At 41.4% G+C, this 125,938-nt stretch overlaps 5 protein-coding genes across 5 annotated transcripts; 2 read left to right on the top strand and 3 right to left on the bottom strand.

Moving 5' to 3' along the window:
• Window positions 1-792: 792 nt before the first annotated feature.
• On the bottom strand, window positions 793-28,154 carry ube3c (ubiquitin protein ligase E3C). The gene is made up of 24 exons (XM_041961701.1): window positions 28,043-28,154; window positions 27,301-27,409; window positions 27,089-27,142; window positions 26,753-26,827; window positions 26,457-26,603; window positions 26,217-26,332; window positions 25,779-25,936; window positions 25,011-25,164; window positions 23,896-24,116; window positions 23,599-23,750; window positions 22,582-22,769; window positions 19,612-19,698; window positions 19,339-19,496; window positions 18,277-18,503; window positions 14,800-14,904; window positions 13,526-13,613; window positions 11,702-11,799; window positions 10,919-11,051; window positions 9,171-9,418; window positions 6,231-6,443; window positions 4,275-4,463; window positions 4,111-4,177; window positions 3,686-3,816; window positions 793-2,033 (listed from the first exon to the last, which is right to left on the bottom strand). Exons 2-24 carry the CDS (start codon window positions 27,364-27,366, stop codon window positions 1,863-1,865), a joined length of 3,246 nt encoding a protein of 1,081 aa, XP_041817635.1. The 5' UTR covers window positions 27,367-27,409; window positions 28,043-28,154; the 3' UTR covers window positions 793-1,862.
• Window positions 28,155-33,890: 5,736 nt separating this feature from the next.
• Window positions 33,891-36,013, top strand: mnx1 (motor neuron and pancreas homeobox 1). Its single transcript, XM_041961855.1, has 3 exons — window positions 33,891-34,389; window positions 35,197-35,357; window positions 35,726-36,013. Exons 1-3 carry the CDS (start codon window positions 33,891-33,893, stop codon window positions 36,011-36,013), a joined length of 948 nt encoding a protein of 315 aa, XP_041817789.1.
• Window positions 36,014-38,457: 2,444 nt separating this feature from the next.
• Window positions 38,458-46,999, bottom strand: nom1 (nucleolar protein with MIF4G domain 1). The gene is made up of 11 exons (XM_041961497.1): window positions 45,840-46,999; window positions 45,637-45,749; window positions 44,360-44,555; window positions 43,387-43,710; window positions 43,150-43,260; window positions 42,649-42,819; window positions 41,913-42,034; window positions 41,633-41,765; window positions 39,981-40,112; window positions 39,753-39,862; window positions 38,458-39,070 (listed from the first exon to the last, which is right to left on the bottom strand). The coding sequence occupies exons 1-11, from the start codon at window positions 46,761-46,763 to the stop codon at window positions 38,893-38,895; spliced, it is 2,514 nt and encodes an 837-aa protein (XP_041817431.1). The 5' UTR covers window positions 46,764-46,999; the 3' UTR covers window positions 38,458-38,892.
• Window positions 47,000-47,119: 120 nt separating this feature from the next.
• lmbr1 (limb development membrane protein 1) lies at window positions 47,120-78,298 on the top strand. Its single transcript, XM_041961528.1, has 17 exons — window positions 47,120-47,308; window positions 50,695-50,767; window positions 52,184-52,223; window positions 53,416-53,555; window positions 54,562-54,665; window positions 61,557-61,683; window positions 62,104-62,172; window positions 62,327-62,391; window positions 62,684-62,756; window positions 66,258-66,347; window positions 67,428-67,504; window positions 68,012-68,089; window positions 72,789-72,862; window positions 73,131-73,221; window positions 73,846-73,912; window positions 76,973-77,134; window positions 77,683-78,298. Exons 1-17 carry the CDS (start codon window positions 47,246-47,248, stop codon window positions 77,766-77,768), a joined length of 1,479 nt encoding a protein of 492 aa, XP_041817462.1. The 5' UTR covers window positions 47,120-47,245; the 3' UTR covers window positions 77,769-78,298.
• A 4,067-nt stretch (window positions 78,299-82,365) lies between these two features.
• rnf32 (ring finger protein 32) lies at window positions 82,366-89,708 on the bottom strand. The gene is made up of 7 exons (XM_041961529.1): window positions 89,694-89,708; window positions 88,863-89,103; window positions 88,645-88,787; window positions 87,147-87,304; window positions 86,587-86,695; window positions 83,469-83,636; window positions 82,366-82,596 (listed from the first exon to the last, which is right to left on the bottom strand). The coding sequence occupies exons 1-7, from the start codon at window positions 89,706-89,708 to the stop codon at window positions 82,366-82,368; spliced, it is 1,065 nt and encodes a 354-aa protein (XP_041817463.1).
• Window positions 89,709-125,938: the final 36,230 nt, after the last annotated feature.

The following is a 125,938-nucleotide window of genomic DNA, read 5'->3' on the forward strand; positions in this document are numbered from 1 at the left end:
TCATTCCGTGTCATGATTTGTTGTTCATTGAAAGCTGAATCAGGTATGATTAACTTGTCAGATGTGCCTTCATGTTGGCCGCTTACATCTGGTTTAATGCCCACTTTCCAGGCGTGTAGTTGACGGACTAATCTTGTGCAAAGTAGGCTACAATCCGCCATCACCCTGAAGTGATTTTTGATGTTTCCTTGCTCTGCAGCAAGATAAACAAGCCTAAAAGCTTCAATTAGCCCTTAAAAGGCCTATGAGTAAGCTAAAGTATATTACGCACTGAGGATGATTCATAACATCCTGCATTAACTTTGTCAGTTATAATCCATCACGAGGTAATAGTCTTAAATAAATCTCATAGTAATTGAGATGAATCCCTCATTTCAATGACAAGTCTGGTTTTTAAGACCCAATTATCACTTTGAGTTCCCTGGCCCAGCGGATGTGCAGGGTTCGGGCTCTGGGTGGAGAAGAGGGGGCAGCAAGTTGGCTGTTTCAGCAGGGAGGAGAGGATGGAGAGATGGACTCGGTCCAAAGGGGGATGGATATCTTCCCGGGCTGTACTGCATCGGAGGGCAGGTGGATTTATGACAAACGCACACAATCTTAATTTGTGCTCAGCCCGATAATGCATCCCAAGGCCAGAATAGTTCTGCTCAGTGTTTCTTAACTGGATGTTTCTTTAATTATATGTCAGAGGCCATAAAACTCAGGAGGAGATTTTCCCACAAAGCACTGTTTTATGTCTTGGTCATTAACGTAAATTACAAGCAACAAGAAAAGAGACTTATGGAAGGAAAATGCAAAAAAGAAAAGTGGGTTTATTCATTTCCATACTATCTTTTTTTCACCCTGCTGGAACACATTTGAAGCCTTCTCAACGAGACATGGTTGTTGCTCCCGGAGAGCAAACGTCAGGGCGCTGACCGGGGGAAGAGATTGTTCACCTTAGCGAGCATGTGTGAATACATGAGGCCTCCGTTCATCACACAAAGGAAAGAAAAACAAACCTGTACAAGTACTGAATAAATGAATAATACAAGAGTAGTTGTAAACATATACATATTCACAAATCCGTTATCATAGAACAACTCCCCCACCCCCCTCCCCAAATCTAGTCCAGCAATATAAGCAATTTACACACTTCAGTTGGCGTGTGCACACTTACGGTATGTTATCGGACATGACAGTTATTACTAGTGATAATAATCAGCGGAGAAATCACAAAAACTGGAGTTTCAATGACCTCGACATGAAAATGCATGATGGCTGTACAGAAAAGCTCCCCCGTCTCCGCAGCCCTTGGCACACCACAGGGTGGCTTTGGAGTCCCACAGTCTGTCCCTGTCTCTCTGTCACTGTATATTGCTTTTTTTTTTTTTTTTTTTTTTTTTTACATGATGCCACTTCATCTTTGGTGAAAAATAACTGTCCGTTCATGTTAGATCACACAAGAGAGCAGCTGCTACCCTTGTTCTTTTACTCTTGAATGATGTTTCCTGCAAAATGTGACTTCTCCTCTAAAGATTTCTGTAAGATGATTCAACATTTAAATTACTTAAAAGCAACGAGGATTTAAAACAAAACAAACCAAAAAAAAAAAAAAAAAGGCTTCCTACCCTGCTTCATCCTTGAACCCCTTTATCCTCAGTCTGTGGGTGATCACTTCCTAACCCACGGCTTGGCGCGCGCGCACGCGCACACACACACACACACACACACACACACACAGTATATCAGACAGGTCAGTGCATCATTTGCTTTTTCTCCTCAAACTTTTTTTTCCCCTCTTCATCTCAAGTCTTTTCCTCCCAAGCCATTTCTGCGGCGTAGAGTCCACGGATGCAGGGACAGAGAAGCCTTCGCCCTCCTCAGCTCAGCTCGAACCCGGCGGAGGACTCGATGGCGTACAACAGCTTGTTCCTCATCAGGTTCTGGTCGCAGAACTCCGGGAGCTTGAGCAGATTCATGCAGGTGCTGGCGGTGGGCAGGCGCTCCAGGTCGGTGCCGCCGTTGTGGATGCAGAAGACTGGGTAAAGCTCCTGTGTGCATACGTGAGCTGTTAATAAGCGCCTGACAGATAGCAGACTGCAGCCGCAGAGATGTTGGAACATTCTGAGGCGTTTAAAGACGAGACAAAAACTGAGACGGGAATCAACTCCTGTTGATGATCGCCATGTCCAAAGCAATCCCGATTAAGCAATAAATGTCAAATTCCACAAGGGGATAAATGTTAAAAGACAGACATTAAGCGTTAAGCTAATACAGTGGAAGTATAAATTTAGGAAATCAGGTTAGTGCTTGAAAGGTACTGAGTGGGAAACTGGCCCACAGTTTGACCCTTGGATGAGACACTGGAGGAATGGTCATTTCATGTTGTCTATCTGGCATTTTTTAAATCAAGCCTTCTCGCGATGAGGCCACCTCATCTTCAGACTGTGACACTGACCGTTTCCATCACAAGCCAGGCCGGCGAATACGCTCCTCCGCCCTGATTTCATCCCGCTATTTAAAGTTAGCGTATACGGTTCAGCAGCCATACTCGCCCGATTAAATGGCTCTTCGGGGGCTTAGCCGTAATGACCCCATTTTTCTGACAATTACCGTATTAAACTATCGTTGCTTATTGAGAAAGTGCCATTACCACGGCTATCATTTTGGAAAAAAGGAGAGTTTCCATCATCTTTTTTAAATGGCTTCTCCTGACAGAGCTATTTCTCCTCTAATGAATCCTGGGCCGTTTCACGACAGCTAATTAAGGCTTAGCTGGCTCAGGCTGAGGGCCGGGTCAGGGGCCGCTCCCCCCACGAATTACCGCCCCTTTCCAGCCCGGAGAAGAGATGAGAAGCGGGGGGAGGCATCCGTGTACTGGCCAAAGTCAAATTGATTAAATGAAGAGTGAAGGCAACTCTCAAACCCAGAGAGAAGCTGCTGCGAAGGATTTTAAGAAGAGTTTTGTTCCCTCACTGTACTGCCGAACTGCAATTAGATTTTCTTAACTAATGACAGTCATAAAGAGTACTAAAACCAATCATATGATGATTACAGCTTCTGGTTAGACGAAATAAGACACATAAAAACTCTTTAATGGGCCCGAGCCCCCCTATCTCAAACTACCCAAGTATCCCACAAATCAAGTCAGTGAGAATGTGAAACGGCTTCCAATTAGGAAATCATTTCAGAGATAGGTTAGCAATAACGATTCAGCACTGCTGACACAATGTTTAGACATCAGAGCGATTCAGTTTCCTTGTATGTTCATTTAACAGGAAACTGCTGCTTTCTGTCATGTCACACAGAAGGCAAACGTTCAAAAGTTCAACCTGCTTGCGAGTTCTGAATGGCAATATTTGTCCATCCTGGATCTCCGACCAAGCCCACACATACAGGGCTGCAGATGGAGTTCTCCAACAGACGAAGGTCATGAACTACAAAACAACAGCGGACGTGGAGATAAGACCTCACCACACTGGCCCCGTCTTATCGCCGCCTAATTTGAAAATGATCATTTTGAGGGCTGTTATCAGTCTAGGTATTTTCATTACAAGCCCATTAAGAGGGAACACTCCCTTCTTTTGAGCATGGAAAACCTGCCAATAATGGAGGATACAGGTAGAGCACGATCTGCAGGCTGAGTCTGGAGAGAAGAAAAGATGGAGCGACGGGGGGATGTTCAAGCCTGGTAAACCCTCACCTTGAAGCCCAGCAGCGGAGGTCTCGAGCAGCTGGTGACGAACTTCAGCAGCTTGCGCTTTTCCTCGTCTGTGAAGCCTTCAACCACCTCCCAAAAGATCTGGATGACAGGGTGAGTGGCCGAGTACCCACCTAAAGTAGATGACGGTGGAGAAAATTCTATTATCTTACCTACACTGATACACAGGTTACCCTCACTATCTGTATCAAATCCAAATACAGACATTAAAGATTCTGTTTATAGAGATTATTGGGACTAAAAGTCAGGATATCTCGGCCTCTGCTGCTTTGTTTTTTACCATTCTTTTTTTTTTATCTGTCATTAGTGAGCACCACAGCTTTATGGAAGTGCAGTACTAAATCACTGGAGCACCCCTGTAAGGGCCTCTGAGCACCACAGGAAGCTGAAACATAACATCAGCCTACCTGAGTAGTTTGTGAACTTTTTCAGGTCATCAAGACAAATTGGCACATGAGCTCCAGATATCAGCACCTATCAAAAAAGTGGAAAAAACACACATTTTAAGTTTTTGTGAGTTATAAATATGTTGCAGGCTGAAGGACAGTTTTGCTTGCCATGTGCCGCGTACCTGGATCTCCTGCTGGTCAAACATCCGCAGCCACTCCAGGTTGACCACGTTGGCCAGGCCCTGTCTGAAGGCCAGGCAGTGGGGCCTGATCTGCTTATTCAGTCTGTAGTCTGCCACCAAATGAATGTAGGCTATCCGGTTTGCTGTGGTCACAGGGATGTCTTTGCCTCCAGGCTTCAGCTCGACCACCTGAGTCAAAAAGCGCAATGCATTTACAAGTTTCCTCCTCTTTCAGTTGCACTTTTTCACTTTCTTTGTGCACGTCTTAGTTCTGACAGTAGCTGAGTAATATTACTGTTAAGTAGCCATACTTCATACTTCATTATGCATATCACTGAGGCTACCTTGGGTGCCAGATGACCAACAAACAATGTAAGTGCCAGGTGGATTTAATTCAATCACAGAAAAGTAATTAAATGTTTTCCAACGGCACTCTGATTAAAGGTATGGCTCAAAGTGAGTGTGTGTGTGTGTGTGTGGTTAAAGTGCATTTCAGTGTTTCTAAATATAGCACATCCAATGAACATCTGGTCCAATACAATTTGGCCTCAAGTTCTCTTTTCATTAGCTATAGAGCAGTTAGCACTTGATAGGATGTGCTCATCTCTGTTCATAAAGCCGGGCGTATGACGACATCATAGCAGCTACAGGGGGGCAAAATGTAACGCTCATCTTTTTCCAGTGCAGCTTTCCTGCATTTGGCATGTGTTTGCAGAACATAATCTACAACTGTGATCAAGCAACTTCATTTTCATTTTTCATGATGTTTCTTTGATTTTGACCGCCTATAAATCTCAATACAAAAAGGTGGAAATCTTTATTTTTTAGAGCAACATTACATGCCTGAAACATTATACAAACACAGACTGGATTAAAACTCCGAGAACTTTATTTCCTGCCTGATGAAAGATTACCTTTTTTCAGTCCAATGAAGTTTTAGGAGTTTTAATTCACTATGTGGATGCTCATCATTCTGCAAGCTGGAAAGGTTTTTGACGTATTCCAAACAGGACTACTGCATCGGCAATGAGTAACACACAGGCTGTCACAAAGACTGACTGAGACAGTACAAACCGCGGTAAAAAATGACAACAGAAATGAATCAGCACCTCTCTGACGCAGTCTTTAACAAAAACTGATTGATAAGCTTCACAAAGGTATTCAGCGCAGTGATACGGAATTAGATTGCATTATAAAGTAAGGTGTTCCTCTTATTTTGTCTATCCCCTGAATGCTGCATGCAGCATGTGGTTCACTGACAGGTAATCATTTTCTGCCTTTCTTTCTCCTCCACAGTGGATTCTGATTATGTGCTAATGTAAGAGAATTACTGTGCTTATCTTGCTTGCTTTGGCTATCTCGCGAGGGCAAATGCAGGGCAGACTGCTCCCGGGTGTGTGCCTAATCTTTCGCAAATTGTTTTCCCTATCGTGTTTGCGATGCCCTATTTGTGACCAGGAAGGCTACATTGTAACTCAACCGTTTCAGGTGTTGTTTGAGAAGAGCTAATAAGACGCGTTAAGGCCCTGAGCAAACAGGGGCTCCGGGTAGAGTGCAGGTCTGGGCCCAGGTGAAAGAGAGTGGTGGTGGCAGCTCGTCTCCGCAGCCTTGAGCTTTGGAGAGGACGTGCTTAAGAGCCGCGAGGTGCTTCTGTCAGGCGTGTTCTGAGATAATTTCTGAAGGAAAGGCAGGTGGAACGGTCAACAGAGCCGCTGTGTTCCCTGCGCCACTGCAGAGCTTAGGGCGACAGTGGCGACGTGCTTTATCTCTCTCAGAGCTGAAAAGTGGTACATCATGAGGGAAATGAATTATTAACGCCACAAAGAGGAACCAAACAGGAGGAAGGAGAGACGGCTGAATGAGCGGTACTGACCAGGGTAGAAGCAGAGAGGGAAAGAAAAAAAAAAAGGAACATGTGAATCATTTATTTCTAACCCTGTCCCCAACCCCAGTCACCTGAGCCTCTCCAAGATCGTTGTTGACCACCGTGAAGTTGAGGCCCAGCTCCTCCACGTCGCCCTCGTAGCTCTTGAGGAAAAGAAGGTTGCGATACATCTCCGGGTCCAACGACGCCAGGTGGTGGATGTCCACGTCTGCACTGGTTCCCAAAAGTTTGGACAGGAAGAAGCTGGCAAAGGGCAACTCCACCAGCATGTTCTCATACAGCGCCTGGAGAGAAATGTGGCTGTTAGCTGGAGGACAACTGCAGGACAAGGATACAAGCTCTTTCTTGTAAATCCCCCCACAAACATCAGTCAATCAGAACAAATGAGAAAATGCTTGCAGCGTTAAACACAGTGATTGTTTATTGCTTGGGTGTCACTGAATAAAACATGATGATTAGATAACCAAGCTAACTTAATGGGCTGCAACTTGCATCAAGTAGCAAGCATGATATTACGAAGTACAAATCCAAAAATCTGATTACAACATACATTACACAACATTACATTTGCCTACTACTCTTATATCAAAGAAACAAGTGATAAGATCACATCAGAGTGACTGAGAGCAAAATACAGAACACAATCTATCTAAAACACACAGGCTCCTGTTTCCACCGCCTCAAACTTTATAAATGCCAATTCTCACCTTGACCTTAAATGCCATTAACAACCATAGCCGGGCAGGTGACTCATAAAACCCAAAGCTAATGTACTGGAATAGTCCGAAAAAGAGCCCGTTGGAGGCATTAAAATATACAGGTCTTTATAAATGATAGCGCTAAAAACCCTGACCGCATCAGCTAAATGGATTATAAATCTAGAGGATTTCCATAATGCATGCATCTTAAACACACACGCGCGCATAAATCACAGCTATTTTCTAAACACAGGTTAATTGCACAACTTCAAACATTGTCTATTTTTTATGCAAAATAATCCACTTAGTATTTCTCTCGTGGCTGGTGCTCGTTTCAGACCATATGCGCCGCGTGGCCCCTTGAAACCTATCAATAACACTTATGCCGGGAAGAGGCAGCAATAAGTATATGGAAAAAACCTGTAGCCTTATTTTTTCAATGCCACTTACTTTATTTATGAGTGTTTATTGCCAGAAATTGTGCCAAAATGACTTGGGCTGGAAAGAATTAATTATTATGGCCCAGGCCTTTTAATATAAGTGAGTGCAGTGGCAACGCAATTAAAGCAGATCGCGGCACCATCAGGTGGAATAAATGCCAGCAACATTGCAGGTGCATTCTGCTCGCTGCCAGATACATTCTTTAATTTACAACATTAAGAATCAATAAAATTATAATGCCTTTCAAACGCATCTCTATCAATCAGGGGCGCCAACCTCACACACCTCTAGCGGGAACTATCAGTTGCTGGAGATCAGTGAGGAGACTGTGCAGGAGTCTGGTGGGTAAGGCAGGAGGAGGAGGAGGATGAAACTTTCCTCACCCCCGTTATGGAGCGGAGAGGCCACCGCTGATGAGGTTGGAGGTTTTGTACTAATGAGAGACGAATGAGGCGCAAAGAGAACCTCCTGCAGGTCGTATTACATAATGAGAAATGTGATTTTTGACAAAACCATTGTCAGCACTCCCATCAAGATTAAATTAACTTTTTAGTCCAAAGTCTGGAAGGTTGGAACCACAAAAGCAAAGTAACCCATTTCACCATTTGTGTCTTAAATCTTTCAGCTTGTCAGCTGGGTGGACAGGTGAGGAAGAGGGATGATGACCGGCCCCTATTCTGATGTTCAATCCCATTTCAGTGAGTACCCTAGACAAGCCACTCCTGCCTGTAATACATCACCTCCACAACAATGGCACGCCTCGGACATTAATTAACAATATTAATCTCCTGTGTCCTTTGAGCCGCAATGTGCAGTGTGCACATTGCAGCAGCGGTGATGCAATCCCAATCTATATAAACGGTTGCCTTTTATCCAGGCAATAACGGCACTAAACAAATATCAATACACCTCTCAAATGGCCACTCAAACGTCCATTTTTATGGAGAAAGAGGAACTTAAGGTAGGGTTAATTGAAAGTCAAATTCAAATTAATTTCCCCCCGCCTAATTGCCTGAACCATTAGCTATTGAGAGCACAATATCAAGGGAGTGGGGGCGGAGAGCTTGTAGCTGCTGATTGATTGCTTGCAAAGAATACAGAAGTAGTAGAAGAAGAAGAAGAAGAGCAGGAGGGAGAGGAGGAGTTACGACGCTCTGATAAGTGGACCGGACCATCTCGGGCCGAGCAAGAGAGAAGAGACCCGGATGTTCTTGACTGTAAAACAGATCAAAATGCTATTACCACATGCTTTGAGCGCTTATTTATGTCCTGTCTGTGTGGGCTCGCTGATTTAGTGCCAGCCAAATGCAATCACTACACAAACAAGAGGTAGGAATCATCGGCTAATGGAAGCCCTAATTGAGAGGCGACCGCTTGTCATGAGGTAATTCTTCTCCGGGTTGAGATGATAGCACCCCCTCCCTCCCTCCACCACCCCCACGAGGAAGGCATCTTGATAAACAATCACTAGCACATGCATTAAGGAAGATTTAGAAACATTAGGCTCTAATAAATAGTGCCATCAGAGGAAGGAAGGGACAGAAAAACAACGCCGTCAACAGATTACGCTTAGAGCTAATTAACAAAACTGAAGCTTTGACGAGTGCCAGGTTCAAGTTCTGACCCCAACCCTAAAATCTGCTTCAGAAACAAATGACGGCAATTTCTCTGGACATTGTCAGCCTCTAGAACAAACACAAAAACAACCTCTAAATTCACATATACAGCGACCATTAAATCAAAGCAGTCTAAATCTTAAAATTAACCTGATACTTTAACAGCAGCTTTAATATCCGACTTGTTTCAGGGACTTTGAAAAGGACATGGGAATATCGAACACCATCATCTTCAGATTTTACTTAAGAGGCTCACCTTTCCAAGGATCCTGCCCAGAAAGTAGTAATGCCTAGTGAAGGAGTCCCCGACCAGCATCTCCGCAGCAGGGCTGGGATACAGAAGGCCCTCGTTGGTCGTCTTGAAGAAGCCCTGGTTGGGATTGAAGCCCGACTTGAGGAGCTCATTAAGGAACTCGCGAAAGATGCCGCCGCCGTCAATGCCCGCCTCGTCCAGACCGTGAGCGTTCAGCAGATGGACTCGAATCCGTTTCTTCAGGTCTGGCTCTAATGCCAGGACACAGAGCATGAGGAGGAATTTATGGAGGTACAAAAAGCAAAAACAAAGCATTTTCTAATAAATTCAGATGAATTTTTTAACAATAAATCAGTTCCACCCGACGCCTTACAGTTACTCATTTAACGGGTGTTGTCTCTGACATTAAAAGCAATCAAAAACACATGTTGTCACACATTATTTCTGTATGTTTTAACTTCAGCACTATATAGTTTAACTAGCGCTGCTGTGCTCCATAACCCTTGTCAGTCACATGTATATGCAATCATACAATTTATCGCACTTGACTAATTTATCATATTATAAAAAAATATTATTACATTTTCAATTAAATCTGGCCATTTACTGTGACTTATTTCATTTTAAACCTTTGCTTAACATTTTATATTAACACACTTCTTTTGCAATTTCACTGCAGAAGCAGTTTTACCAGCATTGTTTACACTTTGCCTTTGTTTAACCAGGACTTCCACTCGAGTTTGAGAATCTGTCTTGCGAGTGAGATTCGGCCCAGACGGCAGCTCATAAACAGCTGTACATAAACCAACAATTAAATCCAAAAACCACCATTAAAACATGCAATAAAACAATGAGTTAAAGCCCATGACGTATTCCTGACAGGATGACACAAGTAAGGCAAGAGAAGTGGTGAGACTGCAGCCTGTAAAACAACTTTGCTGCTCTATCTTTTTCAAAAGCTTTAAACTCAACATTTTGACATTTTCAAGTAAGATGTGGCGATTTGGATACAACTGGTCCTGACTTATAACCTTCATGTTGCCCTTTCCAAATCAGCCAAGGTCAACATTTTAACAGTCAACATGCATATACAATATCTACATCATTTTGTTCCTGTACATAGACAAAATGGATTAGAATAATGTAAACACATAATTCCAGCAGCATTTCAATCTAGTGCATCATGTGATTCTTCACAATGTGTTTTGCAAGAAAGCATTTTACTGACCTGCAGAATATTCAAATCAAATTCTATAAAAAGGTCATCTTTCAGAATAATTAATGTACAGTGATAAATCAAGGCAGCTATAAGTTATAGACACATAAATGATATAGATCATGTCTTCAGCCCAGGTCGCCTACTACTCTTTTTAATCAGATTGCCCCCACCAAAGTGCCCTTTCAAATTCAAACACAAAAGAGGTGACTTAAAATAATTGATTCTGCTTTTATGTGATCCATTATTATAATCGGAACCACAATTATGCTTTACTGAAATTCAATATTCTGCACAGGGAGAGAGCTAACCTTCATCTTTAGTGCTAACAGGAGCCTCAGTATTCTTGAATACAAGAGTTTCACCAACAGCGTCAACATTTTCTACGCTGTGCCTCCAGCTTGGATATAAACGCAGGAAATAACACCACAGCACATTCTGATGCATGTGTGTGCTGATCTCACATGTTTAACAGAACCAACAACGCAGTTGTAAAATCGTTCTTTTACTTAAACTGGTGTGACGCAAGCCGTACCGTTTTCTGGAGAGAGTTTATCGTAGGCGTCTTCATAGATGTAGTTGCGTCTGATGGTGACATTGATGCCATCAGGGAACGGCCCATCCCCCTGCACGTCCCGTTTGTCAGCATAGATTAACCTCTGGAAGATCTACAGGACAGGTGTGAGCCCAGTGGCAGGGTCAGTGACAAATCCTCAGAGTTGTAAAATGTTTCATTCTGAGTATAGATTCCACTATATATTATTCAGCCTTTATCTTTGATAAGCTTTTTTTTTTTTTTTTTTTTTTTTTAGATCAAAGCAACACGAGACAGAAAGAAGATGGGAAAAGGGTATAAAAACCAACACAAGCAGCAGCTGGTATTAAAATACTACGGAAACATGAGAGATGTATGCACACACAAAATGTTAGATGTTTGCTCAGCATTCTGTGCTTAATCCTGACAGAACTTATTACCACAATGGCCTCCCTGATCTATAAATGGCACATACAATGATAGTATGACAGCATTTTGACAGTACCAAAAACAAAATGACCATAATAAAACTTCAGTTTCTATCGATTTACTACCCAAGTTTCAGTCACTTTCAGTGTGAGGCAACACATTATACTGAAAGGCTTTTAAAGAGTGGAACAATAGGGTGTTAAATGTATAATAACATATTTTGCATATACAGAAAGGAAATAATGCACATGTAATTGATAGAAGAGAGCCCTGCAATATTCAGTCCGAATCCAATTTACTGTGTGTGTTTCTGCGTGTGTGTGTGTGTGTGTGTGTGTGACAACGGTGCAGTACCTTCACTCGCTCCTCGAAAGGAACCACAAACGGGAGCTCTGTGAGGATGGCCAGATGTCTCTCTTCGGACACAGACAGCTGTGGAGGCTCTAAACCGACTGCAGAGAGACAAAATTCAGCATGTTGGAGCGTTTTCTGATTTTCGGACAGTCTGTCATTCTTCTCTCCTTATGTGAGTTGTGGCCAAAATGCTAAACCCATTTATTTTTTGCTAGATATAAGATAAATCTAAATTTAATTTTATGCTCAGAAAAACTGTAGGCGGAGGAATACTTACCAACGTCAGGTGTCATCTGCGTGCGACACTCAACTTACAGTATCATTACCTTCCTCACTGCTGCCCTCTGCAAGCAAGACCTAGTCCACTGTTTGCAGGCCAGCCATTAAAGACTTTTCCATCCTACACCCTTTTAATTACACCCTCTTAATTAACCAAACTGTGAGCTGCGCATCCACCTGCCGGGCTTTATCCATTAAGCTGATGTTTGTTTTGTATTAAACTCGGGGTTTAGACTGTTTAGCCCACACACACACAAAAAAAAAACTGCCACAATAGCTAAACCCCTCTTTACCCTCCACGCTTCAGTCCACTGCAGCTCAATTATTCTGCCCAATTAGTCAATCTGATCTGCATTTTCCCATCAGGTTTCCATCTTTGAGGAGAAATATGGCCTCGGAGTGGTCAATACGTTGCTCATTCATCAGCCATGGGCCTGTCCATTTAAGGAAATGAGAAAAGGCCAGACAAACACATGGACCAGATGTGGCTGAGTTCATCAGGTACTTTCACACTAATTGAATTTAGCCCATACAGCCTCTGAGTGGGATTAGGTACATCATACACACATAGTTATCAGCTTGTTTTCACACCATACTTCACAGAAACCTGGGATGGCTCAGAGTGAGCCAGATGAAGGCCTGCCTGCGTCAGTGTATTTTCCTCTGACTGCCTAATTAAGCCAACTAAGAGAAAATGTGGTAATTCATCGGGGAAGCTTCGTGACTTTTCTGGGGCTTTTTCATTGTCCCTGTAAAGTGTGGTGAAAGAAATCTTTACATTTTGAGGCGATTTTTTTCTAAGCTACAAAAGTTTAGGGCAGGCATGTCCAAACTATTCCATAAAGGGCCGTGTGGCTGCAGGTTTTCGTTCCAACCAAGGAGGAGCACACCAGGCCAACCAATCAACATCAAGGGATCCCTTAGTTATCAGCTGAAAAGGGAGATCAGCTGATTAAATGAGTCCAGCCTGGTGCGCTCCTCCTTGGTTGGAACGAAAACCTGCAGCCACACGGCCCTTTATGGAATAGTTTGGACATGGCTGGTTTAGGGTGAATCAGTTTCTAGTCCAACATAAAAGGAGTTCACAGTTTAATTTACACCCTAACTCCTTCCCTCCATCTACGTGAGATCGAAACTTGGGAGATGGCTCTTCTCATGGGAAATAATATCTATGCACAGCTGCACAGAACATAAAAAGCAAACACAGAGAAGGTGACTTTGGGCAGCAATTAGGATGATTTCCTGGGCTATGCATCAAGCTGACGCAAGCATTACTGTGTACCATTCTAAATTTCCATTCATTGCCAACAGAGTGGCTCTGTGCTGTGCACCGGTGAAGCGTTTTGGATAACACTCTGCCAGTCGAGCCGACCACGAATGCTTTAGGAGACTATTCTAAGGTACAGATAATTGTAGATTTGTGTTCATTTGTTTGCGCACTGAACACAAAACAATCAAATAGTATTGGGCTACTCAAAGATCTCCATTCTCAGGAATTAACATTCATTTTTAGATGAAAAGTGAGCAATGGGCAGAACACATTACCATCAAGTGTGGACTGAAGTGGTCCAATCCGGCCCATCCTTCGCGTTCTCCACACGTGTCTTGCAGACGGGACATACAACTGGGTCACCTGGAGAGAAGAGACGCAGGTAATGCGAAGGATAAAGCTCCTGCCAGTCTAGACAAAAGGTGCTGTCACTAATGGTACGTTTTAGAAAGGCAAAGAATGTCCTCCAGGAAAAAACTAGCAGCCTTAGAGACTTCTTAAAAAGTTATTCTCATAAACCTTCAGCTTCTCAGTTGTTAATTTAGGATCTGTGCTTACTTGAACTGTATTTATTGTTCTTGCTTGTTTATTAATGTTGCTTTTGTTTATTCTAAATGATCTCGATTGCTCTGTTCTGGTTTTCACTTCTGTGAACCACTTTGCAACTTTTTTTAAGGTGCATTATAGATTGCAAATTATTATTAGTATTTCATTAAACTGGAGAGCACTGCATACAAGATCTCCTCCCTCCTCTTTAGGGCTGAGATACACCGTAAATAGCTTTTTTCCAGACCAGGGTTTCATATCATTTTTAAAGAGCGAATAAACAGAAAAGGCCATAATTCTATGAATATTTACTGACTTTATCAACTGTGACAAACTCATAGTACAACCCTGATTCCAAAAAAGTTGGGACGCTAACAGAACAAAACAGAACATAATAATTTGTTAATTACGACATAAACTCAATTGAAAACGGTACAAAGACAACATAGTTCATGTTTTACCTCATCAGCTTCATTGATTTCTGAAAATATCTGCTTATTCTGAATTTAATTCCAGCAACATGTTTCAAACTAAGCTGGGACAGGAGCAACTAAAGCCTGGGAAAGTTGTGGAACGCTCCAAAAACACCTGTTTGGAACATTCCACAGGTAAACAGGTTGATTGGTAACAGGTGATAGTGTCATGATTGGGTATGAAAGGAGCATCCTGGAAAAGCTCAGTCATTCACAAGCGAGGATGGAGCGAGGTTCACCACTGTGAACACATGATTGTATAAAGGATGTTACTACATGAGCTCAGGAACACTTTGTAAAACTGTTGTTAGTCAACACAGATGGTTTGGATGGAAATGACTGCATTCTGTTTTCATTCACGTTTTACTCAGCATCACAACTTTTTTTGGAATCAGGGTTGTAAGAAACGTTGTGAATACAGCTTGAGATTATCAGGATTTCATTTTACAATAAAGCTAAAACCTGACATAATGTCATATCTAACAATGAACAAATAAAAAATCTAAACATCTGCGATGACAGTCAAGTACCTTATCTGCTCGGATGTTGACCTCCTCAGAGAGCCAGTGACCTGCTGGACAGAAGGGTCGTCTAATGTCGCGAGCTTTCACCATCTTCACCAAGTTAGTGATGACCTAGGTGGTACATCAAACACACAGACAGGAACACCCATACATTAACATCCCTAATCCACTGCATGATAAAATAAAGAAATGTACATTTTAGGTGCGGAGAAAACACGACACGGATAAAACTGGTTTTTCTGTGTAAAAGCTGCAACAGGAGGAGGTGCCTTCGCTTAGAGGGGGAAAAAAAAGCAATTTGAGAATTCAGCCATTAGTGAGCCATTTATGGGGAGTATAAAAGAAAAACGACCTGTGCCGTCCCTCAATGTCCAGCCTTGTTAATTACCGGCGAGGTCTGCTGACATCAGCCATCGGGTGGAGAATGCAAAAGAAAGACACGGCAGCATCGGTTCACAGCACTCCAAGTACCAGCGTGGCTCTGGACTGGACCGCAGAAGGCTCACAGTTACAAATGATAAATGATTTGAACACTCTGAGGTGGTCACGTTTCTCGTACCTCAACATCTTTTCACTCACAGGTTAAAAAGCGAACTAAAAAGTTAGACCTCTGGGAAAATAATTAGTTCTTTTGTGTTAATGAACAACGTCTACCTGCACAATTTCTGGATTTCTCGGATTTCTGTCAAAAGAGGATTGGGATTGAGGACCTTAAAGTAGCATATTTTCTGGGCAGATTTTAAGTTTCAGCCTCCTTTAACTAAACATTACAGGCTGCTGTTGCTATGGCTGGTCGCCGTCAGACATCCGCTATATAACCTCATGCATGTCATTGCATGAAGATTCGTTAAGGGAGCTGTTATGTCTGCCGATAACAGTTACAGCCAGTCCATTTCCATATAATACCCGAGCTAGATGATTTCAATCGAAATGTTCTTTACTAAAGCACGTCATTTTCATAGAGCGACAATCAATCTCGGCCAATCACTGCGAGGCAACCGGAGTCCGCAATAATGGCAAGTGCAAAATGCTGTAAAAGGTACGTGGCGATGGGTTTGGAGCAGGCCTACCCCCTGACTCTGGGAATGAATAAGCATTCCTTAATTAGCCCATCGGGTTAAGTGCAAGCCTTAATGGGCCTTTCCCAAACTCCAGCGTGACATCGTTCTCCAAACATGGCCAAGAAGAAAGTTCCATTAGCAATATTAATACAAGCTTAGTTGATCATTTTCATTCAATTAACTTCTTTCAATTAAATAGATAGCTCGACAATGGAGGTGATAAAAGATGGGGAGGGACGGCTGATGACACGAACCAAACATTAGCGTGTTAGGGGTCAGCAGCGTTAAACCGACTGTAAATCCCACCGTTCAATTTGGAAAATGCATTTCCCTTGCTCCCCACTTCTTTAATGGGTCGTTTTAGCTGACAAGAGGCCTTTGAGCAGATCTTTTATGAAAATTCCCGACGTGCTCTTCGCGTATTTGCCACCTTTCACGGAACTCCAGTGTTTCTTCTGTCAAAGACTAACAGCCAAGAACAAAGTCGCTTAATTACTGTTTCTTTGATGGCGAACAGACGGAAGGGAGCAGGCGAACTGAAAGGAGGGATGTGGAATGAGAAAAAGAGCCGAGAAGAATGAAGTTAATGCTGTTTTCTGCCTCATTTCCTCTGGGTAAATACCAGTGGATGACCTCCAGGGCAGCGCTCCGCCTTGTCTTTGCCTGCTCATGCATGTTTGCTTGATTTCCACGAACAGCATTAGGCCACTATGCTTCATTGCACAGAGACGCTAGACAAGAATTATCCCTACTGTTAATGTGTCACATATCATGGTTTATGAGCTTAGGTATCAACAGTAAAGAAACAAATCTTGAATTATCATCATGAAAAATATTTCCCATTGACACCAATTTATGGCTGACAGATGTGGTTAAGACATGTGATAACAATGTCAAAAGATAGTACATATAATGTATAAATAGATGTGGATATTAATGATCAAGTAAGCCAATAACTCTGGATTATATTCATGCTCAACATCTCTGGCCAGAAAAATACAGATTCTTATTTAATTCTTAGTCTTATTTACACACTTAAGTGCTTACTGTTCTCACATGTTTTAAGCAACACTCATGAGATATGGTTGCTGGAAGCTCAAGTGTTAAACACAGCTGGCATTAACAGGCATGTTGCTTTAGCAAAGCCATCCTTACAACTTCAGAATAGCAACAGAAGGTTAGTTTAGGGTTCGCACAACTGGAACTGAATCGTGCAACAGCAACTGAATATGGATCACAGTTTAAACCTATTTAGTCTACCCACTGGGTAGACTGCAGAAGGCCCAAAGAAAAACAGGTCCCCAAAATATTGAGAGCCGAGCTGCACCGCTGTGGTTCATTAATGATCTCAGGTCAGTTATGCTTTCCTGAACTGGAAAACAAATTCAAAATCAAAGGGTATTTTGTGGAAAAAACTGTCCCAACAGTACTCTCCACTTTCATCCAACACGGTGGAGACATCAGCTAAATGGAAGTTTAAGTCATGTAATTACTTTCCTTTTGGGACAAAAACTAATACCAAAGTAAATAATACATTTGGTGTCTGTTTTAATCGATGTTAAAATAGCCATTATTGAAGCAAACATCAGGTCACACTAAATATTAAAACATACATGACCATTAACTACTTGCTTAGTGGCACACTGGCTCTTTATTACTAATGGTAAAGCACTTATTAATGCCTTATTCTGGGGTTGGTGCTTTACACTTACTAAGATTTAGTGTTAGGTTATTCAGATCGTAATTCATGTACAACAACTTCCTTATTTATTATCAGTAAGCAGTAATTAGGAGGCTATTGTTGAAAGACTCATAATTAATGGCCTAGTAGTTATAGAATATTGTCCTGCAGAATAAGGCATTATTAAGTGCTTTATAACAACTAAACTAAACTAAAGAACTAAACTCAACTAAAGAGCCAATATGCTACCAATATGTTTGTAAGTAACTAGTGAATGGTGAATATGTGTACCTTAATATAAAGTGTTACCAAACATCAACATAACAGGTGATTCCACACATTTTAACTGTATTGCATGTGGTACAATCTTTAAGCTGTTTTTTGTAAATGCTACATGTGCATTTTCCCATTGTATGCAACGAAAAAAGTAACATTCTGCCATAAGGATGAGGTCAATCATCAACTATGCACGCCTGTGTGTGTGTGTGTGTGTGTGTGTGTGTGTGTGTGTGTGTGTGTGTGTGTGTGTGTGTGTGTGTGTGTGTGTGTGTGTGTGTGTGTGTGTGGTTGAGTTAACAAAGTGTTTGAGTTTGTACACACAGTGGCAGTGCAGCCTTAAAGACAGCGGCAAAGCAAAGAGGAAAATAGACAACAAAGTTCGGACAGTGTGTCAGTCTTCTTCGGCGAAATTTTGGGCACAATATTTGCAAAAGTTTTTACATTCATCTTGATTCGTCTTACCTTAAAGAGCTGTACCCAGCGTTTTTGCTCGGCCTGGATGCGCTGCTGAACCTCAGTGTTTGTCTTGACACCCACACTGCGGAAGGCAGCCATGTACTCCTCGCGGTGCTCTGTTTTGGTCTCGGGGTAGGCCAGCTTGATGATTCCCAGGCACGCGTCCCTCAGACAGCGAGACAGAGTCACCAGCTCTGACAGCGTGAAGGGCATCATGGAGGACTGCGTCTGCCCTGTTGAGAGGGAGAATGGATTCATTGTCTTTTACAGATATTGATTTCACATTTACATGGCGGCCAGACGGTGTGTGACTGCTGAAAAACAGAACAATATATTGTTTTGCCAAGACTACCAAATGAGGCAAATGGGAGAAGATAGATGAGTATGTCCACAGGACAACCAGCTCCAGTGGGATGTGTGTCCCAGTCAGACACACGATGTCCAGCAATCCCCCCATATAGACATAACCGAGGGCACAGATGAGGAACATTACAGAACATAACATGAAAATTTTGAAAAACAAAGCCAGTTAAATCACTTTTTCTTACAAGCACTATTCAAAAAAGTTGTGACGTTGAGTAAAACGTAAATAAAAACAGAATGCAGTCATTTGCGCCTGACAACAGTTTTATAAAGTGTTCCTGAGCCTATGTAGTACAATCATGTTCACAAATAGGTGAACCTCGCTCCATCCTCGCTGTGAACGGCTGAGCCTTTCCAGGATGCTCCTTTCATACCCAATCATGATACGATCACCTGTTACCAATCAACCTGTTTACCTGTGGAATGTTCCAAACAGGTGTTTCTGGAGCGTTTCACAACTTTCCCAGTCTTTTGTTGCTCCTGTCTCAACTTGTTGCTGCATCAAATTCAGAATAAGCAGATATTTGCAAAAATAAATGAAATAGATGAAAACTTAAAATATATTGTCGTTGTACTGTTTTCAGTTGAGTTTATGTCATAAAGGATGAGCAAGTTATCCCATTCTGTTATAATTCTACAAGTCACAACTCCTTTGGAATCGGGGGTGTAAGAGCCAATAAAAAAAATCAGGAATAAACCTTCTACCTTCCAGTTCATGACCAAAAAACTCGCTGTCATGCACGGAGATAAGCGAGTGGCTGAAGAGAGAGCTGAAGAGATAGAATAGGGGAATGATGCGGTTGGAGTCCTCAAACGACATGGGAGACCCTCGTGAGATCAGCTGCAGCAGCGGCACCATTGAGCTGAGGGGGCAGGCAGACAGGGGGAGAGTTAGTACTATATACAAGCGGAATTATAAAAATATGATTGCACACACACAAAGACACATTGCCGACAATCAGGTTTGAATTAGCTCACCCAGTGATCATTTTCGTTGTCATGGAAGTTATCAGATGCCAGAGATGCCTCAGGAAACGCGCATTGAAAGCTAAACTGTATAGAAGTCTGCAGTGATCAAAGAAGCAGAGAGACATATTAAATTGCGAAGAACAGTAAAATTACTTTCCGTCAATCTGTCTGCTGTGTAAGATTGTTAACTTTGCCCTGTTAACCAGAGGACACAAGTAAAAGGGGAGAAAAAAAATAAATGACACTGTTAACCAACATTTCCCTCATAGAATTTTCTTGGCCTTTCTCTCCCCTTTTATACCCTGTGAGGGCCGAAAAGAGATTAAATGAGCCATTAAGCTTTATTTAGGCGAGGCACCTTCCATTAGTAAACTAGTTGCTGCCGAGGGTACCCAGCTCGGGTCATAAACAGCCCCCTGGCTTCCTGCTGGAGTCCCATTTAACTTAATGGCCAGGGAAGCAAGACAATGGAGGACGGAGGAGGAGGGGAAGCCTGGTCCTTGCTGTGACCCCCCCAGCGCCAGCATGCTTCCACACTCGCGATGAATTACATGATAACGCTGCGGAGGGGCCACATACCTCGCTATAGTCGCTCTGCACTCACCGGGCTGTGGCACCAAGGTGTGAAGCCGCTCTTTGTTCAAGTGTAGGTGTCTGTGTGTTTGTGTATACTCCTAAATTGCATGGCTTTTCACACAGAGGGTTAAGTACAGGTGACAATAATGTGTTAAGTAAGCTAAAAGGCAAAATAAAGTGCCCCTGCATATAATAGGCCCTTGTTTAAGAGTGACAGTGCTGACACCTATAAGGATGCTTGCCTTTAATAGGGCAGCATCATGTATTCTCAATGGAGAAGAGGAGTAAAGGTCAGTGGAGAAAAGGAGACAAAAAGAGAAAAGAAAGTAGAGCGAGACAAAGAGAATCTTTCTTTTGGTGAATACTCTCATCTCAATGTCAATGCTCAAATTCCCATTCCACCATTCAATCTACCAAAACCCATTCAAATCTCCCAAAATGGAAATGAGCATTAGGAGCAGAGTGTCACACGACCCTCAGTACGGCTTGAAAAATGGTCTGTGCAGAGCGTGCCGAGCACACACCATCTGTCAGTAGTACAAGGCTCAGGAGAGGAGAGAGGAGTAGTGCTGTGGGCTCATAACAAGTGATGCAAGTGTTTGATTGAAATGGGAAACAAAGCACTAAATGCCAGCTGACATGCTGATTTACGGCCTGAGAGAACCCAAACCCCCATTTCAATCATGGAATGAACCACTAATAAACAAAGTCAGGACATCAAAAGGGGTTGCGTGTGCATGTGTGTGTGAAAAAGCAGCCTGATGAATAACGCCAGGATCATTTCATTTTGAGGTAATGAAAGAATCTGTGTTCAGCAGAAAAAAATAACAGCAGTGCTCGGGTCGGTTTTGATACCATAAAGACCAAACGAGCTAGTTTCCACCTAAACATAAACTTGCTTTGCAGACTGTTGTTGCTTTGTTGACTGTTAATGTGATCAACATCATTATCTCAGGACAACACAAAAATCACAGCAACCATTCAAAAGTAAATGGAGGACACTCCACTTTCATCAGAGCAAGCCCCGTTAGCAACAGAGTGCTACGTTGGGTGAAACCAAACTATCAAAGTGAAATTACACCAAATATCCAACACTAAACAATTAAAGTGAAATTACAGCACAACCACTACAAAACACCTGTGCTTAGTACAAGTAGCAAACCAATCAAAAATCAATTTTGGTCCCGAATCCTTGTACAGCTTTTAAGCCGTCCTCAGAAAAAAATCATTTCATGAGACATTTTACATATTTATTAAAAAGGCAGTGTGCTGGGTCGGTCGGACAACTGGTCAGCCTCTCTCTACTTTTTTTCTTTGCTCTAAGAGCAGTAAATCAAGGCCGGGATGCAATTTGCTCCCCTTAGCCTCTTGTAAAGCTATCCCGTCCACTCCTGCAGTGATTAATCTTTCTCAGTGAGCTAATTATTTTGTACAGATATCCAATAATGATGGAAGACGAAGGGCAGGATTTATGGTAAAAGCGAAGAGAAGGAGGAAGCCATAAAAAATTAAGGGGAATGGGGGGATATGCACTGAAATTCTTCTAAATTCTGGTCAATCACTTGTAAGCAATACTGCAAAATTACTAATTGACCATCAGACTCAAGCTGCATGTGTCCAGTGTTTTTATTACTGAGGGAGCTAATTTATGTTTATCCTTTTTGGCATGATTTTTGGATGAGCTGGGAGGAAATAAAATTAAAAAAAAACATGCACAGTTAGATACAGTTGCATACGTGATATGAATCTTTATGCATCAACATCCCCACCCACATGTTTAAATCAGCTGGCAGCAAGTGGCTCCACTAATAATTAACTACAGCGGGTTGACCATGCATGAAGCTCAGTCTGGATCACCTCCCGTCAGTCAATGCACCACAACCCCCCCCCCCCACACCACCTCTGGCATCCTGGCCCTAATGTAATCAACCTGAGAAGGGGTAATTGCCCTCATCCAGAACTGACAGCATCCCTGACATCCCGGCTTCCTTTGCCGGTTGTAAATGCCAGTGGGTGCGGACCACTGATAACTGCCTGCCTCACTTCACCGTTATTTACATTACTGCTTACAGCGCGGAAACACATAAAGACACGGTTTTCCTCTCAATCAGCTCGGTGTGTAAACAGACTCTCTGAATGCAGGACTGATCACGACAAGACGTGTAAAATATTATGATATCAAATAAAAATGAAAATGTTATATATGCCTGCTTCACAGTTAATATATTCAAAGTACCAAAGGCATTTTACTGAAATAAGAGAAGGATACCTAAAATCTCTGCTATTCTTTGATCAAAATATATTATCAGGTTTTCTTGCTGTTTACACGATAAAGCAATAAAGACATACATGAAGAACAATCCTGTGTGGTTTCAGGTTTCAGATTGGGTTGTGCGTTTGTACCTGACTTTTGGCACCATGAGGCGATGCTGTACCATGAGCGTGTGACAGATGGATGCCATCATGGTGAAAACCTCCTCGCTGGCTGAATCCCGCCACACCAGGTTCAGCAGGGCGTTAGTCTGATGCTTAGTATCCAGCTTGTGGACGCACTCCTCTGTGATCAGCTGCACAGAGATTCTGCTGTCATCCTGATAGAGACGGAAACACGTGTGGGTCGGAAGACTGGAAAAATGGGAGTAATCTGCCATGCTGCGCCAACACATTAGTATTTGTGACAGAGTAAAGAAATTAAGAAAAGTCACATTTTAGTTCATCATAGGGATGTGGTTGATCAGTGTTTATTTGCCATTTACATCAAATGATTCTAATGGTCAATGTTATGGTTGTTTTATTCATAGTTTTTTAGTTCATTAGCTACTTAAAGTAGTTTTTAATACAGATTTTTTGAGCATTTAGATGAAACAGAACAGACAGTTGTTCTTTCAGCATTGCGCAAAGTGCAAGGTTGAATAATATATTTTTATTTACTATATTTACAACATATTATTTACTACTAACACATACAGACCATAGTTTGTTATATTTACCCACATTGATAGTAGTGCTCCCATGGTTGTGTGCTTAAGAGTAGCACAATTAACTAGCATGAACATGACATGCTGTACACCTTTGTTATAACAGAAGTTGAGTTTTTGAAAGCTGATCCTGATGCTGCATACAGGGAGGAACCTCATCGGCAGTGGGCATCAATAGCATTACATGCCACAATGGGATGCATGGCTCTGAGTTTTCCTCTCCCGGTACTGATTCTGGTATCCAAACTCTTATGCATATTCTGGCCGACACTTGATCCACTTAATGAGTATCGGGGCCAGAGCAGATTGGATCAGTGCATCCCCTCATGCCACACATTCATGAGCCTGATATTTGAACAAAATAAATAATAATCTCGGTATAATCTCATTACTATTTTGTGTGTACGTAAATTCCGTATATGCCAGTGTGAATGCATTGTACCTGCATGGGTGCTGGATGGATGCCAGCATCATCGTCGTCCTCCGAGTCGCTGCTTACTTCAGGCCTGCTGCTGCTCTCTGACACTGGCAGCAGCGGCAGCAGCGTCTGTAGAGCCCGAAGGTACAGCAGGAGACCCTCCTCTGACAGTGAGACTGCCAACACACAACCATCACCATTACTGTGCACACCATCATATCTTCATTGCTATAAATCAGAGTTTAGGCTTCAAATTAGCCATATACTGTATATATAGAAGTACAGTACACACACTGCACACCTTCGAACTGCACCACCCACCTAAGCAGTTCTCCCCTGCAGAGAGAACAAAGTAAAACACCCACGGTGCCTGGCACTGCGGTGCAGAGGAGGAGCTGATGGTGGCCTGGAGGGAGCTCAGGAAGGCCTCGAATGGGAATGAGAGACGGACGTCGGACAGTGCCGGAATAAAGAAGTGAAAGATCTGCTCGGTGAACGGTGCAGAGATAAACTCCTCAGTAAAGGCTGCAAACACAAACTGCCTGTAAGATGACAAACAGACATGAGACACGTTAACACACTGCATGGAAAAGGTAACATGTCATGTGAAATATACAGAATCAAAATGCTGTATGTTCATAAAGACATTAGCTAAGAAGGTGGCTTGTTCTAACACCACCCTGTTCTTCTTTGTGGCGAGAGTGCCTCAATATTGTGTCTCCAAACAGAGCGACTTTGTGTGGCCCAGTCACACACATCTGGTGGGTCAAGTCAGATAATTAGCTGTCAGAGTCTGTGTGTACACAAGTTTCTCTCATTCCCGCCTTGCTTTTCTTCAAAGAAGAAAAGAAGTGCCCTGTCGTTTGTTATTGAGAATGTCTGAAAATGAGGGCAAACAGCCTGATATTCTGCACTGTGGCGAGCGAGCGAGTCTGGGGGTCTTTTATGGCTTGTTGTAAATTGGTCTCTGAAGCAATTACTGCTTCAACGCTGACGAGAGGGGACAAAAAACTGCTGCAGTTTGTCTGATCAGCTTAATGGATGATTTTGAAAGAATTCATTGGGGACAAAGACTTTCCTTTCCTGCTATTGTACACTCATCTTCTCTCTGTACTCAGAAAGCAGAAATTTTGGAGGTCTGCAGACATCACTCACTTTAAGTTTATGAGTGCATCCTTGTCATCCTATTATGTGCAGACTTTGTGTGATACTCTAGTAAGTCTATATGACTTTTCAGCCTTCTCCTGCGAAAGGTCACACAACAAGGTGAGCAGTGCAACTCCACAAGGAACAAACTTATAGCCTGTTGCTCACGGACACTTCAGCAGAAGGTGTGCCATCTGTTTAAGCCTGTGCCGATCTTCTGAAAACAGAACTGTTTCTATTAAAATATCACGATCATTGTTTTGGCTTTTCATTTTACGCTTGTGCTGTACCTTGCGCCTGTTGTGCAGGAGGAGTAGGTAAAGTGTAGAGGTTTGAGGATGTGCTCCAACAGTGTGCTTGCTAGAGGGACAGAGGGAGCGTCACTGTACTCCAGACTGGAAGGGAGCCTATGATTCACAAGAATATAAAGCGACCTGTAGTATCCTGAAGAAGAGACACAAAGAGAAAGGTAGAGTCAAAACAGATGCTGAGGTACCAGCTCATTTCAGAAAACATTTCCTGATATAATTACATACTTTAACATCAAGATAGGAACCCAACTGAGTTTTTCTCAAAGCTACAGCAAATGTAACTTGCCATTAAAAACAGCATCAGCTAAAGTCTCATTTATACTGAGACTGTAAAAGTTTGAGAAGCAAGGATAACCTGCAGCATCAACTTAAGACGAGTACTCTGCTATGCTTGCCAGTTTGCCTGGTTCATCAGGCTTCAAGACATCGGACTGTGGCTGATGTGCAGAAAATCAAACAACACACTCTGTGCTGATGAGTGAGACTCATTTCAACAGCTGTATAAATGAGTCACACCTCTTAGAAAATGTCAAGAACTTGACCTGTGCACAGCACTGCATGTACTTAGGTGCCAGTCAGAGCAGGAACTGTCCGTGTACAGACAAAATTAGTCAAACACACTTCAGATCAATTAATATTGACACACATTCACCATCTCTATACAACCTTTAATGTTTGACAGATGGGCCTTAAAAGCTTTGTGTCTGTACTACAATACATGCTGGTGTAAGATCACTGTGAGCTTACCTTTCTGTACCACATAGTGCAAAATCTGCTCGAGTAATGAAGCTACATAGTTAGCATCTGGAATAATAGGAAGATAGGTTTTCTCTGAGGAAAAGATTTCTAGCATCCGCATGGGAACAGCCACATTTAAACTGTCATCCTTGCAGTTCTGTAGGAGTCTGTGGAGACAAAAAGAGGGACAAGTGAAATGGTTACAGCAGCTGCAACTTTCTTTGAGAGCTGCACCGATTCGTTCGAAGCTTCATTTAAAACGTTTTCATGACATTTTTTCAGGGTGATTACATCCTAATATATGACAACAGACATTGAAAACCTCAATATAAACTTGGAACGTAGAAAAATGACATTCAGCACAGCCCTACTACCTTTGTTATTACTCTACCATGTGTTTATGCATGCAGCAACTAAAAAGATTATTTGTTATTTTAAGTACTGTACCTGCAGCAGAAGCCTAAGAGCCTCTTGATCTGAAACATACATGTTTGTCTCTGTGGGCCGACCAACAGCTTCACAAACTGACTGTTGAGTTTCACCAGGTTCTGGCACAACCATATCTTTACGAACACACAAATAACACACGATTTGTTAGATGTATATTAGGCTCTGGCTGTAATAGCGTCTGTGAAACAATCAGTATACTTGTAATTGAAGAGCATCAAAGATATATCAAATTCTTACCAATCTATGTGCATCCACACTCTGTCTGTAGAAAAATATGAGTTGTCTTGATAAGAGGCAGAGAACGGGCCCGTCCAATGCATGCTGGGCTCCCCCTGCCAGCGTCTGGCCAACACACTCGTCAAAACTGGCCCTCTGGGTGGTATACTGGAAGAAAAAGTTCCAAGGTCACATATTGCAAATGCTTTGTTTGTAAAGACTTGTTTGAAGGCTCCATCTGTGATCATGAAATACAACAAAGTCAGTTTCCATATATGAATTCTTAAAAACACGGCTGTTCAGTGCTGCAGACTTACCTGTCGTTTCAAGTCCTGGTAGCCACGTATGTAGGACTGAATGATAATGGCATTTTTCAGCCGTTTTCTTTCATCCTGAGTAATAAAAAGAACACAGTTTGGAATTGATGAAACCACTGAAACAAAGGAGGCCAATACCTTTTTATCATGAACACCTAATATTCTATATTTACTGTTTGGGCTGCCAGCATTTCCATTGAATTCATAGTGTGACTTTTTTACTGTCAAAATTTGTCTTTACAGGAAAATAATTAAGGGTTTCTTCAGACATGCAGAGGCATTTAAGAATTGCTTTTCATGAGTAGCTTGTCAACCGCACATTGCACTAATAGTTACCTCTCTTTTTCTTCTTTCTTCTTGAGTGCGATGCAGCAGAGATGCTTTCTCTTCCTGCAAAGCACCACAAGATAACCTTTAGGGTCAGTTTAGACAATTACATGCTTTAGTGTGTATGCCGATCATATGTGAGATATATACATGATAAATAAATTATGGACAATCTGTCCCTTGCTCAACAAATGTTCGCTGTCCAGTGAAATGACACTTACCTTTTTACTTGCTCCCCCAAGTGATACCTTGGGTCTTGTCTTGAAATCTCCCTCAAAGCTAAACATTGTTAGATTTTTCCCATTGACTGATTAAATTTGCCGCTAGTATCTGAAATAGAAAGCCAAAGAAAAACGAACTCAAAGACATCATCTAATAACCCTTCCTAATTGTATGACAAACACTAAAAGACGTGATGAAATGAAAGCAAAATGACGTGACGGCTCGTGACTTGGCTACAACTTATAAACAATTAACTTAGACTAATTGATTCTTCAACCATACGGGCAAGCACTTGCGTTTGCTGTTTTTAATTCATATGACTAAATCAGGCAGTCCGGAAAGTCAACGTGGACAACTTGTGTACTACAAGACAGAAGGTAAGTTATTCTCTGCTAATTATCCGGCTGACAGCTTCAGTTTGGTTGCAACAATAGTTAGCTAGCCGGTTAACTTAGCTAGCTAATGACTCAGCAGCTGTCAGGTGCTATACGCTGCTGAAGTTATCGGACTATAAGCAGCAACGTAGACACAAAATCACAAGGCATTTATTGATGACATGTCACAGGATGGATGCGGACGTTTGTGAGTAACATGATTTTGTTGACGTTAGCACTGCAGCTAGCTAGCAGAGCAGCTAAGCACTCAGACAGGCTAACTTTACGTGGGGTGTCTTCTATCCGCATGTCCTTTTTGACACCACTCATATTACAGGACACGCATCTGAGAATTAGAATCGTTTACCTTTGACTTTTGAATTAAGGAGTGAAACAGACACAATAACACTGGGGAGGCAGTTTAGGTTAATCCAAACGACAAGTCTTCTTTTCCTTCTCTCTCTGTATCTCTCTCTCCCTAGAAATCATCACAACACAAGGAACTGCAACTTAACTGCATCCGGTTCCTGCGATATCAGGCAGCTGATTGGACAAAATTCGTGCCAATAATATCCTCGTGGCTTAAACCCGCCTTTCAGCTAGAGCCATTGAGAAGGTTCTGTGACGTCTGTGTGCTGCTCACGTGTATTTATAGTCTATTGTACATTTAGGAAATCCACATTAAACTATTCCTTTATATATTTTTATTATTTTATTTGCACTGATCACATAATCACACAGATGCTTTTTGGTGTATTAGGGAAATACAGGCGAATTTTCTCCAACAATACATAATGCACTTTTGCTGCTCAAAACTAGCTTGTATGCATTTCATTTAAACTGAAAGGTTATAGGTTATAGGCAAATGTAATCACATGTATAGTTGATAAAACAATCTCTGCACTAGGTCCGTTTTGTAGTTGTTTTCAAGCTGTCAGACATACTGTCATTCAGCTGTCACAGATTTGTGTAAATTCAAGGACTTCTCATCCATGTTGGATGATTGAGGCAAAACCGTCCTTCTTGACCTTGGAAACAGCCATAAATTAAATACTTAAATGTATTATTAAATGACTTACCATTAAACTATAGTCAACACAGCCAAGGCAATATTAAAGCGCTCTGAAAAATCTCAATATACTTACATTCCCTTGATGTGTGGAGAAAATTGAATTCAAATAACAGGACGAGAGTTTTGAGTAACCACATTTCAATGTTCATCCAAACTGTTTATCTGGGATAGCAGTAATAATTATTTGCTTTAGGTGACCATGGGGACATCTTCTTCATATTAGTACTTATTTACTTTTCTAAATGCAGATAACTAAAAACAAGTCAATTGCAGCCCAAACAACAATGACTTGCCAATCAAAGGCAAAAACTAAACGTCTTGCTTAATGTAGCACTGGTTTCCATATTCTTGTTTTTTTTTTTTTTTTTTTTTGCACTGATGTGTGATTTATCATACACGTATTACCTTTTCTCCCACTCTCATTGAGTATCCTTCCTATCAGTACATAATGGCATTCTACTGTGGCATATACATATTTACTACTGTGCAATAGCATTAATCCTTATCTTCTTATCTTATCTTATCTTATCTTAAATTAGTTATGTGTTATGTGGTTCATATTTTGGTGTTCTTGCCATGCACTGGACAGGCTATATTTTATTTGACTAATAGAAAATTCCTCATGTGTGGATGTGTTCATCTCTTCAAAGTCTGTAATTGCCTGTGGTGTACCTCAAGGCTCAGTCCTTGGACCAGCTACAGTCCACCTCCGGGGAATGACAATTCTCGGCATTATTAAGCTGATCACACACAGTTTTGCCGTGTCAACTGGAACAAAGGCTAAACTGTAGAGCACTCGGACTGTATCTCCCCGGTGAAACCTTCTCTTCACTAGCTGTATTTTCATTTTAGAGGTAATTTTAGCTTGTTATCTTTCTGAACTTTTGATCTCTTATGAGCACACAGCTGGAGGTCTCGGATTAAAGATTGTGAAAAGATCTGCCTGAGCGACACTGGATGGCTGAGTCACTATTATTACTATCAGGCCTTTTTAATTCGCAAATCTTATTTTTATATTCCTATTTCCTCACCAGCTTAATATATTTCTTCCTATTTTTTGCTATGTTACATTTTGTGCATATGGAAATTAACAGTTTTCTGTCATAATATGGAGGCATCCTGGTATGATGGTACTTTATTACTGTATTTTGTTTATCTTTTACATGCCTGTCTTTGACTCATTTGTTTTTTTTATTTTATCTATCTTGATTTTAAAGCATGTATGTTAGTTCTGAAAAGTTTTACACAAACATTTAACATGTTAAGCTATAAAGATGATGAGACATTATATGTAATAAGCATTATCAACAGAAGTATTTCTGTTTCAATTGGTATTGTTGTTTGCACCTGCCTGACCTCACGAGCAGTCAGTCTTCAAATATCTAATTCCAGCTGTCTACAGAGAAGACTTGCTTAATGCATTCATTAGATTTTACACATATACAAACTATTTGGTTAACATGTATAATAAAATGGAATCTAATACAATTATCCCACAAGAAGGCATATTATTTTCTCACGTATTGAGATGGGAAAGATTGAATATTAAAAATATTTTTCAAAACAATACTGACCAACACCACCAAACAAATAGATGTGTCAAAGTCAAAGTCAACAAAAACGAAAATCATAAGCTTCACTTCTTTTGTGCCCCTCCATCAAACGCAACATAATGAAATTGTGTTTTCTGTTGAGAACAGTAGCACTGAGTAGCTGTGCGCTCATTTTTAAAGTTTAAATGCACTGAGTGTACAAGTTTAACACAGTGCTGACTTTTCCCACTTTGGTGAATTCTATAGATTCAAGAATAAGCCCTAATGATAATGTCTGTCAAGTTCATAGTAACTTAAAAAGTGAGATTATTGCTAAAATAGTATATAAACAGCAGGAGAGTCCAAAATTATTACAGATGTTTATTTATTTACTTACTAACTTGTGGTTTGTTTGTTTTTTTTGGAGTAGCTTTTGGCTCATTTCCATGTGAATTAAAGGCCATATACTCAAAGTAATTTGCTTCACATATTTAATACTGATTCTGATTTTGCAGCCACATATAAGTATTTATGGGATACATATATTATTGTTATTATTATTATTATTAGTGCACACTTTTTGTCAACAAACTGATGACGGATATCATCGGGCTTTTTATTGGCTGAACGAATAAAAGCTTTAAAAGCATGAGTAAGAGACACAGGCAAATGGTTTGATCAATAAGATGTGATTGGGCCCATATATAACACTGAGGACTTAACATGTTGAAGCGACGCAGGTATTCTCCCCATCCAAAGTGTATTGATATCACGTCTGAGACAAAATCACCAGCAATATCGAATTTCACAAAGACTTTGAGATGCACAGAAATAAATCCCGCTGTAATTATCTCACACTGATATTAATACTGATGTGATTTTTGTTTCTGACACAAAGAAGGCAGCTCATTGGATCTGCAGCTGAAAAATCAGACAGAAAAAAAAAATGATTATGAGCCACAAATGTTTTAAAAAGCAGTTCCACATATTTCAGTGAAGCGGCCATTTGTGCCAATTTAACCGAACGTATTTATTGCATTAAAAGAGACAGTGCAGGTCCCTTTAAATTGCCTTTTTATAATGAACACATTTACCAAAGGTAATTAATATATAAACTATCCCGATTTGTCACTTTGATTTGTATTTTAGTTAATTGTGAAAGTAATTACAGAGCAAATTAACAGCTTTCAGGAAAGCCCAAGGTTTTAGGCTTTGGTTCCATCCGCGGTGCCTTATTAATTTTCTCTCCCCTAGATGTGATGAAAAGGAGCGATAAATCTGAGTGATCGGTGAAGGCCAATACTAAATGGCTCCATATTTCACCGCTGCTTTAATAGAAATATTCATGTGGGCCCCTTAATGAAATTAAACCCTCGGTGGGGACTAGGCGCAGCTCGGCCGTGCGGCGATCAGAACTGCGGCTGTTAGAATAATCACGCAGACGGCTGATAAAATGTTTAATTGATGAGAGAAGTCCAAAACAAGACTTCCGGTCCGGAGCCTCGTTTCTGCTACGCGTCCAGAGGTTAAGATGTTTACCCAGCCCTCCACAATAAGATAATAATTTTTAAATAGCTGCCTCTTCCTCTTTCATGACTCTCGGTGTGTCTAAATTTGACATTATAATGTTTTATCATCGTAATTGAGAGCAAATGTCAAATAAAAAAGAAGAGAAACACATTTGTGTAAAAAAGAGCAAATTTTAGGAACATTTAGGACAATTTTATCTTATATTTAAGTGAAGGAATTGGAGACCTCTGCATCTAGTAGTCAATATGGATTATAATGTGCCATTGTGCGCATTTTCACCATTTTCCCACAAAAATAAGTTGGCAAAAGCATTTTAGTGAGTTGACTCTCTCCTCTCTCTTCTTTTTTTTCTGTCCACGTTTCCACGCAGGCCCGCACCCCACCACCATCAATCTCCCCGTTATCATTCTGTAATTGGTCATGATCATCAAGGTCCACAATTAAATGGCGATCCTTTACTTGAAAACTACCCGGTGACTTGTTGATTTCCCCCGAGCAAATAAACGTCCCAGGAGCGCGGTTAGCTGATGAATTGACAAAAACTAATCAGCTTTATTGGTAGACAGGTTAAGGGCAACTGGGTGTCAATAATTCTCATTCTGACCTCCTCTTCCATTAACTTTAAGTGGCTTATTAGACCGAAGTCACCCGGAGCCACGGGCCTATTAGCCACATATGTCCTCATCACACTTTCGGGCTTTCAATTACAAATTGTTTGCTGCTCCTTGCGCACAGATTGGGCCTGAATTGCACTTAGTTTGTGAGCCACTCAGCTCTTCTAGGAAGTACAAAAACCCAGTTGCATTCCCCTTGTGATATTTTTGATTTAATAAGAAAAACACCACAATATTTTCAGTATTACAAAGGCAGAGGCTGAAGGATTTTTAGAGAAAAGTCGGGTTTTAATGTACGAAACGCCATAAGAAAAAGTCTCAAAGCAAAACTCGGTTTGCTGATAACACCACGTTAGTAGCATTGAGCGTCTAACCTAATCAATTTGGTCGTACAGCTCCATTACAGCAGGCCAGAGCGCGTCTGTCACCTTCAGGTTTGGAGAGCGACAGAAGGAGGGCTCTTACATGAATTTCCCAGTTGGCCTCACAGGGTGATTCGGCTCAAGATGTTCACTTTTGCGCATGATTGCTTCTCTTTTTTAAAAAACGGAATATATATTTATTTACTCTCAAAATTCAGTAAAATGAGCCGGATAACCTTTCACATCACCTGACATGTTAGGAGTGAAAGTTTTACACTGATGGATAAACACTCATCCAGCAGGGTTTGGTCTGTGCTGTCATTTAATATTTCCTATCTGTTTTTCATACTATGTTTTGTTTATTGAACCATCTCCTCACCTCAGGTGATCCATGAGGCATTCAGGTCCACCACAGATTATCCCAGCTGTTTTAATTCAAGGAAATTCTAAATTTACAGTATCGATCATTAAGGGAAATTATCTCAAGTCATGTTTTTCATGTAAAGAAAAATAAAGATTGTTACATTGAATTTATTCATTAAATGTGCACGTGCGCGTAGAGAGTTGGTGGCTGCAGATTAATAAAACGTTACTACACGTGCTCCGGTGACCTTGGTCAAACTGCTGATGTACACAGAAAGCCAGTCCCCAAAAAATATACAGCAGGAGCAGCACATTTACTCCCATAATCATAAAACGAATAAATCCCTGCTTTAGTCAAACGTTTGCTCCATAAACCCACTCTTAATGAATTATACAAGCACAAAAATAACACCCAGTTATAACTGGTCCAAAAACTTCGGTTTTATTTCAAACGTGTGCGTCATTTACTTATAATAGTAATATTTTATGAAAGCAATAACGCAGCCAACGCGGTGCCTCACAGTGATTAGAGGGGAGAGGCGGTGTTGGGTCTGTGACGCTGGGACAGCCCCCTACTAGGCGGCTGCACCAATCGCCTCCATCTGACGGGGATTAAGTGTGACACGGAGCTCCTCTCTCACACTCCGGACCACATCATAACTTTTGAGAGGTGGGAAAAACGGCACCGACTTCTCCTTCGTTTACGGCAGCAGAGGCGACAAGGACGCGCACCGGGGGCCCAATGGAGAAATCCAAAAACTTTCGCATTGACGCGCTTTTAGCAGTCGATACACCCAAGGTGCAGACCTCTCCGCTCGCGCTTGTGACTTCCCTGTCCTCCTCCTCCTCCTCCATCCCGTCGTCTGGAAGCGTTGCAGCCCCGGAGCTGACCACTAGCGCCGAGTCTTTGCGCACCGAGACGCCGTCTCCGCCGAGGATTTCCACCTGCGGCTTGATCCCCAAACCGGGTTTCCTCAACAGTCCGCACAGCATGGTTGGATTACATCCGCAGAGCACCGCAGGGATCCCCGCACAGGCTCTCTACGGCCATCCCATGTACACCTACTCCGCAGCCGCCCTCACAGGACAACACCCTGCCCTGTCCTACTCCTACCCACACGGCTCCCATCACCACCACACCAGCGATCCCATCAAACTGTCAGCCAGCACCTTCCAGCTGGACCACTGGCTCCGGGTCTCCACAGCCGGGATGATGCTGCCCAAAATGTCTGACTTTAACTGTAAGTAGCTGCTAAATTTCTGGCATTTGTTTCTGCCCTTTTGACGCCAGAATAAAAAACAGATACTTTGTAGCCTTTTGGTTATGAATGGCGACCCCAGGCTGATTTTAAAATGTTTGATTGTGCCCAAGAAGTCATGAGCTTTACGCCTGCCAATGTTGCTACTAAATATTAATAAATATCTCTAAAATAAGCAGGCCTGCGTGATGCTGCTTCAAAACAGCTTGTGTTACTGTGGAAAAGGCATGAAATCCTTATTTTACTCAATAAAGTGAGAATAAAGTGACATTATGATGGTCTGAATGAAGAGGCTGTCACAGAGTGATGTTTTTTCTAAGAGGAACTAAAATGGACAGATAATGGACAGTGGGAAAGTCGCAGAGGAGTGTGAAACCCACAGTCGACATGCTATTTGCTCACCAGATACTGCCTTTTTGTCTCTGCTCGTTTTAACAGATTTGCTCAAAACGGAGTGGCGAAATAGCTTCTCTATGGAAATATTCATATGTGGACGACCTTGAGCAAGGCAGCACCATGATGTAGAAAATTATAGTTTATTGCTCCAGAACAACAGAGAGCAGTCCAGTTTGGACTGATTTTGAGGCTGGCTTCTTAAGTTTCCCTCATATTAAAGTTTATTTTATTGTCAGTCATAGGCTCTTGGTTTTGGAGAGTAATCTCTTAATTTAGGGGTAATTAATACCCGCAATTATTGAAAACAGAAAATCAATAATTGCTGTTAATAATTGCTATTTTAAAGTTTGTATTTCTAATATGCATGGAATTTGTGTGTATTCATTCTTGCAGCTCAGGCGCAGTCCAACTTGCTTGGCAAGTGCAGAAGACCAAGAACTGCATTCACAAGTCAGCAGCTGCTGGAGCTGGAGCATCAGTTCAAACTGAATAAGTACCTGTCACGACCGAAGCGCTTTGAAGTGGCTACGTCCCTCATGCTGACAGAAACTCAGGTAATTTGCCTCAAAGCATTTACGTCTCTTGTTTAAAGGCTTCAACGGTGTTTTCAAAAATGATTAGCAAGTTTGGGTTTTTTTAGCTTTCTGAAAATGACTGGTTTAGATGTTGTCCAGAAGTAGTTTTCCTTTAACTCCAATTAAAAATCCATCCATTCACCCCGTTGATATTCTGTTTAAAGAAATATTTAGTCAATTAAATCACATTTTAGACATGTTTTCAGTGTAGATTAATTGTAACGCCGCAGAGGTCAATGTCAGGTGAAGTGGTAACCTTTACGCAATCTTTACGCACAGTTACGCACAGGTAGTCTCCTGCTTTACACGTTTAAACAAATGAAGCTAACTCATTTTCCTCTATTCAGGTTAAAATCTGGTTCCAGAACAGACGCATGAAGTGGAAGAGAAGTAAGAAGGCCAAAGAGCAGGCCGCCCAGGAGGCCGAGAAGCAGAAAGGAAGCAAGAGCGGCCAGGAGAAATCTGACGGACTCGAACAGTCGGACTATAACAGCAAGACAGACTCCAAAAACGGCAGAATAAGAGACTTTAGGGACAGTGACGACGACGAGGGCGATAATTTCCTGTACAACTCGTCGGACTGCTCCTCAGACGACGAGAGGAATCACATCAGTGACACAAGCCCGCAGCCTTGAAGCTGAAGAAGGGCGAAGGTGGCGATGTGCATTTCTAATGACTGTGGGGGGGATTTTCGCTATAGAAAAATGCGGTTGCATGTAATCCAACCTCTAAATCACCTCCATGGAATTAATGAGCATTTTTTGTCATGAAAAGAATTTAAAATGGGTCAAGAGTAGATGATCTCGGTGTCACCATCGAGCAATAAAGCAGGGGATTTATGTTTTATAACACAGATACAATAGGAGCATCATTCAGCGCTCAGCTAAAGGTAAACTGTGACATATTGCATGGTTTATATGCAAACGCTGTAAACTGGCTCAGGTCTTTGCGATCTCTCCCTGCTGTGATGGTTAGTTTGGCAGCAATAATCAACATCCTACAGCTCACAGTCACAGTGAATAGTCCGCAGTCATTTCTCTTGTTTTAGGCCTTGTTTTGTTCTTTGTGGTGTTATACTTCCGTAGTGACTCATATCACACTGGAAAAAAAATGTTATGTTTATTTTTCTACACTGTATTTATAAAATGTCCATACCAGTGCATGCTAAATTATTGTTTAGCGTCTCTCTTGGTGCAAACAATGTGAAATAAAATGTTTTTATATAAAAGTCAGTTGGCATTTTTGGGCGCAAGTCTTGTGATTTTGTTTAAAAAAACAACAACAAACTAGCCCCTTGATTTACGATCCATCCGCGGTGTCTGAGCTCGGATGCGGACGGAGGCTTGTGTTTTTCCCCTTGCTCTGACAGGTCGGGTCATGGGAATTACTGTTAATAGCGCTGTCGGATGTGTGCAAACGTGCAGTGAGAGCAAACAGCGAGTAGGCAGTCAGACGGAGGAAACATTTCACACCACACTAGCAATGGGCTCGCATTAATAAACCCTTTAAACGGCTTGTTGAGCGACAACTTGGGCCGCTCGGGCTCCTTTCTCAAGGCTGAATCATTTTAAACTCATCTAGCCGACAGAAAAACTCATGAAATGCTTTTAGTTTTTTTTTTTTAAATGGACTTAAACAATATTCCTAAAAATTATTACTTTCTGTGGTCAAACACAAGCGCATGCATAGACTCTCAGCTCTTCATGTGAGGATTGGAACGTAAAAATGAACAACTCTAGTTGATTTTAAGGAAAAAACAACGTGGAATTATAAACATTACGCATGTGCAAATTGTGCAAAATAAGAGTGGACTTCCTCAAATGCAAACAAAACATCCCATGAACCTAATTTTCCTACCTGCACAAAACATTTAGTTAGGGTGTGACATCCAGCATGACCACCTTTCAGCCTCATCTTTAACTTAGTCATTTTTTTTAAATTAAAATGTGCAACATCTACCACTGTGACGGAGCTGTGGGACAGTTTAATAACTCCTGTGTACATGGCTTTCCACTCTGCATCAGCTACTTCACAGAAAACACACTCCACACTCAGCTGTCATTGTTCCTGCAGTCATCAGCGTTAAACTATAGCAGGGGTTGACTGATTATGTGCCATTTGTAACAGGATTACCGAGGGATCTGGTGGTTATCTTCAGCTGTTTGCTTTAGCTTTAGCAGACTAAATCAAAGTTCAGCTGAGGGTCAAGCCCAACCAGAGTACACCAGGTAAAGCCGATGGCAACTCTCCGGCTCACGGCTGCAGACAATGGCCTGTGTATGGACTGCACAGTGAGCCTATTGATTCCACTATCTCCACCTTTCAACTGACAAATTCTGCAGTTTTTTCCCAGTTGTCTCCATCATTTCCCCATAAAAACACAGCCGCTCAAGCCCTAAGTGTATTCACCCATGTGGCAACGGAGGGATGTCCATCAAAACAAGCATCTTAAATGGTAAATGTAGTAAAAACAACTCTGGCGGTGAGGTGGATTGTGGACGAGTGATGGACATTTCCTCTGGTTGACCTTGGTGGCCCGTTCCTGACCTCGGCCCGCCTCCGGCCTCAGATTGATACAGGCCGCGCCGATGGAGCTAATTAATAAGAGCAAGTATCAAATGTAACAGAATGACTCTGCTATGCTAACCACGCGGGCAGATACTGGTGTCAGCGAGCAAACAGAATAGGCTAGACCGGAGGCCCCGGGGTCATTTCATCAGGGCGTGCAAACACTGGATGAACGACACCAGCGTCCCTCTCTGCTCTCACTGCTCTCGTTTACTGGAAATATCAACAGAAAAGGAACAACATACAAATATTCACTAATCAGCTGTGTTTAAGGCTGAGAAAGACTTTATTATAATGTGCTTTATTTGGTGTAAGAGTGTAAATAGACTCAGTAAAGCCCAGAAGAATGGCCCCAGGTGTCTGAACTCAACAATATTAACTCTTGCTGTAGACTGCCGCCATGAGGGCGGTCTCAGAAAAAAAACATGATGGCGAAGAAAAGGAAACGAGAGCTGCTGCAAGAAAATGGTTTCTTCCTCTCTGCGAAAGGAGTGAAAGCTTTAGGCAAAAATATCAGATTTATTGAGGTTTTTATGAATAGACTGTATGAACATATTTTGATGAACAAATGAACAAGCATGGACAATGTATTTGAAATATATAAAATATCCAACTATCAAATTGTCATAAGCAAAACCTGTTGTCATTTATTGCAGAAAAATAAGGCTCAACCAACACACACTGCATTAAAATAATATTCACAGCACTAAGACTGGTGTGTTACTAAAGGATTCAGTACCTCCCAGTTTTAAAAGTCCTTATGGTAAAAATTATGTACAATGACTCCCCAAAGCAAAATCATTAATTTATTATCAAAAACATATTTATTCTTTGCAGAAAGCTGCAGGTTTGGGTTCTTTGTATTCGGAGACAATTCTCACGAACAAGCCTTCTTCTCTCCCACAGTTTTCTTACATGCGTCTGTTGGGTTTCTGGTGTGTGTGTTTTACAGTTTCAGCTTGGCCTCTTTGGCCTCCATGGCTTTGGTGGCGACCTGGGCGCGCTCTGACAGCAGCGCTGCTTGCTCAGCTGGTCCCTGTGACTGGGCATTCTTCAGCAGGAAGTGGCTGATGAAAAGCTTCAAGCCCTCCCGCAGCATTCCTAGCTTGGGAATTCCTGAAATCCTGGCAGATGGGAAACAATGAGGGACATTGATTTCAGACGTTCAGGCGGTGCGAGGCAGTAAAGAAGAGCGGTTTTAAAGGATGTTGGCTAGTAGAGGCGAACATTGCTGAAATGTTACAATAGGCTTTTTTAGCCATGCTAGCAGTGTGGCTCCATGGTTGGCAATTCTTGTCTCTCCTCTATATTGGTCCAAACTGAAATATCTCTACAACCAATAAATGGATTGCCATGAAACTTTGTTCATGCATTCATGGTTCCCAGGGGATGACTCCTACTGATTCTGATCATCCTGTGACTTTTCATCTAGCGTCATCATCAGGTCAAAATTTCCATTTTTACAATACCTTGCTTTATGACAAATACCGACAAATCTGACATTCCCATCAGCCTCAGCTTTACTTGGTTAGCTGTGTTTATCGCTAATTAGTAAATGTTGGCATGCTAACACACTAAAATAAGACGACCAACACAGTAAACATTATACCTGCTGGACATCATGTTAGAATAGTCTTTGCGAGCATGTTAGCATGCTGATGTTAGCATTAAGCTCAGATCGTTACTGTGCCTATGTACAGCCTCACAGAGCTGCAGAGCATGACTGCACACTTTTTTTTTTCCAGTGTGTCTTAGGTTGCATTTACATTTACATGCTTGAATCTCTGAACCTCTAGGAGCGCTCACCTTCCAAATATGCTGGCGAGGTCCTCGGGCTCAGCTTCTTTTAGCAGTTTAGTCAGCACCTGACGCAAGAAGCGCACCGTGGGCTTATCTAGCTCCCCAAACTCTATTACCTACACAGAAAAACACACAGGTGACGGTAATGAATATGTTTTAAGATTCGATTCGATTTCTAACATCAGATATATAAACGTAACAAAGTGAAAGCTTCAACACACTACTGTCACTTACTTTGAGTATGGAGAGCGAGAGGCACTTCCTCTGAAGGAGGCGGGTAACCAGCTGGACCAGGTTGTTGAAGGTGCTGTTGGGAAGGTTGGACAGCTCCTTGAATTTGTCCCATAGGCTGAACTGGAAAGTCATCTTGGAGAATACAGGACATCAAATTGAAAGACTGTACAGACGCACTCCCAAAAACAGTAAAACTACAAACCGGCTTCTCTGCACAGGTAATCCCCTCATCCAGATCCAGTTTACATGTGAAAAGCAAACATTCTCACCAGCTCTGGTTGGAGCTCTTTGATGAGGACAATGGTTCATCAGTTTCTGATATGGACCTGTGGCCTACATGGCAGCCGAGTAGGAAGTGTGGTCCCACCCCCATTGTTTGGAGTCACAGTTTGAGTCAAATAATTTCAGAGGTGAGAGGTGCGAGTGGCTCCCACACTGCAGAGGTGAACCACCGGCCAGGTCACACACAGTTTAAGAGACTGGGTGGTCACACACATCCAGCAGGACACTCCTCTGATTTTCTCAAGATGAAATGTACAAATGTAAACTGGCCCCTTTCATTTCTTCACTGGCGTTAAGTATAATTTCCACCCAACCTTTAGAGTCCATATGACCCATTTTCAATTTAAACCATGAGCAGCACGTACTGTCTTTAAATGGTACCACTATAATTTATTGAATGTGCAACATCCATACAAGAAATTTGAGATTTACTTTCCTTAATGTGATTATGATAATTACTTGATCTGAGCACTAGTTACGTTTTGAGCACTGTAAAACGTAAAAAACAGAATGCAATGATTGCAAATCTTTTTCAACCTTTATTCAGTTGAATACAGTACAAAGACTAGATATTTAATGTTCAAACTGCTAAACTTTGTTTGTTGTAAAAACATACTGAATCTGAATTTGATGCCTGCAAGGCGTTCCAAAAAAAGTTGGGACGGGCATGTCCACCACTGTGTTACGTCACCTTTTCTTTGAACAACACTCAATAAGAATTTGTCGTATTTTGTGCTTTATAGAGACAGGTCAGGACTGCAGGGAGGCCAGTCTGGTACCTGCAATCTTTTACTATGAAGCCATGCTATTGTAACACATGCAGAATGTGGCTTGGCATCGTCTTGCTGGAATGAGCAGGGATGTCCCTGAAAAAGACGACGTCTGGATGACAGCATACGTTGCTCCAAAACCTGCATGTACCTTTCAGCATTTCAGCTTTATCCAATCATGTGTTCACAAAGTAGTGAACCTAGCTCCATCCTCGCTTGTGAGCGACTGAGCCTTTCCAGGATGCTCCTTTCATACCCAATCATGATACTATCACCTGTTACCAACCAACCTGTTTACCTGTGGAATGATCCAAACTCAATAATTAATTAATCAAGAAAATATTGACGCATAATTAAAGTACAAAATATTTCCATAGTTACAACATTTATATGCATCCTGCAAATTAGTTAGGAAGAAGTGATAAGATGGATTTTAAATCAGACTGGTTTATAGAGCCAATATTTTAAAATTCTCTGCTTTTTCAGCACACACTTTTTTTTTGACTATTTACTGCTACAAACAACTGTCCAGGAAAAAGACTGTTGCACAGACTAATCAGATTGTAGCTGTGTGTCTCTGTATCAAGCTATAGGTTTTACCTGGAAGCGGCGATCTTGGCAGCAGAATTTCTCTCCCAGTACGGCGTAATATGCGTTGAAGGTTTTCTCCTGCAGACAGCAGTCCATCAGAACGTGAACAATCTCCCTCTCCTGCTTGTCCTTCAGGCCCATCCTTCACACACAGCAAATAAAACACATGAAGACATCAACCTTGTGGCTGCATTGCTTTGCAAAACACAGCTGAAATGACGCACTTCACATTTCCTTCTTTCTCCCTCTGGTCAACAGAGACACACTGCAGAGGTGCCCGAGGACAAACCTGAGCAGTTTCTCGAACGCATCCAGGTAATCCTCGCTGGTCATAATCACACAGAAGATGTTTCTTCTGACCTCAGTGTTCATCCTCTGTTTCCTGGCCAGCTCCAGGACTTTGGCACTAAACTGAAACAAATAAAACAATGACAACAGTTAAGTGGGAAATGCTGCTAGGGCCGAGGACACTCATAAAAATGGCAACATTAGTGAATTATAATGAAACAATAATAAAACAACATTTTTTCAATACCTAGAAATATGAAAACGTTTTTCTGTAAAGCTTTTTCCATTAAAAAAAAAAAACAAGACAAACTTCCCAGATGTTAAATGTTGTCTAAACATAAGAAACAGTATAAGAACTTAACAAATGTGTGAATAAAACCGATTAAATTTGGCAAAATCTGGCTGTAAATGGGAATTTGTATTGACCAATAATGGCAACCTCCCTTTAAAGGACTAAAATATAATGTAGCCTGCCAATACTGCACAAACAAATGCTAAGTCAGATGATGGATGATTGATACTAAGTGGTAAAATATTTACTATTAAGTAGTTTTTTAATCTAATTAATAAATCGGAAATCGAATAGATTAAACACAGTCCTGCACGTACTATAAATACTACGACAGCTGCACAATGAGACATGACCAGGTCAGTTTCTGTCTTCCCTCCTGCAGCAAAGCTTCATCCTTTTACATCAAAACAACAGCGTTGGGATGCCTCCTGTGCACATGCACTACCTGTCCTTCAGCAGCACTCGGTTTGGAGGTCGTCCTCCCTTGTTCGCGGATCATGGGCGCTCCACTCCACGAGGAGCCAACGATCCACCAACGGCCCACTTGCTCTGCTGCCAGGAGGTTGTCCAGAGAGACCCTCAGTTTCACGTCACTGCCAGCAGCGCTCCGGTGGATCTGAGAACCACATTGACCCAGAATTAACACCAATAGTAAGATCTTAAACAAGGACTCCAAATTAGCAATCCTGAAGTGGACAACTGTTAGAACAGTCACACTGATGCTCATGAAAGCATCAGGAACACTCTGGGTGTGTGAAGGTGGTGCTCTGGCGCCACCTGGTGGTACAAGTGGGCGCTACAATGGAAATAAAATCTTGACAAAAAAAACAATGTTCATGTTCTGGGTGATGAAAAAAATGAGAGCCTTTATTTTCTTCATTTTCACAAATTTAGGGAAATAAGGACATTTCAACAAAAATATGGTCATGTTGTGAAAATCACCCACCAGTGTCCTCTGCAACTTCCTCAGTCTCTCCACGGGCTCAGGATCGTAGCCTGGGATCTTCCGCATGTCATTGTTCTTCAAAGCCAGCATGGTTTCTAGCATGAAACGCACCTGAAAACAACAATATAAACTTATGCTTGTGTCCAAAACTGATACATACCGGTAATTAAAAAAAACAATTTCACTGCTATAGCCAACACCAGAGCATTTTATGCCATTACGGATGTCTTGCTGTACCCTGGTCTGATCCTTGAACTTTGACCCCATGTCGCTGGCCTTGCGCTGGCCCTCAGAGATGAGCTCCTTAAGAGCCATAGCGTCGTCCTTCCTCAGGCCAAAGCCGACATTCCTCAGCACAAACAAAACCAGCTCGACATCCTTCTCTGTAAAGGCTCCAATGAAAAGTTTCAGGATGTCGAAGATGAGGACGGAATGCACCACCTGGAAGTTGTAGAGGTGACCAACAATGGCGACCAGGTTGTCGCACTCCTTGCCCTCCGTGGGGTTCTTGTACACCTCGTCGAACTTTCGCACAACTGTCTCCAGAAAATGGGCTCCCACCTGGGAAATGATCAAAAGAGAATATTCCAGGCTTGTGATTGGTGTTATCAGAATATAAATAATGACTGTCTGCTGCGTTGTAAAACTCCATAACAGACAAAAATATAAAAGTCAATGTTTAATCTAATGGAAGCTCCAGGATTGCTGCTGCATCCCCAGATTTCAGCAGCGAAATTAGGCACAAATTTTCCAACTGTTGACTGCGGCTAATTCTACTAATGAGCCTGTCTTAGGTCATTCACAGGATGAAGAGTCAATACAACTGAGAGATAACAATCCTATTACACCTTAAGCAAAGGAAACCGAGGTGTTAGATATCACTTTCCAATTCATTAAAAGAGCATTAGCTTACAGTGGTGATGTGCTAATGCAGCTAATCCTTTTGAAAAAAAAGCCTCCAATGAATAATCCAAGATCTGATGTCAGTTCTCGGGTGAATGGTTACTATGTCTCACACGCAGGCTGGAAAAACCACAAGCTACTCGACTCTGATCAGTGGAGGAGGCAGTGAACTGAAGGAAAATGGAAATGCTTCCAGAAAGTAAAAGCTGTTCAGCTGAGAGCCATTTTGCTTCACTTACACTTTGGCTTGTTTGCATCTATCACAGGTTTGTAATTCCAAAGCTGAGAATAAAGGGGGTGTATTTACCTCCAACCCGACGGCGTGATGGAGGATGCTGACGAGCAGGACGTGCTCCATCAGCAGTCTGTCCGGCATCAGGGCTGGGGTGACGCAGGCTGCCAGCAGCACCTCCGTCAGGGTGTCATTCATGTCCTTCCTGCTGCAGCTCATGTACAGCTCCTCCAGCTGACCGCTGATGGACGCCATGTTGGGCTCACTCAGCCTGAAGAAGAAAACAGATGACTGATCACTTTTAAAACAACAGTGGAGAAAATATCTACCATTTTCTACAAACCCATCATATTTGAAGGGCAGTTCTCCTGAAAATCCTCACATCTCCTCAGCATCGAATAACTGGCCAATTACTTGATTAGCCGAGCGACAGAAAATTAATTGCAAACTATTTTGATTATCGATTAACTGTTTAAGCAAGCAAGCAAAATTACAAACATTCACTGGTTCCAGCTCCTCAAAAGTGAGGACCTACTTCATTTATCTGTCTTACATCATTGGAAAATAAAAATTGTTTGGACTGTTTGGACAAAACCAGCAGTTTTAAAATGTCATCTTGGCTTTTTCTCTTGATTTCTGACATATTACAGACTAAACGATTAATACAACGCTATGATTAAAATAATATATCTGTATAATCTGTATATGAAGGTCCTGATTAGAGATCTACCAACATGCCGCATTTCAAGACAACTGTAGGACCCAGCTGAGCTTCTCGCTCTCAGCTAGTATTAGTTATCTTTAAGATGAAGGTAGACTGACAGGACACCCTGAAACTTGGAAACAATCTCTTATTGGGTGGGATTTTTCGATGGTATATTATGTCCCAAAGTGCATGATGCATCAGCAGAAAACTTCTTACACTTAGCAGACAAAAACAGTGGTCAGATCTTGATATTGACTCAGGCAAAATGCATTTTCTCTGGCACACACTGCAAAACGTACAGATCTACTATAATAAACACAGACATGAAATCAAGGTAATGGTACAAAAAATGCTTTCATATGATTGTTAAAGCAAAGCTCAAGCGGCAAACATGGTCTAACTGTGAATGAAATTCATAAGATGGCAATTTTAGACTAGTTTTTAAAGCAATATCAATCAAATGTTTGCTAATATTAGTTAACATCAGCCATCATAAGCTACTAGGCATACGTGACCAGGTGAGGCTGAAGCAGCAAAAAGCCTGAGTGTATTCAATTTGGCAAGGCTGTGTTTTATTGCTTATGAGTACAACTTCTGGTTTGTAAGAGGGAGAATGTGTTTTTCCTGTGTGTGGTCAGAACCTTACCTGTTTACCAGGCCTTTCACATTCCTCTTCAGCTTTTCGAGCTCCGCTTTACGTTTATCGTCTCCAGCGCCACGCAGGTGAGGCGGCACGTACTTCCCCGCTGCAGAGCTGACCTGGACATTGGAAGATTGCAATTAGATCCATTATACAGGATGTGAGACGTCAATAGTGTGACAACAACACACAAATATTTGCGAACTCACAGTTTCTGACGTCTTTGTGTCAGGCGTGTCTGCTCCTTCCTCTGCTTCCTCTTCATTTTCATCGTCTGAGCCAGCTGCATCACTCTCATCCTGCTCATCACCAATTTCCTCCTCTGCTTCCTCCTCATCATCAACCATTTCATCATCATCATCCTCATTTTCAGAATCTAACGAATCCATATCTTCATCACTGCCTTCACTCGCCATCTCATCTCCAGGGTTTTCGTCCTCATCTGACAGCTCAGAGTCGTTCTCATCAAGCTTTTCAAAGTTCTCCTTGGCCATGTCCACATCATCATCATCATCATACATCGCCGCAGCCGACGAGCCGGAGTCAAGCATGCCAAGGATGTAATCAAGTCCATCAGCCACAAAGGACTGAGGGAGACTTTTCTTGTTTTTTCTCTTGTTTAATCCCAGGCGCCTCTCTAATTTCTTTATCTCTCTGTCTTCGTCTTGATTTGCCTCCAGAAGTGCCATTTTTCTGGATTCCTGAAGCTTACTGATTTTCTTGCCTTTCTTGGACGATGAGGATGTTTTAGGGTTATCTGACTCCTCTGAAGGAGCACTACCAGACTTGCTTAAAAGTGCTTTTGCATCTTTCTTTGCTTTCTCCATTTTCTTCTTCCTTTTCTGCTGCTGTTGTTTATCAGCTGCTGTTCCTGAATTTTCACCATTGTCGAGGGGTAAACTGAGGGTCTTTTTACCCTCATAATGACTCTTCATTTTGGCTTTTTTCATTTTTCGCTTTTCTTTGCGCAGCTCCTTTCTGCTTTTCTTTTTTACAACCCTCAAGCCATGGTCGTTTTCCACTTCTTCAGTGCCACTTTTGCTTTTAATAAACTCATCCACTGCCACCATGTACTTCTGCAACACTGCATTTCCCTTGTTCTTTTTGCTCTTCTGCTTCCATTTCCCCTTCATCTCTACACATTAAACTTCAGATATTTCACTATGAGCTGGAGAACGCTATCTTCATCTGGCTACCCTTCTTTCAAAATCCTGAGTTTAGCTAAAAAGCTAACGCGAACGTTATTTAAAACAACCGACAGACGTGAAGGATATGATGAAAACTCTCGTCCATTTTAAACAGATAAATACCTGAAACTTGCACGTTTCTCCATGAGGACAATATTGTTGATATGACCCATGAGCACGTGACCATTCCCTTCCAGGGCACACTGAGGAGCTGTCGCATGGTGATGACGTACTTTATTTTGGGGCGTTTTTTTTTTTTTTTTTTTTTTTTCAGCATAGAGCGCTTTTCCTTCGATGTAAACTGTCTTTTAACCAGAGTGAGCTATATTTGCAGAGGAGGAAAGTCGCTAGAGTTGATCCCGTTGTTGCCAGTTGTACGAGCTAGCATGTAGTGAGTCTGTAGTTTTTTTGTATTTGCAATATGAAGAATGGAAGAAGACGATGTTACTATCAGAGAGCAGAATTTCCACAGCCAAGTTCGAGAGTACATCGTAAGTAACGTACGGAGCGGCTAGTCAGGGCTAGCAGGCTAACAACGTCCTCTACTGCACAGCGACGCTAACGGTAGCTAACGTTAGCTTCATCTGTCAGTTTGACAAGGCAGAATTTACTAAGGTGCATAACGACAGTACAGTTTAATGAGCACTCAAAAATGTCTTATTTCATGCCCTGTTAGGTTATTGGTCAGACCTTGATTAATTTTAAAACAATGAGTGAACGCGCTAATTAAAGTTAACGTATGTTGACGTTAGCTAACAACAACTAACGTTTGTTGATTACAGCAGTATGACTTAGCTAGGGTATTGATTCATGATATTGGAACAGATTTGCATTAAATATGACTGCGGTTCACTTGAAAGATCTTTAACTGGGCCATGGACAAAATGTCCTAACCCTTACTAATACAGTTCTCCTCTTAAATTAGGAGTGGTACACCTCATTATTTCAGTGTCTCTGAATTAGCGAGATGAAATCTTTATTTTTGTGTTTTCTTTTTCTTATATCTTCCAAAACATGTTGCATTGTATTATTCGCGATTATTCGTCATTTAAGGTTTATGCTTTTTCGTAAAGTGTCCTTAATTTCTTCTGGGTTTTTCTGCTTGGATGATTATAAAACTTGAGTTTTAGGTTTATGTCTATGTGTTTATGTTTTTGACATTATTTGTAGATCTTGTGACAGGAGTCAAAGTTCTTTGTTAGCAGTGTGATATTATATGTAAGAACTTAATTTCTTGTCTTGTTTCCCAACTGCAACGGTACTTTTGGTGTCTTATACAGTAAGTCATTGTGGATTGGCCCCTTGGAAGAGCATGGCACATTAAAAAACATAACTGACGATTGTTGATGCTGTGAAAATTGATGTTGCTGATGATCATCCTTTGCCTGAATCTCATTGTTTTTAAAGTGCCTTGATATCTAGCCTGGTTTCTTGAGAAAGTTCAAGAGGGGACACTTTGTCTGGAGTTGGTCTTCTTGATTATCCCTGATAGACACTTCTAAAATATAGAAACTATCAAATGTCTCACCAGCAGGCAAACTGAATGTCTCAGCTTTTGCTTTTGCATTTTGTCCTCAGTGTCTTCTCAGTATCCAATATCAAACATTCTGCATCTAAGATCCCTTTGCATGATGATGTAATATATCATTTAACTTTAAAGTCTATGGAGAGTCTGTTTATGGGTGGATATCTGCAGGCGTCAAGTGATATTTATTGTTGAGCATGCTTATTTTGCAGCCAAGGTTACTCTGGGCTAAGTTTCAACTTCATAAACATGACTCGGTGACAAGATAGTACGCTCTTAGTAGACCGTAAGTGTGGGAAACTGTTTCCTCTGTAATTGCCCAGTACTGTAAATAATTATTGAAGAATGCACAGAAAATCATGTTACCCTGAGCAATCACACACAGGATAATGTGTCACTTGTGTACATGCGGTTTGGTCAGTAATAACATTTTCCACTATCACCACCAAGTAAGGCTCTAACTTCATTATCAGGCTTTAATGTGCTTTTGTAAACAGAGATGCACTGTGTTGAATAAATGGTTATGTTTTTATTGTCCAACATCCCAACTTGAACAATTACTTTTTTGTTGGAAATATGTATTACCATTAGGACAATATAATGTGTACTTTCAACAGGCTTTCACCAATAATGACATCAATGCAGTGCATTCAAACATATTGATCAGCTGATCTACTTGCAGGAATGGCAGGATCCTCTGGCAGAAAAATTGTAATTACTGTCTCTTACCTGCAGCTTGAGTTCATATGTCATAAAGGTGTTAAATACTTTTCTTAATGTGGCTGGGGATGCTTGCACACTGCTTGTGAGAAGCTTAATTTGTTATTACCTGCTCCTTTTCCATTGCTTACAGCGTTACACCATATATTTTGAGGAAAAACTGTGACAACTTTGCTAGTGGCAGTGAGGTTAACCGGTCTGCTTGTAACTTGTCGTTATCTTTTCCCACACTGTTGTATCTTAGGGTCTGTGCCAGATTATCAGGTCTGTGCACTTGGTTCTGTGTTATTCTGGGTTTTCCACTTTGTGAACATGGTTTTGCTTTAGTTGCTGTCACCACAGAATTTTTGCAGTAAATATATCAGCTGTCTTTCATTTGGAAGGGGACTACAGTTGATAAGAAAAACAGTTTTTGCTACAGCTGTCATATAACACCATGTACCCCCCAGTCTGACTGCGGGGGCTTGGAATTTTTTTAATATATCAGTTTGTCTGTCTGAAATGTGCACAGTCTGCCTGGTGTCTGGCTGAGTCATCTCATAATCCCGTCTAGGCCATGATGAGTTGTGCAATGGTGACAGGGTGCAAAGTGCTGAAGTGGGAGCTTCTAACATTAGTTACGTCCCGGCCACTGTCACAGTAGAAGGGGGAATTTGGAATGTGATCTTTCTGTAAGACCATCCAGCTTGTTTTGAGGTCGCGGTTACCTTGTAAATTCCATGCATTGGTAATTTCTGGACCACTTTGCATTTAGCATTGGCCTAATTAGTATTGTCAGACATTGGAAAATAGTGATGCATTGCTTACTTACAAGCAAATAACTGGGTCATGCTGAACTATGCTGTTTAGTACCTAATGATTTGTGTAATAGTGGGGTGGAAATTATTTTATTTCCTCATTCTACACACTTTAATAGGCCAAAACCAAATGCACAGTTATTTTTGCAAAGTAAACAAATACATTTGCATACTGCACAAATACTAAGTGATTGATATTATATTCCACCATGCTAGTACGTGGGAGGAAATTGACAGATTCCACTGTGCAAGACTGTGTGGACTCTATATTCTGAACACTGCCTGGACTAGACATTCAAACACTCAGATAATCCACTATACAGTTCATTGTAAAGACTGAAACAATTAGTGGATTATTTGTTTATGATTATTTCAATGATTTTGCTAATCAGGTGATTGTTCAGGTAACTTTTATGAGCAAGAATGGGGGGAAAAAGTTCAGTGGTTAGACCCTCTCCAATGTGCATGCCATCCCCTCTCTGTCCCCTGCCTTTCCTGTCTCTCTCTCCAGAAAATTCATTAAATGTACAACTTAAAAAAATATATATTAGACTGTTTGTAATGAGTAATTACTGAGGCTACTCTGAAGTCTTTCAGCCTTTAAAATATAATATAACTACATTTGGGATTGGGATTATAAAATCCCAATCCCAAATGTAAAGTAAAGTTTAATCCCATAGTCTGTAGTACAGGAAATAGAGTAACAGGAAGTGGTTAATGTAAATTTGAAATCTGATGGGTGTACTGTCGATAACTGCTCGCTGTAACTGTAATGTTCTGATTCATCTACTGTCATAGTAAATCCTTGACTAAGAATCTTGTGTTGTCATTTCAGATTTGCTTCCTCCTGTTTGCAGTCCTCTACATTGTGTCCTACTGCATCATAACAAGATACAAGAGGAAAAGTGGTAAGTGTTTCTGTAAAATATGAACTCTCACTCCGTGAGAACAGAAATCAGCATGGGAGTTGTTTTAAAGCGTCTGTAACACTTCCGCAGCACTGTGTCCATGATGGACCCATTTTCACAGCAAACATTGCAGAAGTTAGTCTGTCTGACGTGCTTTGTTGTGTTTGCTCAAAGACAGAGCTCTCCATTGTGTTCAGATTGTGTTTAGACTGAAAGGAAGTCATGACCAGGAAGGTTTTAGGTGTATGCTTGAGAGACCACACCCTGTAGAGCAATCTGTGGCAGAGCATCAGTCAGTGGAAACTGTATCCACCTTAAATTGCTTTTAGGGCTGTGGCAAAACGAATACAATTGGTCACATAATATTGTGCCAGTAACAGGGACAGGTTAGTGGCATAGCCTGCCCTGCCGAATGATATTCAAACAGTGAAGTCTGAATTTCATGCTGCTTTAAACAGAAGGATGTGTTTAGTTCTTCTATAACATCTCTGACACAGCATTTGAGCCACAGCAGGCAGACATGACTGAAGATGTAAAAATCTGACCGAGTTTTAAAGGAGAACACAGAGATGAAAGGCACAGGCAGACATTATGAACTGTATCCCATTTTTCCAGGACAAATTTAGTATGTCCAGGTCACCTAGGCTTCCCTTGTCTCATTTTGAAAGTAGACCACTTTGCACCAGAAATCCCTTCTGTACAGTAGAAATCTAGGCTGCTCTTTTCCTCACACCTAGTAGTTTGCTAGCCTATTATTTTTCTGTACAATGAAAAGGAATTGAGAAATATAAAGTGGCATTACTTGCATACTATTTACTATCTTACATATTTTGATTATTAGACCATGTTCTAATTTCTATTTTATGTTTTACTCTCAAATACATGTTTTGTTTGTTTTAAGAATTAGAATCTGAGATGGACTTATCTATCTGCTGTACAAAAACATGATTGGTACAGGTATCATATTATTTTTATTTCTGACATGAAATAATGCCAGTTTCACAATGTTGTGAAATTTTTTTATGATGTTCTTTACGGAATAATTCACATCATATAACTGGCAAATTAGCAGTGGAATCAAAGTAGCAGGGTTTACACTGTTTTTAGAACAGTTATGGATGCATGAAAATAAATAGTAAGTTCCCCCAAGATAGGAATGTCTCACATACTGAAGCTGTTTTGCTTCTGTTATGCACTAACACTCCTACAGTAATTCATGTTGGTATCAGTTGATATGGGTGGGAAAATATTTGACTTGGCTTCAACATCAGTATGTCCTGAATTAAAAAAGCCCAGGGTGTGTTCTTTTAAGCACTGTTTGGAGAAACATGTGGTGTATGAAATGTTGACCGTATGCGGCTCAAAAGGTCACACTCTGACCAACTTGTGACTGGAGTGATATGGTTTCCTTTATAGATGACCATGAGGATGAAGATGCTGTTGTCAATAGAATATCGTGAGTAACGCTGACTTCAGTTAATTCTTCTTCTTTTGAACAATTTCTTTTAGAAATTGTGACAAGCAATGTTGAGTAAAGTAACTTTTAAGGGTGACTAGTTCTTGATTAGTTAATCAGGAACTAGTAATCTACACTTTTTAAAATTAGAATGGACGTATTTCTGGAAATAAAAGATTAAATACAATACGGCTAAAATGGGTAACCGATTAGTTGATCCACAGAAAATTATTCTGCAGCTATTTTAATGTTTCTTGGGTTTGAGTGCTTTCATGATTTTCTCCCATTCCTTAGACCACAACAATATTGTATTAAACTAGAAAATAATCTTCAAAGTAATCGATAATGACGGTAGCCATTAGTAGCAGCCCTATTACTAATAACTAATTACCTAAATTTAAAAAAAGCATTGCACTAATTTACTGACCACCACTCTGAATGTATCAGTGATCGTGTCATTAGCTAGAACTGTGGTGGCAAGTCTCATGTATCCCTGAGTTTAGAATTACAGTACACATCACACTCCGGGGTGCCTGCTGTAGCCACATGCATCCTGCATGTTTAAGTCCAGCTAAGCAAAACGGTACCTAAGGGTCCAGTATAAATAATGGAAAGCATTTCAGTTAATGAGATCCTTTTGTGATATGGTGAAGTGGGGACTTTGTGCTGGCCTATTGAGGACCACTGAGCATATGGTCACTCCCCTGGGCCCAATCTGGAGACCCACAGCCTCTGAATCTCTACAAATTGCAGGCTGCAGAAACACAGCCGGGCCCTGTCTTTTGTTCTAGGACTGGGACAGGGTTGGATTAAAGGAGCAGAAGGATGATAGAGAGCATAGACTGAGAAGTGGTCACTTTCTCTAAATAAGTGAATTGCTCACTTGCTTTTACTCATTAATTCTTGTCACAATATAAACCAAATGGCGCTTATAATATAGCATGTAATCCAAAATTAATCTTCCAGTAACCAAATAGCTGCATGTAACATATAATCTGACTTTAAAAAGAAATGTGTTATTACCTTTTTGTGTTCTGCATGCGTTCGTTTTTATCTAGACTAGTCCTAACACTTGTGTGTGTCTGTGTTTTTGTCTGTGTGTCTGTGTGTGTGTGTGTGTGTGTGTGTGTGTGTGTGTGTGTGTGTGTGTGTGTGTGTGTGTGTGTGTGTGTGTGTTTGATTCCATTTGCAGATTATACTTGTGCACCTTCACCCTGGCCGTGTCAGGTGGTGCCGTCTTCCTACTGCCTTTCTCAATCATTAGTAACGAGATCCTCCTCTCCTTCCCCAAAAACTATTACATTCAGTGGCTCAATGGCTCCCTCATTCACGGTCAGTAGATCCCACAGATCATGTGTGTTATTGTTTAATTATCTGTTCTTCTCTCTCTGTCTGCTCGTTCAAAGAAAGTAAATATCTTCTAACATGTTTGGAATGAGATGTGTTGGTTAACATGCTGTGCAAATTGGAGCTTTCGGTTTTACTTAAAAACTGCTACTTAAAGCGCAAACTGGATGAAAAGAATGTATTAATAGACTGGGGTGTGCAAACTGCAGACACTTTAAACTTTAAAGTTTGTCATCTTGTTTAACTCTTGGTTAAATGCAGCATTTTTTTGTCTTATTTTTAAGAACTGACACCATCTATTGAGTTTTCCAGTATGATCCTCTCTTTGTTGTTGTCTCTACTGTTAATGCTCAAACTTGAAAAAAAAAGAAACGTTGCTCACAACAATGTTTAGTGCTTCATTGAGACGCTTTTGGGCCAAATTTGTGTCTCTGCGGACAAACTATTCTACCTCAAAACTGTAGTGTACTGTTGAAAATGTTGTCATTATGTTTGAGGAGTATTATTTGACTGTAGGTTTGTGTTGATCTTTATTGTGTAGAAATGTGTAACCACGAGTGGCGGCTGCAGATAGATGGAATACGCCAGTTCCTTTTCCTTGATTAACAATCAAGCCATTTGACGTATATAAAAAAAAAGTATTTTCTGTTTCATCTGCAGTATCACCACATATCAGGTCAATTTCCACCTTTATGCCAGGCATGAAGTCACTCCGCAGTCAATGTTAAGCGGCAAGTCTGTTTGTCAGGTTGTTGGGTCCTGCAACAGCCACCAGGGGGCATTAGAGTCCATGACAAAGACACGACAGTAAGGCACTGGCCAGATAAAACCCTGTGTTGGCAACTCGCCTCACAACTAATACTTGGGTGAAAGCACTCAAAATTCTGGAGAAACCTGTTTGTGGAACCTGACTAAGCCTGAAAAAATGTCCAATTCTCTTATTGATTTATAACACATAGTTTGTGCACACTCATATGTTTGGTTTCTGCAGGTCTGTGGAACCTGGTGTCACTGTTCTCCAACCTCTGCCTCTTTGTCCTGATGCCCTTTGCTTATTTTTTCTTGGAGTCTGAGGGATTTGCGGGATCGAAAAAGGTACATGGCCTGAAATGTTTGTTGTGTCGAATTTATATGCATCATTTTCATTTTTGTTTGTTTTCTTTGTTTGTTACACAAGGATCCCAACTATCATCAAAAAAGATGATTGTATTAGAATTGGAAAAATTAGTTTGACACTTTGCTGGGCGTTCAAAATCTGGAACAAACTTCAAAAATCCTGAGAATAATTATCAAAAGTCAGGAAATTCACATTTGTTTTTATTATACTGATACTTAAGTGATTTATTAGTCATGAGTCCCAGGTGAAAGCTATACTAACTACAGCATTTAAAAACTGAAATGTGGAACCCTGTATATTTGTCTCTTTTGTGTTGATGTATTGTATACATTGCTATCCATGCAAGGGGTTCCCTCTTAATAGCCAAAGCAGCAGCAGGTGCCTAGTCCTTGCCCTCTCCGTGACTCACGCCACTGACTGTAACTGCCACCGCGGAAAGCTCATTAACCATGAAAGTCTGACTCTGGACTTTGCCCAGCGCCACATCCTGACAAACCCTTCCAATAAGGCCATAGGCTGCAAACGCTTCAACACTGCTGCATCGGCCCCACTGATTTAAAGCCTGATTCCTTGTCACCCCCTACCCAGCCCCCTAAAATAAAACTTCAAAAGGACAGGCTAATAATCGAGTTGTAAGGCTCAGCGAACTTCCTCGTTTAATTGATTACCCCCCAAAAAAAAGAGGCTGGGGGCTCGTGTTCCAAAAGTCCATAAAGTCGCAGCAACATGACAGCACAATAGAGCCTCGCAAAATAGAGGGGGAAAGATTTACTTTTAATACACCTCTATCCTGTGTCACAGTTTGAAACCTCTCTGGTTTATGTCCCTCCTGGCAAAAGCACATAAAAATTAGTCTGTACTGTAGTGTATAGCCAGTTCTTTTCTTCCTCAGCCCACTAATTTGTTTCGGTTGGATTTCTACGGTAAAGGGCAGGCCCTGATGTGTAGGAAGCAGGATGAGGGCCTCTTTCACGTTCCTCCTTTTTGTTCTTTTTCATTTCAGCGAGACTGTTTCTTGCTACTGATCTTCTATAAATTTGCTTAGAGGAAGCACTGTTCAGTGTTGAGCTGCACGTCCAGGTCTATATTGTGTGTATGCTATGGAAGGGGTGGAGGCGACGCTCCTGTTTCACCTATTAAAAAAAAAAAAAAACAACCTCAAAAAAACCAAGTGAGCTGCCTGCAGAGTTAATCATGCGACCAACAGCAAAAGGAATGTAAAACACGGATCTGAGTTTTTATAATGTGATATTATCCCTTTCCCCAATAACAGCATTAGACCACAATGTCATAAGGTTTTATGTGGTATTTTAACCTCCTGGGCTAATGTTATGGCACTGCGAGGTCCTTTTGACTGCGGAAATGAAGTGAATGATGAATTTCACTACTAACGTTGTAAGTCAGCCTTTTCATGTGGCTGTGTTTACGTTTGACGATGTACTAAAAGACGCCACCAGAATAAAGATGGAAATGTGGATGTTTTTTTTTAATGTTAACTGTTCAGCTCTTCAGAGGCTCTGTCACCTGAGTGATTAATAGTTTAACAAATTGTCCAAATTGTGGATGAATCAGAGCGACTTAGGGTCTTGATGTCAGATGTTATGATCTAGCTTTTACTTGCTGCTGTAAAATGTCTCCCACTTTTACTGCTGTGTTCTCAAATCTTTGCATAAGAGCTACATCACCGAGGCTACTAAAGGTTGTTGTGTAGTTTAGGTTGTTTGGTTCTGATCATGTTTTAGAAGTCTGTATACTATAGTGTATTTGTGCATATAAAGTAGTACTCTGAAATGAAGTACTATGTATTGTTTGGATGTTTTTAGTGTATTGGGAAAGATAAAAATGTCAGTTTTTGAGGCTTTACAAGCTAAATATAGCTTTTCTTTGACTTATCTCTGATGGTTGTCTCCACACCACCAGTAGATGGCATTATAATGATGGGAGCCATCCTCATCATCCTTATTGAGATGATCAGCGCGTTCTGACAAAGACTGTGAAGACATCAGCACCAGCCTTTGTTCAGACGTCTATTTATATCAAGTTGGCTTAACAATTACACATGAAGAGTATGATATCTTGAAGCTATATTTACTCAAAAACAATTAGAGAAACAAAAAGCAAAAAAAGTTTTGACAATTACAACTTCCTGGTCTATTTCTAGTGTAGTCTAATCTTATTTTCATAGCACTAACGCTCAGATGCTAAAAATATGCATTCAGGGCCACAGTCTGAGTTACTAACAATTAATGTAAATTTAGTATATTTAAAAGTATGCAGAATTTCCACTAAGTTTTAATATTTTAGGGTTTTTTTAGATGTTCGTTTTTGCATCAAGAAATTATGTATAATTGTGTTAAGTATGCGTTGCAGTGAACAGTCTTTTGGTCTTACCCACAGTATTGAAATGTGTTTGATCCTGAAACGAGTTGGAACGAGTCTGACCCCCTGACTGACCCAGCAAAGGGCCAACAGGTTTCATCTGGTAGTTAAAGAAACTCCTCATCAATCTCATCCTAAGCCCTAACCCGCCAATGATGAGAAGTGTGTTTATTGTGGAGGGAGAGGAGCGGAGGGGGGGGGGGGGGAGAAAACGTCTCGCCGAGCAAACCCGCGTGGTGTTACTAAGATACTCCTCTTTGTTGGAGCTCCACAATGGGGGCTTGGATATTTATTTCAAATCTCCTGCACATGCAGACATTTTTCCCAGGCCTTCTTTCAGGCAGGGCCAGCCGGAGAATATAAAGTGGTGTTTACATACCTTCCTTTAAGGTCACAATGTCTCCCTAAAGCTGCCTGTTACAATGTTCGTTACCATGGCAACATATTAGTTCGAGCTGGGAATTTAAAAAAGAACAAGCGAGTTGGTCAGGATTTTTTTCCCTTCCTCTCGTGACTCAGTTTGTCTAAACTAAGTGATAAGTTCTGAAGCTCAACTGATTTCTGTACCAGATTTTTAGCAGTTTTCTCATTTTAAAGCAGGATATCATCTATCATACATGTAAGCTGAACTACTGCAACTTATTTGCGTAGCTTTAAGAAGGGCAGAGTATTATGTTGATAGGCTACTAGGTGCACTTGGTCCTAACCTCTTGCTTGACGTTAAACCCAGGATACAGTCATTTCTTCTTTGAAGACTCATCAGTCTGACACCTTTCTGTAATCAGAACAAGCTGTCGTCACTGTAGGATGTCAAATAAAACTTGGCAAACATCAGAAAGTACTGAAGCTGCTTCCTTCATTTAAATTCTTCTGTTTTCTGACTCTTTTGGTGAATAAGTCATGAAACCAGCAGGGAAACATGAGTTTTAATACACTTCCTAAAAACCCAGATATTGAACTTTCGCAGTGTTTTCTTTTCCTTGCCAACCACCCCGCCTCTCTCCGCGGTTTGAACAATACGATGTGATGCTGATTATTTTCCATGCTCTTGTGTCATTTATTAAGAAGTCTTATTGAGAGTCTTTAGAAGTTCATTGTGCAGCTTTACAGGGGAGTGTCCCTCTCCTCTGCTTTCTGTCTTTGACACGGTCATTGCGCTGCAGCCGACTGGTTGAAGGATACACTAATAAGGTCCCTGGGCATCTGGCATGTCTTTAGCAAAGAGGGCAGTCCTTTTGCTAGGGAGCAAAAAAAAAGGACCCTGCCCCCTCCCCACTTATTACACTCTTGGCCCTTGTTCCACACGCCCCTGACAGTGAGCAGAAGGATGGTCTGCGGGATGATCTCTGCCACCGCCTGCTGACCTGCTAAGGATTGATGGCGGCAACTAGGAAGCTCCTGCACCACCTAACTCTCTTCCTTTGTCTGATTTCTTTCACCCTCACACCCCCCCCCCCCGACATCCAGCACAGCCCTGCACCTTCCCAAGTATCATCTCTCACTCTCTCTCAGACTTGTCCACCATTGCACAGTGGCATTCAGCTTCCAGAGGTGAACTCTCTGTTGGATTTGTCAGCTGAACCACTACATCAAAGACAGTGGCAGATTGTGGTTTAGTTTTTCTGCAGCACGAGCTAGGCAAAAAAAGCTTGTGAACTGTTTCCAGGCCCTCTGCGGTTGTGTGTAATTGGGTGGATTTGGAGGTTGATTTACTTGGCTGGTCATGTGCATGTGTCTGTATGTGTGTGTACGGGAATTCATGCATGTTTGTTTGGGACTGCATATGAAGCGGTTACTTTCCTCTCTGGCCACTACACGCATTTCTTGGAAGTCTCTCCAGTCTTGTTCGAGCATAGCTGCAGTTAACCAGCCCTCACTCGATGTCGGTGTGAGGATCAGGGGATGCTGAATATTTCAGAGCTGCTATATTTAGAGGTAGTTACACATTTAGAATGGCAAGAATAGAAACTTTCAGCGGGCGCTCTGGATGCCAAGGCACAGGTCTTTTTCTTTTTTTTTCCTCCCTTCCTTCACCAGTTGACAGTTTTGTCTCTGATCAATGATGATAGCATAGTTGGATTTTCCTATTTTTGTACCATGTTTTTTGTACACATTTGCCCTTCCTTACCTTTGCGACAGAGAACAAAGGACTTAGTTTTGCCCTTGCAAGAACTGTTAACGCTAGACGTAACTTTCAGTGTGCAATGTCATGCATGTCGATGGTTCAGTGAAACTAATTTGCACCCACAGTTCAGTGTCCTCTTTCTCTTGCACACTCAAATCATGTCTGACACAGTTGATTGTTCTTCCAGCGAGGCAGGAATGATAGTAAGGGAGGTGACAAGCATTGCCTTTGCCCTAAATGATCTGAATGGGTAATGATTTGAGTCTTATAAATGATTGAGAGACCTATCTAAAGGGAATACACCTTCAGCATGGCATGGGCAGCTTGTTAAGGTGGACTGGTGCGCTTGAGCAGACGCATGTCCTGCTTGGCTTCTGCTTGTCCTGATGCATCCTTAAGAGAGCGCGTGTGGGACGCGGCTGAAGTCCCTGAAAGCATTCCTCTCTCACCTCTCTTACCTCTGGGGAATGAGATGCGCTCAGACGTTGACTCCTCTCCTCCACCACTCTCTCTCTCTCTCGCTCTCTGTGTGTCTCTCTCTCTCTCTCGCTTTGTTGTTCTCTTTATTTCTCTCTTCCTTTCTCCCTCTTTTTTTAATTTTGGCGGTGTTGAGAGTTTTCCCCACTGCCCATTTGAGCTTGGCTGTGAGTTGCTTGATTGCAGCATCCATCTAGTGTGCTCAGAGTGTGTGCAAGCATGTGCAAAAGAGCATAAGGCAGTTAGCAGAACTGAATGTTCATGTCAGATTTGTGGCTATATTTTTAGTGTAATGATCCATAGTGAGTGGTGAATTTATTGTTGGTTAAGGTCATAACAGCAAATATGTGTACATGATTCCCTTACGATTTGTTATGACTGTGACGTATCTATTAATGTCATATATTTATTCATAGCATACCACTAAGATCTTTTAAGGTTAGTTTCATGCAAACTAAAGACTCAATGAGGTCCAGTTGCCCCTTCTATCATTACCTGTCGAGTGGCTGCAGTGTCTACCTTGGCCACACTGGGGCACTCCAGACCCTGCCCACTTTCCTCCCTGTTGTGCTAGAAAATTCTGCACTCATTCACTGAGGCTTCTCCAGAATATGAGCATAAGAGGAGACGAGAGACAAGTGACTGCTCAGTGATAGCGAAAGGATGCTACAGGGGACTTTCACCACTGAAAATGAGTGGAACATAAGAATATGCTTAAATTTCTGTAACGCTTTATAAAGTATGGGCTGAATGAGTCAATAACGTGATAACGTGTCGACATTTTTGCCAAATATGTCTGTGACCATGAATGCATACATGCAAGAAAAGTGCTTGTAAACGCGATAAGAGCTCAGGAATGAGTTAGCTGTAGGTTGCATAGGAGAGAAGACAGCTTTAGCAGTGACTTAGATTGGAATGCAAATGCTAATGGACAGGTGGTTTGGATGACAATCATGAACTGTGTTGGGAAAAAAACTAAGTCTTGTCTGATTTAATCTGCAGAATTGAAACCATTTCCATTCTATGGAAGCGACTTGATTAACAGGGGGAACTTTCAAAGAGAGACCCCCTTCATGTACCTGTTGGCAAATACTGAACAGCAACCGCAAAGCCATTATGTTAGCTGGTAACAAATTGCTCATATGTACCCAATTTAAGCAGCGCTCTAAATGCAGAGAGCCCTTGTTATCCCATGCCTGGTAGCCTACCTGACTTGTGTATGAGAACGCCTATCTATCTTACAGTGCTAGACAGCTCGGCTCTCCATCAGGGTGGGGGGATGGAAACTGTGTGAACAGGTAGAGGAGGACTTTATTAACCACTCAGCAGTTTGTGACCCGGAAAACCCAAATTACCCCAAAACCCTCTCGTCTGCGCGGCCTGGGACACGACCGTGGTGCTAAGGGAGCTCCTAATCGGCCCCAGATGGGAGGCCTGCTCTTGATCGCAGACAGTAGCTGACCCAGCCAGGCTTCATGCTCCTTACAGCAGCACCCCCCACCCCCCTACTCTTTTTAATTTCACCTCTGCAACCACCAGCCCCCCGTTAGTCCCACTTTAAAGACCACAATATGTGTGTATAAAAGAGCTGTTTTACACAGGAATCTGTGGGAGCGTTTATGTCATGTTTGTGTGCTGTGAATGGAAACGAGGGTGTTTAATATGAGCAGGGCAGGATGGAGATGTCTTGTAAAATTAATTTTGTTTTCTGTTTTACATGAAGTGTAGGAAATACCACCTCCCAGCTCAGTGCAATGAGAACAGTTTGATTCATGTGTTTTTTGATATATGTAGGTATAAAATTCCTATGCATATTATAATACTGATTCCAACCATGTTAACAATCCCTAATTAGACTTCTTTCTTTCCTGTGAACTTTTCCTGTCAGGGCATTAAGGCGCGTATTCTAGAGACCTTTGTGATGCTCTTCCTGTTGGCTTTGCTCATCCTGGGCATCGTGTGGGTGGCATCAGCGCTCATTGACAATGATGCAGCCAGTATGGAGTCACTTTACGGTACGTGTTGAAAGGATTCTGGGTCATTTGGGCTTGTAAATCTTTTGTATTTATAAGGAATAGTTCAACAATTCGGGAAGTGCACTTTTGTGTTTGTAAATGAGAAGATTGATATTCTGTCATGTGTACAATAACTATGAGGCTTTATTGGCTTAGCTTAGCATAAAAACTGGACTCGGGGAAGCAGTTAGCGTGGCTGACTCCAAAGTTAAAAAATACACCTACCAGCATCTCTAAAAAGTTGAACAAATTAACGCAATATATCTTAATCCCTCCACCAATTGAAACTTAAAAAAAAAATATTGTGTAATGTGTTTACTAGGAGATGCATGCTGGAACTATATCTTGTGTAATTTCCAAAATGTTGGAGTATTACTTTATGTGTATATATTTATTAAATTAATGTGCTTATTTCTGTAGATCTGTGGGAATTTTACCTGCCATACCTCTACTCCTGTATATCTCTGATGGGAGGACTGCTTTTACTCAGTAAGCCATTCATTTTTTTCACATGCACAATGAAAAAAGGAATTATCATTGCTGACGTGGTGTAAAGTAGCATCAATTTATTATTGCTGAATTAATGCACCTTGTTGTGGTCAAACAATCAAGCTGATCACACTGGTTTCTTTCTCATATCTAGTGTGCACTCCTGTGGGCTTGTCCAGGATGTTCACTGTCATGGGCCAGTTATTAGTGAAGCCAACAGTAAGTACTCACTATTTATAGTTGTCCTGTAAATGGTTTGGTCAGTTGAATTTTAAAACTAGAAGTTCTCCCTGAGAGATTACAGATTTGAACTTGCATAGTTCCACTCAGATCTGAAGCCACTTTGCTTCTCCGTTCTGAAAGATGTCTCTCTCGGTCGGCCATTTACAATAGCGACAGAGGACTACAAATACATCACCAACTCATCCTCCCATCTGCCATCTCTCCAGTCCCACTTTGGGCCTAATTATAACCCATTTCATCTCTTCCTCCTCTGCTCCCTCCCCTTCAGATCCTGGAGGACCTGGATGAGCAGATTTACTGCATCCATTTGCAGGAGGAAGCCCTTCAGAGGAGATTAAACGGTATGTCTGTGGGAGACGTGTTGGCACATTATAGGGGAGGGCTGGGGAGGGGAGGGGTTGACTGCCCTATTGGGTGTGATGGAGCGCGCCACACTGGAATCAATTAGCATTGAAAATTCAGCCAGGCATACGCACACTCACATACCCACAGACAGGCAAAAAAATCCACACACACTCGACTCTGGCCTTTCCCCACCTCTGTCTTACTCTCATAACTTTCTGCTAAAGGGCAAAGCAGCCACAATGGCAAGGACCATATTTTATGTTTAGGAAGTTTTTAAGGATCCATTTAAGACACTCCAGTGCCTCTGTCACTGCTGGCGAAATGATTGCCTCATTTAATGTCAGGCCTAGAATGGTAGCCTGGGTAATAGGATGGAAATGAAATCTTTTACAAGAACTTGTGGCTAAGCGACTTTTTGGTGACTTCTGAAAGGAGACCAGGAGCCTTGTGCTGTTCTCTGGACTTGGGCACAACGAAAAAGTTTAAGAGTTGAAGGATGGTGACAGTGTTTTTTTTTTTTTACAGCCTGCACTTCCTTTTCACGTTCCAGCCCCTGTGTTCCCAAATTCCTTCTTTGACATTGAATGATCTCAAAAAGCAGGAAGTATTTGGGCCAAACTCCCAAACCTACTTTAATATTAACTCAAGCACGCAACCAAGTGTACAGATGCGAGTAAATGAAGAGGATGAGCGTCCTTTCAAACCAGGGAGGTAAGGGAGATCGCTCCCTGATAACGCATGTTTTTGAATGCTACGCCGACCTCCTCCATAGACTGCCACCAATGCGTATGGTTCCTTAAGGCTCATTCCACGTCGCTCTGCTTTGAAGTAACTGATAGAATAATTGTAATCTGTTCCTTATCATCTCCAACAGTGTTTGATCTTTACAGGTCTCCTCTGTGAGGCCAAAAAAAAACCCCAAACTGGTCAACATCTCCACTTTTACCTGTTAAAAAGGTGGGAATTAGAGGCAACAGGGGGTGTTTATGTAATGCACGTAACGTATGTACATGCACACACTCAACGTTCATGCTCACACTCGGGCTAGAGTTGCGTTCCTTTGATCTGCAGAGAGCGCTGAGCAGACGGCGGTTCAGGAACAGTTCAGCGGACACACTCCAGAGGCGAGCAATGTTGTCTTCTTGCTTCACCTGTGTCCGCTCTGCATCCAGCTCCTCTAACAGATTATTCTCTTACCCAGTTTGTGTTTGTAGATGTGGACTGTTGAGCCACTTCAGTTGATGCATCAGTGTTTATTTACACATCTGGCCCTTTGTTGTCCTCCCTTTACATGTAATTGCCCATTTGTAATGGCATTGTTGATGTTTTAAATCTTGCAAATCAGATGGCATTGGCTGAATTTGGCTGATTGGACGTGTGTCTGTTTTCGTTGTCAGGGGTATGATGAGCATGCTGATGGATATGTGAAATGTCAGATAAGCTTCTAACACTTAACTTACGAGAAACTGTTTTTACAATTTCCTTGCAAAATGTTGTGCAAGTGCATTCTCTCTTTACTGCTTTTGAATATATTGAGCCTTAAGGTTACAGAAGTTTTTATGTTATTTTTCAAGCAGAAAATGCCCAAATTTGCTTGTTCCAGTAAAGCAGAAATGAGTATAAATGAAATACACAGTGGTGCCTTTGAGTCACGTAATACTTTGCAAAGAATTTAGACTGTAGGGGCAAAAAGGGATTGTATTTAATTCCTGCAAATCGTACCCAATCAAATAAACCACTGTGATTTCAACAGGTTTTTATCTTAGAGGGTATTGCAGAAACACAATCTGGCAGCCGAAGTACACAAATATACTGCAGCACTGGCAATGTGGCATACACACTTGTCCACACTGCCCTCTCAGGACCCTGATGTGCTGATAGCAGAGCAACAGAGCGCCTGTCCAGATGCTATGCGGCACAATGACCTTGCCAGTGCCTCTGTTGTCTCAGCATGGTGTTTAGCATATGTGTGGATGACGTAATTTTTCGACTGTGGTGAAGGTTGGAGAGGATACGTTGAATTACTCCGGGCCTTCCTGGCTGCCAGAAGCCTCACTCAGCATCTCTGCCTCGCTGTAACTCAGCCTTTTACTTGATGCTGCCAGCAGAAGGGGAAGAGGGATATATTTAACTTCGGTTTGGAGTGATGTCATTGAGGATACTGCAATTGAAAATCTCACCATTTTCCTCTACAGCCCTAAACAAGTGATGGTCGAGACTTTGTATTTAGTTAGATCTGCTGTTTTTCTGTTAAGGACCTACTATTCATTTGATCAATGATTTATCTTACCTGGGTGACGGGTATGGCCATGTTTGGATATGTTATGCACAAAGGTGATAGATTAGCTCACTTACGGCTGAGCAGATTTGGCTACCCTGAGGCAGCGTTTCAGTTCGTCTCCGGAGAAAAAAAGCTGTTGAACTGTCCCTGACACTTCCTGTTGTGTTGTGACTGCATTTGCTCGGAGGGTTCAAACTTTCCCCTGCTTAGATCCCGGGACAGGTACCTGCGAGGGCACAGACAACAGTGATAACTCTCTCTCTCTCTCCCCGTCTATCTCACCTCTCTTACCCACTTAAACCCATCCAGACAGGGCGTGTCGTAATAACAGAGGGAAGAAAAAGGTTTGATCAAAGTGATTGGTCCTTCACTCCTGTAACAAAGATGAAAGATGGTATTTTTATTGCACGCCAGTAACAGTGTAACACTGAACTAATTGGTCTTGATCTGCCAATCACCCCAGGGGATGCAAATGGATACTCTTCCACTTTGGCTCCAAGGGGCCTCTAAGCTAGTGCGTGAAGCTGGAAGGAAAACAGAGTAAAATAGATAAATTAGCCTTAAATGAGCTGGCCTTGTGGTTTTCCTGGAGAATCCCTTGCTGTCTTCTCCAGCCCACTCAACCAGTTGTGGCATGTGCTAGACAGCTCCTGACACAAGAGATTATTTTTACTTGTTTGAGATCACATTGTTATGTTCTGAGAAGGATTGCTTGTTTTGATGGGATTTCTTAATAAGGATAAGTCAAATACCATATGCTGAGGTAAGACAAGTACAGTGAGAAGTTAACATCCTCTTCATTAGGACTTCATCTTGTATTTTTTCTGATCTGATGCATTTGGTGAATGAGAAATGTCTGAAAATACTGTTTCCAACTGAATGAAGATTTTTTTTTTTTTAAGTGGTCTGGCAGATATACATATCGCATGTAAAAAAATGGGGCTTCAGTTGTTGCTTGTTTAAACAAAATTAGAGCTAAAACATTGATTATCGATTGACAAAAAATGAATTGGTTTTTTTTTAATCGATTGAACAAAGAAGTCATCTCATACATGACAGTTTTCATCTTTTTTTTCTTACATGTCATAGACTTAATGACTAATCCTTCTTTAAAAAATGTATCTGCAGATTTATCAGTAACAAATATAATCATTAGTTGCAGCTCTAGACAACATGCATCAAATCTAATTAATTTCAGTGGTTTCTGTTTCCGCAGGATCGTCCACACACACCTATACTCGAGGGAGCTTTACTCACCAGCTCAACAAAGAACTGGACAATATTAGAAATCAGAGGAATAAATTGGGTAAGTGTTCGTATTGTGTGGCAGGGCTGATATATTTTGTCTTAAGACCTTGAATTGCCATGGAAATATATGCCAAGAAGCTAGCTTTTTACATATTGCTGACAGGCAGCCGCCTTCTCCCCGTCTGCCTTAATTTCTTAATTTGGACTTGGACCAGAACTGCCTGATAATTTTCCATCCATTTTAGGATATTATAAATGAGGCCTGAGCCTTTTGGGGAGCAGGGTGGGGGGAGGAGAGCACAAAGGCACTTAGGATATTGGACAAGATGCAAACTTTATATTGTAGCAAGCCTTTTAGTGATGTCATTAATTTAGAAGGATGGTGCATATAAAGTGCACTTGGCAAACTTCTCGGGCAGGCAGGGTGGGTGCACTTTGAGAATAAGGAGGACTAACAAGGTTGGAAATGCAGAAAGAAAGTCAATATGGCAAGGACTAGAGGGCAGTCAGATGCACATTGTAAGGGGACAGAGAATGTCCATAACAGACGACATAGTGACATGTGGTCTGCAGGCTGTCAGCAGTGTCTACAAACATGACTGATGAGCTGTTGAAATAAGACGAAGATGGAAGATACAAACTTGAAATGTTTCAGCTGGCATGGAAAAACGAGCCACATTAGTTGCCCACCACATGCACACACACATTCTGACCAAAATATAAATCACAGAATTAATTTTGTTGCATTTCTTTTTATCCAGGATTTATTGTCGTTTCCACTAATTAAGGCAATGATGAGTGTGGCTAATTAAAGAGGAAGAGCATAATTTTTTGAAGGTTATGAAATGTATATTACCTGGAGGCAGGTGGTTATGATGAGATGTGAGATTATGTTTGATACACACACTCACGATATGTTTTACCAAACCAAGCTTTATAAAAACCCATGAAATAAAGCCAGAGGGCTTGAGGTTTCAGTGCTTGTCTTTGATGAACGTATTAATTAACCAGTGGTGGAAAGTGGTTTGTAATGGAGGGGTTTAGCTCATCTCTGAATCTTGCTATTAAAGAGTTGCTTATACGTATATTTCTTCAGACTAAAAACCTCACATTTTGCCTCACTGTCATTTCCTCTCAGAGAGAAGAAAGAAGGCATCAGGTTGGGAGAAGAACTTGTTGTATCCCATAGTGATGCTGATCCTGCTTACAGGAACGGTGAGTGCTGGGACTGACCTATCATTAAGCCCAAACTGTTTACTCATGGCGTACACAGCCTGGCTGGTGGCCAGTGGGACTAACACCCTGCACCTCAAACCCCATCCTCTCACAGTTTCCCCACAGAGTCTGGGTGTGGAAACTACTTTTGTTTAATTGCTGTTTAAGACAATGCTGAATAGCCACCTGCAATAACTGTGATTTTCAACAGATTATAGTGTGGGAATACTATTTATGCCGTCTGATATTGTTGGATAAGGCAAGAAAGGCCATGTGAGAGGCATGGCACGTGCATCAAACAACCCCCACATTGTTCAGGCTTTGAGAAGCTTAATGTTGGAACAGTTTACAATCACAAGATGGTTATTATGCTTTACCATACTTACGGATCAGCAAGGCCCCCCACAATTCAATTATATCATGATGCCGGATACTTTGAGGATTTGATCAATCTTTTTATAAATATACCATGTGTAAACAAATCTCTATCTTCCTCTCTGTCTGCAGACAATCTCAGTTCTTATGGTGGCATTGAATATCCTCTACCTTCTCGTGGATGAGACTGCCATGCCCAAGGGATCCACAGTAAGCCTATCATCGACACACACACATACGCACACACACACACACACACACACCAGCACACGCCCAGAATGTAAACTGCAGAAGAGTTTGCCTATCAGACCTGCCATGTTCCTGGCGGAGACATAAATCAAATACCGGACATGCTCAGATGCACGTTGGAAGAAAAGGCCCGGCCAGATGTTAATCAGGCCCCAGCCTTGAACCTCTGGTTTTGTTTTGGAAGCTCATTGAAAGTCATTTCACAGCAGTGTGCAGATTCAATGAACGTGTCTCAAGTCCACAGTGTGTGAATAAGCTGCTTTTCCTCCCTCCCTGCAAAGGCAGACAGGGCCAGGTGAAGGGCTCTTACTGTGAGGCAGGCTAACAGAGTGCGGAATGGCTCTCAGAGATTCTCATCTCAGCCTAACGTGCAACGTGTTTTAAGCTCTCCTTATCTCATCTCATCTCATCTGCAGTGACAGAGGTGCATGTGTGCGCGTGCTTGCGTGTGCGCTTGTGGTTGCATTCTTGTCTGAGAGGGGGCAACATAATGTATCCTATTACTCCCTCATTTCATTTTGCGTCTCGCGGGCAACTGACAGAGCTGCCCTCGACATTCCAATTATTTTATTGAGCAGAGATGTTTTCCTTGGCATGACGCATCCCAGAAAATCCCCCAAATTACACTTGTCATGCAGCTTGAAGCTGTCCTCCCTGACAGTGTGGCCCCACTAAATGGTTTACGCGTTTCTTAAGCTGGATGGATGCCACACCTCTGATCTCACAGCACTGCGAGGGATGGGGGGAGGTGTCGTCCTCCAAAACAATCGATACTGATATGATATCCATCTATCCACCCCGTTAACCTTACCCTCCAGCTCTCAAACTCTCTGCCCCTGTAGTGCAGAAATTCCCCCGCAGTTAACCTGTACAAAGTCTGGAAGGAGAAAAGCACGGAGGAGAAAGTAAAGTAGAAAGAGTGGCTTGTCTGAGGTCTGGAGGAGGTACAGCCGGAGCAAAGAGACTCAGACTGTGGGAAAGTCAAATGAGGCCCCGATGCGCTGATTGTTGGGAGGGGGGAGCACAATGGAAGTGCCTTGTCAATGTTTGTCTTCCTTTCCTACTAAGCATCCCGCCGTAGTCCTTAGCATACTGAGCAGTGCCCCAATCGCCTTTACAGAGCAGAGGATGGAGGTGGAGAGCGATGATGAGGAGCAAGTAAAGAGGAAGAGAAAAAGCAGGTGGATGGAGATGGGGAGATTCTGCAGAAACAAGGAGGAGGAGGTGTGGAGCTGGAGCTGCCTCTGTCAAAGGACACAATGTTTTATAGCTTGATGAACAGGCACTAAGATGGACCAATAAAATTGTTACTGCGGGCCCTCCTCTTTGGTAGCAACCACACTTGACACTGTATTTTGTAAAATGGACAATTAGCTGCAACTTGGCGTCAATTTTCACCTCACTAAAGTCGCCACTCTCTAAACACACAAACTTAAATAATAGCACCTTTGGGCGCTGACATGCATACATGCATTAATGTGAGAAATATCCATATTGGCCATGACAATCAATTTTTATTAGTTTAAAAATCTATAGCTATGATGCTGTAAGGTTAGCACCCAGCGGAACTAGAAGGAAACGGATCAATTCCATGTTGGTTGAGACATCACAACACTGCCATCACAACTCTGTTATTATTTAAAAGCAATTATGGAAACTGATTCCTGAAATAAGGAACAATTTGACAAGATGGTATTAACAGTGAGAGTGAATGCACCACGGGGACTACTGTTATACCACTCTTTGCCAATTATTGTCAGTAGCTCTACAGTTAAAAAACTGGATAAATAATGTTGACATTTTTATGGCAAGAGGAAAGTGGCAAGTGGAATTAAATACATGAAACTAATATTGCCAAAAAGAATGGCTAGCACAACTCATCGCTTTAATTACTTAATGATTAAAGATACAGCCACAATATGGGTGGATTCAGAGCAAACAGTATGCCCAAATGTGCTTTTGGAGTCTCTCCCACCTCTGATTAAACATCCAGAAGGAAATGTATTAAGGAATAGATTAATGTATTTGTAACAACACTCCCAACCTCCACATTTAGAGCAACAGAAAATTCTAAATGAATTTAGACTTTATCATTACTCACCAGGAATTCTAGAAACTGATTTTGATAGAAACCCTCTGCAGTCTTTTAATCGTGTCCCCATGTTAGAAGATAAGCCTGCCGGTGTCTGTTCCGTTGTTCTTGACTGACACAAGTGCACTGATGTCTGTTTTAATTATAACAGTCTGTCGGATGATCTTGGTGTTAGTTGCCTCACAAAACGGGATGTCAACCGTGCCCCCAGGAACAGCGGTGGGCTATGAGGAGATCTGGCATAGCGGACACTCAGGCAGATCTTTTCCCACACAAAGTCACTAGAAAAGGAACAGCTGTGAAACAACGATTTTATTCCTGTGCAAACACCTCAGAATAACTCTTTGTGTAATCCCAATTTGATCTAATACAATTTGGAAAGTCTAGAAGAGCCATTTCAGTAAATGATTTTATCCTGTTCATGCGAACGTGCGTAAAAGATTTTAGTGCGCATGCTCTAAGGGCTGTGAAAAAACTTAGCGATGGAGCGCCATCTTGGAACGTGCTATCCAGTTTCTGTAATACATTCATGCTGTCAATGTAGCAGGTTTGTCTTTCTAAGACAAAGCTTTCAATATACTGTTGGTGCAAATGCTCACAAATGGAACATTGAGTGAATGCAGGTGGGCTGTTTACGTTGTTTTTTTTTGTGTGTCAAATAATGTCAGTCTGTTGGTCAAAACCATAGCCTGCATCTGAAAGAACAGTGTAAAGTAAGTCTAGAACAGATGCTGTGTGGTGGTTCCCACTCAGACATCCTAGCACTTCCAGAACCTTACGTTAATAGCACCTCTATATATTACATTTACTGTGTTTTTATGGCTGCTTCTTTCTCCTACTCGTTAGATATGTGATAGCCGGGGGAATTATCTGGTGTGCCAGTGGATAAGGGTTAGGTGGGGGAGGTAGTGTGAAATAGTTATAACTAAATAAAGGATGTCTCTTGGTTTCCTTCTTTTTCTATGTTTAAATAAATTAGGTTTTTAAAAAATGGTACCATAACTGAAGGAACCACCTGAGGTGAAATGGTCAGGACGGGAGGCACAGTTGTGCGTGTTAGTACAACGCTGACGACCTTGTCAGTGCACAGGTATTGCGAGGTGTTAATCTTACAAGCAGCGTATGCAATGTGTCTGCTGAAAGAGCCGTGGCAGCCAGCACAGACGAATCTACCAGTCCCCCTCCCGCCGACCCCTCCCTCTCTTTGACACACACAAACACACACTCCATCACCCTTCCTGCTACTGGAATGAAAAGAAGTAAGAGTTGAAAGGAGGCGTACTGTGAAAGCTAGCTGTCCTGAGCGCGCACGTACACGCACGTACCGAGTGCGCGCACACACTCACACAATCTTAATGCATGCCCGCCCTCCCTCCATTAATAAATTACATCAGATGCTGTCTGCTAATTCCCCGTGTAAGAGAGAAAGAGCACTGCACCATGGCTCTGCAGTAAGCTCCCAGGGATGACAGTTGCATAAAAAGGCATGAAACAACCTGCCAGGCTTTTTTCTTCAGGCTCTGAAGACAAATAAAGTTCGATACGAAAGAAATAAAATACAGAAAAAACATAAATAATACACTTAAAACTAGGACCATATGTAGTGTGCGGTTGTAATATTTGTTGGTATAGCAGGAATTGTAAATACTGCATATACGCACAGTACATGATGTAGATGTCATGCATTGGCATGGGTAGGTGCTGTATTTGAATTGCTTTACACATAAACTGTATATTAAATATATCCAGTATGATAGGAGTATTGGTGACTGTATAGCCATTTTGAATCATATATACTTCATACATCTGCATATGATTATCTACAAGATCTAAATATGCAGCATACAGTTATAGGTGGTTTTAAAACAACTTGGATCCGTAAACAAGTTTTTACTATTTTTTTTATTAGATTGTTGAAAGTTGAAAGTGAGCAGTCTATGGTCACCTCTTACTTGTGGACATAATGTATAGTACCATAGGTGCTTCATAAAACACACTGATCCTTTAGAGGATCAAGCCTGGTGCCAAGTCCGACTAAAGCAAATATTTATCATTTGACAACACAGATGCTTGGTATGTGCAGTGCATTTAGATGTATGTCTTTTTCCTGCTCCAGTTTCAAAAGGCCTTAGAGGTTTAGGGGTTGGAGGGTGAGGGGGGGGAGGTACGCCTAGTGTGCTTGCTGAAGTATTTGTTTTGTTGTTTTTATGTTTTTGGCATGCTTTCAGCCTGTACACTCTTCTTACCGTAAGCAATGTGCCGTTTTTGTTTGAACACCTGTTCACATATTGTATGATCGACAGTGATTTGAAAAGAGCCTCTTTCATCTTGTTCCATTCATTACTTAGCCAATTTGATTCTGTCTTTCTCAAGTGGGGAAATTCTTCATGCACCGCGTACTTACTTTGCAGGATTTCTGTAATTGCATGTGTGTGCAACTGCCTGCAGTGCTGTCGTTTCCCATTTTCTTTTCTTTTTTTTTTTTTTATTTGTGATATGTTTATATAAGACTGGTGTGTGATGACATTGAATAACCCAGCAGTTTTCTGTCTGTCTTCCATCTTCCAGGACCGAGGCATTGGGAACACCTCTCTGTCCACGTTTGGTGTGGCACAGGCGGCGCTGGAGATCATCCTCATGTTGTATCCTTTCGGTGACACCCCCACCATGCACAGCTTCTCTTTTGTCTATGGCCGAAGTAGCATGCTCCACGGCCAAGACCAACATTTCAAGCCAGCTTTGTTTACTCAGGCCATAGTTCGGCCGGACATCTTCCGGAAGACCTGTTGTGCTGTGTCGTCACCTTTTATCGTAGCTGAAAAGCTGCAGACTTTACAAAAAATGACTCAATGAAGTTGCTTTGCTACCAGCAGAGAAATGCATTTGGTCCTTGATTGATTTGCTGCACAGCTATTTGATGGTGTCCTCGGTCCTTGGCTTCTACAGCCTGCGAGTCTTTGAGGTTCTCACTCCCAGGAAGGATGACACAACCATGACAACGGTGAAGATGGGATGGGAGGATTGGGTTTGGGGTGAAGTGGGGGCAAGGGTGCTGAGATTGCCCCTAAGGTGCTGATGTGTTTGAGACCCCCTGTGTTTCATCTGTTTCCTCTTTTTTCCCCCTTCCTCTCCACTCTGAGCTCCTACTGCTCACTAATGTTTTCCTCAGGGCCCCTCAATGGCTTTAGTTGATCTGTCCAATATTTGTTTGTGGGTTGCGCAAACACTGGCAAAGTGCAAGCTCCTTTCTTGTACATCAGAGGGAGAGTGGGTTTTTTTTCGGGGGGTGGGGGGGTGGAGGATGTGTGCTCTGTTTGGCCCATAGTGGCACCTATTCACTTGGTAATGAGTTTGGGAGTGGTGAGGCTTGTTAACTAGCCATGACGCTCCAGTGAAAGGGCTTGAAAGGACAACAGAGGGAACCTGGTAATGAGCAACTTCAGAGGTACAAATTGTACAATAAGTGGAACCAATTTAACATCAAGTGGTGTGTGCATATGTGTGGGCACATCATGGCTGAAAATGTTGGTGCAATGGTTGCTTTTTTCCGTCTCAAAGTTTCCTCCCTCACTGTCATATATATGCTTGAGAGATCTGAAGTTTGATAAACTGCTCTGATTTCTAGATCATTGGTTGCTGTGTGTCCATCCTGGTCCTGAGTTCTGCCCTGCCAGTGATGTCCAGAACTCTAGGTGAGTACAGGTGTGCATGTTTGTGTTTGCCTGCTGGTTAGTGACAGTGTGGGCACACCTAGCCTGTGTATAGATTACACATTTAAAGCACCAGCTGGACATTTTGGGAAATAGGAATATTCTCTCTCCACACTCATTTCTGTCCGCTAAATGTGAAGCTATAGTCAGCAGCCAGTTAGCTTAGTTTATCTTAGAGACTGGAAACCAGGGGAAACCGAATCAATCAACCATTACCTCTAAAGCTCACTAATTGATTAATATGTTGGATCTCATTTGTGTAATATGAACAAAAGTCATCCAAATAATTCCAATAAAACTGCAACTGGTCATTTTTACGCTGAGGTTTTTCTGTAGATTAAACAAATAAGATTTAGAGTGTTAATTAGCTTTAGAGGTGCTGGTAATTTTGCTGCATTTGGACAGAGCCAGTCTAGCTGTTTTCCCCTGTTTCAAGTCTTTCTGCTAAGCTAAGATAACCTGCTGTTGGCTGTACCTCCACATGTAGCAAGAAAGAGAATATTGTCACCTAACTCTCGGCAAGAAAGAGAATATTGGTATTTCCCATAATGTCAAACTAACTGTAGGTTGAACTGAATTTTCCGAGGTGTCATAACGACCTCATTGCAAAGCATCAGTTCCCCTCCCCCACAAAAGTTTACAGTGCTGCCACCAACGGCAGACCATTAAAGTTAGCAAGTTGAATTCTCCTATAGTTTCCCATAGTGACATTATAAAGGAGTGCAGGGTGAAGGGGTAAAAATGACAGGATAGCAGCATCACAATGGCACTAATAAACATGCAGAGTGCAGAGCACAGCTGTTCAAATAGCACTACTCTGTGTGTGTATTTGAGTGTGTGAGAGAGACCAACAGAGTGGGAAAATGGGACGGAGTGAGCATACAGTGACTCATTGGGAGCTTTACAAAATATCAACAGGTTCTGCTTTGTGACGCTGAATAGATAAAAAAGAATAAATGCATGAGACAGAGTTGAAGAGAAAAGGCCTCCCAGCGAAAGAAAAAGACGCAGAAAGTTGAGTGTGACGAAGTGAGATGTTAAGAGGCAAGAAAGGGTTTTGTGTGCTGACGTGAGGTGTTTTTTGTGCATCAGTGTGGGAAACACGCACTGTACGAGAGAGCATTTAGCAGCTAAAGAGTCAGATATTTCCCTCAGAAACTGGTAGAGACCAAAAACAGAGGTAAAACAGAGTGGACTTACTCATCAGGTGGGCAGAAACACGGCTTCACATGAATGATAATGTTTCTCTGTAGCTGCTGGATGTGTGAAAAAGCATATGATATGCCACAAAGGTCCCTGGCCACCAGCACTATGTTCTTTAGTGTTGGATCAAATGGCTCATTGCTCCTTTTTGAGAGCAACTGGTCTTGGATATGTGCTTTTTACCTCGTGATTTTCAGAGCTATTGTTAGCCAGATGCAGGCACGAGACAAACACCAGTAGCCTCACATATTAAGTGTTGCTCACACACATGGAAAATGATATCACTGCCATTCAACAGTGATGAATCTGGCATAATGCTTCTTGGATGTATGACCGGCTGCATGCTAATGTGTCCAACTCTGCTACTGTGCCCCTGACATTTCAAATGCCAAGCATCTTTTTACCCCCAATTAGATTTTCTCAAATTACCAAACCAAGATCAAAACCTTTGGCATTAGAAACGAATGTAGCCAGACCACAGTGGCAAGCTGTATTGACTGGGGTCTCCATCATCTCTCTCCCTGTCTCTTCACAGGCAATTTTGTTAAAGGTCCTTGATGCTTGCAAACTGCTTACTGCGGCTGTAAATACATCTCTCCAGACACTGAATCGATTGCCCGGTCTAATTGACGACAGAGGTTGTGAAGATGTTACAGGAGAAGTAGAATGTGTATAGACTTGTGCTTCTCCAGTGTGCCACGACTGAATATAATTCCTGCATACAGATGGCTGAAACAGAAAATTATTGTGGTGCATAGATTTAACGTGTTGATGCAGTAATTTCCTTCGTCGGTGTTGTATGCAAAATTAACATCTGAAAAAAATCCATCCTCATGGTAGAGAGCAGGAACACCCGGATTGGCAGGCCAAAATGGATAAGCAGGAGAACAATAGGGTGTTGATGGCTTTCCAGGCAGCATGCAATCAGCTTGCTGCAACCATCAGTGACAGATGGTTTGAAAATGGTGTAGCAGTGTGGAGCTAAGAGGAGCCTGCAGGAGACTCCTTTATCTCTGTCTGAAGGTCCTGGGAGAGACATGAAATCCACCTGCATACCACCTTTGCTGCTATACTTAGTCAGCCATCCTTTCATATTCCACAGGGAACAGTCCTTACAGTACTGCAGACCAAGACACAGTCAAGTGATGAAAATAAGCATAAACTTTGTAGTGCAGTGGATCAGAGGTTGTTTGTGTAAGCCTGGGTGGATTTAGTTGCCATCAAATAACATACAGAGTTTTGATGACAGCATTGTCAGGTGTATTTAAATATTAAGGCTAAAAGCTAAAACCAGAGATATTAAAAACTTTGAAAACATCAGGTGCATTTTTCTTTTTAAGAGTAATCTCTATTCTTGGGTTGAAAATCTGTCAGAAATTGTGCAACTTGCAAGACTGTTCTTGTTTATTGTTTGATTTAGATATGTTGTTAGCACAGTGGCTGACTCAGGTGGACAGGTACAGGTGTGTACTATGGGGATGCTATGGTTGTACCACTTACTTTGGCCAAATGAGACCACAAACAGAAGCTTATTATACGACATGACAAATGGTCATGATGCACATAGAGTTGGTCTTGGACTCAATATGTGACACAACACACACTCATTGGTGACTGTTTAATATTTGTTTTTATCCTTTTTATGCTGAGATTATACCTGTAATGCACATGAAATACATTTTAGCATGCAAGTCCCTCTCTCAGATTCAGCTTTTTTACCACTGGAGAGACACTTTTCAAAGTGCCTTAACTGCAGACAGAATGTGAAACCAAAATAGTAAATGAGTGTCAACTTGCTTTCTAACCCAGTTATTTGACTTGTGTCTCTACCCTTCACAGGCATCACCAGGTTTGATCTCTTGGGAGACTTCGGGAGGTTTAACTGGCTGGGAAACTTTTACATTGTCCTTTCATACAATATGCTGTTTGCGGTCGTGACAACGCTCTGTCTTGTGCGAAAATTCACCTCAGCGGTACGGGAAGAGCTTCTGAAGGCCTTAGGTAAACTTATTATTTATTTATTTTTCATGTGTCCTGAGGGTTTCTAACAGCAGCTGTTAATATACAACAACAGAATAAGCTCATATTCTTTCACTGTCCTGAGCTGTCTGACGAACAATCCTGCCTTTCCTATGCTGGATGTGCTGTAGAATATAAAACATCTGTTTCGTAATAAAACTTTGATGACTCAATTTCATCCCAATTTAGTAGCCACCAAAGTTTGGTCTGAAACACTGACAGCACCAGCCTACTCTGTGGCTTTGGAGGGAGATAGTGTTTATTTCTCTCAGACAGCACGACCTGGAGTGATAAAATGGAAGAAATTGCAGCAAGATCTAATGTGCTGCGGGACTGACGTGTGACAGAGGATGGGGCTAGTCTCAAAGGCTTGTGGTGACAGGCCCTGAATGTTTGATACACAGGGCGGGATAGGGTTAGAAAATGTCAGCAGAGGCACTGAGGGGGAAAAAAGCACATCAATACCTCTGTCTAAGTGAAAGTCTGAGGCTTTTTAATGAGATTTCTCTCCCTTATCTCCCCCTGCCCAGGTCTGGATAAATTGCAACTGTCAAACAGCCCAACAGACCCCGAATCTGGGAAGCTCTCGGCCAACGGGCATCAGAAAACTCTGTGAAAGGGACGATAGATCAACACACGCACACATGCACACACAAACACACATACACACACCTTAGCACAGCCAAAGGGAGATTTCGACAGTCCGGCCTGACTGCTGAAAGGTGAAAGGGATTGGAAGGAACTTAATAAACCCAGGCAGTGTCTGACGGATGCTGCAAGTGGAGGCTGAGAGCAATTTAGCTTCGTGACATTCCATCCTCTGCGTCTCGGATGGAAGCTGGGACAGAGCCAGGGATGAGACTGAGGAGTGAAATAGACTGGCATCACTGCAGTGACCTTGATGTTGACCTCAACTGCGACTGTGACTTTAAACCACCCATTTCTTGCTTCAGGGGCACTCCCCCCCTCAGCATCACTACTAGTTCTCCAACGACAGCCTCCTCACCACTGCACAAGACAAAAGCAAGAGGGTACAGCAGGTGAAACAATGCACCTTCTGTCTTACACCAAACTAAAAGACAGTGGGTTCTTTTTCACCACGCTGATCCTCCTCTGTACTCAGTATAGTAAATAGACCCCCCCCCCCAAAAAAAAAGAAAAACCCTGACTCATTTTGTAATGTCAGTACGCAGCGATTGGTGTCAGTGATACATGCAGCATTTGAAGTTTATGGTGTCTAATCATTGGTCTTTGATTGTAATGTGAACTGATACAGGCATGATAAGGTGTCCATTCGTCACTTTTGATTTGTTTAAACTCAAAATGTGAAAATAACAAGCATGAAAGAAGTCATTTATTCACACTCATCGCAGCCAGTACATAAAACAGCACGGCAGCACAAGTCACATTATATGCAGCGGTACTGTCATCACTGATAGGCCTCAGATTTTAGCACTTCTGCTGTCATTTGGCTTTTTATTTGGCTTTACTCAAGTGCGCTTTAACTTTATTGATGATGTCATTAGTTTGTATGAAGTAGGGTAAGAACTTTTTTTAGGTGCTCTAGATTAGACTTGAGCTACTCATCAAATGGGAAATTATATGGGAGTTGTATCCACTTCAGTTCCAGTGAGCAGAATCGGTGTGTTTGGAGCTGATCCTGTGGTTGTATTTCCTAAAATTGTTTGTTGGTTAGAAAATGTCATCACATTTTTGCTTATCCCCCCAAAACCCCCAGATATATTTAAATCCACAGGGCACACAGAAAGATTTGTCAAATTTTTGTCATTATTGTAAATGTTGTATTTACATGTACATATTATATTGTGTTTCATGCCTCTTTTGCATTATTTGTAAGTATTGGGCTCTCATTGAGCACATGGAGGGTCTGACTCACTAAGCTACCTGTATTTTGTTGTACATATTTTTTATAAACACCTGAATCTAATGCAAACCTGTAACAGTCTCACATACAGAATGCATGAGTGAAAAATGTACAACTTTGCAGCCAGTAGAAGGACTTGGTGACTCAGGCCCCATTTACATGTTGTTGTATTGCTGCATAATCTTCTGAACTGTGATGTTCTTTGTCTCCAGAACCACCTTAAATGCCTTATACGACAAGCGTCTCGCAGGCTCAATGTTAAGGTTGTTTCTTGTTCTGTGTTGTTTGTTTATATACATGTACACACGTGTACATGTACATCGTCTCTAGACAGTTCCACTGTGCTCCCCTGTACGCCACCGAGTTTCTAGTCTAAAGCCAGCTGGATAGAACATACACATTGCTTTTGCTATGAATGTTGTCGCAGTAGCTCTTAACTCGTGACAAGCTCCATTTTGAGATTCATTCATTACCCATGAAACTTGAGCACTTGCCAGGATAGGGGTGATTGATTGAATTATGTTGATTTGATGGGGTTATAGATGTCATGTGTTTTCATGATGATGACAAAAGGAATGAAGGAAATTTTACTTTATGCATTTGAAACTTTTATTTCTTAGAGCAGGGAATGTTTTACATCAAAGTTTTCTACCATTGGTTGTTGCTATGTTACAAAGACTGGATTTAAAGAGCATTTTGCAACTCTCAATCACAAAACTCATGCTGAAGCCATCTTCTCAAATGAGCGAACCTGACCTGAGAATGTCTTGTAAAGGATGACACACATATATATATATATACATACATAAAAACGGCTCTTAGCATCCCAAACCTAAAGAATGATGAGTATGATTGGACTTAAATGAGTGTGGGTTAATCCACATTCTTGACCAGCAGAAACATTGGTAGAGTTTCTGGTATGTTTGGTGCCATTTCATTTGTTTAGTACGTGTCAGCAGCTTTAATTGACGTTATCATTGGATACTGTGAAAAATCAAATATAGCTGTGATACTGTATAATGACAAGAGAATTTTAACTGCTGGCTAAATTATTGAAAATAAAAAGACTGTATGAACAACATTAACTCTAATGGCTTGAGGTGGGGTCTTTTCCTCTAGCTCCATCATAGCCAAGCATACATCCACTCAGCTGCAGACTGTGGTAACACTGGGCTCTGTGATACTTAGCAGGGAAGTGTCTCGCCTCTAGTAAAACATCACAATCATGCTCCTCACAGCAGCGTCTGAGGCAAGAATTCAAAGGGCCATTTTCTATTCAAGCAAGCTTTTCTGGTTGCCTTTACAGTACATCTCTGTGTTGTGTGGGGGTTTCAAAAGTTGAGAGTTGGCCTTTACTGTAAGTGAAGCAGCTTTTTTTTTCTGTCTGTACATGAGTTGGTCTCTGCATGTAATTTTTGGTACATGTTTTGTGAATGTATTTTTTTACAATTTCTCAGTTTGCTAAATGTATGTTTTGTTATTTTTGATGTTTGTGTGTTTGCAAATAAAACTAGAAAAATGCTTTGTGAACATGTTCCCATTCGTCATTGTGACATCCTGCACATCAGTACTGACTGACAGATGAGCTGAAGGAGTAGTGTGGCATTTTGGGAAATGTGCTTTTTCAGTTTCTTGCCAAGAGGTAGAAGAAAGGATTAGTACCACTTATGTCTGTGCGTGTATGGAGTATGTAGCTAGCCAGGACCCTACTAGCTTAGCACAAAGACTGTAAGCAGGGGTAAATAGCTTCTCTGGCTCCAAAGCTGAAAAATCCACCTACACATTATCACACACAAACAATAATGTAGAATGAACAGTTTGTGATTTTACAGAGAAACACATGCTGTAACTATTTCTAGGTGACCAAAGGTATGATGCAGTGACTTTCCAGAGTCTCCACTGGTTGCCTGGCAACCTCACAGTGACAAGACTGCAGGAAGTTACTGCTCTTCGCCGCCGTTTGCCAAGAAACAGTTACAGCACAACTCCCCATAAAACCAAAAACTGTCATGTTTACACTTCTTTTTATTTACAGATTAAACAAATGAAATACAAAGTGTTATTCACGAGCAAGCTTCAGAGGGCCTGTTGTCAGATTTTTTTAGCCCTGCTTCCCATCTTTATGCTAAGCTAAGGTAATCGGCATCTGCCTCCAGCTTCATAATTGAAGGGATAGTTTAGATTTTTTTTAAAATCAGGTTGTATGAGGTATTTATCAATATTCTGTGTATTACCTACAGTAGATGGTGGTCAGCACATCCCCAGGCATGGAAGCAAAGCTTGTACTGCTGTGGACAGTGTCAGCAGCAAAATGGATTTTAGCCACCTGAAAGAAGGACCAACTAAAATAATCAAAATCAGTTTAAGTGTATTCTACATTTTGAATATATTCACCACTTTACCTTGCCATCAGACATCCCTTTCCTTCAGCACTACATTTTCTCAATAGTAAACAACACTCTTCGTGCTGGTCCAGACCACTGCTAAAAAAGCCAGGTAGACACATACTGAAGCACTGCTGTACTCAACCATCAGGTAATATAGTTATAAATACCAACAAATAAATGAAACGACCAAGCAACCAGGAAAGAAATGCAGTTTCAGCAGAAGTTTCCACTCTCTCTCTTTCAATCTCCATCTGCAAAAGTTCTTCTTTTGTAAACACTGGTTCATAAAAGTTTCCACATTGAACGACATTTTATCTTTGCTGTCACAATCACTCATTTTCATTTTCTTGTATTTGTTGTCTCTTCCACAAACTGCTGAAAGCCTGGTCCTGTGGTGTAATACAGTGCGAGGCACAGTTGCACTTTGGCGAAGGAATACAGAAGCTCTATGGTGGAGGAAATGCAGTGCCAGAGAAAAGGGCAGTCTGACGACAAGGTGAAGTCCTCAAAATATTCAAAACACAGACTTAAGGCTCATAGACATACACTTAAACTGACATTTAATATGCTAGTTATGCCTTTTTTTAGATGGCTAAAATCCATTTTGCTGCTGATCCTGTCCACAGCAGTACATTGCTCTGCTTCTGTGCCAGTAATCCTACTGCTTCTCCAAAATGGGTCATGCCGACCACCATCTACTGTAGGTAATACACTGACTATGCATAAGTACATCATACAACCCCACTTCAAAAAACCCAGACCATCCCTTTAACACACAGACATGACATATTCTACATCTGAAAGAAAGTGAACTATTCATTTAACCTTGTCATGCACTGTAAGATGTCGTAATCATTTGGCATACAATAAAGAGTAATTAAGTTACAAATATTACTGCATGGGATGATCTAAAATACCATGCTGCATAAATGTGTACCTGGTTAGATGAGTTTTTTGTGGTAGGCAGATCTGCAGAGAGGACAGGATGGTCTGCTCTCTACTGTAAAGGCCTCGAAGGCCTCCAGGCAGAGCTGGTGGAAGAGGTGGGAACAGGACAGAAGAACAGTGCGTCTGTGTTGTCCATGGCTGGGGGTATCTGCAACTGTCGGAGGACTTGGGCTGCACAGTGCAGTCAGGCAGATGGGGCAGTCCCAGGCACCTCTCTGGATAACCTGTTGGCGTTGGAAACAAATAACAAAATTTCTTAAGAATTTACACCTACAACTGCATAGGGAATTTTTGCACTAGGGGGTAATAACAGTGACTTTATTCCAGCTACTGCCATTTCTTTAAAAAGAACCTAATCTTTTGGCAACTAGCTGACAGGTTTGATCGGATGCAAGGTGATAACATGTTTATCAGTGATCCTTACAAAAACAAAGCAACACACGCACAGCTCTGCCAATGGTTAACCTGAGACAGCTCCCTGTATTTAGGGGCCAACCTGCCCCGCCGTTAAATGTTTCATAACGAGCCGCACTCCGCTTTATAGAGTTTGCACCCGTGAAAAAGGTGCAAGGTATGTGTTGAAAGCACATTCACTGCTTGATTCTCCATGTCAAGGCTGAGCCACTCCTGCCTTGTGCTCAACCTTTTCACACCAGATAAAGAAGAAGAAGGAAAAAAAGACGTCTTCTTTGCACACACCCCACCCCCTCTATGGAAAACGGTCCTGGTTGCAATGAAAGCCAACAATGGAGCCTTATGGAACAGCAAATCTTAATGTCTTTTCAATTCCTCCGCAGCAGTCCAGGCGATGAAAAGCCTGCCGTGCATTATCAGACTGGTTCATGTTTTTTGTAAACACGGAGGATTATTAGCCTACCCACTGCCATTCACTTAGTAAAGTGAATGATCACCTCTGGAGAGATGTGTACTTTCTATCCAGCAGCTGTGATGCTGTCGTCCCTGTGCAAGTGTTAACATGTCAGGGGAAAGGCAAGGCTGGGAGAGGAAGAATCAGACTAGGATTAGATATTTTTATGGGGCCTTGTTAAATGATAGAAGTGGCTTCGGGTTCAGCAGAGTGCATCTTGTTCCTGACCTGCCTCTGTATTCGGTCCCAGTCGTTCTCCCGAGGTTCGGAGACGTGCTTTCTCTCCAGCTGCTGGAACACTCGTCTGCTTGATGACAGCGAGCGGTTGATATCACTCAGAAAAGCCTCCGTGTCGGTGTGACAGTATCGGACAAAGCTGTCATTCAACTCCTGCAACTAATTAGAAAAACCATTTTAGTGGCACAAAGGAGGCATGTTTCATTCAGATACACAATAGAGTCGTGTTGTCGGCGAAGGCTAATTGTGTGTGTGTATTGTAATGGCTGAGGCATGCTGACAGGGTGCAGTTGTTAAACAGCCAGATCAATACAGTCACGTCTCCCACTAACATGGAGAATTAATGGAAACCAGTAAAAAGAGGAAGATATTGCTGGGAAACATGGTAGCACACATCTCTCACAGTTTCTCTGTCTGGGTATTTTATAAATTGATCCCAGTGTTTTATGATGAAGGATATTCAAATTTTACTACTTTTAGAGCAATAAATAAAAAGGTATGCACACCATAATGTTATCCCTGGCAGAATGAATAAGGATTTGAAACAGCATTTAGAGAAAATACAAATGAACAGCTAACTGAATTAATAAAATACTAATAAATAGAAATACCTTAGACATTTTAAAGACATTCTGGTTTTGCTCTTCTGAGGAGGGATGATGTTGGAAATTTGGGTTTGTGTCTCTGAGTTTCTAAGATGTAAATTTCATGCATCCCAGTCACCTCCTCCATTCAAACTGACCGATTTTAAATGACGTCTTTCACTGTCTGTCCTCCTAGAACTCATCTGTCTTCTCCCATTTACAGCAGCTGTTGCTAAGCAACAATTAATGCCTGCATGTGCATGTTTATATCCAGCACATACTCAGTAGTCAACGAATAAGATATTTATATGCGCAAGTTTCAACAGCACTATGCATTTGACCAATTAACATATATTACTGCATATGATGTAAACAACATCATATGCAGCAAACCGCATCCACCCATGGAAGACCATGAGATGTGGGTGAAAGCCCTGGAAAAACCAACCAAGTAAAGTGAGCTTTGTGATAAGAATTCTTGCTAGTTTTGTCTGACCAAAGATATTCAGTTTACTGTCACATAAGACAAAGAAAAGCAGCAAAAGCCTCTCAATTGAGAAGCTGAAACTGTCGTCGGCATTCTTGTGTCAGACATTACTTCAGTTAATTGATTAGCAAAATTTCCTGTCATTAAACTAATCTCTACATTAGTGTGTTGCACTACATCTGGGGGAAGTACTGTAATTACTGCAACATGTCTCTAAAGTGGCATTAACTTCAGCACCTGCTTGCACACATGTACATGTTTTCTCTATCTATTACTCACCTACACACACATATAAACACAAACCCCATCCCTTGGTCTGTCACAGTGACATAAGAATTGCTTTACAGCTAGGCTTTTATCACTAATTAAACAACTGTTGACCATTCGGATGGAGGTTTTTATGAGCCTGGCTGACTTTTCGACAGTCAAGGCAAACAGTACAGCCTCTGGTGAACTTTGCCTTGCTCCACAGGAGATGCGGACGGGAGAGGACTCAGAGGGGGAAAAGGAGGAGGTGGAGCGCAGAGGCGTTATCTCACAGCAATCCATCTAGATGTCGGTAGTGTCCCCCTTAATGTGTTGACTCAGGGTCGGACCTCCGAAGCGAATAAAAATTGAAAGCTGGGCATTGGGATCAGCCGATAAGATTTCTGAAACTGACCTGATATGTGGGAGGTTATTTTTCTCCGGGGAACACCTGTAGCTTCGTGGTACAAAGATGCTTTATTGCCTCCTGCTATCAGAAGGAAAACTGAAAGAATACGTTTCTCCATCTCACACAGGTTCCAGCCCAGCTCTAACACGCCTGTTTGCATTACAGTCAGCTAAGCAAATAAGTCTTCCCCTTGAAAATCAAGTCAATCAGACCTGTCAGCGCTGTGCTGCGCAGCTCAAAGCTCTTGAAGATCATCCTCAGTGTGACAAAAGACACGAGACAATCTCATGACCACCCACAACCACTGAATCACACAACTTGAATGTAAAGTGGCTGACAGCGTCTATGACTCCATCCTAAGCGTGTGGACCCGGACACGGGCTAATGTGTTAGAACACAGTTAATTGGCTCAGTAAATGCTGTGTCTTTGTTTACGTGACATGTTAAAGGCACGGTTTATAGGGGAGATGATAGAGACTGACAGGGGGATGGGTAGGACACTCCGACCCTTGCAACACATTATGAGTGTGGCCCTCACGCGTATGTCACTTTTGCTTAATCAGCCTCTTTGAAGCGCAGGAGCACTCTGCATGATTACAACACTGCACACAGAAATAAACAGGGCCTGTTCTTAAAGACTTAGGACATACACTACATGTGTTGGAGCTATGACTATTTTAAAGCAGGGTCATGAGTTGAATTTGGATGAGAAATGACTCTGAAAAACTGATGTTTGTTTCAGAGAAATGGTGACCAGTCTATTGTTTGGTCATCCAAGGCCTCAGTTGGGGGAGGTTCACTAGGTGGCAATGTTCCCTTTTCCTGAGAGCCACCATGAAGGCAACACAGCTTCGGAGTCAAACAACCCCATCCACTGGCTGCTCCTGAGGCCACTTTTAAATAATCCCTCCATCAAGTCCAGTCGTTGCATGATTTATAGCTTTCAAATGGGGCTAGAGAACAAAGCCCGAAATGACAACCTGCATCAGGTGTTCAAAGAGTCTGGTCAAGCTCACCTCTTCACCCTTTCCCATCCAACCCAGTAACAGAGCTACACACACACACCAGGCATCCATAGATAGATGAATGAATACCAGACCCAAACATGCACAGGAGACATCATTGTGTTGACCCTGGAATGTCCAGACTGTTTGACTAAAACACAAAACTCTCTCCACATCAGTGGACAAACAGTGTATGATTCACAAAGCATCAAAGGAGCTTGAGGGGGTGAGAGCAGGTGAAGGTGTGCGTGTGTGTATGTAGGTTAGAAGTGGGGTCAGCGAGTCCCTGAAACTCAGGTATCAATCCTCAAGATGTGATGTCCAACACAGGCTTCAACTGAACATACTAAAAATGTCAGGGTGTAGGGTTCAAACTCACCTTTGCTTCAAAGAATTTGCGTCGTAGCCGTTTGTCTTTTGGGCAGTTGGATTTTCTCAGTTTTCTGTACTTTTTTCGAGCAGCATAGCCTCGCCAGCATGCTTGAATTCTACACACACACACATGAAAAACATTAAAAGAAAAACAAAGAAATTACATCACTGAGAGGATGCTCTCAAAAATGTTCAAAAGTTAAGAGTAAATTATTAAGTCAAGTCAAGCTTTGCAGAGATTTGAAGAACACACTATAGTTATTGATAAGCTTTTTAATTTTATATTAAGAAAAATCTAATGTAATCTCTGTAATCATTGGTCTAAATGTTGATTGTTGGCTGAATCCATACAAGACTTTAAAACTAAACAACACAACAGGAATATTTCATACATAAAACATATTTTCAGGATGTCTATTCCTTAAGCACTACATGAAAAGTGGTGTAAAGTCACTTGGTGAGAATGTGTGATGAATTTTTACCGTGAATGGGAATGTCTGCTCTATACATTTATTGAAGACAGTATTTTATGCATTTCTTTTTTTCATTTTATTTCTGGTTTAGCACCTGGTGGCACACTGGTGTCTGAAGAGGTGAGCTGCATCGTGGATCACCCGTGTCTCATACTGCTCCTTTCTGCACATTGGGCAGCATTTCCTCCCAGAAAACCTCTCAAAGGCCTGCAAACATGCTCTATGGAAAACATGAGAACAAGACAGCAGCACCTACAAAGAAACAGTGACATAAGATACTTAGTATTTGTGAAATAAGAATTGTATCATACATCTGCACCAATCTTAGAGTTTAAATTTCCCAGGTTTCATTTGTTGTGTCCAGGCGACGCTGCTGAACACGTATTGGTTTTCAGGTTGTGCTTAGGAAAGCTCTCAAACAGTATATAGTCTGTGCACATGTGGTGTGTGTATCTGAGCCTTAAGCCATGCTAAATCTGTGTGCCTTCATGCACTTATGTGAATGTGCGTATCTGCTTTTAAGTGTTATTTGCTCAGAGGATAGAGGGAGTCAACAAGACCCCCTGTGGACCGACTGGGACCTGGACTATAGCCTCTTCTACCTGTGAGAGGGACTCTTTTATCGTCTGAAAGGAGACAGCCACAGCTATGGGGCTTGGCACACAAACCAGTTTACTCAGATCTCTAGAGGGCAGGGGGAGGCATATTGATTTCCCATTGTTTTTGGCCTGACCAACACACTCCATCACCAGTGAAAGGGCCCCCTGCAGTGTACAATTTCCAGGAGCTCGACAAGCCATTAGACCACAGAGAAATTTCCCGTCTCACAGTATTTTAAGGCAACAAGCTGGAGTTTGTGGACAGACATACAATACAGAAATGGGATAAAAAATAAATGGAGAACAGAGAAACCTTTTCTTTTTAAATTCCTTGTTGGTAATAAAATAATATGAGCTGAATAGAGAAGCAAATATTTCAGTCCAAACAACTGATTCAGAACAACCGCTGCTGTAAGCATTTTTAATTGTCATATTAATGCTTCAAGGCAACACAAGACTGTAGAACACAAATGCATTGTTACAGTATGAAGGCTTGTAGGAAAATGCCAAATCAACAAAGATTTCCTCTTGTCACTTTCCCTTGTTAGCAGGCTCTAATTAACTTTTTTTTTCCCTGAGTCAAACTAATATTTACACGTGCATCTATGGCAACTGTGCTTTGTGAGGCCGCCTATTCTAGTCCCGCATTCTTGAGGAGATTGGCATCTAAAAAGGGGATCGGAAAGGTGTAAAAGACTGAATGACCCTCAGAGTAACACACTGATTGCTACATCATCACGTCACAGTTGAGTTCCAAGGCAGTATGGGTAAATTTGTACAGTTGTCTACACAGATTAGAACATACAGGAACTGCAGGGGGAGGTGGGAGAGGGGGGCTTCGTGTGTGTGTGTGTGTGTGTGTGTGCCCATGTGTATATATGGAAACACAGGTATCCCTGAGGACAGACAGAACATTGGAAACTTGTGAAAAAAAGGAAAGCAAGAGCTCTCTCTCACAGAAGATTAACAGTAGCTACTGTGTTGGGGGAATACCTGAGGCTGAAGGAGAAACTCCTCCCTGCATATTGCACAGGGCAGAGCTGATTCCCCTTGCTGAACAGACCTCGCCTTGACATGTGTCCATTCGTCTTCTGTCAGTCTTCCTGCAGGGGAGTTCACCAAACCTAACTTCTGAGCTAAAAGACAAAGGAAAATTACTGATTAAATATTCATTAGTCAGATTAAGTCTCTCACCAGAGTGTTTGTTTTACCTAAAGTTAAAGGACGTGGAGCAGAATCAAGCACATATTCTCTCTCCTCTTGCTGATCTTGTCTCTGCAGACCCCTTTCTTCCGTTCTTCCTCTTGCTTGAGGATTTCTGGGTGCTCCTCTTTTGCATCTCAGCAAAGGGTCAGAAAGTGAGAAATCTGGATGCAGCAGGGTGCGTGTGATGTGGTCTTGAAAGGCAACTGAGGTGATCACCAACTTGTTGCGAGCTTCAGCTGTCAGGCCCTGTAAAATATGATATAAATGCTCATCACTGCAAGTGTTGCATAGAAAAACCTTGGCAAAGTAGAAAACGTAGACTTTATATTTATCTCAGACCAGGATAAGCAATAAATACACGTAAATGCATTCTGACATATGCTGTCTAGACCAAATAACAGCAAAACGCAGGACTAAATCACAGCATGGCCAAATGGAAAATGTTATAATTGCCAAAGATAATCCACTAATGCAGCAATGAGTGTGTCAAAGAAATTACTTTTTAAAACCGACATACAGAGCTTGGCGATACTAATCCTCTGCTCTCCCTACAACATGGCAAGTCTAACCTCATTTTACGGATAAATCACTGAACTGTAACGGAGCACACAGGTGTTTGCTAACTATCTCATTAAGCTAGCAGGTGCGTAACAACGAACGGGACAACTTCGTCCTACTAACGACACTAGTTTGAAACACACTATAAAAAAGTCTAAAGGCTAAATGTACGTGTAAGGAGAAACTCTGAAGATATATCTACCACAGTGTTTCAAATTAGCACGTTTTAATTAATCAACAAATTAACAAAATGGAGTGAACACGAGCTAAAGCCAAACCTTCCGCATTGCCATCCTATCACCAAAGTGTTTGAGCAGTTACCAGGTAACCAGTCCAGGTCCCTCCTCCTCTCCACGCGGAGCCTCATCGGTGCCTCTGATTGGCTGAGCTGACACCTCTGCGTTAGCTGATTGGTTATTGTTGCCAATTTAAAAACGCCACAAATTCAAGTGTATTATGCGTTTGAGTCTCCATGTAATAATCCCACAATGGTGTAATACTTTTAATCTCCCGTTTGTTTATTAAAGGTTGTCTGTGTTTTAAGATAATGCTTGAGTAAAGCTTGTAGATGTTTAATAATGATTATTATTAATTTTAACAATGTTTAAATTGTATATTATATATACATATATATTTAAATAATTTTAAATAAAATCAAAACAAAATATGTCGGAATGGGGTTACAAGTTTTATAAGCCACAGAGAAAACAAATGACTGATATCTTACATAACATATTCAAAAAAGAAATGATAGCATGGCTGCACCCCTCCCCAGAACAGTATTTGACTTTACTTGAGTATTTAAGTCTTATGTTACTTTATGCTGCTACTCCACTACAATTCAGAGAGAAACATTGTCCTTTTTATTCCAAGACATTCACTAGTCAGCAGTAGTTACTGGTCACTCAGTAGATTATACAGATTGTACATTTGTTTATAATATATTATAGATGGTTGTAGATTAAATACCCAACAATTTTAAATGTTAGAATTTCATTTAAATGCTGTTTACACCTTCATGCATTACTAATAATTGCTAAAAACCATTCTGCTGCATAATGTATTCTTTTACCTCTGATATGTACACACATATTGCTGAAAATGTGTAATCTTATTTTAACCCTGCTGTGTCAGTGTCAGAAATGGCAAGCCATGTCTGTATTATCTTTTAATTGTGTTTCTGTATTGTTGCACTGCTATTTTTTTTTCATTGAAGTAATAGGTCTGAATACTTCTGCTACTGCTGAAAGTTTACATTTACATAATTTTCTATGTCTATCCCCCTCTATCACCATGCAAAGACAATTTTGCTCTTTGAGAGCTATGTTCTGTGTCTCATTCTCACTAATGATTATTTTATTGTCAGGGAGTTGTCAGTGAATAGTTGGAACCTGACCAAAGGAGGTTAGTCTATGTGTCTAGGTGACTCACCGAGCTGTCGTCAGAGTAGGCACTGAACAAAGCTAAGCTGCTCATACCTGTGCTGTGAGCTAAGGGATCCCTCCCAGGTCACCCTCACATGGAAAACCATACACACAAACAGTCCAAACCGTCTCTTTTTGTGAGCCTGATGAAAAGTTTGCTTTATTTCTCACACACGGCGCGGGGGTGTGTGACTTTTAAAATGCTTTGCAGCCTTGATTGACTTTGATGTGTTCAGTCAGAATTGGTGAAGACAGATGGCCGAGGAGAGGGCTAACGGTGAGGCCTGTCAATCCAGGGAGCCCTCTAAGAAAACAAAGTGAAGACCTGGCTCTGGGAGAGGAGGAAACCCCTGAGCTTCTCAAGAGGCTGCTGCATTCTTGAGATTAGGGCAAGAAAAACGCAGACCACTGCTGTTAATGCCCCAGACAAAGGCGTGGAACAATTTATTAGTTAAGAATTCAAGCTCAGAGCTCAATCAAAGGCCTGTCGTCCACAATGGCAGACTTGGGGCTTTAGTTTGTTGTTTTAAAGTAAATAATCATGCTTAAAAGATATGGCAAAGATGGGGCTCAAGTCCCCCCCAAAGCCTGCATTCTCAACTGTCATCAGAATGGATTTCAGTGTGCGCTTTTATTTTCAACAAGTACATTGTTTGTCTTTTTCTTTATGAATACCATTTTAAAGAGCTTTTTATTTAACTTTCTTCCTCCTGGACCTCTTTACCTGATCTGTGGTATTTTTGAAAAGACAACTCACCTTGACGTGCAAAGAGCTGATGACTTAAGCGAATGGTTAAAAAAAAAGAGGGTGAAATAAGCTGTATGCAGGAACTGCTTTGCAAATTTGCACCGACAACAGGTTGAAAAGTAAAATAATCTGTCAGTTATTCAGTGCTCATGCATATTGCTGTGGTGCTGAGATAGAGCTGCCACTTTAATTAATCTCAGACACCTGTAGAAAATATCACATGAAACAAAAATGACGGTAATCAATACTTGAGTAAATAAAGCATCCAGCCGTGAGTCAACACTTTCATGATACTGAGTCAGTTCATGCTCATAAAACGGGTCCATGTCCATACATCATACGCTCTGATATATTGCATTGTTGTCAAATGAATAATTGCCGTGAGATATAGATGAGAGAGGGCAGCCCATAATGGTTAATTAACAATTATGTCAGCCAGTGAGATGACCAAGAGACCAATCACTTTGATAGGAGACAGTGGAGGGGGACAGAAATCAAATTATTTTATGACTTGACCCATAATGCTTCCCTAACATGACTTTAATCACTCCATGGTGGATAGGAGTCCCCCATGGCTATCTTAGAGTGAACCAGTCAGGACTGGAGGACGGCGAGGCTTCACTATTTGCTGTTATCTCCTGCATCATTGCTGAGTAAGTAAGCTATAAAAGAACACAGCCATCATTACAGCCATTTCTTTTCAGAGAGATGGAGCTCCTAATGATTAGACATGTCCTTTGTAAATGAAATACAAATCACCTCAGGCTTTTGGTTTTACTTCATTTACTAAGTGCTACATTACCTCATACTTTGGACCTAACAATGGATTTCCTATAAATCTCTGGGTAGTTGAAATGATGAAGGGGCTCACATATCACGAAATGTGCCAGTGCTTATTAGCACTTGAGAAGTTATTGATCGGGCATTTTGATTAATGTCCGCTGGGGGCTACGGTGGCATTCAGAGGCCCATGGAGGCCCCAGTGTGCAACTGGCTGGGACTTCTCCCTCTCAATTACCTCCAGTTTGTGCTGACTGCCAGCCTGAGCCCTGGCGAGACGACAGCCACTGCAGTGCCCTGATGCCAGGAATAAAAGGAAGTCACCCTCTATTTCCCAATTCTTCTCCATTATTTAGACATAAACATATTGAAAGCAGGAAAATGGCCATACAGGGTTTGCTTATTGGATATTGTGTAATGTATGTGTCAGGACCAGTATTGGATAATTGTAAGATAGGGTAATTAGCAATGTTGTGCAGAAAGCATATGGTCCAAAAACATACTCAAATTTCTTGAGATGCATTTTCAGTTAAGACAATAATTCGGATAAAGGCGAGACACTTGATAAACCAAGCCTACCGTAGCTAACAGTAGCTAGCTAGCTAGTAGCTACACTAACCTTCTGTTTTCACACCACATACAGTATAATGAAATTTATAAAGATAACATTGGCAGATTTACCATATAATTTGTGTAACAATGATGCTTGATTTGAGACAGAGGTAGACAGAAGCAGACTCTTGCCTGAAATAACTGTCGCTGTACCTAGCTAGCTGCTAGCTATTTAAGATAACGTTAGTTCCGTGAGTTGGTTAAAAAGGCTCTCTCTTCTGGCTTCTTATTGTTTCCAGTTTAGTCGTTTTAAAACAAGGACCCTGTAAAAGAAGTTTGGAATGTTTGTTGTATTTCTGTGTAGAGCTAATTAATCTGTGTAAGCATGATAAGGAAAAAAAATGCAATTTCCAGATTAAGTATCATTTCATTCTCAGGTTATCCTGTTTGGCTATTCGTTTAGCCTCCATTCTCAGACAAGAAATACAAGAGGTTAGATTCATGCTTTATTGTCAAATTTCTAACATTAACATATAGCTTACATTATATAAACTGAAAGTGTAGGCTGCTGAAAATCCAAAGCCCCACAGGTAGCTATTGTTAACCTTCTGTTGTTGACGCTAATAATGGTAATCAGATTACTACAGTAAGATACTAGCTAGCCCATCCGGCTAAAGTCTGTAACCTCACAAGAGCTTCTGAGACTAATGTAATGGGTCACCACGTTATTATTAGGGAAGTAAAAAAAAATCTAACTAGACTACCCTGAGCTTACATATTTATTTATTTTGGATTTTTCTCTAATCTGCTTTATTACTATACTATAATCTGTCCTTAAAGCCTTTAAAAATTATTAAAATGAAAGAATTGGAGAATGAGAGAACCTGTTACAAGCAGCCACACAAGTATGGCTATGTATGAAGGGATAATAAGCAAAAAAGGTTAGGAACTACGGCATTAATCTGTCACAGAAGAACAGGATTTCAGTTTAGGTTACTTTTGGCTGAGCTGAACAAGCAGCGGCCATTTCAATGTAATGTCACTGCAATAACTTCTGGCATGGTGGTGTGGCCATCTTTCTCCATAATGGACAATAATTGAGCAGAATCCATCACTATAGCTAGAAATAGACCACCATAATGGCCATAAATTGTGCCCTGCGAAGGCATGAGCACTGAAAATCCTGCCACCCCCGCTGCGTCTGAGAGGAATTGCAACTTCTACACATTTCCTTTCATCCTTGCATTTTGACTCCATGCTGATTACATACAATGCACTTCCACTCGAGTCAAATCATACCTTTTAAGCACAGTCAGTGCAGAGTGCAGTCGATTGACCTTTGTAGTGTGTTATAGGCTAAACGTATGGCAGTAATTCTGCTATATAACAGATGCTTGATTGAAAACTTTTGACTTTCAGATCCATCAGTAAACACTTTTTGATTATATTTCTATAATCATCACATTAAAAAGTATAATCTTTGGACTGGAAGCAGTGCAGTGTTTCTCATGGCTGTGGAGAATTACACACTTACCCCTCAACCTTCTCAAAGAGGAGCTACTGTAAACATAATTAACTTATTTCATTTTTTAAAGGAGCACCTGAATTAAATAAGCAGGGCTGCTGGAGACCTGCTTCCAAACTCTACCATAAATCAGCACCAGCCGCTATTTCATCTGATTGAACGAGTGCAAAGAGCCTGAAGTTTGCCTGTGCTGTGGGGAATGTGTTTGTGGTGAGTCTCATAAATGCCAAGTTCTTTGGGCAATAAGAATAAATATCACAACCACTCTCTAGAATTACCACATAATTGGGGACTTTCCGCGTCTGCACAGGACCCTGCTGTCTCCACCTCCTACCCTACATGTACTACAACGGATGAGTCCATATTTAGGTGACGAGGGGCGGGAACATGGTGGGAAGAGCCATATTTAGCTCACCAACCTGCACAATTAAAGCAATTTAAGACTGCTTCAAGACAACAGTTAAAAAAAGGGCCAAAAACAGACTACTCAGTGAGCAACATGTAAGAGTCCAGACGGTTAATATTAGTATATTGGTATCAGTATGGATTTCTAAATTTGCATGATTTTTGAGTGTGATATTTCACAATACACAACAGAAATGTGTGTATTAATGGTGTAAAAGTGTTGTGAACAGTGGTGATGCAGCAGCTCCAGGAATGTTTCAATAAAAACAAAGATAAATAATTAGATCTTTGCAAAACAAAAATTGACAGTTTTCCAAGGGCAAATTTGTTTTCACAGCCTGCACATGTACATAGATCCTCTATCTCAGTGTGTGATATAGAATATATACAATATAACCTGCCAGGAATATCTGCTTTTGGCTAATCCAATGACTTAAATACCTGACAAGTAAAGTTACATCATTATATTGATGAAAATCATATAAAAACCAAATGATGCTGTAAAGCAGTCTGGCTGAATGATTTGCAACATTGCCCATTATGGCCCAACACACCCAGAGGTATAAATGGATAAATGCTATGCTATAAATGATATGGGAAAATCTCTGGCACTAAACAAATTATACAGTCTCATGGTATATATATCATCACAACTCCCACCCCTAATAAACCCCCACATATTCTTATATGTAGACATGCATACAGTCATACACACATTTAAACATGCAGAGCTCAACAAGGTAATGTATTTATGGATGCTTTGGCAAATGGAATTAATTCTTCTGCCAAAGCTGCTCCTCTTGATTGTACATACTGAATAGTGTTGGTATGTACTGTAGTATGAACCTGGGAAAGGCAGCTCCATCACAATGCTGGACCCTGATTGGTTTAGCCAAAGCAAGCCAGGTGGTGGGAGGTGTTAGCGTGAATGGTGTCATTCAAGACCAAAGCCAGAAAAGGAGGAAGTTAATGAGAATGTTGTAATTTTATTCAGTGATACCCAAAAAATCTCATTCCCAGCTCACCATTCAGGATGAAGCTTTTAAACATCTGCTCTAGTAAAACAACCTTGAAAAATCTGATCCGTCAAAAGCAAGGCCAATCATTAAAAAAACATCAAATCTCGGCCGTCAAAATGACACATGTTGCTTCACCGTTCAGAGGGCAAGTCATTCACCATCGCGCGCGCACTTCAAAGTGTGTTGAGAATCTGCCAAACAAGCGCAGTCTCTTGGTTTCTTGTTGTAATTTTAGTGCGTGATGAAAGGTAAGGCAGCAACACTTATTTACTCGTTACTCAATGTGCCAAAGGTGCAGCCACAGATGTTTTTGTTTCCATTATCTGTCTCATCGAATCTACTCCTCTGATCATCTGATGAATGTTTATTTATGAATCTCAGCTTTAGTGGCAGAGTTTGAAAGGGAATATCAAATAACTCCATACTAATGACATAAACCCCATACCTAAAATAACTAACCGCCTATTTACCTATTATCAAGATTTCCTTCCAGTAATAAGAAGTTACAGTAAATGTGAGGGTTTTTCCTGCGGCGCAGAATGAATTTGTAACTTGTAAGTTGCTGATGTGATGTTTGACTGTCACCAGTTAATTGCATTTCCCATGGTGCATTCAGGTGAGAACAGAATGCTTTGAGAGACATGTTGTAAAGTGGTGGCTGATGGGAAAATTGGATACTGGAAAAACTAAGGCTTGAGTCGTAGATAGTTAAATAAGGAAGCACTGGAGCAAATATGGACAAGCAAAACAATATCAAAACCTGAGTAATGTTTCTAGAAGTAATGTCCTTCTTGTCTACAGCGTAGATTCACCTGTTCCACCCTTGATAAGCCAACATAACGTCTTTTCTCAGTGACACAATCAGTTTTTCCACAAGTGTGATTTATGTCAAAGCCTTTAATTTACCTACGCTCCTCCAGGTGGGACTGATCCAGAAACGTCCCCCTGACCCGTGCTCGTCATGTTAAGTGCAATGCCGGGTAACATTTCTGCGCGCATTGATTCGCTGGCATGTGAGGGGACACCAGTGGAGGATCCAGCGGGAGAAGTGACAGGCTACTGGCTGTTTGCCTGCTCAGTCTCCACTGCCAAAGTAAACAGGTGAGCTTCCCATCTTTTCACACCTCCGCCTGCTCCTGACAGAGAATCACATGGAACAGAATCAAAAAGAAAGTACGGACAATAGCTTGGCCTACTTACAGGTAGCAAAGGTGTTTTGATAGCCAACGTTGCTTAATCAAACTGGATATTTCAGGTAAAACCTCAGCTGTATGTAATTTTCCTAGGAATATGGGAAAAAAATATGGGAGCTGTGAAGTTGTAGCAGCTCTCAATGGCTTCTTTAAAGGTAAATGTGAGGATCTTTCTGGCTAGAAGAGAGCTGAAATGGAAGATCAAGGCTCGCCTTGTTTACATTCCTACATGTAGTCCCACTCAACATATCTCATTTGACACCACAGATCAATTTTAGGAGAGATGAAGTGGGGAAGAACTCATGAAATTCAAACATTTCTCTGATGTATATTCCAATTCGCTTGACCTTTTGATAGGGTCAATAGCGCAACGTCAGTCTCGGCGAGACGGCTTTGTGTTTATTTCCCCCTCAACAGCTGTCAAATACTCGTGCTGAAAAGCAGGCTGCCGCAGCTGCCTGCTGGGAACCCAAGATGTCATACAAGCAGCACAATACCTGGCCATCAGAAGCTGACAACCTTTGAACTGTCACTCCTCAAAACGACTGAATCCGCCGAGGCTAAACAAGACGTGTCAGGCTAAACAAGCTGGCGTGTAAGCAGACATTTTGAAGGTCATGCAACATGGGAACCACAGACAAATTCTTTAAGAAGCTCTCTGACCATACACAGATTTACACACTTACCTAGTGTACATGCACGCACACGCACACATGCTCTACAGTGTACACTCACACCTTGCCCACGCAGCAGCGACTTCAAAAGGAACAAGGAGATAAAACAAAATGAATTGCAGACACATCAAGCCTCCCATGCCCTTTAAAGCTTAATTATACCTGTTGGGGTGATGAGAGACACATCACAGAACCTAGTGATTAATAAACAAACGGTGCATCCCATAAAGCGCCTGACAAGTCCCTGCTCATCGCCCCCTCGCACTCACAGTCTGGGCTCAGGTGGAGTGCACATATCAAAGTGTATCAAACAGGAATGAAGTTAGCCCAGCCTTGGCCGGGGCTTAAACCCCCGTCCTCCTCGTCCTCGCCTCTTGGCCGTCTTTGCACTCCTTCTCCTACACCTGTCCGTCTGCGGGCCGATGAGAGCATCATCCAGACACGTGCTTCAGAGCGCCAGCCTCAGTCTGAGCTTTCATCTTTCATTGCCAGGCCCAGATCACTCGACTGGGGCTTTGTACCCGCCGACGTGGTAAGTGTCGCGTTTGCTGGGGTTTTGTAAACAGACACACCTTTTGTGAAAGATGATGTGAATGAGATGAAGTTACAAACTGCCGGAGCTGTGCTGTTGCTGAAGGAAGGGGCTGACCCGAGGCTAAGGGCATATTAGATTGCCCCGTCTTGACAGGGGTACGTGTCGAGTGAGATTCAAAGTTGCAGCAAGCACTTACAAGAAGAAGCCAAAATTCAGGAAACACCAGCAATCAGACTTCCATCAGTGGCAGAAAAGTTGCAGTATGTATTTTTCCAGTTGTCATCAATGTCAATATTAAAAACACATTCTGAGGAGGAGAGTGGCTCATCTCTTAGTGAACTTTCCTTTTTTTCAAGCTCTGCACTGACGCACAGGTGCATACACTAATAGATCAAAAGTAGAGTGTAACCACTGTCAATATATGACGGCCATTGCTGAGTACTTTTACACTTAAACTTTGCATGAATTCTATTGAACTTGAACCTAAACACAGACGGAATGAGACTGTTAGATCCAACTGTTATTTTGTCAGACTTTTGGTATTTCTTAAGCCCCTCACCAGTCACTGTGTTATTACGCGGTTGGCGATGCATGCTTCGTTCTCTAAGCTGCTTTAGCCAAACAAATGTGATTTAGCCTAATCATTTCACTCAGACAAGTTGGTATTGTTTGGGGTGTTTTCCACTTCATTTGCATCGAAGACTGTTGGTATACTTCAGACAAGTGTGCTGAAGCTTCAGCCCGAAGACAGGAAAGATCACAGTGAATTTCCACCTGGTTTTTATATCAAGACAGCAAAAATACCCAACAAGAGGATTAAGCAATGGTACAAATCTGTACTATTTGATAGTAAACACATTTTTAAAGTAGTCAATGTAGTCAATGTAGTCAATATTTTTTAACCAAGCACATTGCTTTGGTTTTATTTTGATGGTTCGATCTATTTTTAGCTGATACAGGAATCTGTTTTCTTTGAAAACCGTCTGATGAATATAATGTAAGCAGCAGCACAAAACAACAGACGAAGTTAGCAGCTAGCCGTTATGGTGGCTAACTGAGCAATGTAAAATATTTAGCTTAAAGACATTCAAGTTTGTCCGAAATTGTTCCAGTTTCAAGCCGGGTGTACCAAGTCCTGATAAATATCCATGAAAAACTAAAATCATATCACTATGATTGTTCTGGTTTTCATAACCATCAAAATAATAATTAGAGTATTATACATGTTTTCGGCACTTATGTAGATTATCATGTTCTGTCCCACTCATTATTACCGTTGTCACAGCTGTTGCTAGCGAATGAGTCAAAGGCACGTGTCATAGGCTATGACTTAGCGGCTAAAGAGGTACGTGAACCGTGGGGCTAAGCTAGCTGTTGAAGGCTGATAGCGTAATGTAACGAGTAACGTCACTGATTAGTTTTGCTGTTGAGTAATTAATGAAGTAATGTCATTGTTTTCTCAACAATAGGAATTAAGGAATTAATTAGATTTTTCAGGCCAGAAACATGACCAAATGAATGCTGGTGGATTTCTACTGGTCATGTAGGCAACAGTTAGCTAACATGTTAGCCATAATGACTATGAAAAGGCAACACTTTAAAGCCAAAATGTTCTGCTGAGGCCATTCTAATCACAAACTAGCCAAACTGTTGCATTCACTGTTACACTGTTTAGTTCTCTACGCTGTAGAATGGTTGCTTTTTCTGTAAATTCATAGAGTCACTGTAAGTGCTGGTTCTCAGTTTGGCTAATTTATGCTTCAGCTAAAAGAAATATCTTTAAGTTTACAAACAATAGAATGAGCCACAAAATGTGAACCCATTTTATTAAGTGAATGAAAATAAGTAGGCCTATACTCTAAATACACACTATGCTCAGATACTAGAGGCTGTTAGGTGTCCCACGACAGGTACTGTCATAACTACTGGCTATTAGGAGAGCCTGTGTGTTGTACTGCTGGGGACTGCTGATAGACTAGGACCAAATGAAAGGCTTGACAGAGACACTAGAAGTGCGGTATAGTATAAATGATCATGCCTTACCATTGATTTAACTAATGATGAGTGCTCAGAGAGCAACAATAGTAATTTTGTCATAAAGCTGTCAGCAGTTAATCAATCTGTTAAGGGTTTCCTCCTTCAGTGTAAGATTTATTAAATGTTCGTGCTGGCTTGTCCGGACACGCTCAGGTCTACACAAAGCAAGTCAAAATGTTTCACAAGAACTTTGATGTTCCTATTTGTCACATCATTATTTCATACTAGCTACTTACTGAATGGCATAAAATTAAGGTGACATAATTGTGCATTTTTTTCACATGTGGACCTAATGACTTGACAAGACAATTTATGTCTCTTCTCCCACCTGTGTGATGGCTTTTTTTTTTTTTTTTTGTATTTGGGGTTTGAATATTTTGTCTGAGCTCCTCAGGCTGTGTCTCATGTAGCCAAGACTTGCACGGTAGATGCCTAGAGGACTTTTAGGCCTGCTGGTACATCTGCCAACAATAGGAATTTCCCCAGTTTACAACGTGAAGTTATCTCTAAAGATTTAGCCTCATTGTTTCCTTTTTCAGAGGGTTCATGCCACTGAACTGTTTGACTGATGTTACCTCAGCTTAATCTGCTGTGATTAATGTAATGAACATTGCTCACAGGGCTGTTTTCTAATTACATCTCCTTTCATATTAAAATATGATATAGCAAATTTGTGGTATGGCTCATGTAAACCTAATTTTACAAATAAGTGACTGAAAAAAAACCCACTTTCAATCATTCAAGTGACAAAAATGAGCATGTTAATTGCACTGCCTGTGAAAAATACGCCTTCTGAAAAACATTATTGATCGCTGTTCTGTGGATGGCACCCAACAATTAACCAAACTCAGATTCTGAAGTAAGAAAACAAAACATTTCAGGTCTGTGAACTTTCATCAGCTGAGAAGATCGATATCACTCCAAGCAATGAGAGGAAAATAGACTTTCTCATTTAATTATCAATAAGACAGCGGAAATGTTTGTATTTAAATAAATATGATATTTCGAACTCAATGAACTCAAGCTTTACGCTGCATAGAACATGTGAAAAAAGCTTCATTTCTATCTGAACTCTTCAGAAAAATAGCAGCACTTTTTCTCACAGATTCATCACCCGAACCTCTCATTACACAAGGTAAACATAATAAAATCCCACTGAAAAGCAGATTTGAATTTTAACTAATATTTAGAATGATGTATGAAATTATTGTTTTTGCTGTCGGTGGTTGCTCCTGGTGCTCTTACTCTGCCACTTTGAAGTCAAATATTAAAGTGCTGTTTAATGTGGTCATGGGCTGTTCATATATTGCCTTCCGACTGTAGTCAGCTCCTCTTAAATACATAGCCAGGGCTGTAATTTTTACAAGTTAAGGCAAAATGCACTCTAAATACAGTATCATAGTTTCAAATGGCTGGGATAACCATCTCATTTTGTATATATCACCATTTGATATTCAGTCAGCCATCCTTTCCCTCATCCAGTGGCACGGTGTTATTAAAACGTATAATCATAGATTTTGTGAATGAAACGACTCACTGTCGAGTCAAAATGGCAGGTATGAAGCACTCACTTAGCGTATCTCAGACCCAGCAAGCCTCCAGGTGTGAATGTGTCATTTTAAAGGCATGAAATCTTGTCTTTCTGAGTTAGAATGGTGCAAAGAAAGCAGAAACACACAGATAAATAAGTTGATATGAAGCTAATGGGAAACCTGCGCTATAATCGCATCAACCAAGAGATATCTGATAGAGTTAATCGCTTTTTGATGGTGAAATTTGTAATTATATTGTGCTCCCTTGAAAAGGACACATCTCAAATGTGCAGACACGCACACACACACACATCCTGTTTCTTGCCATTTGTGCTGAACGTTTACTGTCTGCTGTTTTATCTTTATTTTTATCTCTGTTTCTATAGACGTGTCAAATCTGCTACCTAAAGTGGTCTATAAATACCCCTGTTTTGACACGATTTGGCTCAAAATAACCTGTCATGTGTTTCTAGCCTTCATCTGCTAAAATTGTCTTGAAATCTGCAGCATCAAAACCGAACGCGCTGAATCTCTAAAGTGAAGTCCCTCTTGAGTCGAATCCTTCTCTGGCGCTTAGTAAGTTTTGTCTGCAGGTCTTGTCGGACGAGCAGATGATGAATAGGAAGGGGATCGCTGCCGGTAGCTGGGCGCAGACCACCACGAGCTCCCCTCTGTGTCTCCTCCACCAATATGAAGCGCCGTGGTGTTATGAGAACAGGATAGCTCTTGAGACGCTCGCCTTTCACTCCTGAGATGGTGCGTAAACAGAGCAGGAGCCGACAGATGGGCCTCAGCAAACTGGTCCCGTTGACCTTTCAACCCCACTGTCCATCACTCCCCTCGTCTCTATAAGAAAATGCAGTGGAATTCCAAGGAGATTATCATCCTTTATGTGCCTTGGTTTGCTACCCATTGCGGGCGGTGCATATACAGAATACACCAGGAAATGCAGAGCACATTCCCAGGATCCTTGCACTGCAGCAGCAAGAACACTGTGTTCTGCTAATGTACTCGGTTACATAAAAGTTACAAAACATAAACACAAAATTATGCAATCTAACGTATGGTTAAGTGCTTCGGGTATGATTCTAATCTGAAAATGTACATTTTGGTTTGGCTGAATTGCTGATTTGAAGCGATGTTCCACACATACCCACCCTATCTTACAATCACCTGTCCAAACAAATAGCGGGAATTCACCTCTTTCGTGATATTATTACATAGAGCAGCTGAGTTTTGATGCACATTCAGCTCGCTACTGTGCTGCTGCTGCTGTTTACCTGTTCACATCATATGTATAGAGTGAGCGGTAATGAGAGAGTCGTCTGTCTGAGGAGGGATTTGAACTTGTATGGTGAGACAGTAGAAAGAGGAGACTAGCAATTTGGAAAATTATCACTTGAGATCGCCTGAAGCTATACTTTTGTATATTCTTGTTCTTATTTTCAACCTATTTCCTGGTATAAGTGGGACCTGCCCAATGTTTTAGAGGGTTAGTAGCTACTGTGGGGAGGCTGTTTCATTCATAATTTCCTGTGCATAATGCTTATTTTGCTTCGTTTTACAGTGGCGCAGTGCGCGCGCACACACACACTACAGTTTTCACCTACCATTCTATAGGTAACCTTTAAACACACCATCGCAAACAAATTCAAACATTTCCTGTTTGAAAAGAAAGACAGTGTTCCTCTTGCAGATTTGCAGTAGCACCCGCCTTAAATAAGCAATTACTGTATATTTATATTGTTTTTAATGTTGTTATAGTACATTTTCCAAGAGCACATTCTATCTGGCCATAGCTGATGTGATATTTTGCTGTTTTTATGCAAAGCAACCCCACATCTACACCTGAGTTAGAGCGAAGGGGAACCAAACTTTGAGTTTCAGGGGCCAAAGATGAAGATAAGGTCTCAGAATCCATCAGAAATGAAGGTGGTACGGTTCACTGATGTTTAATTCGGACCAGGGAAGCCACGGAAGGCATTAGATACCATCCCAATGCATAAAACGTGTTCAGCATCATGTCTGGAGAGAAATTATCATCATGGACAAAAGGAACGTCGAGTGATGGCATCCATTTTTCAAACAGCACTTTAAGACAAATAGAACAGACAGTAATATGACTTGTATGAATATATTTTCTGTGCAGGGCTTCATGTCGTGTGCTTTTTACACTAGGATATGTCTTTTTGTGCTTTGGCTGTAAGTAGTTTTACAGTTTATGTGACTTGTACACCTGTGATTCGGCCTATTGGGAAATCAGGAAAGTGCCTTTTACCACTTTGGAAATACACATATCAAACCTCTGCTAAAATTAATACTGCAACCTAGCATCAAGCTCAACATGACCTACTTGTGCAGCTGCTTTGTAAATTGGCAGCCCTTTTTCTGAGGTGCATCCATTGCTTAGTCGACCCTCTCTGTGTGTCAGTGAAGTAAACATTCGTGCAGCATTGTTGAGACTGTTGCTGATCCTTGCAGAGAGGCATTTTTTGCATTCCTTGTTGAATTTTAATCTGCTTTGCATTTTTTTTTTTTCATACAAGCAGAGGGAAACAATTCAGTATAAGCTGGTCAGGTCAGCATTGTGGGTTGTTTTCCATGCCAACTGCAAGGAATTAAACTGCTGTGAGAAATGGCCGATTGATGCAGTCGCACTACACGCTCATAACTTTCTGCTTACTTTTGTCTAAACAAAAAAAAAAACGAAGGGACGATCCGGACAGACAGATAATACAACTGTGAGTTTACTTTCCCAACATTATACTCATATGATATTTGCAGTGCTCATACTCATCCCTCACTATCAATATTTTTCATTCCCCCCCTCAGAGGGAGCATTCAATCACATAGTTTTGAAGGAAAGCACACTTACTTATATAACAATGCTGATTAACAGAACATTTCCCTTTTGTAGACAACCACAAAGAGCGACTCTTAGCGTCTCTGTGGCTGAGTCACCACGCAGCTTGAGCCCCATTCATGTTTTTCCCATGTTGCAATTTACTCACTGAATTAGGCTCGGACCAAAAAAAAGTGTTTCAGTCCCAATTATCATCTGGCAAGGAGAAGAGGTGGTCTGAGGTGGGGGGTGAGATACTTAAGCCTTTTCACTAGTGCTGCCTTGTTTCCCCTGTTCCTCTCCTTGAGAGAGTAATGTGTTTCCTCACACAAAAGGAGGATCTTCAGAGATATGCCAAGAGTCTGGAGAGTGTGTTTGCTGGACCTGTGAAGAGACCTCTTTAGGAGGCTTTGAGGACAATGGAGCATGGGCACCGGCCGTGGTTTACTTTGTCCACGCCAAGCATTTCACACGCACCCAGGGCAACAGCCGGTCTGAGCAAAGGCACAACATTAGTCTGAGTTATTGAAAAGGTCTTTTTCATCTTTGTCACCCAATCAGTGCAATGATCGCTCTGAGGGAGTTATGTTTGACCAACATTTTTTTCTATTTCTTGAGACTCTCCACATTCTTTACCTACAAGCTACTTTTTGGTTTCATTTCCTTTCTAAAATTGAATCTAACATGTATATCTTCATCGATCATTTTGATGGCAGCTACTTTTCGAGTAAGCGTACATGAAAATGCAATGAACCAAACTACAAACAGCGGGAGGTCTACTCTAATTTTATCATGCAGCTCATACTGCTTCCTGCCAAAGGTGCGTTTTTGTTACTCATAAATATTGAACAGGAATCAAGCAGAGGATGTAATGATACAGTGTGTTTGTTGGATAATCAAAATAGTCAATGCAAAGAGATGGAGAGGATAGATGTCACATCTGGAAACCCTGCCATGATGGAGTCAGTATGGCTTTGCATGAAATAATCCTACACTGTACATAATCTATACTGCAGGTTAACAGTATCAGCGTCTGGGGCAGAAAAATAAACCTTTTTTTGTAGTTATACGACAATCAAACTAATTAAATGATCTAATCTGACCTGTTTGCATATTATTAAGCACAGTAACTTGCTATCTTACTACATCACCAATTTGGTGACGTTCTATCGAATCTAGATCATTCCCTCCGAATTTGGACACCATACTAACTTTAACCAAGTTGGACGACTTTCTGAGTGATCTACCTCAGAACTGGGAGAGACACATCATACATCTTCATTATATCTGAAGTTTCCCATCTCTCCTGCGTCTCCAGCCTCAGCCTGCTCCATTTGCCCCATCACATTGTTCATATCTCAATGGCCAGGCTGTTGTTGCTATAGCAATACGTATGTGGATCAGACAAGGGCCCAGGTAGCTCTTGCTTTAAGTAAATGGTACCTTGTGTTGGATGCCTTAAACAGTCTCTGTATAGCGAATAGAAGATGGAATAGACAGTGTTGACATATGCACAAGTAAAAACAATTGATTTCAGGGAGACAAACACACTTAAATCATAAGGAAGGAGGGTGAAATGGACATCTTCCAGGTAGAAATCTGCGTTTCTCACTCATTCAACTTTCCTTTGTTAAAATGCAGAATATGGTTGTTTAGACTGCAGTTTCTTAGCAGGCAATTTTCCAAATGGCTTGTATACAACCGACTGCATATAACGGCTCTATTATTATTAACTCACTCAAGACCTTTGGTTCCTTCTTAATGTGTTACATTGTTTCAATTAAAGGAGCTAAAGTGATAAACAGCATGTTAAATATGAGAGTTGAATTAAATTAAACTAATTAAATTGAATCCATGTATATGCTCAGGGATAATTGCAAAATTGTGGGGTGAAAAAGGTGAAAATAATAATAATATATTCCTTTTTGTGCTTTTTGTTAAAGTAGTGGATTACTAAAAATGGTTACTTTGATATGTCCATTTTGATTGTATGAAGGCTGCTTTATATTATTATTTTTCAGACGGCGGATAGAAACACAGAGATTATACATTGCAAACTGTTGCCTGTGCCCTTAAAGTCAGCATGTACTCTGGGACAACAACAACACACCCACCTGTGCATCAATCACTTGAGACAACCCATAAATACTTTGTTATGAACGAGAACCTGATAACGGTGGCAGCAGAGCTCTTAAGAAAACACAGCCATACAAACCACAGGCTCTGTTCAGCATTTCAACCGGTGTTGTGTTAAATATTAATCTCACACACTTTGAGAGCAGCATTCCTGTGAGATCACAGTCGAGGCAACTTGTGGAATCCAACGTTAAGTCTTGAAACTGTACTTCCTGGCTGCGAACAGAGGCATGCTGGGAAGGCCTGTAAGATAGCTTTTACCCTCTGTCTTTCAACAGGTGGCTCTCCCTTCCTGATCCCTAAATTACCGCTCTTCTGTGAGACCCTCCAAGTGGGATGGGTTTGACAAATATGATTGTCGTTGTTGTATTCTCTTTGATTTCAGTCAACAAAAGCATCGTGACAGCTTGCACTGACATTTGGACTTTGGCTTTTGAAGACCTTTGAGTTCATGAGGTGAAGCTTTGACTGTATTCCATACCCAAACAAATAAAAGTCTAACTGATCACATGGTACATGTCTTGAGCAAGCATGTGCAGGCAGATCTGTGGTAGTCCTTGTGAAATATCTTGATATAAGCCCCACTTGCCAGACCACATAATTAGCTTTTGACCTACATTTCTCCCCAAGCTTTTTGTGCATAAGCTACAGGTCAGCTTCACTGGGATTGTGACTCCACACTTGAAGGAAGTCTTTATTCTTTGACCAGAACTAAAGAAGCACATCAATGACAAATGTCGCATAGTGTTTGCCAAACAAAAATGTTACCTTCTTTTCTCAAGTAACAGCTGTTTATGGTTGTGTTTGAGAGGGCGTTTGTGCATGACTCACTGCAATTGTAAATGCTAAAAGATAACTTCCTAACACTGAAAATCCTCCTTTAATGACGTGACAGTGTGGGTGGACAGGTCCTTGAATGGTGTTTGTCTGTATGAAGTTTGGCTTTTAATTAACTGTCTGAATAAATATGTTCTTTCTAATGCTGCGCATAACACATCAGAGACTGAAAATGTGAAACAAAACATCAGATAACGTGACACAACATATACAAGCAATATAACAAGACATGATATAATGAACTGTAGTGTAGCATAATGTTCCATAACATGAAATAATGTGACATGACATGACACATCACTCCATGGCATCACATGATGTAACATAACATGACATGGACCATGACATTCCCTGACATGACATGTTACTCCGTGGCTTCACACAAAGGGACATGACATTCTATGTCATGATATTCCGGGGCATGACATGTTGTGACATGACATTCCATACTATCACATAATGAGATGTGGCAATCCATAATGTGACTTAAAATTCCATCACATTGCATAACAGTCCATGACAGTACATAGTGTGAACTGACGTAATATGACATGTCTTTCCATGACATGATGAATTGTGACATAGCATTCTGGACATACCGTGACATGAAAAGTGTGACATGGCATTCCATGACATGACATTAAATGTGACATGACATAGTAAACATAACATGCCATGACATGACAATATGGTACTGATTACGTAGTGGTGTGAAATGACATTCCACCCCCCCCCCCCCCCCCCCAAAAAAAAAAAGAAAAAAAAACACATTAAAAGACATAACAATGTCTGTAATGTCTGTAAAGTATAAATGAATAGTTTTAAAACTTAAAAAAGACATAATCACTGTAAGGCGCACTGTATTCTGGGAAACACATGAAGACACACAAGACACCATGAAGCAGTGCAGTGGTTCACCAAACTAATATATAATAATTTTATTTTAGCAAATATAGCAGTGTTCTGCAACCACAGTTGCCTTTCTTGTTTCGCATTTCGCAACAACATGACTATATACTTCATGCACAGTAATAATTGTCTATATGCAAAGAGCATAGAGTCTTTAATGTTTCAAGAATTTTTCATCTATTTTATGACATACTGGTTTTTAATGCACAGTAGTTGTAGGAAAGATGAATTGCCATAATTCTTCTTATGTAACAAATGTGTTTCCGCTTTGTTTTTACAGTTCACACAATATACAACATGAAACGATGATAAAGCTACTGAGCGACACCTCTCCTGAAGAACTGAACAGGAAATGTAGACTGGATTATTACGTTGCTATGATGATTTAGAAATTCATGATGACACTTGACTATTCACCATAGCACAGCCTACTTTTTGTTGCTAGTTTGTGCAATAATCTATTTATGCGAGAGAACGCCGATCGTCTGTGTAATCCCGGTCGAAATTCTTGCGGTGAAAGAGGATGCAGGCCTTACAGCAGATTAATGCCATGACGATGTGTTCCGCTGCTGATGAGAGCAGGCTGAGCAGTTTCTTTATGGCCGGTGGAAATGTTTGGGTTCCCTGCACAGAGGGACGGGGGGCCACAGGGTGACATGCGTTGCAGAATTCATACTGTTCTTAATGTTCTCACCATAGAGAATAAAGGATTTGAAAAAGAAAAGACAAAGTAATTCAGGCCTCTTTTGTATAAAATCCTCCCAAGAGCTACTCAGCCCATGATTTCATTATCAGTCCGACTTACACTAATCCTCTCAGAGTGGAGTTGGCCCTTGTTAGATGTCTATACTTGGGTATCAAAAAACCCTGGGTGTCAATGGGTAAGAGGGATGGGAGTGTCCAATGTGCCTAAAGTTTACGTGTGCGTGTGTGTGACCGTGTAATTGTGCATGTTTGCAAATGAGCACGGATATATGTGTGTGTGGTGTGTTCGGGTGTGTGCGTGCACGCTGGGGAATGCGGGATGTTTGAGATCATCCCCAGATGCTCAGGACTGTTTTGATTTCCCACTTCATGGAGAACGTGAGAGTAATCCCCTCAGGATTCCCCCTCTAGAGGTCTTTAGCTGCCATAAGCCACCATTCAACAGGCAAAACCCAACATGGGCTTTATGCAGCCTGCTGGTTTTACTGGATGATTGGGGAGGGGAGAAGGCTTAATCTGCCCTGGTGGCTAACCTGTCACTGAAAAGAAACCTGCAGGGAAGCAGGCATGAGACTGGTGGGCTGACAAAGTATATTGTTCATCCTCTGGATATATCGCAGGAAACTTGGGATTTGTAAACCAGTGACTGAATTATAAAATACTCAATTAGTTTCTCATAAATTACTTAATAGTTTTTGAGCTTTTTATCAAAGGGTTTTATGAATGAAATTTAACATTTATATTGTAATTAACATTAGTACATACTAAAACAAATAAAGACTGCTGAATGTTTATGAGGCTGACAAACCAAGCGAGCATACAAAAGTAAAACAGAATGTGATTGTTTGCTAATCCTTTCTGACATGAACTCAATTAAAAACAGTACAAAAACAATATATTTAATGTTTGACCTCATCTACTTCATTTATTTTTGTAAATATCTGCTTATTCTGAATTTGATGCAGCAAAACATTTCAAACAAGTTGGGACAGGAGCAACAAAAGACTGGGAAAGTTGTGGATCGCTCCAAAAACACCTGTTTGGATCATTCCACAGGTAAACAGGTTGATTGGTAACAGGTGATAGTATCATGATTGGGTATGAAAGGAGCATCCTGGAAAGGCTCAGTCGTTCACAAGTGAGGATGGAGCGAGGTTCACCACTTTGTGAACACGAGTGTATAAAGTATATTACTATATGGGCTCAGGAACATTTTGTTAAACCATTATCGGTAAGCACAGTTCATCTGCAAATGATTGCATTCTCTTCTTAATCATGTTTTACACAGCGCCCCAACTTTTTTGGCATCAGGGTTGCCAAGGGTTTGGGGGCTTTCTGTGCACATTATTGGCTTTTGCAGATCTTAGTTGATACTTTTCTGAAATCATTTCATTGCAGTTCATATATTGTTTAGGATGTTTCAAAGTAATGAGGCATAAGCAGTTTATTTAACTGAAGTTAATGGTATATGACGGTTTTAACATACTGCATAAATGACGACAGATCTCGCTGACAAACAAAACTTTGTGCTGTTCTTTTGGTTTGTTTCCATCTTTGTTTAAGACACATGTGGACACCTTAAACACCCTCTGTTTTAATCAAAGTCAATGGACCACCAGGGTAATGTGAACACTTCTTTACTCCCTCAAAGAGGATCGAAACACTTTCCTATTTAGCCCTCAGTTAAGCCTTTATCTAACTATAAGGATATTATTTTAGTTCCCAAACCTGATCCTTAACCCTAAATTAAAGTTCTTTTAGTTTGCCAGCTTCAATCACAGTGAGTATAAGAAACATTTCCACATGACGAACAGGTATAAGAAGCACAGAGTTTGTGACAAAACCTAGTCACCATTTTGGACTTGATGTTTAGCTGTGGATCACAATCCGCTCTATATTAGTTAACATGCGTTCAGGTACAAACACATTAGACAGCCTCATTCTGCTACAAAGGTTAAGTTGCCGTGGTTCACTGGCTGACATTTCTGATTTAACATTCAATCTGTAAGTTCAGTAGCAGCAGTATATTATGCAACAAATAGCAAAATTAAAAGAAATATGTCATAGCGAAAATATTTTTGGATTTATATCTGGCATTGCATGTTGATGTGTTTGCCAAATACTCCTGCCATTCAAGTAAATCCAGATGATACACTAACTCCCTTTTAAGTGCTTGATCTGAAAGCAAGTATTGTTAAGAATAATAACATGGATGTGGGATGGATAATACTGACAAGGAATTAGGTGACCTGAATGCGATGCAGTAGCATGCCCTCCTTTCCAGCCAAAAGATTCATGTCACATTGCACATATTGGTGGATTACTGGCTAGTTTAAAGAGCTTAAGATGAGTTCCTCTGGTGTGTGATCAAGTCTGAGCAGTGTGCCTCATAATGCACCGCTCAGAAGAAAAGGCCCTGTCACACTGGCTCGCCTTCCGTCTTACTCCCAAGGTCTCTCGTCATTTGACTGTCTGAATGGCTTTGTGTGACAGCCGTAGTTACGCTGCACTGATTGCAGCCAAGCCACATGGTGTTACCATGGAAATGGCACTCAGGTTACTCCTTTTGTGCTATGCTTTGAGGCAATCTATAGCAGTCATACCTGCAATAAAATGTATGTTCTCATAGCTGCGGTTAATGTGCAGTTAAATACTTTAACGTGAAAACGGTGAACGCAACACACGCTTACTGATACACTGAGCTCGACATTGTTCATTGTCAGTTCACCTGATTTACAACAACAACATATTTTATTGCTTACCTCCAGCGGCATCTAGCCACGCAGATAGTTATGGCTCTATTTGCAGAGGTTTTGAGATATCAGCCTCTGAGATTTCTGCTTGGAATTTGTGGTGCTCATCGTATTGACAAATGAGATTTAAAAAAATCATCAGCAGCATCATTTTCCAGTAAAAGTGTCCCTGCTACTCTGGATAATCCGCCCAATACACCCTCAACAGTTTTCACAGGACTTATTCCTTCAGCCGCAGGTAAGTCCTTCCAACAGAATGTATCTTACGACAGTTTGCCTCCAGAAAATGTCTTTTAATAGATGAAATCATTGCTGTAAATGTCTCAGTGATATACTTTTACTATTATCATTGTTTGTTTTGGAAACCCTCATTCAAAAATGCAGAGGGCCATATTTTGCCTAATAGGATTTTTTAGGAATGTAATTGCCACCATGAGTGACGGGAGTGACCTTTCTCTACCTCATATAAGTCATACTGAGGGTGTTAAGGTGGGTGATGGGCGTACAAAGTGCAGGTTTTTGACACAAGAAATTGAAGTTTTGCACTTTACAGGATGTCCTGCATGTGGTTTTGGCAACAAAACGACTTAAGTTGAAGGTTTAGTTCAGTTAAGACTAAGACATTTCTCTCAAAACCGAATTTGTACATCCCTGATTCCAAAGCTGTGATGAACGGCTTTCTAAAGTGTTCCTGAGCTCATCTAGTAATCTCCAATATACAATCATGTGCTCACAAAGTGGTGAACCTCCCTCCATCCTCGCTTGTGAACGACTGAGCCTTTCCAGGATGCTCCTTTCATACCCAATCATGATACTATCACCTGTTGCCAATCAACCTGTTTACCTGTGGAATGATCCAAACAGGTGTTTTTGGAGGATTCTACAAGTTTCCCAGTCTTTTGCTGCTCCTGTCCCAACTTGTTTGAAATGTTTTGCTGCATGAAATTCAGATTAAGCAGATATTTACAAAAATCAGTGACGTTGATGAGGTCAAACCTTAAACATATTGTCTTTGTAGTGTTTTCAGTGTCAGAAAGAATTAACAAATGATCACATTCTGTTTTATTTATGTTTGACATGACTTCCCAACGTTTTTAGAATCAGGGTCTTAGAATTTTCTCACTGACGGTACCTTTGATACAGAAACATTTATGATGTGGAGGACTTTAGAACAGCTATGTTCATTTTTGCATGGAATTTGAAAAGATCACCCCTCCATTTTGTACATTGTGTCTTTTTTCATTACAACAATCGGACTGAATCTAAAATAAGAAAACGTGCCGTCCATGAAAATTCAAAACCAACATGTTTGTCTTGTCAGTTGGGCGAATCAACCATTTAACTTGTTGTAACGTACATTTTCGAGAGCAAAAGCGGCCAGCTGTGACACACAACCACGTGCAACGGTCGTACGATGTTAATCATTTGCATTCCAGACGGTGTGAATATTTACTTCAGGCCTGAGCAATGCGTCACCATGACGGCCACCACAAAACCCAACATGTCATCACCGAGGGCCTTAGAAGTCATCACTGCAATACTCAACATAATCTTAAACTGGCAATGCCCTGTTTGAAGTTGTCTGTGGGAGAGGGAAGGCTGAGGGACAATTATCTTGTATGTCCTCAAGAGGTCTGGTATTGTGGAGGAAAGGCTGAGTAAAAGAGATCAGAGAAGGAGGGTACACACAGAAGTACATCTGAGGGCTTCGTAGATCCCAGGTATTACCAACTGTCTGAATTAACAGGATACACATACTTCACTAAACAGTCAACATGTCACGTCTTAACAGCGTTTGGCTTCACCTATGAGCCAAAATTCTTACACGAAGCCCCATGAGCCCCTTGCTGTTTCGCAAGCTTAGATGAGGTCTTAAGCCTCAACAGAAGATGAATGCCGAGTGCTAAATTAATTTGAGGCATTTTCTTTTGTGTGCTGACAAAAGCGACCAGGTTGGTGCTGGTTTCCATAGCTGATGACAGATCATTGGGCTGCAGTGTTTGCCCAGGTGTCAGGCCTCCCGCTGCAGACAGCAAAGGGTTTGTCCAGGTCTCCGAACTCCACATTGCTGAAGCTTCTGTTGCCTTAATTGTACAGATCGCTTCATTCAATATCGCCATGAAAGAACGTAAAAAAATGATCGTGACAAAATAACAGTGCCCCTTGTTGAAATGTTGAAACTTGCCCTGTATTCAAGACATCTCAGGCCGCAAGAAATAGGAAGAGACTCTTTGAAAACACTTTTGAAAGTAGTGATTTTAAATGTGGTCTTAAGAAAACTTCCGACCTTTAACTCTCACGAACTGACATTTGTCTAAGGTTTGTATTGTGTACGCAATACTTTTAGGCCCTGCACTTCCATTTTCTCCAAACAACGTTCATCAGGAACACATTAGAAGCTCCCTGCGTTGTATACAGCCTCAATGAGGTGTTTTTAATTGTTCAGTCGAAGCCATGCCCTCAGGTGTTTGGCAGATCGCCTCAGTGCTTGGTGTGGTCAGGAATTTCTTGATGCATAAATATATCAGTATTTATATGGTTTGATGTGTGTGTCATTGAAGTTTGCAGTGTTTGGTTAAGGGTGAGCTTTTGGAGGCCGGTCCAACAGTTTGTATCCCATCACTCAGGAAGCTTGTTATGTCTGCATTTGGAGGATTGGGCGGAGTGATCTCGGCACAGCTGGCAGTTACAACGCGTCTGGATCTATAAATTTCCTTTGGCTGCCATGCTTCACGTCCCTTACCTTTACCCAACCACTCCGATAGAGCTGCTGCTACAGGCGACAAAGCTGACAAGATGCTTTCCGATCACAGGGAAATGCTAATCCGCACCTTGTCGTGATTTAAATACTGACATATGCTGCACAAGTGTAACAGCATTTCTAATCAGCCTATTGCGGCGGATGAGTGATCACTGACAGGCTTTGAAAGCACATTGTGCTCTGGTGTAGTGAAATCGCAGGTGCTCTAAATCACTCTCTTTGCCTGGTTTGAGGGAGTGTCATTTGCACTTCTCCCACAGTCGGTCTCTCCTATGATGTGTTCAGCCTTTTGAAAAACACTCACCCCGGACCCGATCATGTGCGCACATGCTGCTCCTGCAAGTTTATATTTGTCCCTCTTTTCACTTTTAGGAGTTGATATAAGAGGAGGGGAGAAAAAACTGCAGAATTTCATGACAAACTTGAAAAAAGGGCACAAGTTTCTCTACATTGCTACAGCTTACCGGACAAAAGAGTGAGGGGATTCGTTTTTCCACAGGGTGAGCGGGGGGAAGAATTAGAAGCCTCTGCCACTTAATTTGGCGGCTGAGACTTACCCTGCGAAGTTTTGTTTTTCTAAGCCTCCAACATAACAGAGTGTGCCTTGCCGTCAGCACCTTAAGCAAGTAAAAGCGCTTCCTTTATGAACTAAACCCGCCAGATATTTGCTTTGCGAAGCCCAGCGAGAAGAAAAGAGGCGGGTTTGCAGTGAATAACTTTTAAAACACTGTGTGTACGCCACGAAAAAGAGCGGCAGGAGACATGAAAGAGCAGGAGAAATGAATTGAATGTTGTTTTTTTCCCCAACTCTATGAAAAAGAGGGCGATGGGATCTGAAGGCTTCTTTTCCAAAAGCCTTAGCCAGGTGATTCATCATAGCGCTCTGTCAAAAGAGCTTTCCACAACATGAGACGAACAATGACACTGTGATTGCAAGGACGGGAGAGCTCTTGATTGAAAGATATCAGCTATATGTTCAGCTTCCCAGAGAGAGGAGGCCGAATGCAAGAGGGGGGCTGGAGGAGGAGGGGAGGGAGGGCACGACTCGCTGATGAAAATCAAAAATCTTAACCCTTCGACACGGGTGTCAAGAGAGCTTTTTAGGGAGTTCTGCGTAACGAGAGCCTCCAGATACGAATTAACCAAAATAATTTAACAGCTGCTTAAGCGGGAACAAGAGGAGCTGCCAGGCAGATTGATTGGAGATGTAGCAAAGGAGAACAACTTCCAGATTGTGTTCTGCTTTTGTGTGACGGTGAGTCCTCAGCTGTGGAGCGATGCTGAACAGATCGTGGACCACTGCCAGATCTTAAGATCACATATTCAGCTGTTCACTGTAGGCACAGGACACCACACAGCAGCTCAGGAGCCACACTTTGCAGGTTGTTTGTTGTCTTAGACTCAAATAAATAAATTGGATTTTTTAAATGTATTTTAGTTTATGCTACTGTTTAATAATTGTAACTTAAAAAGGAAATGTTCAGAAGGCCAATTTTCATCTGTAGTCGCATGTCAAAATATTACCTGCAAAGATGAAAAATATAGTTTGACAAATCACATTTGCATTACACACACACACACACACACACACACAATAATGATTATTCAACATTCAATTAAAATGTAAATGTGACAGAATGAGCCGAGATTGACTTATTTTCAGTCCCCTGGCAGAATGTTAAAACGGACCTCGCTGCAAAGAAGGAGCATCTAACAAGAATTTGTTATAGTTCAACACATGATGCAGAATGTGTATTACAAATGTTTTCTTTTTAAATGGGGTAAATTTGGGTAAATTTGTCAGAATCTGTGTGTTTACAAAACATGTATGTTGTGTGTTTTTCTGTTTCATTTATCCCCTGTAAAGCACCTTCTAAACTCTGGTTTTAATAAGTGATATAGAAAAAAACTTTATTATCATGAACTGTATTAGTATAATTACACATTGTAAAAAAAAAAGACACAATAAAACCTTTAAAGCTATTAAACCGACCAACATAAAAAAGCATGATAATAAAATTTTCTGCTGTGGTAGAAATGTGTCTTTGGCTACACTTCAGCGGTATAAAACACTAAAACACTGCAAGACACTGATCCTTAGACACAATGAAGACCTATTCAAACCCTTTAACTCAAGTAGCAGAACAGCAATGCAAAAAACAGTCCTGCATTCAAAATCAATATGTACTTAAAGTATTAAAAGTACTCATTATGCAGTAAAATGCCCCCTGTGGGTGTAATATTATATGTAATTGGATTAGTATTACTAATGCATTAAGGTGTAAGCAGCATATTGCTGTCAGAGCTGCTCAAGTTGAGTTTATGTACTGTTGGATAGCTTAATCAATAATAATGAATCATATTTATAAACGTATGAAAAATAAAAGTAACTATGAATAAAATTTAAGTAATGTTAATGCAGTGGAAGATTAAAAAATTGAATCAAATGTGATGGAGTCGAAGTATGAAGCAGCACAAGATGCGACCTCAAAGTTTCTCTCAGGTTCACTCACATTATGATTTTGTATTTTTTCCATCATGGACCAAAACTGACAGCCAATAAACCAACCAGTGAACCATCACAGCGAAACAAAACCATCGTTCTCCGTCTGACGCCCTCCGTGTTGGATCTCACATTTTATCTTTAAGTGCTTCTCCACCTTTTCCCACCCCCCGTGATAAAAGAGTAATCACCTTAGATACTATTTACACTCGGGGCCGAGGACTACCATTACCCTTCCATCAATATCAGCACTTAAAGTTCATAAAACTCTGAGGCAGACCTCCAGCCTGTAATTTTCGTAGTCCCTAATTCACGGTGAGAAGAAATAATATTACAGGGTATTCAGCTAAATAGTGATGACACTCACACGTAATTGTGAGAGGCAACAAGAACTCTCACTGGTTACAAAAGCCGCAATACATTGACGCCTAGTTATATAAGGAAGTCTTTACGTCACAACAATATGGTCTGAGATTCATTCTGTGGGAAAATACTAGGTGGGTCATAACAGACAGGTTCTTCCTTTCTGCACGTATACACTGTGGCCACATTATTAGCTACGTCTTCCTGTTTGTACACACAGCTTGATCCTGCAGACAGTGAGTCAGCAGTTAGCTTCTATTTTACTAAATGTGAGAACTTGCAAGACGTGTGATTTAGGCAACTTTGGACATGATACGATAGGTGATGTCAGGCCACGTCAGCTCCAGCAGCCGTGGGATTTTTTTTTTTTAGCACAGCGACTTGAATTAGTGGCAGACCTTTGGATTAAAGTCCCCGATGGGAACGCTGAGGACAATGGCGGCTCGGCGATGAGCCGCTTCAGGTCACGCGGCTCGACGGACTGCGACGCAAAGAGGCTGCAGCAGCCTGGCGACCGTGCTGGCAGGAGGGAATTCAGTTTTTGCAGGTGATTAAATGGAAATATATTCGACAAATGTCAGGATCTTCATGGCCACAGGCACCCGTTTTTCAACTTTAAGCTTCGTGTGGTCATTTGAAGCAAACGTTGCCTCAAGATGAATCCAAAGAGGAAAAACACCTTTCACTTTTTTGCTTTCAGTCTGCTGGCCAGCACAATCCCGACATCTCAACTGTGAGCTGACAGACAATATTACCTTTTAAGCATTTTCTTGAATCCATGATGGAATGAGGATGTTGTGAAGGCCAAGGTTGGTCTCATTCAGTTCTACAAAGGTTTATCTAAGAAGTAGCTCTAACGGCAACATGGTAAAACTCTTATTAGGCTGCTACAAGCCAGACACTTCACAATAGCAGCAAATAATGCAAACACTATCACACAGGGTGCACATTGAAGTGGAGGACAGCTACATGAAAGTTAGCCATGAGTCCCAAATAGAGAGGGACAAAGAAGATGTTTTATGAATCTATATCACCTATCGCTCCAAATGGTACAAAACCTCTTAAAACACATATTCACAGATTCACATCTTCCAGTTTGTAAGTAACTATTAACCCGTTAATTTCCCTTAACCTCCTAATTCTTCATCAGCTTCCTCAACTGGTGCTAATTGATGTCAGTGATGAGTAAAGCTATTTAAATCTTGCAAGACATCATGTTACACACATTTCCTCAAAGTTCAGACTGGCGGCTCAGGATCTTTGAATACTTTGAGATCTCTGCTAGAATTTAAGTTAAATCCTGCGGGTTTGAAGAGTGCTGGGCTGCATGATGTGAGCTTTGTAAAGATTTTAATGTTGGTCAACTTACATTTGGGAAAGCAGGTGGAGGAGGGATACAACCTTGATGCAGCCTCAGTCTGAGCTTTCACTGATCTCCTGCAACATCCACTTAATTTTTACATTTAGAGCGTAACCGGTTTTTCACACTCCAGAGAAGGACCTCTGACGATGACACACGTGCAGCCTCCTCCTCCTCCTCTTTCCAGCATCTGATGGACAGATTCTGTCTCACAGGTTTGCACTGAGCTTCTTCCTCTATGTTGCAGGCTCTGACAGATCTCACAGGAATGTCTTATCGATCCCAAATCCTGATTGTGCTAATTAATAACATCTCAGATTACACTGTAGGCACGTCATGCGATATATTGTGATTTACTGGCCTAATGTATTTTAACTGCGACAGACAGCTAAGCGCAGAGGAAGGCACTTGGCGGAGAGTGCGTGACCCGAGGCGCTTCGAAAAGTGCGAGGAAACGCTGTCTGCTTACTCACTGATCTGACTGATGATATCATGGCTCAATTTACAACTACTGTCAACTGTTAAATCAGTTCACTGCTCAGGTTTAAATGGACACGAGATCGCCTTTTAACGACCAAATATCAACTTTGGTACATTTGGTCCTGCTGGAGTAGATATTTTAAAATTTTAAATGTGGATTTCTTAGCATGACATAACCTAAAATACAGAAATACTGACAGAATAAGAAAAATCTAAAGGTAAACATATTTTAGATGCAGGCAATTGTTATTGTTTTTCATAAATGAAGTAAGAAAACTTCTTGGGAGCATATTTTAAGCTTAGTGAGTCACTACATATTGTTAGACGCAATTTCTTGGAGGTTACGGAGTGCAGTTGTACTTTGGCAGGCTCGTCAGCAGGGAGAGGTAAATATTTGCTGTCCTGGGCTCCAATAACTGGAAACGCATCCTTATCACTTGTGTACCTAAACTGCATATGGCCGTGCAGAGGTGCTTCATTTCCTTCTGCAGCTCTGGTCCAGAAAAGATAAGCATGAAGGGAAACTTGGGCCTACATGTGAGGGGACAGAGGCGCTGCATGAACATGATTTGTGTGACTCCATTTTTTAATTTGGTAAAAAAAAAAAAAAAAGAGAACAAAAAAGCATGAACAAAGCTGTTTTTGCAGTTAAACTGTGAATATTCTATATTTCCTGTTGTTACAGATGAGAGACAGGAAAATCTTATCCTCCGGTTATTGATCCTCATCTGTTTGTTGTCAGATTTTTAAAATAACAGACTTTCAGATATCTAATTATAAACATACTCTGACATGTGAGCGCTGAAAGCATTTAAAATGATTTACACATGTCATGAGCAGCATTTATGGTTGTCAGCGCCTCACTTTAAACACGTAGGAACACGCCAAGAACGTTTAATACCAGTAAGCGTGTTATGGAAATAGAGGCTGATACTCTCTTCAGACCAGCGTGGAAACAATGGCCAAACTACAACACTTCTATCCACCGTATTCAGTGATTTTCCAAAGCATAACATTAATTATTGAGATGTGTTTTAGAGGAACTAATGGCACGCTTTTCCCCAGACAGATGTCGATATGGAGGATAGAGAAAATAGATGTTGCACTATAAAACTGTCAAACAACTCTTCAGGGGATATAATTGCTTCTTCCTGCACCCTGGTCTTGTCATTCCCACCCTGAGTGTAGACACATTGAAAGCTTCCTCATTTCCCCCCAAAATCCACCAACTTACCAAACTCCTCTAGACTATCCTGAGATACTCATTTTCCCCCACAGCATCACACATGATTGAAAAGCATCTGCTAAATGATAAAAGGCACCGTCGTTGCCAAATTAGCACCACATTCAAAAGTTCTGAAAGGCTGCTGAATGTCAACAATGGAGGCTGAGCAGCAAAAGCTTAATTATCCTAAATGTGTGTGTGGGTGTGTGTGCGGTCGTGTACAGTACGCACGTGTGTGTGCTCTCTCCCCAGGTTTAGTGCCGATGATGTAATATCATATATCTGTATTTGTCTCTGGATGAGCATTACATCATTGATACCTCGGGCTGCCAGTGAGGCAGAGATGCTCGGGCTGCGCCGACACTGAAGGCATCGCTGCAGCTGAAACAGAGGATCTGCTCGATCTTCCCGTCCGCAGCTTTCACTGCAGGACTCAGGACGCAGAGCTGCGCGATGCAAAAATGCAGCACTTCCTTAAGTTGAGTTCGCAATTTAATTCCAAAGCAAATGTTCGCCTTATGCTATTTGTGCGAATTTGTTCGCCTGGTGGTTTGTCCAGTCTGTTTAATCCCGCCAAACAGCGTTCCAACTGTGCAGACGTTAGCTGTAAGATAGCTTGCCAAGGACACACCGATGTGTGTGTGTGTGAGTGAGTGTGTGTGATAGCTGTAATGGTACATTTAAGTATTAAAAAATTCACCGTGAAATATCTCTTTTGATTATACGAAACATCAGCATTAACCAGCCTGCTTCTGCACTTTAGCTGCATTCATCCCGTCAGAGTCGGGGACTGACAGCCACGTTTTCCATTTTTCATCTCATTCCATGTTGTACACATTACAGCAGCAGGTAAACTGGAGCTAATGCAAAGTTTTTAGCTCACTTGACAGCTCACACCACCAGAGGCATAACCTCATCTGTCACGCTCTAATAGACTGACACCGGCTGCGATGTCGTCTGCTTTCCCTCCTGACAAATTTATTACTTTAAAGTGAAGCGCTCGGCGTGTAGCGCAGCCTTTGATCAACGCTGATGGAAAGACGGGGCTGGAAAATGATACCGCATCTCCGTTTCTGTGAAGGCGCAGAAAAGGCTCAGGCGGTTCTGAATCATATTAGGGGCTGAAGCCCCCTCATCAGCCTCAATTGGCTGATGAAGCAACAGCCAATCATGTTGGGAGATAATTATTGCCTGTGCAGCAGCAGTTCAGATGTCTGTCCAGCCTGCAGAGAGTGTCAGTGATTTGTTTTCCACATATTTTGAGCACTGAGGTGATCTCTGAGAGCATAAAGGATCATGTTCCTGCGTGAAGTATGCATGCAGTTATGGGTGTGACATTTTTAAAGGTGGTTTTAGCCAACAGTGTGTCAGATAAGGAGCAGATATTTACAGATACTTACAATTTTAGTATTCCTGACCGATTGTGAAGCATTTGCAGAGTTGATTTAATCAAAATACTACACATATCAGAATCAGAATTGGCTTTATTGGCCAAGTATGCATGCACATATAAGGAATTTGACTCCGGTTTAAACACTGCACTCAATGTGCTTGCATAGAAAAACAGCGATGGAAAGTAACTAGGTCTACTCAAGTATGGAACTTAGATCCAATTTTGTGGTACTTATACTTGAGCATTTAATGCTACTTTATATTTCTACACCACTTCAGTTCAGAGGGAGGTATTGTACTTTTTACTCCACTGCATATATCTGGCAGTAGCTACTTCTCAGATTAAGATTTTATGGAAAAAACCCACAAAAACTCAAGCCTATAAAATGCGCTGCATTTCTTAATATTAAACCAGTGGCTCCCAGTGTTTAATGCTTGTGGCCACTAAAAACAGTGTCAAGTTGGGGCCATTTGTCACATTTCACTTCCACAAAAGAGACATTTCTCTTCTGAACCTTATATTTATTTGTAATTACGGTCGGAGGGCAGAAGAGGTAAAACTACAATATCTCAGACAAAGGCAAAAATTCAGATTTGTGCAACATAACTTTTAGAGGGGCAAGACCCCTATTAGGGGCCACTGGACTAACTGTATATAAAGTAGTTTGAACTGGATCCACCTCAAGCAGCTACAGTAGTAAAATGCTACTGACCGTGTCAGTGTTCTGGTCAAAAACCGAACCCTAATCCTGGGAGCATAGAAATGACACCAATGCTACTTGTGAGTTGTTGCGTCAGTGTTAACAAGCACTTTTACATTTAAAACTGAATGTACATTTTGCTGGTCACACTTATGTACTTGTACTGAAGTAGGATTTTAAATGCAGGACTTTTACTTTATACTTTTGCATTGTGATATTGATGCTTTTATTAAAGTAAGTAAAACTTCTGAGTACTTCTTGCAGCCCAGGACTCTGCGCACAATGCCCTGACCCAAATCTCACTTTACTGCGATGAGACAGACAAGATATTAAATGACAAGAAAAAGTGGATTCTCAGGACAAAATGTCACACACAAACAAACACTCACACACACACACACACACACACAGTCTCACACTCAGACTTTCTCCATTGCAAAAAGTGCTTTGTCATTTATTATTTCTGCAATTTATAATCCTTAATATACTTTCCTCTTTGGCGAAGGCAGAGCAACGGGTTCAGCCGAGGCATTTCTGAATTATGAGCCAAGCAAAAAAACGGTTTTAGAACTTGGCTGGAATTAAGTTTGCTTCGATGACCTCATTACACAATTTAAGTAATCACTGCAACTGAGTCACACACACACACATTTAGAATAATGCGACCAGGGATGTTATATTGCAAAGTATTGATCTTTCATTTTCATTATTTGGTAACTTTCCGTCGAAGCGCTCTGACAGACTGTGGATGAAAATGGCCGTGCCCCGAGTTAATTACTTGACTTGGAAACACATCCTGTGTTCAAAGGTTGGAGCAGAGAACATAAAAAAAATCAGGCATGATCATCTATGTAAAACTTCACAGTGGCCCTTCATCTCTGACAGCAGCCAGCTCTACTTAGCAAGCCACAAGAAAGTGTGGCTGACAGTGTGCAGGAGCCCTCCTGTAATTCCTTCTGATACCTGTGCATTAAGCTACCTCTCCTCTGTGGAAGAACACATCAAAAGGAGATTAAAATTAAAACTAAAAACAAGGTGATCCAATGTATGGTTAAGTCTGCAGATGATAAGCTCTGTCCGGAAATTCAAGACAAAAACCGAGACCTGAAAATTACCATAATGGAAATGTACCAAACTGCGGGTTTTTTCCCCCCCAGAGTTCTGCAGGTGCCATAAATGATGCAATGTGGACAACCACAAAATATCAAGTGACCTTTTTATCACAATGCACGACCAATACAGGATTCAGAGATGATGTCTGCCTGTTGTGCAGTGCCAGTCACCCAAACAAAAAGATCAGAGAGAACGGGGGAGGGGGGGTCAGCAACAACATGTTTGTCTGGCGGAGTAAATTGATCACCGTGTGGATGTCACATAGCTCGTGTTATTCCCTTTTGGAGCCACAGAGAGGGTCATTGTTGTATTGTGAATACATGAATACAGATGTATGGCTTTCTGCAAGGTTTTCTTTAGACCCTGAATGCATCAGTGCAGACTGTAAGCATGCCCGGTCCTGCGTCTCAGCTAAAACATACAGGAATTATGAAGGGCAAAACTTAAAATGTGCTGCCACGCCGATACCCCCAGACACCATTCAACCACACAGCCATAATTAATACTTTATTCCCAGGCAGTTGCCTTCATGAGGAGCAGATGCAGGGAAGATGACCTGAGATTGGGAAACCACATGTGAGGAGGCAGCATGGAAGCGAGGTATCGCGTTTACTTTCATAAATATGGCAATCCCCCCCAATCATCCCCCCTCCCCACACCCGCTCTCCACCTAGCAATTAAATCCAGTTAGAGATTACTCTCAGCTGCATCCCGGTCTTCACAGGAGCCTCAGCCTCCAGCCTGGACTGATAATAACTATGGTCTGCAGTGCTTCAGCCATTCATTTGATAAAGTGCTTTTCACCTTGCAGCTTTCATTATCCACACACCAGAAAGTGTGTGCACGTGCATGTGTAAGTTTATTTGCTTGGCTTGGAGTGAGTTGATTAAACAAGTGTCGTGTCATTACTCTGTAATCAATTTTTCAATTATGACTAAGGCCCTATAACGCTGTGATGGAAGGTGAACTCGGATCTATACCGGAGCAGCGAGGTGATTAGACGTCGCTGGAAGCTTTCGAGAGAAGAAAAAAGAAAAAGAGGGAGAGCCTTTTTTTTTTTTTAGGTAGATCGATCCTGTTGACTGAAACGGCCTTGGTTCATAACCGACCATGTCTGCTAGCAACAGCTTAGCTGGTCCACTGAGGCGTCTGTCCGCACATCTTTTGGGGGTGTTCTTTAAAGACGGTGAGTAAAGCAGTCGCTCCGAGAAAGAAGGAGAAAAAGATGTTTATTGTGATGACCCCGCTTGACACTTTGAGGCTGCCTCCATGCTGCAAAAACATGCTACTCCAGGGTTAGACTTTCAGACAATCTGCAATCAAAGACTTCTGAAACTATATTAACATACCCAGGAAGCAGACCACCTCATTTTTCCATCCACATCGACATTTGAACTCATAGAGGAGGGGCTTTACATTCATATGAATTTCCTTTATTACCACCATTTTGCCTTGACTCAAAATGCTTCTCGCTTCAAGTTGTGTTCTGCAAAACAACCTCTCCACCAAAGATATCTATAAATACACCTTCTGAGAGTGGTCTGTCAAGTACAAAATACATCTAAAATGCAATTTTTAACATCCTTAAAGCCAGTTAGGCGCTTCTTCTTCGCTGCTGTACCCAGGCTTTCTTATTTTATCATATAACAATAATGACAAAACGCATCACTAGAAAACTTTGTTCAAAGGAAAATTGTGGTTTATTACATCATTTAGGCATCATTTCTTCCAATAGTAATAACATTTTACCACCATGTTAATAAACCAGAATTGCACTTTAGAGGCCCTCATATCTATTTTATCAGCTTCTCACTTTATACGTGATGGGATCCTACACAAGTAAAAGGGTTTTTGTCAAACTTTGAACAGTTTTGGTCCACAGTTTTTGTCATTTCACTCCAGAGATTTATATATTTTTGTTTTTGTCTTTGCAATTATGATTGGTTTGAAGTGGGCGGGGCTTAGTCGGAAAAGGTGATGTCATGCATTTCACTTCATAAATCAGATTTTATGATGTGT

This window comes from Chelmon rostratus, chromosome 20 (assembly GCF_017976325.1).
Source record: "Chelmon rostratus isolate fCheRos1 chromosome 20, fCheRos1.pri, whole genome shotgun sequence".
Classification (NCBI taxonomy): domain Eukaryota; kingdom Metazoa; phylum Chordata; class Actinopteri; order Chaetodontiformes; family Chaetodontidae; genus Chelmon; species Chelmon rostratus.

What these genes read in the sequence shown, in the direction of transcription:
- ube3c (XM_041961701.1), bottom strand. Translation starts at nt 27,366, where the DNA reads ATGTTTAGCTTTGAGGGAGATTTCAAGACAAGACCCAAGGTATCACTT. An exon ending in CTTTCGAGGAGCGAGTGAAG is followed by an intron (nt 11,052 to 11,701) that starts GTACTGCACCGT and finishes CCTGTCCTGTAG; the next exon opens with ATCTTCCAGAGGTTAATCTA. An exon ending in TAAACTCTCTCCAGAAAACG is followed by an intron (nt 9,419 to 10,918) that starts GTACGGCTTGCG and finishes TCCTGGCATTAG; the next exon opens with AGCCAGACCTGAAGAAACGG.
- mnx1 (XM_041961855.1), top strand. Translation starts at nt 33,891, where the DNA reads ATGGAGAAATCCAAAAACTTTCGCATTGACGCGCTTTTAGCAGTCGAT. An exon ending in CAAAATGTCTGACTTTAACT is followed by an intron (nt 34,390 to 35,196) that starts GTAAGTAGCTGC and finishes TCATTCTTGCAG; the next exon opens with CTCAGGCGCAGTCCAACTTG. An exon ending in TCATGCTGACAGAAACTCAG is followed by an intron (nt 35,358 to 35,725) that starts GTAATTTGCCTC and finishes TCCTCTATTCAG; the next exon opens with GTTAAAATCTGGTTCCAGAA.
- nom1 (XM_041961497.1), bottom strand. Translation starts at nt 46,763, where the DNA reads ATGAAGGGGAAATGGAAGCAGAAGAGCAAAAAGAACAAGGGAAATGCA. An exon ending in GCGTTCGAGAAACTGCTCAG is followed by an intron (nt 41,766 to 41,912) that starts GTTTGTCCTCGG and finishes CTGTGTGTGAAG; the next exon opens with GATGGGCCTGAAGGACAAGC. An exon ending in CTCGCCAGCATATTTGGAAG is followed by an intron (nt 39,071 to 39,752) that starts GTGAGCGCTCCT and finishes CCCATCTGCCAG; the next exon opens with GATTTCAGGAATTCCCAAGC.
- lmbr1 (XM_041961528.1), top strand. Translation starts at nt 47,246, where the DNA reads ATGGAAGAAGACGATGTTACTATCAGAGAGCAGAATTTCCACAGCCAA. An exon ending in GGGAGGACTGCTTTTACTCA is followed by an intron (nt 62,173 to 62,326) that starts GTAAGCCATTCA and finishes TCTCATATCTAG; the next exon opens with TGTGCACTCCTGTGGGCTTG. An exon ending in ATGACACAACCATGACAACG is followed by an intron (nt 73,222 to 73,845) that starts GTGAAGATGGGA and finishes TCTGATTTCTAG; the next exon opens with ATCATTGGTTGCTGTGTGTC.
- rnf32 (XM_041961529.1), bottom strand. An exon ending in AGACACCAGTGTGCCACCAG is followed by an intron (nt 86,696 to 87,146) that starts GTGCTAAACCAG and finishes GTGTGTGTGTAG; the next exon opens with AATTCAAGCATGCTGGCGAG. An exon ending in GGGACCGAATACAGAGGCAG is followed by an intron (nt 82,597 to 83,468) that starts GTCAGGAACAAG and finishes CAACGCCAACAG; the next exon opens with GTTATCCAGAGAGGTGCCTG.